This window comes from Perna viridis, chromosome 15 (genome assembly GCF_037379345.1).
Source record: "Perna viridis isolate PV_CMFRI_1.1 ecotype Kerala chromosome 15, ASM3737934v1, whole genome shotgun sequence".
In the NCBI taxonomy this organism is placed as follows: Eukaryota; Metazoa; Mollusca; class Bivalvia; order Mytilida; family Mytilidae; genus Perna; species Perna viridis.
Genome location: NC_142459.1, coordinates 7,884,654 through 8,028,832, shown reverse-complemented (window position 1 = coordinate 8,028,832; position 144,179 = coordinate 7,884,654). Strand labels below are relative to the sequence as shown.

The window sequence follows — 144,179 nt, the reverse complement described above, 5'->3', positions numbered from 1 at the left end:
GAAATTCCGGAAGGGAAACTAAAACTAGATCGGAACTTACAAACCCTATAAACAAACCCAATAAACAACTTTTACTCCGAAATTAGTATGCTGAGTAATATGGTTCAAATCAACAACGATCCAATTCAAAATAGTTGACCTGCACGTGTGACCTCTTATCGTACCTCTATTTCGTTCTTTTTCAAGTTGTCAACAAATGTTAGACGCATAATAAGAAATTTGATGTTTAGCTAGGAAGGAATGCTCTATTGGATTCTATATGGTCATAAATCGTAGAAAGGAAAATATAAAAAGGGATGCTGAGTACCATTCAAAAGAGCTGTCTTCAAATTTCATGCTAGCGGATCCAAATAATTACAAAAAAAGGGGGCACCTTCCGATTCAGGCTATTTTTTGCACATTTTAGGGGTCAAATTCTACACATACTGTGAAAGTACTTTAATTCGTGGATACTGATTTTAGTGGATCAGGGAGAAACACAAGTTCGTGGATTTTGAATTCATGGTTTGAATGTTTTCAATGTACACATCAATGGGAATCTTTTATCCGTTGGGAACCAAATTTCGTGGTTTGGTCTGCTCACGAAAACCACGAAAATTGGTACCCCACAAACAATAGTACTTTCACAATACTAGAACACAAAAAGTGACCCAACCCTAAAACCACCGTCAACTGATGTATTCGTCCCTGTTTTGCGCATTGCAGAACAGCAGCATTGATTAAAATGGATCAACTACATACGGTGACTAACAATCCTACACAATTTGAACAAAATCTATTGAGCGTTTTCAGAGGAGTTGCGTGTTCCTGTAGTGTAGTATGTACACTTAATGGTAACCAGTTGTTTTGGTTGAGAAAATTCGGGCCAACACGCGTACGGTTACGAAAAAGTAATCGTATCAAGGGAACCAAGATTCCGGCTAAAGTCACCCGATTTTAGAGCATATCGCATTCGTGCCATTTCGGATGTTGAAAGTAAGCCAAAGTCCCATAATTCCTTTCAAATTTGTTGAATCAAAAATAGTAGCGCAATTTGATCAACTGCATATGGTGATTAACAATTCTGCAAATTTGAACAAACTCCATAAAGTGGTTTCCGAGGAGTTGCGTCCACAAAGTGTCCCTATAGTGTAAAATGTACAATGTACGCAGTGGCGGATCCAGGGGGGTTGGGGGGTTGGCGGCACCCTTAGAAAATTGCAATTTTTAAACATACATGTAGTTGAAAAATTGGGCGTGCCCCCAAACCCCCCTAGCAAATCCGGATCCCTTCGAGATCCTCACCGGTGATCATGGCCCCCTGTACCTAAAACTCTGGATCCGCCACATGTACAAATTCAAGTAAGTCCCATGACCCATGACCCCTGTCAAACTTTCAAATCAAAATATGATCAATATGATCAACCACCTATGTTAACAAACAATCCAACAAAATTTGGAAAAAATCCGTTGAGCGGTTTCTTAAGAGAACATGAAATTACATTTAAAGATGAAATGATCGGTTAGCTTGGAACTTAAAGTAATATTACTCAGTCTCTGATTCAGATACAGGGGCTCGTTACAATTGACTATATATATATATCATTAACATTTTCAGGGCCCATATATACATCGGGCCCTGACAATATGTATGACGCATATAGTCATTGCCAGTAGTTTAACTGGTCTGTTTCCTTATCTGGTTCCTTGGTCAACATCATAAACGACCCAAAGATCCCTAAAAATTTGAGAGATTTGAAACTTGACCTAAGAAAACATGACCCGCACTTCCTGGAAACCAGTTGTTTTGGTTGAGAAACATTCGGGTCGTCATGATTACGAAAGAGTAATTTAGAGTATATCGCATTCGTGCAATTTCGGATGTTGAAAACAAGCCAAAGTTAGTGGCATAAAATATTTGACGATTAGCGATTTTGATTTAACATGTAAAGTAATGGAAAGGTTAGAAATGGTAAGTGAGACCTGAATCAAATATGGCGGGGCAACCAATCGGAACTACTCGGCCATTTCCGCTTCCCTAAAAGGTTACCTCGGATGCAGAAAGGAAAATTTCTTCAGAAAAAATTGCCGGAATTATTGTCATATGTACGCGACTCAAATTAGTTTTATCCACCAGGTGGCGCTTCAAAAATTAGTTAAATACTACTATAAATGAAGAACCATTATAGCTGTTAAAAATTTTGGCGCGAAGCAAGGAGCTAGGAAAAAAGTAATGTAAAAGTATCAACGAGTAGAACTATAATTTTAGCATAGGATCGGTCAAATTACGGACAGGTTCTTCCGCTTAGTGCCTCCGGGGTTTTTCTTTTGTATAACTAGAAAGGCTGAGGAGTTCCGATTGTAGAATGTAAACTTCAACCAAGGCCCATAACTCTACTAAATTTGTCGAATCAAAATGAGCTTTCTAAGAAACAACTTGCTACCTCCAAGGCATATGTTGCGCAACTAGAAAATAAGTGTAAAGAACTTGAAGATTCAAATAAAATACTTAAAGGTAAGATACTCATTCTAGAAAAAAAGGGTGATAGATCTGCTGACTCAAACACTCCTAAGACTCAGCATGCTTCATATGGATCTGACACTTCTAATGTTCATCTCCTATTACAAGATCAAAGGATTCTATGGCTAGAGCTAGAAAACATCAGGAATACCTGTAGAATGGACTCCTTAGAACAATTACTAAACTTCCAAAATCTAACAAAACATCGAGCCACTAATCATAAACCAAAGAAACAACAAAATGGTAGTCGATCAGCCAAAACTCCTCAACCCTCAATGCCGTTTATGTTTACTGAACCTCCACCACCTCTACCTCATGTACACGGATCACCTGTGAATATGAACGTGTTCTCACAACACCCAATACAAACAGTCCTGAGAACGTGGATTTGGAAACTACAACCAATGAAACTGACTCTCATGAACAGAGCAGTACTGAACTTAATTCTGATCATGGTGTTGAACAGAGTCACACTTCACGTGGGAACTCAGATATACAAATGGAGAGAAACGTAAAAATAAAAAATGTACCTTCACCAAGTTCTATCGACAGAGGAAAGGAGCAAAATATCTCTGATATTAATGGTACTAAAAACAGTAATAACCCCACAGAAAGTGATAAGAACTATATAGTATCCAAATATCTGACCAAGTGTATAGACACTAGATATGGAAATACTAATATCACACTGTTACCAAACCTACAGCATTTTTTATCCCGTCATCAGCCTTAAATGAAACCTCCGTGGACACCGTATGTTCACCGGCTAATGCTGCCACCACAACAACCATTACTGAACCAACATTGCATATTTCCGACCTATCCAATTATGCCGTTGAATATAACATCTCAATCTTATACTATAACATCGAAGGCTTTAGGGCCGGTAAACCATATTTAGAACTTCAATGTGACACTGATATTTTAATCCTTCAAGAACATTGGTTATATGACTTTGAAAAATCTGAGCTACAGTCTTTTTTACCAGGATTTCGGTGTCTTGTCAGGTGTGTGGATGAAATGGATCCGATCTCACCACTCCAACGTCCACGGGGCATCGGTGGGATTGCCATCTGTTACCGAGATAACTTAAGCAAAAGTATAGGGGAAAAACCGGATGGTTCTTCAAGGATAGCAACTGTCAAGATAAATGCAACACCTACACCAATAATTCTTATTGGAGTATATTTGCCATGTCGGGGTAAGGCGTCTGCTGACCTAGAATATGCAGACTCGCTTGATGTGTTAAGAGAAATTATACATAAATGCAGATCAACTTGTGAAATAATAAGAGATATGAATGCATCTCTGAATAGAGATTGTCCCACAACAAGGGATAAACTACTGATCCAATTTATGCAAGATGAGCAAATATGTAAACCTGCCAGCTTCAAGGAATGCTTTACCTATTTCCATCCAAATGGCAGTAGTAAGACTCAAATTGACTATTTCATTCAAAGTAAACTTGGAATCATTAGTAATTAAAAAACACTTGAGAGGTAGCCTATTTATGGTGACCTAAGGGTGAACCTGGAAATATTTAAACCGGACGATGAAGTAATTATACAGAGAACTAAAATAAACTGGGGAAAAGTTGACATTGAACTTTATCAAGAACTCGTCTCTACTTCCATTGAAAACCTACAACGTAGTCTTAATCCTGAAGAGTCTGTAAACTCTCTCATCTGACAGGTGTGTGATATTCTAACAATAGCTTCAAATAAATCAAAACCACACATAAAAGCCATAAAGCGGCGGAAACAAAACGCTCTTGGTCACCTGTCATCAATAAGGCATGTCAGAAGAGTAAGTTATACTTCTTGATATGGAAGGAGAATGGTAGACCAGTTGACCCATATTCCCGACTTGCGGACCAACATTTTGTCAACATTTTTCTCCCTTTGGAGCATATGCCTATTCGGAACACGTAAGGTTTTCCATCCGATATCGACGACACTTTAGAAAATCTCGAAAGTCAAAGGGGAATTTCTCGTTCTACTGACCCTGCCATAAATTTTCTTTACCCGGGATACAAATGAAAATCATACTTATGTAACCTACCAACAAGATGGAACACCCTGTAAATTTTAGAAAAACCGTTGTGTTTGTCTGTTGGAGATTCCATTTTCATTCGAGTAACCTCTTTTTTCTGCACCCGAATCCGAACATCGATTAGAGAGCCTTCGAAATTATACCTGCTCTGACGGAAGGTACCTCTGCAAAAACAGGATAAAATATGGCTCCATCCCGAGCTCCGCAAGTAGGGAATAATGAACACTTTAAACTCATGAAAAAGGCAAAAAAGAGCCTCCGAAAATTACAACGTCAGCGCGAGGTAAGTAAAAGGAGATCAACATATGGAGATATTATGGCAGCTCTTGAAGGAGATCAAACTATCTTTTACAATTTATAGGCGAGCAGAGAAAAGATGGAAATAGGGCAAATACCTACCTCACTGTGAATGACCAAAATCTTACAACTAATGATGAGATTCGTGAGGGATGGGCAGAATATTTCAAGGATCTAGCTACGCCAAATAGCTTCGATCGCTCAGATGATTCATACAACTCCCAAGTCGAACTTGATCGTCTACTACTGGAAGATATATGTAAAAATGAGAGATATCACACCAATATTTCTGGAATCTGAGGTGCAAGATATAATCTCCTCAATGAAAAATCGCAAGTTCCCAGATAGTCTAGGAGTAATGACAGAACATTTTAAGTATGGCGGATAAAAATTATTGACGTTCTTAACAAAACTAATAAATCTAATCTTTGACAAAGGGCTGATACCAGATCAGTTTCGAACTGGAACTGTGACACTTGTATTCAAGAATAAGGGGAAACCGTTACATGATCCTAATAGTTATCGCAAGATCACAGTAGCTAGTATTGCTGGTAAACTGGTGGAGAAACTACATCTCAATTTAGTAACAGATAAGATTGTCTTTGGACAATCTAAACTCCAACGTGGTTTCACAAATGGCGTATCACCATCTAGGGCGGCATTAATAGTAACAGAGCTCAGAGCATAGGCAAGAGATAATCGATCTCCCATATTTTTTTGGATTCCTAGATGTGGCCAAGGCCTTCGACAAAGTCTGGCATGGATCAATGCTAAGAAAGATTTTCCTCGCCGGAATTGGTGGAAACGAATGGATTATGTTAAATGAATGGTATAAGAATTTGAGATCTCGATTTAAATGGAAAAACAGTCTCTCGAAGGAATTCCATGAGAATATTGGTGTGAGACAAGGTGGAGTCTGGTCCCCTTCTGCATATAAGCTGTTCATTAATCCACTCCTTAACTTGTTGGAATCATGTGGTATTGGTAGTTACAATCTAGGACCAATCTATTGTGGAACCCCTACAGTGGCGGATGACATTACTTTAGTCTCAAATTGTCCATATGAGTTGCAGACTATGCTATCAATACAGGGGAACTGTGCAAATCTAGAACAATACTCAATCAGTGAAACTAAATAAACAGTGCTATGTGTTTCCAATAGTGATACCAGTAATTATTCATTCAGGTTAAACGACTGTGAACTCCAAAAAATCAGATACAGTAACACATCTTGGAATAACAAGGGACTCTAAAATCAAAATATGGTACATCAAGTGTTTCCACAGAGAGAATCAGTATTGCTAGAAAAGCTGTCTATGCATTGATGGGCGCAGGCTTTCATTGTATTAATGGACTCAATCCCTTTGTATTCGTGAACATGATAAGGACCTACATTGTGCCTAGATTAATCTATGGGCTGGATGTCACTCGTCTCATACAAAAGATTTAAATAATCTTGGCAGTTACTATAAGAGACGACTTAAGCATATCCAACATCTCTCAGATCGCTCTGCAGACTGTGCGTCACATCTACTACTTTGTGAATTACCATTAAATGCTGAACTGCATAAGAGAATCCTTACTACATATGGAAGTATCAGCAGGGATTATAATTCAGTTGAAAATCAACTTGCCTGGAGGCAACTTTCTATTAAAGACAGTAAATCTCATAGTTGGTTTATTTCAGTTAGAGACATATTGGTGCAATACAGCCTCCCGTAAACTTTTGAACTTCTGGAAACACCTATTGGAAAATTTACCTGGAAGCATTAGTTGATAGATACTGGGAAACAAAACTGAAGGAAGTTTTGGAAATAGATGTACAGATATCGAGCACTTTTACAGGATAGTAAAAATGCTACTATGCAACAATTTGTAGCACTTGGAATATGGCGTATCAACCGAGATGTAGAATCTATATTTTCAGAATATAAGACCAGAACTATAATAAATGGCTGAAAATTATTCTGACGGATGTGGCGGAATTTTTCGAAACGGGAGTAGACGATTGCGCAAGTGCGGAGGTGCTGTTTAAACTGTCTTTTAATACGTCGATGGATACGATTTTGTATTTATTTAATAATGATTTGGAAATTATTGACTAAGTAGGAATGTATTTGTTTTTTTTTTCAGAAGAAAGTCTCGCATATTCTATTCGCCGAATTATACTTCGCCCGTAGCATCATGAAGGCGCTCCGCCGAAATAGATAACGATATTTTCCAATCTTGCACGAAAAAGCTTTTTCGAGTTTGTTTTTCGATTAATTGCTTTGAATTTAAACCGCTTATCAGGCCAATGATACGTAACGATCAGGTGATTTTTCTCACTTCGAGTTTGTTTTTCGATTAATTGCTTTGAATTTAAACCGCTGATCAGGCCAATGATACGTAACGATATACGTCTATTAAAAACAGTCACTGCATGAAATAAAAAATCAACAGTTGTTTAATTTCGTTAAAATTATTATTTGAATGAATTATATGATCGTTTACAAACTCTTTATTTACGATTTTGCCATTTTGTACTGGAAAGCGCTCGTGTTGTGTTCTGTCTTAACCCATGGGTGAGAAGACGAAATCTTGCACAGCTAAAAATACGATTTTTCTTGTCTCTTTTTGTTTGAAATTTCAAAGTCATTCGTTCATGTAATCAAAATGTTGAATTCAAATCAATGAGTTCAGTGTTAACAATTTACATTGCCAAGAAATTTGCATTGAAAACACGTTTTTTTTCGATGCGTTGTGACACTAAAAAATATCGAAGCCTGAGACGATTGGGCATTGGCGTGTGTGTGTGGTGGTTGAGGGTACTAGTAAACTCTTTCCTAGTCTAAAATGATGTTAGACATACCGTAAAGTTTTTGGTTCCAAGTAACTTTTCTTAATCTACCCCCTCACCCATCATCACCCCAAAAAAGAAAACAAAAACAAGAAGCGAGCAAACCGTCACAAGTCAAATTACTGTTTGTTTGTTTGTTGGAGTTAAACGTCCGAGCAGCAATATTTCAGCTATATTCAGACGATGAACATGAAATGATGATGAAATGAAAAAGGATGGGACACAAGGACAATGGGGTCGACAAAGTTTGATTGCCACTGGAAATAGGGAGAAGCGGGCAGGGTCGGGCAATTTAGCCTCCTGTGGCGGAGCCCTATGGTTCCTACTCCGGGAGAATATCATTGTAGGGTTCTTTAACGTGCGAGGAACGTGGCATCTTTCCCAACACGGTGCACCACTATGGTTTGCGGTCAGGTTTTTCGGTATTATAGCCTGACAACTCCAGCATGTAACATGCCAGGGGTACCCCATTCCACCACCTGGGGCACACATCCCAGTTGCTCTGTGGGCAGAGCGCCCTAGCCCCCGGCTAGGGTTCTGAGCACTATTTAGTCGCCTTTTACGGCAAGCTTAGCGCTGCTGCAGGCCTATTCTTTTAACACCCGGACCTGCACCGGTGAAGTCAAATTACAAAATTTGGTCTACATAAAGAATGACAGTTAGATTTTCGGTCTATGAAGAAATAACCCCAATCACTTGGTGCACATTTAATGTATTTCAAAAAGACCGAAAAATGTAAGTCATATCTTATCAAAATTTAACGAGTAAATTATCAAAAAAGGTAGGTGACGCCACAGTCACATTACAAAATCTGGTTTATGAGATAATGGACAATTGTTTTTATCCAATAAGAAAGCGTGTTACATATGAAATTAAAACATTTACTGGTATTGGTATGAAAGTGAAATGTTGTACACAGTTGGAACCGAATGGAATTATGGTAAGATTAAAGCCATTTTTACTTGTTCTACTAGTGTTTTGAATCTATAGTATTGACTGCATAGCCTGATCAAATAAATAAAGTTGTGTTCTGATGAATAATTTGTGGAACCTGCTTTTCTTGGGTATGATTATCATAATGCGAACGTTAGTTTTTTTTTCTTTCTCTGTGAACTTTTTGTCTTAAAGAAACCATATTGTCTCCGGAATGATATTCCCAAAGGTATTGGATTTTCATGGATATCAGTATGTTTTGAATTTAAAAGCAAGCACAGCATTTTGACGAGTTTTACATGCACATGTAGGTAATACTATAAATGGGCAGTACTTATAGTCAGCAGTGATAATATTGAAATTACACACATATATATGTTTGAAATTAAATTACCATCAAAATGAATAAATTATTTTGAAAATAAGGAAAACATTTATTATTTTATGTGTGTTTCGAACAGTGAATACATTTAGTCTTTTGCCTAAAATTCTGGTATTTTCATATCATTTGTCTTCGGGACTGAGTTTGGGACGAACATGAAAGGGGCGACATTGATTGAAATGTAATGTAACATTGTATGAACTTCCAATCTTCTCTTGCTATTCCCGACTTGCGGACCAACATTTTGTCAACATTTATCTCCCTTTGGAGCAGGTGTCTATTCGGAACACGTAAGGTTTTCCATCCGATATCGACGATACCTTAGGAAATCTCGAAAGTCAAAAGGTAATTTCTCGTTCTACTGACCCTGCCATAAATTTTCTTTACTCGGGATACAAATAAAAATCATCCATATTGTAACCTACCAACAAAATAAAACACCCTGTAAATTTTAGAAACACCGCTGTGTTTGTCTGCTGGGGATTCCATTTTCATTCGAGTTACCTCTTCTTTCTGCACCCGAATCCGAACATCGATTAGAGAGACTTCGAAATTACACCTGCTGTCACGGGAGGTAACTGCAAAACAGGATAAAATATGGCTGCATCCCGAGTTCTGCAAGTAGGGAATTTAAGTTATATTTTTAAACGTCAAAAACAGTTTTTGAAATAATTATTGGGGAGACTTATTGTTACATTATATATTGCATTCTCTCCGCGAAATGTCACTTCCAGACGATGAAATTCTGCACCCCGCTAACTTGCACGTGCATGTTGCCATAGAGCTCTCCGCAGCCTGAGAAGCGCTCGCTCTCAAGCTTAAAACATTCCCACTAAGAAAGATATCTAGTCTTTGATTTTAAAGTTAAAAGTAGGACAAGACTGAAATTAGCTACACGAATATTTTCCAAGATGAGAATTTCTTTCAATTTCACGGGCATCTAAATAAAATATATATTCCGGTTGTCTGCGTTGGACATCTATCGTTTTCAATGCTCCGTTTTATTTCCTGCAAACCCCCCTCGTTTTTAGTGCATTTCCGCAATTCGGTCTTCTGTAACTACAGAAGACCGAATTGAGGAAACACTCTCAGACCCACGTTGGGTCCGGGAGAAGGCCAGAAATCCAACACAGTGGACCAGCCGCTTGTAGGTCATACTCTGACAGTTCTTTGGCCAGGTAGCCCGAAGAAGTTTTGCTCAGCTACCACCAACAACTAACAGACTTACTAACAGAACCCCCGTATGGGGCGGTCATGAGAGGTCCATAAGGATAGTCAAGACAAAAAAAACAAATTATCAACGATCAGTTTGTTGGTTGATCATGCATCAAATTAATTAAACAGAAGCAGCTTAAGTGGAAGACTTGGGAAGTCAAGGAGAAACCTATAGCACATCGTTCTCGTCAAAATATTTATTCCGCACTCAACGCTCGGTGAAATTTTAGCTGTGCGCCCCCTAATCTAAATTCATGGATCCGTCCCTCAGTTCAATTGTGCCTTCCTTAAGATTTATCTTAACCAACGGTTGTTACTTAATTTCAAATGCAACTCCGATTTTTATACGTTCCTAAAGGGAGCGTTTATGGTTGTATTATCAGCTTGTTTCTGTATACTTATGGCAGAAGAAAAAGCATAAATATCCGATTTGTACCTTCATTTTCAGGATCTGAAAAACAGCATAAGGGCAGCTTCATATGTGTATACTTCTACACATGCGCCTGAAAGCCAAACCAGTCTCGGAAAATATTCGCTAGTTTCGATAATTAAATACAAATCGAATCATAGCTTTTCCAAGAAATGTTGGTCATAAAAGTCTGCAGTATGTGGCCCAGATGTTTACGAAAATTACGTAATCAATATTACCCATAATCCTCGAGTCATTAAAAAATTGCGAAACAAAACAAAATCGATAAAAGAAAGAACTGAAACAAAACAATGCGATAAAATCAATCAAGGCGTAATAAGAACATAATTAAACGATACAAATCGAAACAGAATGAAGCGAAACTAAATTGAATAAAAGAAATCTTTTAAGTCATTTCGCAAATTGTAAGAACCATAATGTTTACTAGTGCCGGTCAATTCGACAAAAGACATTTTGGACCATGACTATCAATAATTCCTTATGAATGCCGGATATTTTGGCCAATAGACATATCAGACCATGAAAATTAGTATAATGCTTTAGGACATATATTACAATATTGACCATATTTGACAAAAATTATCAAAGTTGTTTTTTATTAATGTTTCTCCGGGAGCGTTAAGAGGTTTCACCTTCATCATATTAGTGATTATGATTAATTGATAATTTATTTTTCAGTTGCTACAATTCTTTTAACCATATCCTCGTTGTCTACCACAGGTGTGTATATTATATCAATCTCGTATTAAAAAAAAACATCGGAACTACTCGGACATTTCCCCTACACGTAAGCAGAAAGTCTGAGGAGTTCTGATTGACCGAAACCACTAGGAGCTTGACAACTACACATATCGATGATAAATGTTCTGATGTTACGGAAATATTAATCAAGTATTTCTAATTTTGCCATATGCTTTTATTTACATTCTCTTTCGATTGAATGACCTGTTATAAAATTACCTAATGAACGATTTAACTGACAAGAAAATTGAAACATTAATTTATTCCATAGGTATTTGAATCAATTGCATGGAGGTTATTCTATCAACAGACTAATTTTGTCTCTTAAAGCTAACTACTTTTTCCTTATAAAAACAATATTATAACTACGCAAACGAATTTTTAAAGTGTATATAGTCGTTCAAATAAACATATTTTTTTTCTACCCTCTGATCTAAACTGATAAAATGTCGTTTCCATTTTCTATCCTATTCTTTATCATACCGGATGCAGGTCAACTGCCATGACAGAAGTATGTTTTATATGTCATACTACAGTGAAACCTGTCCTAACCGAACCATTCGTTCGGTTAATCAGGTGATAGTAAACCTGTACTAGCCGAACCATTCGTTCGGTTAATCAGGTGATAATAATACACTCAAATTAAAGTAAATGAACTTTGTGCAATATTTGATTTTAATGCTGCTGATGAGAGGTTACTCCTTGAAACACGTGTACAGCATATCGAATTTTACAATATATAAAACTGGTATTTTTGTATTTAAGAACCACTGGTCGATACCGCTGCTGGTAGACCCGAGGTCCTCGAGGGTATTCACCAACCCAGTAGTCAGACTCGTCTGACCGCGAATTATATCTTATTTTATTTACCCTATTGATGAAATCTTGCAGTATTCCAAATTTAAAAATACGTATAACACTGAGGTTTCATTCCTTGCATTGCATGTGATAGAACCTCTCGGTGATGGATTTGGCTTCCTCTTTCGATAGTTTTGGTTTAGAGTACTTCTAGTATACAACTAATATTTTAATTATGATCTTCCTACATATTTGATTTTAATGCTGCTGATGACAGGTTACCCCTTGAAACACGTGTACAGCATATCGAAATTTACCATACATAAAACTGGTATTTTTTGTATTTGTAAAATATTTGGTTTAGTCAGGTTTTCGTTTTTTTTTGTTGGTTTGAGTTCAGGCTTCACCGTACTAAATATGCAGATCTAAAAGTAATTACCATTTTATGCATACAGATGCGGTTGTGTGTTACTCCTGCAACGATTTGCCTCACCCAGCAGATTGTGGTAACATTGTTCAGTGTGGCGAGCATGAGGTTTGTATAATATCATACCACAAACTACAGTGTCGGATCCATGCGGCGGGTTCCGGAGTCGGAAAGTTGTGTTACTTTCGTGCAAAATGTTGGCAAACATGAACAAATGAAAGCCTGGGCCCACCTTTTCTGCCCTTCAGTATTTTCAAAATTTCTAAAAGGTTTCGATATAAAAAGAAGGGTACAGAAGCAAAGGTAAAGGACATGACAAAAACTATAATCGCCTCAAAAAAATACTTTTATCTTCTGCAGTATGACGTTATACATGTAACTAACTTCCGATTTTTGTGAAAAGAATCACAGGAGAATTGAAAAACTTTCGCCCTACAAAAAACAAAACAAAAGACTTGGTTTTTTTCTTTTTTTTTTTTTTGTGTGTTTCTTTTTAAATTTGGATTACACCATTCCTTGAAACGACAAACGGCGTATGAAAGGGTAATAATGCAGAAGCATGACGAACCAACGGATGAACTCACATCCTGATCACGATAAAGCGCTCGTCTGAAAAGACTTAATATATTACATCCCCAAATTTAAGTCAACTGAGTGCAGCAATTGTTACATGATTACCAAAATTAAGCATCATTGAAAATGGAGATTGTATTCAAATGTTTTCTAATATATGTTCCAGGTGTGTAAAACAGAGCGTGTTGTATCAACAGAGGGAATATTAAGCTACAACAGTATGTGTTCTGATCAACAGGTTAGAATACTTAATAACAACTATCGAATAAATGGGCAAAAATTACGAAAGTGTGAATACGCCAAAATTCAAATACGTGGCAAGATTAAAATAAAAATATGATCTAATCAAAGTGGCTTGGGAAGCCGGGCGTGACCATTTCTATGGATCGATATTTTTCTGAAAATGTTTACCAATTTTCGATACTGAAGTTGCATTCGATACGGTTGGTACCTGTAAGCCAGATTTTCGACACTCTAGAAGTGGATGCTGGGGTCGCAATTCCCCTTTTGTGGAAATGTTATAATTCCTCTTATTTTTTGTAGGATTCAAAGCTGTTTCGATTGTAACAGTAAAACTTGTAAACCGAACTCTGAATAATTCAGAAACATGTCTGAATCAGACATTTTTCCGACGCAGTCGGTATAGTTTCGCTTTTTATCCTTTGACCCAAAGGACGCCGTTCTATGGCAACGCAAGTCACCCGATCTCTATTCTGTTTTCCGATTAGCCAAATACTGATTACTTAGTGGCGTTCGAAAAAAATGTATCGAAAATTTGTAAATGCGTGTCATGTGTTATTTTCGTGAAAGAAAAACAAAAAGAAGAAAATTTTACTGGGTCGGCTATATTTTTTTAAAGGTAGTACTTGTTTTAAAGTCTTGTCACATTATATTAACTTTTATGTATTTTGAATCCTAGTAAAAGGAATATTAGAGTTTTTATTACTTGTTTAAGGAGGTAGACCTAGGGTAAGGGACATAACTCTTGAAATCAGTGATATATTTGTTTCATATTCAATTTCACCAAATTTTGAAACAGAATGAAATCAGTCCAAGTTACTTAATGCTTACATGAGATTGATGTAAAATTACAAATGTTCCAATGCTTTGCAAGAGTTGTGTTTTAGGTCAATTTTAGAAAAAAAAAACGGCACGAAATTTGGTATACCAGAGCAGGTCGAACTAAAAATAGACTTTTACTTTCACTTTTATTTTGAGCTCATAAAATAGACCCATTTGCTGAAGCATTACTTTTCATGAAAATTCCGTTTTTCCTCAAAAACAAGTTTCTTTTCTCATAGCAGTTTGGCGGAAAAATAAAAAAAAAGAAAAGGCAAAAAGAAAGCACAATATGTTTGTTAAGCCTCCATGTTTTGGATTATGTAATACGAGACTGATACCTTCCGTTTCAAAGGAAAACTTGATAGCCTTTGGTGAAATTGGATATAATACAAACATAACACTGATTTCAAGAGTTATGTCCCTTACTCTATAGGTACCTCCTTAAGTCCCAGAGGAGTTCCGTTTTGCCAGGTTTTACTGTAAGTTAATTAAATCTATATCTTGTTTTCCTCGTTGTATCCAGCATACTTTATCTTTACAGCAATGTGTTTCTCCACTTTTACCATTCGGAAAGAGACAATCGTCGCAGGTGTTGTGTTCCAAATGTTGCAATACATCTTATTGCAACAAGAACGTTTGCGAAACAGACCCCAAAGGTGAGTTATTTTCATTTTAATGTAAAAAGACGTAGGTCACTGAACTTGATATAATCGAGATAATTGAGCCTTAAAAAGGGCAATTGTACATGTATTATGCGAGAAATTTCACTACTTCGCAAACTATCAAAAAACTGATTGATAAAATTTCTTCTAAATTGATATAATGACCACTGAACTTCCAGTCTTCCATATTTCAAAAAGCAAGTTTTAGGGGTCACCAAACTTTTTAACTTGTTATGTAAAAAAACTGAAATTCTTTTTACATTTTTATTGAGCATTTTTCTGCCAATTATCTTCTCTTAGAAAATTCATGACAAAAATTCTTTTAAAATTATTTAATTTAAACATATTGTTTTACATCATTTTAAACATTATAAGCTCGTTGATCAAATTTGATTCTGCCTCTCCCCTCATAAAAACGAAATGGTCGTTCCCTTTATCCAGCTGAAGGGTTTTACTCTGTAAATGACGCTCAAATACAATAGAATCTATTGGATTTTCAATGTTGATTATCTCCTAAGAGCAGGCAGATTTGAATGAATAATTACACATTTCATAATATAGACCCATAAAACAACTTAAATACAAGAATAACAATATGTAGCCTTTTTTGGGGTATATCACATTTTTCAGATTTTGCATGATTCTTACAAAGACAGCTACTTAAAACCTCCTACATAGTACACCTATCCCATTCAAGAGATTTAGATATATTTTGTATGACATTGTATCACTTATATTATTATCTTTATTTCTCTGTTTGCTTGAAATAAGCGAAATGTTCGTTTAGTTTGTGGAATAAATTATAAATTGTATCAATTATTGAAAACAACGAGAATGTGCATGAAAGAATTACTACCAAAATCCTGCCGTATGAAATGGAGTGGATAATAAAACTTCGGAGTTTCATGTAATATTGATGCAAGGATCGACTTAAATTGGATACTCCTTCCTAATAGTGTGAAAATGATTTGTTTGTATGATTTGTATGATTTTTTTTTAAATTCGACCGAGGAATGTACTTGTCTCACTTTTCTTGATCTTTTTACTTTTTTACCCCAGCTCCGAAACAGCGTCTGACGTTCGAAATTCACTCTAGGCGCTGCAGGTAGCTCTCTTGGAAAATACAAAAATGCGAGAATCTTGCAACGTCGGGAAAATGTGAATGATTTTTCGCGACGTTATCCAATTGTCAAACGATGTTTGACTTGTATAATGTCAGAAAACTTCGAAAGGCCTGTCTGCAGCGGTTAGTAAGAGAGGAAACGAACGACTGCCGCTACGTGGAGCTAGCTATTTACCTGGTACGCAACTCTAACACCGAAGTCCTGTGATGGGTGTAACTGTCTTGTTTTGAGACTGTATAACGTCCGCTTTTGAAACGTTAGTGATATAGAAGTGTTTAATCTCGCTTCTAATTATTCAATTCTACTGGTTCTCGTCTAATAAAAATTTGGGAATGGACCCAGGTTTAATGTGAACAAAATGTCACATGTTCAAACATCATCGAATACTTATTGTAGGTTGATAGTATTTTGAATAATAATTTCTTATACTTTATATTTTTTCTGAAGTTGAACTTGGACCACGATGTTTGGACTGTAAAGATGTATTGAATCCTTCAGATTGCAAACACGTAAAAATTTGCTCCCAGGATTCGGTAGGTTCTTTATTATACTCCGAGACAAAAGGACCAGGAGATATGTATGTCAACTGTTTCAATTTAAAGACTTATAAAAAGACTTTACTATATATGCACAATGGTGCGTATGTTTACAGCGACGCGATTATTGTAAGGTTTGTTTGTTTGTTGGGGTTTAACGTCCGGGCAGCAAACAAACGAACCTTATAATAATTGCGTCGCTGTAAACATACGCACCATTGTGCATTATTATAAGGGGATTATTCGCCTAGCAATCGAGTTTTCAGTAAGATTGTACGTTGATCTCCCTCTTCTACGATTGTAATGTAACAAATTATTCTATTACTTTTAATACTTTTATATCTAAACCTCTCTAAACCGAACCGCTTTCGAATTGTAGAACGGTTCGTTAGGACAGGTGTATCCAAGTTGAAAATACATCTGTACTTCGTACCGACACGATGGGACTTCAAAGGTTGTCTGGTGTATCCAGGTTTTATGTTAATTCACGGTTCGGTTTAGACAAGTTTCATTGTAATAAAACAACCATCAATAATCCGTTACATAAAGGCATTGATGATTGTTAAGAAAGGGACATCTGAATAATACAAGTAAGAAAGGTAATTTAGAAGAAAAAGTTTGATTCATATATGAAAGAATCCTCCCAAGTCAGGGTTTTGAGTACACACTCGCTTCCTCAAACGGAGCGAAGGTGGACTCAAAACCCTAACTTGAGAGGATGAGGGAGCAAAGGTTGACTCAAAACCCTGACTTGAGAGGATGAAATGAGTGTTAGATTAGAAAATTATTAGATTGCCGGCCATGTTTATTTTCTGTTTCAGCAATGTTTTACTCAAGCCTTTAGATTCAATGACGACGTTAGATACAGACTTGGATGTGTACCTAAATCGGTAAGTGGAGATCTATCGGTAAGTGGAGGCATATCGGTAAGGCAAAAAAGATGTCTGTTTAGGAGTTACATTCCTCCCAAAAATTGGGTAGATAGGTAGACATTTTCATTTTTTTTTTTTTCATTTATTTTTTCTCGACTTAAGTTGAGCCTATATTTGTAAAATAGCACCATGTTTAAGTCATGAAAGTGTATGGTTTTAAGTAGAAAGTTCAATTTTTAACATACACACCTATTAATCATGTCTTTTATTACAATACACTTATTTTTTTTGTAGGAATTCTGAACAAAATATAAGTACACTGTACATTGTATTTTGAAATGTTACCTAGCTGCAAATATATTTTAAAAAGTTACAAATTTCTCTGTTCATTGATGTATTTCTTGAAAGACAAAGTGAAAAAATATTTATATGAATAAAGTGTTATCAAAATGTTTCATTCATTTGTTTTATTAAACATTGAGAATGAAGAATGTCTGACCTGTATGTTATAGATGTACAAATGTATGTCTGGTACCGTAAAATAAGTGGCAACAAGCAGAAACCGCTACCCTGTCTTGAGTCGCTGAGTTCACTCTAGAACTAATGCAAGTTCATGTTGCTGATTGTAATATGTGTTTCTTCATAGTGTTTTTCTCTGTGTCTTCTATGTCTAATTATTTTGTCAAGTTTTGTGTTTTGGACTTCAAAATTCAAACCTCTTTAAGGCTTTTAATGTTTAGTTGTTAAAAACTATCAGTCTAAAACTATCGATCTGGCACAGAACAAAGACTGGGGATAAAAGGCCCTTGAATATGATCTGTTTAATTTGTAATTGAACCTGCACAAGAAAAATCTAATTATTCAATCAGTCTATTTGGAGGCGCTGACACGAGAGATTTGCTTTCTTGGTGACAGCATTTATTATATTTTAGTGCCAAGACACTCGTGGCTTCCGTTGTGCTCATCATCATTAATACGCTTGGATTTACGTGATATAAATCAGTCTCCTATTCAAACGCTATTGTGATTCTTTCGGTTTTACCGGAAATGATCCGTATTGTACTGGAAATTGGCGGAAATTGCCGATTTTGTTAATTTTGGAGAAAAAATGTATTAGGGTCGGTCGGGAAACCCGAAACAGTCATTTTTTTGGCCTAATCGGTAAACTAGCTTAGGTAGCGATCGGTTAATTTTTAGGGAGTATAGGCTGAACATTTTTTATCTTACTTTTTTTATTATGAGAAAATGTAGGTCCTGCGTTTTTTGTTTTTGTTTTTGTTTTTTGTTGTTGTTGTTGTTGTTGTTGTTGTTTTTTTTTTTTTTGCTTTGGCATAAGGTGCCGAATTTTATTTTGAATTTAAACAATAGTATATTAGGACAGTAATTGGTCGTGCCTTGTTATTTATTGAAAATATCGTTACCGTCTTTCCATTTCATATTTCATCCCAGCCTCCCCACTGGCGGATCCAGAGGGGGTACAAGTGGTGGTGGCACCCCCTTTATTTTCATGTGTAAAACTGGCAAAAATATGCCAAATAATATCTTAGCATCCCCCTTTTTTCAGAGGAACTACCGGTTGACACCCCTCCTTTTCAAAGTGTCTGGATCCGCCCCTGCTCCCCTATAAAAATATAACGGTATTCCCTTAGAATTTTTTTTCCTTCTGTTTATAGATGATTGTGAAAAAAATAATACACTGTACAAATGGAATAAATTTTCATTTTCTAAAGCGAGAAATATGCATTGGAAATAGTTGCATAAATGCTTTATTTAAGGAGGTAGACCTAGGGTAAGGGGCACAACCCTTACAAATCTTTGGAACATTTGTATTCAGCATTTTACATCAATGTCATGAAAGCATCAAAGTAACTTGGATTGATATCATTCTGTGTCAAATGAACGCTTGATACGCTTTGGTGAAATTGAAAACGATACAAACATATAACTGACTTCCTTACCCCTTACCCTAGGTCTACCTCCTTAGTTTTAAAGTTTTTTCAGTGTTTTTGTTTTATTTCCTAACAAGTACTGCGAATCGAATACAACGACCCTTCCCACACCGACGACGACGATCTCTCCGCCCATTGTTGGAAAACGACAGTCATTTACCGACTATTTTGGCACCCCATGTGCAATGGGGTGTACGACCGAGAACTGCAACCGGGAACTCTGCACTAATGGTATGAGAGCATTTATATATTAGAGTTGGAATTTTCTTAAAGACCTTAGGTCTGAAATTCACCGTGACGTTCATTACAAATTGATGTATACCGTTTCATGTACATGTATTCGGAAGAATAATAGATGTCTCAATTGAAGATCTGGGATTTCTTCCACGAGTGTGAGAAATACCGTCTTTTGACGAGTGGAGCGTAGTGAAACGAGTGAAAAGACGAAGAATTTCTCGCAAGAGTGGAAGAAATCCTAGATTTTCAACAAATGACGAGTATAAGAACGAATTTCTTCCGTTTTACAGCCAAGAACTGGAATTTTTAAAAAAAAGTAAAAAAATATTTACATAAAATATTATATCGTTTTACTGGGTGCCGATTAACCACGTGTGATTAACAGACTGCGTAATACCTTTACTGGACTACTATTACTTTGCGTTTTGCGATTGGCTATTTTACTCATGACAGACACGGTCGCGTACAGCTCTACAATGGCATGGGCTGTCTGTCATAGCAAAACAACGAAAAGGGAAAAAGTTTTTTTCCATACTTTTGATTGTAAAACTTTTGTGTAAATGTAAAATACGAGATGTGATATGATTGCCATTGAGAGAGTCATACACCAAATACCAAAACTTTTAATTGTCCCACTATTCGGAAGGGGACATAGAAATACTGGTGTGCATACGTCCGTCACACTTTGTGGACGCAACTCCTTTAAATTTAATACCGAAAAGCGGATTTTGTTTGAATTTTGTAGGTTGGTTAGTCACCATATAAAGTTTATTATGTTGCGCCACCATTTTGAGTAGACAAATTAAACAGGAGTAATGGGATTTATCCACTGAAACTGTAACTTGTTTGCGGCGGCAGGGACATATGGCTATGATTTGCCTGTTCATATTTAATAGACAAGTATTACGATTTTCAGTCACGTGAAAACTACCAAAATTTTTCCCAAGTTCTAATGTATTTTGTCATATTGTTTTCAGTCAATGCTACCGGATGTAAACTTTCACAGGTTCCTGTTCTAGATAATTGTGAAGACATTGATCAAATAGCTTGTATTTTTGTACTGAGGTTAGCTGGAGAAAAGGGGGAGAATGGATGCGATAACCTCGACATCAGGAATTATTTCTGCCGGAAAAGCTGTGGTATTTGTAGTAAGTATATAGCTGGATGATGTCGTCATCAAAACGATCGATACTTTTTATATACATGTAACTAGTGACCTTTAAATCATTTGGGCTGACCGGCAACCAGCAACTCGTCGACGGAAATATTATAGTAAGTTACCAATTAGCGCAAACGGTGAATGAAGTAGTTGTCTGACCAGGTGGTGCAACAATTTTTGTTATATTGTGTTAAAAATCCAGAACAGCATTTTTGCGGGAGCAACAAAAAATAATGATCATATCCTACCAATCAAACAATTATACATGTATTTGTATTCGTTATTGTCAAAGGACTTCGATTTTGGAACAAACGACATGTTATAAACAGACAAAAAAGTATCGGTCTGAAAATATATGGAATCTGAAGTGCATTCGGTAAAATAATGTGAGGGAAACCGTGGAAGTCGATGTAAACAACTGGAGAAGAAAATTAAATAAACTTCATGTTTCATCAATTTAAAATATGTATGCATGATTTTCAAAAAAGAAGGCGGATCCAAAATTGTTTAAAAGGGAGGAGAATACAGATTTCCCGACTCAGAAATGTACAAAAAGGGGGGCTTCAAGGCCATCAACTTCATTTTTGTCCAGTTTTGCAAGAAACAAATTTGAAAAATCCTCGAAAATTGGTGGGGTTTCAACCTCTGTACCTCTGAAACCCCTGTATCTCCCGCTGCAATGTAAACAAGCTGTTAAAACAATAATAAATACATCAGTAACGGATCTAAAGGCAGGAGGATGGTCGAAACCCCCTTCTAGACGAAAGATTCTGTTAATTTCATGCAATGAGCAAAAATGAGCAAATAATAGCATGGAACCCCCTTTTAAAAATCTCTAGATCCGCCAAAGTATATATGCTTTTTTCTTTTCAGCCAATCCAATTATAACACAAGGTAATATACTATTTTTTTTGCTTAAATGTATATTCACAGATCTAGTTGCACATAATCAAGCAACAAAATATTCACACGAAGTCCTCGTGAATTGAGCGTTCAAGTGAAACCCATTTCAGTTTAGCATTAAAAATTAAATGATTTTCATGTAGGATTCAAATTCATGTTCGATTCACATAAATACTACAAGCTGTTTCAAAATACATTTATCTTACAGTGTACCCATCTGCACCATGAGAACCGATTTGTTCACCGGGTCATAGTCTTCCTTTTTTCTTTGTTTACCCCGGACTCGGCTTTTTTTTTCAGCAACTCTGCGGGAGTTTCAGAAAACGGAGGACGCTTACCCTACCGGTGCACCTCGTCCATGCTCCCAGAATTTAGTGGAGTCCTAGTTGCTTATTTGCTTTTGTTTCTTTTTGCGTGCTGTTTTTGCTTATTTTGTGTTCTTTGTTGTGTGTTTTCTCTGACTAGTCTTTATGCCTGAATTGCACTCTTGATTCCCACTAGAATCTGGATTGCCTTGAATACTCTCGATGTGTGAAGGGGGTAGTCCTAGGGTAATGGACGTAACTATTGAAATCAATGATATGTTTGAATCATATTCAATGCCTTTCAAGCTCTCCTTTGAATCAGCATGAAATCAGTCTATGTTGCCTTGAAGCTTACACAAGATTGATGTAAAAAGGTGAATACAAACGTTCCAATGATTTGTAACAGTTGTGTCCCTTACCCTAGGTCTACCTCCTTAATATGAAAATGTTTATTCTGTGATAGTGTGCACATAAAGACATTGGTGAATACGTTAAAAAAAGTTTTTTTTTCTCTATTCGAAACATAGTACACTGAAATCTGTATTAACCGAACGACTTTTGGACACAACTCTTGAAATCAGTACTATGTTTGTATCATATACATTTTCACCAAAGCCTATCGAGCTTTCATTTGAAACAGAACGAAATCCAAGTTACTTTTGATGCTTACACGAGATTGATCTAAAATGCTGAATAAAAACGTTCCAAAGATTTGTAAGAGTTGTGTCCCTTACCCTAGGTCTACCTCCTTAAAATTGGGTCGGTTTAGACAGATGCTCGGCGTATGCAGAGTCAGATAAGATTTAAACTGATATAGACAGACTTAGATGCCGGCTTGGGTTCCTCAAAAAAGGGGATGCTAGAATATTATTTGCCATTTTTGTCAATTTTACACATGAAAATTATTATTTTCCCATAAAAAGGAGGGATACCAACTCCACCCCCTCCCGCATGGTGTTTGGTTTAAACCGATATTCGAATTATTCAGATTGGTTTAGACTTATTTCACTGAAGTTCATACAATTCTTCCTTTTTATTTGAGTAAGACTACTGCATGTTTTCTTGATTTTTTCATTTGTAAAATCTTCATCTTATGGAGGAAATAAAGCAATCAACCAATCAATTATACTTGTAACCTTGTCGAGTGTACCCAAAGTACAAAATTTTATTTATATCGGACTACACTTATACAATCTTAGAGAACTCAATATCAGGAACAAACAATTGATAGAAATACATTTGAACTTAAATTTAAATAGTTGTTTTATGTTACATACGGGGGGGGGGGAGAATGAAAAACAAAAAAAAACATATTTACCTTCCTGCAATTACTGTCAGTAAGGTATTATATTTTGAGAAAAATATATACGTGTTTTATTTGTAGAACCACCAGTGCCATCCGTTATAACCACACCTTTCGTTACTAATGCACCCTTCAATACAACTTCCGGTGAGTAATCGAAATTTAGGAAAAGCCGTGCTAAACTCCTCTTCGTGACATTTATATGTTTCTTGAGAAATAGGTACCACTTTATTGCATAACAGACATTGCATAACAAACATACAGTACCAGCGGTGTTGTGTGCTGTATCATAGGCTGATGCAGAAATTTAGTATAATGGGGAGGGGGCGTAAATAGCGAAGCGAGTCGAGACAAATTTTGGCGGTTTTAATTTGTATTAAAAGAACCAAATAATTGGGAGGAGGGCAGATGGTCCACCCTACGGATCCGCCTTTGCAGTGTAAGTGTTTTATGTAAACTCAAACCATTTATTTATTACAAAAGGTTCCATGAATTGTACTGCTTAATGTATACGTAGCATCGGATTTGATACGTTTCATAAAATTTCGACTTAAGCACCAACCATTTTCTACCGGGAAGGAGTGGACTGGGTTATAGATTCACATTTGTATTTCATGCCCAGATTATTCTAAATATAAATTCTAGATATTATTATGTTAAAAATATTTTTGCCTAATTATTACGTATTTTTTGCCTGACTAAATGCGTGAAAAATTGTATGAAAATTCTAGACCACAAAATATTAAGTATGCGATATTCGAACACCGAATTCAATCCCAACAAAATAATAAAATAACGTTTACAAGTTGTAATCCTGTCTTTCCTGAAATGTGCGATTCGTGCGCGGATTCAAAGGACGGACCCGATGCCTCGCTAATATGTACTTATTTCGGTATTTTTCAGGCATAAAATACATTTATTAACTTGCATTGCTCCGTCTTCAATTCCATCTCTCAGCCTATAATCCTGATCAACCCCTGGTAAAACTCAGAATCACGCATACATGTAAATTAACGATTTGTACATGTACAGCAAATTATATATATATATATCATTTACACATTCAATGTACATGTACCATCATTAAGTAGTCCCAACAAACTCTTATATACAATTCAAATTAATTTTGGAACTTTTCAAAACGCTAGATATCGTGGAATAGGGGTTCAATTTGTTCATTACTTTCTTTATATGGAATGGAAAAGGTCACCAATAAAATGCCTAAACATTGATATATATGATACAGCAGACATTTTCTGCAGTGCTTGCAATGTACATTTATATGCTACAGACTAACAATAGATTCATGTGCTACAATAGATATTTTTTTTACAGCGCCTGCAACAACTCCATCAACGAACACAGTAGATCCCTTCAGACCTCCAGGGGCCACCAAAAACCCTTGTGGTGACTACTTCCCAGATTTCTCATGTCATAAAGTGGACTGTGAACTTAAAATCTGTAGTGACCCAGAACTTAGAAAACTCTGTCCAAATTATTGTAATGGTAGATGTCGGCCAAAAGACTGTTCTGACATACCTGGATTTGTTAGTGATCAATAAAGTGCACCTGTCTATATATCAATTACAATACACCTGTAAAAAATCGTCGTTTTTTTGTAAATATAGGTAAAAAAATCAAGGCACCAAATTAGAGGGACAATTCAGAGACATTTAATTCCAACTAATTGCCCTAAAGGTGAAAGAGTAATCAAGGGAATTAAGTTCTAGAGGAAACCAATACAATGAAATCCAGGGAAAAAGACCAGACTTGGAAAAAAGACACACACAAAAGTAACCAAATTAATACATTCAAAGTAACGAAAATAAATGAGCAACTCTGACTCCAATGGAAGCATGGACCAGTAGCACCGGTAGGATAAGTGTCATCTGCTTTTCTATGAAACAGTCTAATATCGGTAACCAATGTAGACAACAGCAAAAAATTCAATTTACTAAACTAATGATAAAGAAAACAAAACAAAATACTGAAGCACTGTAAAAAATACCAGAAGTGGCATCAGGTGCTCCAGAAGGGTAAGTATGTCCTGTTCTACCAGTGTCATCCGTCACATTGAAGGTCAATAAAATCCTGCATGTGTCAAATAAGATAGGCAATGCACCTTACAAGATGTGAAATCAAGTTAGCAAGTTTTCTAGACTATTGCTATCCTACTAACCTTAGAAATGCCAGAATGACTTAACCCCCCTTTTTTTTTTGGGGGGGGGGGAATCATTTTCTTAGTTCAAAAATAATTCAAAATTCAAACAATACCTTCTTTTTGGTTAGTTAAAATGTGGAAACTGATTATGAGAATAATCCAAATTGGTATGCAGTTGACATTTTTTCAAACCCTTTTACAGAAAAGTGGCGAAAAAATTTATTTTTTTCAAATAAATTTTAATTTCTTTGTAATATTTAATTCTTTAGAAACATCCATAGTCCATCAACATTTTCTTCAGTTACTTTCATTTTCTTCTTCTTTTTTTTAGATTTCTTAGTTTCACTTTTACTTTCACTTTCAGTATAGTCACATGTTCTACTTTCACTTTCTACTACAGTTTCACATTTTTCTTCTACAGCATTGTAATATTCCTCAACAAGATATGTTTCATTTGACTTATCTTTTCTTTTTCTTTTTTTCTTTCTTTTACTTTCATTGCAGTCATCATTTTCATCTTCAACTTTAGATGACATATTGTCTCTTTTTGTCTTTTTCTCCAATTTTGAACAAGCATGCTCACTTTCATTTTGATTGTCAGAATCATTCTGGTCTTCTTTTCGTACTTTTCCTTTTTTCTTCTTACTTTTATCTCTTCCAATTTCGTCTTTAACATCTTCCTTCTCTTTGTTTTTCTTTTTCTTTTTCTTCTTTTTAATAGGTTCTAATTCGTTATTTTCCATGACGATACCATCATTTGATGTCTGACTTCTAGTTCTCCTCCTTTCACTGTTACTTTGACAATCTTTCTTTCTCTTAAGCCTTTCTAACTCTAATTTTTCCTGTTCTACAATTCTGGCCATTTTAGCACTCAGCTTTAGACCATGTCTTGCAGCTCTGAAAAAAAATAATGTACAGGGAAATAAGTCTCACTGGAAACTTGAAAAAAAAAACATACAACCATACATCTTTTAGTCAATCGAGACTCATTACAAATGAGTTTAAGTGAGTAATATAGTTAACATCAGGGAATAATGCTGGTCTTTTTTATGCCCCCGCAACAAACTGTTGGGGGGGCATATTAATTAACCCCTGTCCATCTGTTCGTCCGTCTGCCTGGATGATGGCTTGTCCAGCTCTCTCCTCATACGGTTTTTGAACTATATCAAAAATATTTTACAGGATATTTCTACACATGATGAAGGTGTGCAGGGCCAAAGGATTTTGATTTTCGTGAAATATTATGGAAATTGGTGATAGTTACACTTAATCATTTTACTCAGATATATATGGATCATGGCTTGTTTCAAATGAGTGATCAATAACAGGACAATTGACAAAAAAGATTTCAACTTTCTGACATTCCATTTCTAAAGGATGTTAAAACTGCTTGTAAATTGTCAAATTAATTACCAGTTAACGGTCGTTCAAACAAGGAAAGACCAACACTCATTTTCTCCGATTCTAAGGTGGTAATTAAAATTGCACATAATAATATTTATTACCAGGCAGTGATTTAATTTCCCTGCCATTTTACATTTTCTAAGTTTTCTGCAGATTTCATTGGAGAAACCAATTCCCCTTTAACCTATTCTTGGTTCAAATAATTCCTTCCCTTATTAAGAAATTAAGAAGCTGGCATGTTGAAAATATTATTTTACCATCTCAATATATTTTTTCACAGATTTCATGTGAAATTTGGATGAACTGAGTCATTATTTTAAATTCATGTGAACTTTCCATGTGAAGTTCATGTTCAGTGAATTTCGTGTGAAGCTCTTTTGTGAACAATATTTGCTTGTGTTCAACTTACTTATGTGCTGTCATTCCACCACATCTTTCCAACATTTCATCATCCATCAATCTAAAACCAAAATCCATGTTATTTAACTACAGAGTGATATTCACAAACATTTAAGTATTACTCCACATAAGAATCATGCAAAATGTGATTCATGGTTGGAAAGCCTACATATTTTTATTTTTGATATTTTGTTTGAAATGTCATAGAAAACTTAAAGTTACATGTTCATAGGAGATAAAAATTATATAGAATGTAGATTTCTAAATTAAGGGAGATAACTCTGTAAATGACACTCAAACACAATAGAATCTATTGTATTTTCAATGTTGATTATCTCCTAAGAGCAGGCAGACATGAATGAATAATTACACATTTCACAATATAGACCCATAAAAGAACTTAATTACAAAAAATAAAAATAAGTAGCCTTTTTTGGGGTGTATCACATTTTTTCAGATTTTGCATGATTCTTACAGACTGTTACTTAAGTGCCATTCTATGTAAGAACCAGGAAATGGGTGGCACATAATTTTTCTCAAATTGGTCTTTTTTGCCTCAAATATATTCAATACATATAGATTACAATGGAAAAGATGCTTAAATTGATCCTGAAGCACCTGTGGCCAAGATATATTTTAACTGCTTATATAAGGAAAAAGTGGGAATTTTTATATACCATTTTTTTAATAGTGCATTTCAACTGAAATTGACCTATCCATATCTAAAATGGCAAACTTTACAAACACTTTGATGGTTTCTTTATGGAAGTAGTGAGTTAAAAATACTTGAATATAAAATTTCTGGGTCTCTGTCATTCATTGACACAGAAAGTTGAACCAAATATGAAATCAAACCATTCACAGACCTTATGACAATCTGTATTGGAATATCTTAAGTGTCAGTCCCTGTAAGAATCAGGCAGTGTGTGAAACATGGAATGAAAAAAAACATGACATGCATGTTTCTGATTGTTGGGGGTTTTGACATGCATGTTTCTGATTTTCCCATCTTGCCTGATTCTTACAGACACTTTTACTTAATGATTTTAATGATCCGTACAAAGTTGCTTTTACATACCTAGTAGGTACTATTGAGTAAAACAATCTAGAGTGTTATTTGCAAACAAAGTTTGTAGAAACTCCAAAGAATCCTTCATGATAGAAACCCCTACATTCATTGGGAGTTGAGATAACAACAGAATTACAGTGATAAAGACCTCTACATTCATTGGCAGTTGAGATAACAGCAGAATTACACTGATAAAGACCTCTACATTCATTGGGAGTTGAGATAACAGGCAGAATTATAGTGATAAAGACCTATACATTCATTGGGACTTGGGATACCAACAGAATTACAGTGATAAAGATCTCTACATTCATTGGGAGTTGAGATAACAACAGAATTACACTGATAAAGACCTCTACATTCATTGGGAGTTGAGATAACAGGCAGAATATAATTAACCGTGATTAAGACCCCTACATTCATTGGGAGTTGAGATAACAGGCAGAATTATAGTGATAAAGACCTATACATTCATTTGGAGTTGGGATGACAACAGAATTACACTAATAAAGACCTCTACATTCATTTGGAGTTGAGATACCAACAGAATTACAGACCAATAAGGTGATTCCAAATACAATCCACTCATTGAGTAGGGGCATACTTATGATGAAAATTAACATGTACCTGTTCATTTTCAGCTTTTCCTCATCATCATCACTGCTGTCGACCCCTTCCTTAATATGGTCCTCAGCTCCATTAGACAGTGTGGCTCCCTATTATAAAGATTAAAAAAATCATCACAGTCTGGCAGAAAACCTGTAATTTTTCTACTTCTAAATTCAGAAGATGCCACCATGGACTTATCATTGGAAACTAAAGATTGATTACACTTACACTGCCATGTAGGCAGGTAACACAGCATAATTAACTGTTGGTTTCAAATGATTCTTGGACTGTGGCCATTTTCAGCCCTCTTAATCTTAATATTATTATTCCTACAAATGACAAAGAGACTTAATCCAGTAAATATAGTGTCAAACAACCCTACAAAATTTCAATGAAATCAGATCAATATCAGGTTTAATTAACCTGGATCCACTTAGTACTTGTGTTGGAAACAAACCCTCAATATGTCCCTCCACTGAATCCAAGCATGGTGGTGACAAGTCATTATACAAAACTGCAACAAATCACAAAAGCTGGTCTCAGAGGAGCTTTGCCCAACATACATATACATGAACTGAGTCCTACAAAGATGGGCGAACAATTGCCAAGCCTCTCTGTCACATTGTGCCAGGAGAAAATTCCAGATACATATCTATAAGCCTATGTTAAGAATGTTCATTGGTCATGTTCAGCCATTTTTTGTCAGATTTACAGACTCCTCAGGATTTATCCCATGTTCAGCCATTTTTTGTCAGATTTACAGACTCCTCAGGATTTATCCATTTCATAGCATTAATATTTTTAGCTCAGTGACCCCCACTTTTCTTTGATTTTATTAAATACACCTTAAATGTTCTTTTGAGAAGTTTTTACAAAATCCTTGTTATTTTTTCAGTGGTTTTAAAAGATCAAACCTTATCAGACAAAACCTTTGGAAAATCTACAGAAATCCTTTTCCCGCCAAAATTTGAAGTGCTCATATCTTAAAAAAAATGAGCACACCGACCTACCTATTTTTTCTTCTCATATTGTTCTTGCATGAAAAAAAAAAGATTTCTGAACCCTTAGAAATTCTTGGTATTTTTAAATAGACCAGCAAACATCCTTAATGAGAATATCACAATCATTTATAATTCTAACTGACTTCATATTACACTAACTTTTCCCCAATTTGTATATACCTTAACAAACTGTCCATATAACATTGACTTGTTTGCATAAGTCTTCTTTTTCTTGTTAGAAATTGGACCAGACTCTGTTGTCTTTTCTACTGCTACCCCTTCCTGCAAAATAGAGTTGAAGATAATTGTTTAGAAGATATTGTGAACTAATTTTCTGCAACAGCAGCATGCGATCACATAGTCAATTTTTTCAAGGACAAAAATAATTAAGAAATCAAAGAATTTGTGAGCAAATGGCCACTAGTGACACTTATGCACCCTGACAGCCTCTACCTCTATACAGTCATATAATGAACAAATAGTAGTCTGAGATCAAGGACTTTCAATATCTAACCTTGTATGTTTGCCATTACAGTACCTGAAATGATCCATGCAACAAAATTTGTTATTGGTCATCGATCACTGATCAATTTCCGATCAGTCATCAATCTGTCAAACAGATTCATTAAACCGGTGATGGCATCACTTGACCACAGACCGGTCACTGTATTTTACGGTTTTCGTTGTTTTCTCTGTCAATTTTACACATATTTATATAATGCAATAGATTTTAACATCAATTTATACTTTTATTTAACATTTGTTTTTATTTGAAAAATATCATTCGTCATTTTACGTAACGAAACTGTAATCAGATTGGTCACCGGTCATCAGTCATCGATCCATCAGCAATCAATCAGTCTGTCACCGGTTATCAAGATTCATACCGAATCTACAAATAACTTTCTACATGTAAATTTAGATCCTACTGCGTATATTAATTATTGTGATTTTACAAGTTTTGCCGAAAATGTGATTTCTTTTGCGGTTTTGACCTTGATAAACATTTTTTAATAATCTGAAATGTCAGTTTTTGTTACATTTAAGTCGGTTGTATTTTTCTCAATTATAAACGCTTTGCAATTATTTCTTAATCTACAGAATATTTTAGAATTTAGAATTTATTCTAATTGGCCAAAATAAAATGCCACTAGCCAACATGTCTTCAGTACATCTGTTATGGAAAATTAAGTGTATTGTCCAGGGTCATTTCAGCACTATTCAGGATATTATCGCTTTCCACCTTGGGGAGCTCTTAAAATTAGTCAAATGGAATTTTTCTGGCCTTCTGCAAGTTGGCTAGTGAAGGTTTCATATGTTGCATAGATCAAACTAACCTCTGAGTCTTTAACTGAAATACTACTGGCAGCCTTGTTGAAGACATGATCCCACCACTGGAATGTAAACTCATCTCCTTTGTTATGACCAACCTAGAAATTCAAAAGTTTTGGTTATACAAAATGTATTATGTCAGGGATCAATCCGGGGCAGTTCCAAAGATTTTGGAAGATTTTGGGGTTCCAAAAAAAGGGGGTCACAGACTAGTATTTGCTCATTTTTGCCAAAATTTGGCTTGAAATTAACATAATTATTTTACCTATTACCTCCTGGATCCACCATGATCAAATTATAGAGGCCATGTTTTAAAAAAAAATGTTCCATAAAAATTAATCAAATGATTCTAGATGGCCCATCAAATTCCAAGTTTTACAATACAGTTTAAAGGCTTTTTTTCTAGTTTTCTCTTTGACCAATAATAGCTCAATAATTACTGATGAAACTGGAGGGCCACCGACTCACATATAAACATCAGGATGCAAGATTGATCCCTGACAGGGTTTGACACTAACTTCATTTGTTTGGTAGTCAACAGGACTACTTCAGAGGTAAAGCAGATGGTAATGATGGTTCTGTTCTTAGATCTTATGAAAAATAAGGCAAAACTTAGATAGCCCATAGGACTACAATGAAAAATACACAGATTACCCTACCGGTGCACCTGGTCCATGCTACCAGTTTTTAGTGGAGTGCAAGTTGCTCATTTGCTTTTGTTACTTTGTATGTATGATTTTAGTTATGTTATGTTCTTTTTTGCGTATGTCTGTTTTCCATGTCTGGTCCTTGTCCATGGATTCAGTGCTTTCATTAAGAGCCAGTACCCGGTACTTTTACCCGGCTACGATAGTGTCTGGTACCGGCAGAAAAAAATAAAAGCAAAAAAAAAAATCATGAGGAAAAATAGAGTAAATAGATATCTAAGATATTTCTGTCAACGGGTATGTCTCCAAATCGCGATCTTCATTGTTTATAATTGTTTATATAATTAGTGTGTCGAGGTCCATGTCGGAATTTAATCGGTAAAGCGCTTTAACCTACGATGATTTAATGTAGTGTCAATTTATAGAAAACATGTGGTGGCTTAGCAATCACCGATTGTTTTGTGCAGAACAAAAAGAGAAGCATAGGTGAAGATTCTATGAAAACGTGTCAAAAAAAAATGCCATTCATATTTGGAATTGCCCCATACCTGTCATTTTCCCCATATTTGTCATGATTTGCGCAGACGAGTGCAGGAATTTTTAGTGATGACAACGAGTCAACATGTGAAACAAACTTTTACAGAATACGATTTAAGGGACGACCATTCGATTCGGTAGGGAGGGTGAGTTTTGGTAAAAATGTTCCCTAAGTTTGAAAAGAACATGTCTGAACTTTGCTCACAAGAATATAAACAAAAAGATTGGATCTGAGATTCAACACTGGAATAGATAATAATAGAAAATAAATACACTGTAATGTTTAAAAATTCTGTTGGTCTTAAAGTCAACCAGACTAAAACTGCCAGCCTTGTTCTTTTTCAGAAGCAAAGAATTTCTTATCAGACTATGATTTTTAGACCAACATTTCACAATGTGACACATGCAATTGCTCTACATGTCACAGTAATAATTAGGCAATAAACAACATTAAAGTTTTATTAAGAAAATAATCAGCACTAGGAACCACCACGTCATGGAATTTCATTTAATAAATATTTAGTTTTGTTTCTATGCTTTTATTTGCATGTGTTAGTATTCAAACTTTGTAACGAGTAAATAAAAGCCTAAGAACAAAATATGACATTTAGCATAGTATTAAACAGTAAACAAAGTTAATCAGCATTAGTCTAGAAATGGATCTGGTGGGAATCATGGGGAGCTCCTGATTTTCAGGGTTTCGAGACTAAATCAGTTAAACAAAACTGAAGCAAATATTGCAGACTTAATCCCATATTTTCAATTCTAAATTTAAATCTCAAAATGGCTAACATCCAGGAGCAGCCCCCAGACTAGCTGCGAAACGTAGCTCTAACTATTTTTTTTTGTTTGTATTTTCTTAATGTTAGATTGCAAAATCAAAAAAAAAAGATCAGGAGCTACGATTTCACAGCTACCCCCAGACCCCTTGCCTAATTCATTTGGTACCTCCTACTTTCTGTAAAGTCCCTCCAGCCTGAAAAATTAATGAAACCCCTGTGGGTTATATTCTTTTGATTACCGCTATAACCTTGGTTCCCTTGATTACTCTTTAATTACGCTTCTTAAGGACAATCCATATTGCCATATGTCAATGAGATAATAAACAAAAATATGGTTGACTCACCCCAGCACTATCATGTTTCAGCTTCACTTTGATTGCATCCTTGATACCAGTTTCATTTTTACCCAGACCAGAGCCTAAAAGAAAAAGACATGCAACTTACAGAACTTCATCACAATTTATGATAAAATTACAAACATTAAGTACCAGTCCATATAAAATTCAGACACTCTATATGGTACAGGTCCCGTCCGTGCGAGACCTGACAGGGTAGGCAAGGACGTTAAAAAACCCCAAATGCATAACACAGGTGATTCGTTGTGAAGAAAAACCCACCAAATAAAAACAAAATGTTTTTTTCAGTCTTAAGATGTCATTTTTAAGGTAGCAACAGTCTTTTCTATATTTAGATCTGTACTTTTGAGAATATATTACTATACTTTCATCTCACACTGAATTAACCAAAACAAAGCAAATCAAGAACTATAACTCTCGCTTAGTGATAATTTAATGCAGAATCTATATAATTTTAAAATCAAAATTGCAACCTGATAAAAAAAACAAAGACAGAATTTTATTAAGACTTCTACTTAATTGTAAAAAGGCCTCTTTCAAGGAGGGACAATTTGAAAGAAATTCTTTCGAAGGGGAGATAATTACCAACTGAAAATGTCTTTTTCAGATATCATCAAATTCTAGTCTATTTAATCAACTATAGAAGGCATCCTTTAAAAAAAACCTTTAATTAACCTGGATCCACTTAATAGAAGGAGTGTAAAGTTCAAAATAAGCTGCATGATTGCATGATTATGCAATAAATACATTCAATAACCCAATCATCTGTCAATTTGTGCATTCAAAAACCAGACAAACTTTTATCGAAACTAAACTATTTGTTTTTACACCTATATTGCCACCGAGAGTATGATTTCCCCAAACTAGTCTGAGGTTCTGTTTGATGGCAGCTTTATTCTCATTTACTTTGTAAATGTCATTGAGAACCATTGCTAGCTTTGATGATTAAATTGAACTCGAATGTTAGCCATTTCTGAGATAGACATTTCCGCCTATTATTGACATTGAGGCATGACAATCTGGAGAATGCATTAGGTATTAAGGACAATAAAACCGTATATCACAACAAATTGACCATTTTGGAAGAAATAAGAATAAGGTATAATATAAAAGTTTGCTAAATTTGTGTTTCTTCGGGAGCGTTTAAGGTTTCACCTTCCTCACATTATGTACAAAGACTGAAGTAGTGAAGAGCAATATATTACTGGCATACTGCCATGACTGACGCTGAGTAAAATCCCTTGTCAGGACCATACAAGAAAACTTTTAAAACTGAGACAGCCTTTTTTCGAATAAATAAAACCAATCATTTGAATACAAACGCCTTTATCAGCATGATCAATACCTTCAGTCCATCCGTGTTTTTCAAGTTGATTTCGAGCAAATTTATTTCGTGACATGCTGGCGGAAGTTAATAAAGGCCAGTAAATTTGACCAATGACGGGGAGTGTCAAATTTCCGAACGTCATGGAATCCATTTGTTAGTGTACAAAATGTTTCATTGAAACCCTTGTGATATGAAAGTCCCATCTTTGAAAAAAAATAGTCATGGTTGCCTGCTGACTTTTCACCCCCCCCAAAAAAAACAAATATTTTTTTTAATAAAAAAGACATATATCAAATGTATCCAAGAAAAACCTACAACCATACTCTGGGACTAACAAAACAACGTTAGTAATATTCAATTACAGCCATAACTCTTGTTGCATGGTCTGGACATCGGACCTCATCCATTTTGTTGGAAAATTTTGTTAATTTCGTGCTAAATGAGTAAATTATAGTCTGGAACCCCACCACCTGGTATTTTGTAATCCCTCTGGACCCCAATTTTACATTTCTAGATCCGCATTCAGATATAATAAAGCCATACATTGTTCAATTTGCATTTACAATTAAGTATAAAAAAGTCAGCTAGCGGTTGGTTATTGGGGTTTAACGCCCGAGCAGCAATATTCCAGCTATATATATTCAGGCGAGGAACATTAAATGGATGATAAAATGAACATGAAATGATGATGATGATGAAAAGAAAAAAGGAATGAGACACAAGGATAATATGTTCAACACATTTTGATTGCCACTAGAAAAGGGAGGGATGGGTAGCGTCGGGCAATTTAGCCTCCTGTGGCGGAGCGCAAAGGTTCCTACTCCTATCGAATGCCACAGCAGGGTTCTTTAACGTGCGAGGAACGTGGCATCTTTCACAACACGGTGCACCACGATGGTTTGCGGTCAGGTTTTCGTATTATAGCCTAACAACCCCATTCCACCATCTGGGGCACACAACCCAGCTGCTCTGCGGGCAGAGCACCCTAGCCCCCGGCTTGGGTTCTGAGAACAATTAAGTCGCCTTTTACGGCAAGCTTAGCGCTGTTGCGGGCCTATTCTTTTGACACCCGGAACTCCTCAGCCTTTCTATTTACACAAAAGAAAAACGTTATTCTTTTTAGTGTATGGGAATGGCCGAGTAGTTCCGATTGACCCATGAGCATGATTTCGGAGATATAGTACGACCATATATCTTAGGTTTGAAATAGTTGACACATACCTACGGAACGTCTGTATGCCGTAATATACATATTGGAGGTCACCCCTTTCACCACTGTAATTATCTAATTAAAATATCGAAAGCCACACTTGGTCGTATCATCCACAGGCACTTGGGTCCAAGATTTTTAAAAAAATTTAACCCCCCCCCCCAAAAAAAAAAAAAATTTAAAAAAATCGAAAATTCACGTTTTTAACCATAATTAGCAAGATCTGACGAAAATTTTGTCATTTTTCGTAATTTTGACCATCGCTCGAAATTCATTCATTACGGTATATTATGAATTTGGGGGTCAAACTAGCTAATAATTGTTAAAAACGATGATTTTTTTAATTTTTTTTTTAAATCCTGGACCATGCAAGTGCCTGTGGCAGCATCCTTTCATTACTGACGTCTGCAAAGTTTGATATGTAAAATGTATTACAAATTTGTTTTAAACAAAAATGAAAGTTTTTTTGTTTTTTTTTTGTTTTTTGTTTTTTTGTTTTTTTTTTATTATAGATGAATAAATATATGTGATACACTTCCTTCTTATTCAAATACGTGTGACACATTTAGACACTTTTTATACAAATTGAATGCACTTGATATGCAGTTATTGAAACTTGCATTATAGAGAATAGGGATCACTGTGGATATACACGTACGGTGGAGGGTATCGTTCTCTACATTTAAATATCACCCTTCCTTAGTAATGAAATAATCCATCAAACCAATCAGGGTTTCACAAGGAGCATACATCGGTTGAGAAACACAGCCTCTAGTAGATACTCGACATTTATTATCTTAAATGTAAGAATAAGGCAAAATTGTAAAAAAATCAGAAAAAAAAACACCGGTCTGACAGTATGATTTCACCCAAGAATATCGATGATAGACCATTATTTGATATCTGCGTTACGGGATTAGCTCATAAACTTGTCAATTATTAGAAAAATGAGATTAACATGCCCCTGAAATGTTCATTTTCAGAGCAATTCAATGAAATTATAACTAAGTTTACCAAAGTTGTATGGGAAATCTTGTCTCTTTTTTTATTTCTGCGTGTGCGAATAGTAAAAATTTCAAAATGGTGTTTTTTTTTTCATACCATGTTGCAAATCTTATGATTCAATAATTTCAACACTGCATGTACAGGTATTTATACATATAAAATGAATGCAAGACATTTAAATCATATAGCGTCTGATTACTGCATTGAAACATGATCAATGTAGACATGCACACTTATGGAAAAGGAAGAAAATGTTCATTTTGTTTTAAAAATAGGGTGTTATTTTACTCTGAAATTATGTCACCATGTACAATTAAATCGTAGACATGTACCTTTTTTCATCGACGATCTTTCATTTTCACGGGGAGATGTAAACGAAATTTTATTACCTGTTTTGCTCACGTAACATAAAATTTTACATGTGAAATTGTTAACCATATAATTATGGGAAATCTAATGTCGGATCTTCGTGAAAGATTTTTGAAGTGGCTGGTCATGAAAAGAGTGGATTAGGGCAATTCTTTTAGACAATGAACTAAAAAAATACATAATTACAGTTCGAAAAGGGAAATCGTCGGATCTTAATGAAACTTTTTGAAGTGTTTGAACAAATGATATACTTTTCTAATTACAGATAGCACTTCATTGATTAAATCATTCTTCCATGTTTCATCGGATCTTCAAAACAATTTCTTGGAGTGGCAAAAAGAGATTCATTTCTACTAAGAACTACAGTGACTTGATGAATTTTGTTTTTCGGATCTCCACAAAGCTTGATTTAATGTTTAGCAATGGGAACTGCTGGTAGCATAAAGATATTTTCAGGAAGACATTACTCACAGTTTGTACATCAGATTTGTATGACCGTTGCAAGGTAAATAAAAAATATTTGGCGTTTTGCTTCACAAACGCGTTTTACTAGATCAAAATTGGGTTGCTTATGGTTACTCAAATGTTTTGTTGCGCCCCATTCCTCAACACTGACGGCCGTCGTAATCGACCAAACGGCTTTCAACATTTTTACGCATAAACATAAATTTCTAACATTCGTTGTCGGAACCCCTATCTCCTTTAAAAGAGTGAACCTGTCTCTGATTTATGTTTTATTTTGAACAGAAACTTTCATCATATGCAGACTAATTGTTCTCATGTCTGGATGAAGTATGGCAATGATCAAACACTTCACAGACTTTGATTCTCGAAGACAACGATTATAGAAAAAGTAAACACCCATTTCTTTTATCTTGTGATTGATTTATTCGACCTCTGCAGGACTGGTAAGGCTATATGAATATAATCTTATAATATTCGTTAAAAACAAATAGTTACGCCTGCGTATATACTCGACATGCATACTTTGGAAAGGGGTGGTCCAGAAAAAAGGAGTTTTATTTCATTTTTTTGTCAATTTTGCCCCCCTCCTCCACTGTACAAAATGTAATAAAATTCTCAAACAGAAAAGGAAGATTCAACCGATTGAACCCCTTGCAGCCCCTATACAAATGTATCTGTAAAAGTATAATCGCTTCAAGTGCACAATTTTGGTGCTTAAGTGTTTTTTATCAGTATATAAATAATGCCCTAGTACCCCTTTTATCTTAGGAGCCTCGGCTGGCACCCCTCCTTTTCACAGTGTCTAGTTCCGGCCCTGTAATTATACACCTAAAGTATCGAATATTATAGAGAATATGTATCGAGGTCGTTTTCTCCTCAAGAAAAAACTATGAATTATTTTATTTGGCCTAAAACATCCGAAAATTAGCTTTCGATCCCCTGTATAGATTAATAGATATAAATATTTATCGATAGTCTATAAATGAATTCTAGTTATCCTTGTCTTGAGAGATCAAAGTAGATTAATTTACCAGGTGCTCGACCGACAGGTGAGGGTGAAGTATACAAATGAATCACATTTGTTGCCAAATTGTCGAAAGTTGTGGCCATTCATCAATTATCATAAGTAATAAGACCAAAAAAGTTTTTCAATGCTTTAAACGTGCTTACTTGGATCATAGTCGTGATACATTAATTTACACTTAAAGGTAAGTTATATGTATCATGAAGCTTCATAAGTATTCTACATAGTAAACTTTTCAAATGCACATTGTACCTGACCAGTGAAAAAAAAACAGTTGACATTGAACTAATTAGGAAACTTGTCGACTCTACTTTATCACAGCGATGAATGGTTTCGGTTTGGACCACATTTTTGTTGAAAAATGTCAATAATTTAATTTTGTGTAAAATATGGTAAACACAAGATGAGCAAATATCAGTTTAGAACCCCTTCATAAAATTCTGGATACGATCCCCCTTTTAATAATTACTGGATCATGAACACAACTTCGAAGTATTAACGTTTAAACGTTGGTATGTGTGCACCGCCTGAGGTTTGCTGTGTTTTTTTTTTCAATTAAGGTTGTTATTGTCAGATAAGGCACATCTGTATTGAATATTTCACTCTTCTGATAAATGTGCAATTAATGAGGGCGATTTTATTGCCTTCCCCCCATTTTCCTCTGTGCTTTTCGTCATTTATCGGAATAAAACCTGATTTTATTGAATTTACTGTTTTGTTATGCTTAATCAGTCTGACATTAAGTAAAGTTTTATAAATTATAAAACTATTTGAAAACTAGCTTTTTTGTTTTGATGAATCCTGTCATTTATCATATGAGTAGGTCCGTGGAGTGATATGCCCCCTTCATATCCGAAAAGTTTTGTTGATTATATAGAAGAAAAAAGGGGTAAATCACAGAAAAGCGTCCCCTTCCTTTCTTTTCGGCATTAAAAATCCTATTAAGGAGGTAGACCTAGGGTAAGGGACATAACTCTTGAAATCAGTTATATTTGTGTATCATATTCAATTTCACCAAAGCATCTCAAGTTTTCATTTGATACGGAATGAAATCAGTCCAAGTAACTTTGATGCTTACATGAGATTGATGAAAAATGCTGAATACAAACGTTCCAATAATTTGTAAGAGTTGTGTCCCTTACCCTAGATCTACCTACTTAAGTGCATCATCGACCTTCAATGATACAGAAACGGATCTAGAAAGTTCAACAAGTGGAGATGATGTGAATTGTTTAAAAAGATGGCGCTCCAGTGATTCCTTTTCCTTATACGCAAAATGTGTAATAAAAGCTACTTTTCAATCATAGGGGTCAAGATGTAAGGTTCTGTTACATATATATATATATATCGCTAAGATGATTTAAAGGAATGGACCACCCCCTATTGGGACTGAAGTGTCAATTTTTGTGCAAATATGGGCAAACAATGAACAAATAATAGCCGAAATCCCTTTCTTTTGTTAAAGTTTTGATTAAACCCTTCCTCTTTATAAATTTTCAAATCCGTCCTGCTATCAATTCGGTAATAACAGAGGCATCTCATTTCTCTAGATGATCTTAATCTTGGAATATAATGATCCAAGAACGTGCATGCATGAATGCTATATAATACTTATCCGTTATTGGGGATCGGCGGAAAAGGGTAAGTAATGGGCAATAAAGTTTGACAAATACACAACTTACTCCATTCAGGGACCCCACTTTAAAGAATCAGTTACACGACTGGGTACAGAACGGTATTGCAAAGGAAATGGAAATATCGGAAATATCACTAGTGGATTGCAGATTTCAGATTAGGGGGCGTAAATGGAATCAAAGCCTAGCAAAGGGATGCAAGATCATTTTTTGGTTAGAATTTGTGAAATGTTCTATTCAACTATTCAACTTTTATAACTCAAAGCATAATGGCGAAGAACAGTCTTTTACAATTTATGACTCGCAAATAAAAAAGCAGAAAATCAAGCAAATGTGGTACTTCCCATATTTCACTAAGTCATGGTAAAATATATGGGAGTAAATTGCGTATAACAAATGTCCTTGACAGTGACCCTTTAAAGACAGCAGAGTATAGACTCGTAAATATACTGATGTGGGTCAGAAGTTGCAAATTATGCATGCATATTTACGACTTCGGATCAAGGTTGTTTCAAAATACACCTGAATATCATAAATCATTCATCTATAATATCTTATTTTTATGAAAATAAACAAACTGTAGCCTTCTCAAGTTACAAGAATATATTTATATAAAATCAAAATAGGGATATTTAAAAACCCACGCGTATATTAGTAAAAGCTTTTACCGTTGAAACACTAGACAATATATACTATCCGGGAGGAATGTTGTAGGAGTGGGGTGCTAATTGACCGTTATCGTCCACTATGACCTCAGGATACTTAATTGGTTTTTGATTGTAATGATTCTGTTGCTTTTTGGAGTTTCCGATTATTTTCCCACAATATCGTGATGAGGGAATGAATTTTACCTGTGGAGTTGACTTTTTATTATGGAAATTTTGTGGTAACTTTTAATACCTGTTTTGAATGGGTGATGTGTATTGGATGTGTATTGCGATTCGAACAAAGGATTTTAATAAAATGTATCTACTGAAACAAGATAAGCTGAATCAGAATTCTTACGTACACCATTAATCCTCTTGTTGAGTTCTAGAACTTGTGAAGTTAGATGAGTACATTGCAGTTTTATGAAATTTGATATTAAGGTATGTACAATTTTTTGTACCTCCAGGTATAATTCTTGATTTGTGTCTAGATTGTGCAGTTTATTAGTTCTAGTAAAGTCGTAATTAATATTATAAATATTCATATCTTTGGTTTAAATTCGATATCAATGACTTCCTTAAAGATTAAACCGCATATCTCTCTTATCTCAACTTACATGTAAAAAACAACATACAAAAATAGCAAAGACGAACCCACTATGGAATTGGATAAAAAGGGGGATCCGATCCAGAAGTTTGTTAAAGGGAAGGGGTTTTAAAGCTTTTTTTCCGAATTATGCACAAAATGAATAAAATTTATCGACAAAAGAGGAGGAAACCATTTGATACTCCCAAAACAGGATCAAACATCTGCCACTGCAAAAGTTGCACTAAATTAAATCATATTTTCCCATCGTTCTGAGTTTTTTTTCAAACCATGCAAAGCCGTCATCTTCAAATTTGTCCCTAGTAATGAATTGTGCAGTTTGATTGATTGATTTAATATGGTATTGTCTTCATCAATTATCTTGAAAGGCATGTCATACATTATACATATTGCAGTTTTAATTAGTCATTTGATAAGGAAAATTTCAGATAAGATTGAAGTTTCACCTACATATCTTATACATATAAGTGCGTATATATAGAGTTGATGATGTTCATCAATCAAAGGGCTTTGTTCATTGTACACATGTATCTAAATTTTTCTAAATTATGAGGATTTTATAGAATAAAATTTGATTACCTATATTGATACATATTGAGTAAAATAAAGCCTCTTACAAATAATAAATGATACAATATATATACCAGCTCTACATATGTATTACATATCTTTAAGGAAAACATCGGAAACTTAATTTTTAGCGTAACACGATTCCTATGTAGATACTTGTACAAAACAGCATACTGTGCTTAAAGGAAGTCGGGGAAAGGAAGGACGGGGGAAAGGACCGTATCCCTTGACTAGCGATGTTAAGGGAGGGGCTTAAGTCTGATGTTTTTAAATCCATACACCTTAACATTTTATAATATTGGAGAGGATTCTTATATATCAAAAAGACGGATCCAGGTTCATAGCGCAGGGTGTGTATCCCCTATTTGCTAGGTGAGGGGATGTTGTATAGGGTTAGTGTTAAACATGGTATCATGATAGAATTCATGTTTCTCCCCTTTGTGTTTCATGCTTTTCCATACAACCCTCAGAATCCCAATTACAAAAAAGAAAGAATTAACCACTCTAAGATATATATATATATTACCCTGCCCCACCACTCTAAATGAAATTTTATATACATGGATGTTAACAATTTAGTCGATAGTTAACCAGATTCAGTTCATTATTTACATGTCACAAGGTATTGATACATTAATCGCATAAGATACATGCATAAATGGATCGGAATGTCAACAGATAATAGATAATAAATGTGTGAAAATATCAAGAAGGACTTGTTGACATGTTTACGTATAATGACGTTAAAACGAAAAAAACAAAAAACAATAAAAAAAAAAAAACGTTGACAATGACAGACATGTACAATGTAGTAAACACACCATGTAGGGTAATCAAAGTACTCAAGTACTGAATCAGTTTAATAACAAATATCGGTCTAAATTATTGTTATATACAAATGCATATATACATATATGATAGTCACAACCAATCTGAGAGTTGCATTTCACTTTCAAACTTTTTTCATATCTGCAATACTCTGTCTTTCCAGAAATTGTATTGGTATAGCGAGTCAGACGCTTTGCTAAAAGGGGGATCAGTACGCAGTTTCCCCACAAATCTTGTTTACGTTTATTTACTCCACGGTGGTAACCTGCCGCATCAGCCGTATTTTCAATCCCGCCTTTCTGTGAATTTCATTCGAAATAGCATTTCGTAATGAGTAGTGTTAATGCCTTGTGAAAAAAAAACTGATTATGGATATCAAATTATCTAGCAGAGGGATAAGTTTTCAAGTGTATAGGAGTATATAAGGGCAACTATTTCGCTGTACCTTTATATAATGTTTTTTTTTGGCTAGTTGCAGCCTGTCCTGTGGTGTGAGGGTTTCGTCTTTGAAGCCCCATATTCATTCTCGTTATAAATCAGGAAGCAGTTATGAGGTCTACGTGGGATGTTGAGTCATAACATGACCGCCTTTCAATCGGTTATTTGCCAGTTAAATAGGTATAAACATACATACAATGAATCTCTAGATCTGTAACATGTCAGTAATAGAGATATAACTGGAACAAATTGGACGGAGACTAAAGATGCATCGCAAACTAAATGACAAAATGCTGAGTAAAAACCTTCCCGTTTAAGTGGCTACTTGAAACTGGGAAGATGTGTGTGGGAAGTTAAAGAGTCGGGCGAATTAGGAATGGGGGAGGGGGTGAGACATATCAATTAAGCACAAACAAAAAACGGCCAAGCAATCACATAATCGAAAGACCCAGCAAGGAGGAAAAGGGTGGATCTTGAGATTTTGAAAATGGGGCTTCAAGCTATACCATTTGCTCATTTTGCCCAAAATTATATTTGTACGAAATGAACAAGATTTATTAAGAAAAGGAGGAATATTCAAACCCCCGGACCCCTCCCGCCTGGATCCGCACCTGGAGGCGGCTAAATAATTCTTGTTAATGGTTTAAATTAACTTCATAGTAAATTTATGAGCGTTTCAACCACTTTGTTCAACCGTTATGATTGTTCTAAATGATCTCTGATAGTAACAAAAAGGCTCTTGGTGGTAGCTAATGGACCCTACCAATTACTGTCAAATGTTTCTTGGAACATTTAATTTGGAAAAAAAAAAATATGTGCATATACCGTGAAATAGTATTTGTCTTCATATGTACCAGTATGTCGCCCCTTGATGTCTTGTACCACTCTCCCACACAGAGGGTGTACTCGCTATTTCAGTTTTACACTTCTGCCATGATACATGTACATCAGTGCTGAACCCCACACATTTATGCAAATAAATACAGCATTGCGAGTTTGTGATGTGTAATGCTCATGCCCTGTGAATACTTCCACACCATGTAAGGCAGAGCCTAGCTATGATGTAGCGGAAGGATGCGTAGTAAATCCAGAAGCGGTTATTGGTCTGTGGAGGAGATTGATCTTGTACTCGCCATAACAAATAAGAATATATTTTACAGTGATTATTTTGATTATATGACAAAGATGTTGCCAATAATGTAATACTACGTAAAGTTCTGTACTCATGAATTTATAGTTTACTGTGGAACACATGACAACTGTGTCTTCGTAGTTGCGCGACTACGAAGTCTTATGTTTCAATACTATTGACAACTGTCCAAGTACACAACTCGAAGCTACATGTAGATATATTCATTGAAACAAGTACATGTACATGTCTATGTTCTTGTAATTATATACCAATAAACACTTGTAGTCTAAACATTGATGCCGAACAAAGCCTCTTTCGGTTCCTAGTCGCACATATTAAAAGATTGAAATTTGCCTATTGATAGATTGCATGCTACCAATAAGAAATAAGAAAAAGATTAATGTCTAATCACAATTAACTCTGCTTTCAGACGAATCAGAACAGGATTAACCAAACTGAAGAAAACAATTGGACTTCTATAGTTAGGTATACATATCGTGATGTAGAATACACACAGATTTACATAGCTTTCTCAAATTGTTGAGGTACTTTTTGTGTAGAGCTATGCCTCTGACGGATATCGACTATGCTGCCACCTATAAGATTCTGATTTTAGGGGACACAACTGTGGGTAAATCATCGCTACTCAGGTGTTTGGTAGGAAAGGACTTCATGTGCAAGACATTGCCGACTGTTGGTATGTATCGTACATGAGTATTATCAGGGGTACGTACAGGGGAATGCTGAATCCCTTTTGAAAGTCACTTAGTATGACTCTTATTCTTATCCGAAGATTTCAAGCAATTTCTTTTGAAATGCCTGTAATTGTGTGTCATAAACCAACAAAAATATGTATACGTAAGTGTTTTATATTTAAGACATTCAAGTAAATACATACTATCCTATTAAACACATGCATGACCATACAATATGCACCAGACTTCTAATTTTATAACATGTTGTCACAAATTTTGACAATTAAATGGATAATAACAGTGCACTGACTTGACACAAAATCGATATACGGATGAGGCTTAGAACCGCAAAATATCGCGAGGCTAACATTTTTACCGGTTCGAGCCGAATTCCTATGTCAAAGTTTTTGACAAGTCAGCGCACTGTCATTGTTTTTATACTGCCACAAAATTTTACGAAAAATTAAAGTATAATCCGATATCGAACACAGCATATCACAGTGTTATAAGAACTTTCTTCTTCCTCAGGCTTGGACTTTGTTCAAAGAACATTTGAGGTTGATGGTGCTGTTGTTAAGCTACACGTCTGGTGAGTATTGAGTCAAGATAGTACATTGACACCTGCCTATACCGAACACCTTATGGACTGTAGAATTTGACTGGTTTAGACGGCCGGTGATTAGTGTGTCCCGTTTAAAAAAAAAGTTTAACTGATATGGAAGGATTTAAAATAAGGTGTCTGGTTTTTGCTCTATTCATTATTCGGTTATGCCAAATCCGTGGTTTGGTTTAGACATGTTTTCTTTTCAACAGTCGATTATGGCTGTTAAGGGTATGAAATGTGGGCATCATACACGTATGCGAATGGAGGAATTTATTTTTAAAGGGGCCTCCAATCACACTTTTTTGGTGATGGTTTTTTCGTGGGGTACTGAATTTCGCTATTTTTGCGGTGAACTAAAAATTATGAAAAATAGCGAATTTGATTTTGAACACTACATAACGCTAATCATTAAAACCGGAAGAAAATGACACTCGTGAATATGTTCACTTGACGCGAAAACCAGCAACCATGAACATTTTTGTGTACAGTTTATTGAATAACTAATTAAATGTTTTTTAGGGATACTGCAGGACAGCAAAGGTTCCATTCTGTTACCCGAAAACATTATAACGGCGTTCAAGTACGTATTTTTACATTCATTTACCCGTCCTTCGATCTTTTCTATACACATTGATTATTTATACAACGGAAGATAGCGTAAACCTTTCCGACATACGTCATGCAGCCAAAAAAAAAAATTGTTCACTTCCAAACCTTTATCATTTCTTGCGTAGTATTAATTACCATGTTTATCATGCTACTTTTATTTGTTAGTCATGTGTATGAAGTAAATGGAAGAAAAAATTCGGAAAACATTTTACTTATTTTGGAATTGCGACCCCGTAAACGCTTCTTTTTTTGCATGGTAACTTCGACAAAATGACACCCAAGATAGTTCAATCCCCGAAATGTACTTCCGGTTCTATTTCGTTGTTTATTTTGTAACATTTTTTTCAGGGAATAATTCTAGTGTATGACATTACAGACCGGAAGTCGTTTACACATTTGTCTTTCTGGGTAGACAGCATTAATAAGGTAAGGCATTCAATATATACAGAAGCGGATCCAGGATTTTAGAGGGGGCACAATAAAATTTTTGAAATATTCTTCTAGAGTGGGTGAAATGTGGATATCTTTTGTGGTAAAATTAGCGAGAAATTTAAGTTTTAACCTAAAAGCGCCAAAATCTACCCCAGACAACACATGCTTTGCAAATCCGCCCCTGATATAAACTTATCCGAGATTGCTCCGACGTCCAACGGCTGATTTGTGTCTGGGACTGTGTGACGTCAGAGCTCGTTCCATATCAAAAACACGGGATTTAGCGCACCAACTTTAATGCTACGGGACAAAAAGTTACTACTTTCTTGCCTCTGGAAAACAGAACATAAGTATGTAATGGAAGTTGATACTAATCAGAAAATTTTGTATATTTATGCATTTCTGTAGAAATTCTAGTTTTGAGAATAGAAATATGTATTAGTTAACAAAATATTGTGATCTTGAATTTAAAAAAAGCAGTGTACAAATTTCGTGCAGTGAAAAAAAAAAAAAAAAAAAAAAAAAAAAAACGTCGAGTGTAACTGTTGTACATGCAACAATCAAGATATGAATTGTATTAATTTTGCCCTTTTTCCATTCTTAAAAAAAAGGAATGCTGTGCACTGCCCACAGGGGCTTGCCCCCGCTTTTAAATGTGCAGCAGAGTTGATTAATTCGAAATTTACGTTATCTCATTTTTATATCCAGGGAATTGCCCACAGCAAGAACAAATACGATTCTGTGCCTGTGATTCTAGTCGGCAATAAAACCGACCTCGACGACGACAGAGATATTAGAGAGAACGAGGGGAAGGAGGTTCGTACAAATGTGAACAACAAAATACGCAACATGACACAAATAAATATAAATGGGCCAGTCGGAACTCCTTTTTCGTTATACCATAGGGAATTTTTTAGTATAGCGGAAATGACCAAGTAGGTAAGGGCCATAACTCTTACAAATCACGTTTGTGTAAATCATTTTGTACTTTTATGTCATTAAGCATCTGAGTAAATTAAATGGATCTCATTCTGTTTCAAATAAACCCTTGACACTTTGTAGAATTAATTATACACTTATGACTGATTTCAAGAGTTATGTCCCTTAGTCTAGGCCTACCTCCTTAATTAATCTTTTTTACACACAAAGACTGGTTAATTCCTAATACTTCTTCACTTATTTTGCTACCTTACTTATTTGAGAAAATGAAATTAAGAAAGTACACGTACATAAAAGGGACAACACTTTTACTTTAACAGCATTAGAGAATGTTTACACCACAACACATGCATGTCAATAGGGCTATTTTGGCTAAGAAAATTATTTTTCTTTAAAATCAAAATCCAATGTTTACATGTTGTAATCAAAGTAAAGTTTTCTTTCAATTCTGTTTAAACAACTAGAATAGTGTCAAAATGATAAATTTCAATAATGATTATATTTATTTTATATCCACCATCTTACATATATGTTTGATAACGATCCCGTAGTTTCCCTGGTCAAATGGTCTCACTGTCTCAAGAGTGTCTAACACTATTTGATAAATGAACTTAGGGGCGAATCCAGGATTTTAGTTTGTTGGATGTTAATTGAATTAAATGCCGTGCAAAGCAAGGCAAAAAATATTATGGGGGGAAATTTGTAAAAAAAATTTTCTTACCCATTTAAGGGGGGCGTACGCCAGTCCTTGGATCCGCGCCAGGAACCACTTGTAATTACTTGTTTAAATTATATAATTGTACATAGATGTAAAAGATTCTATTGAATATCATATTTACATGTATTGATTCATAAATATTTTGTTATTGGCTTTGTGGCACAGGTACAAGTGCCTGTGCTTGATCTGCCCATAATCATAGGTATGTGAAGAATATATACTATACACTCTCCCTTTTTTTCTACAACCCCCTAAGATTAACACCATAGCAGTAAAAAAAGGGAGGGTGTATAATATCTATTCTGCATGTACATTTGTACCTGTGCCCTCATATAATTGGCATTACAAAATACTTTGAACTCTAGTGAAAAGTTTCATTAAACAAATTTTAGCAAATTAAAGAGTGCAGGTGGCTCTAAATGGGAAGATCCAGAAATTTTGAAAAGGGAGGACCCAGTTGGTATCAATAAAAAGGGGGGTTTCAAGGCTCAATTTGCTCATTTACTCAAAGTTTTGCATCAAAAAGGGAGGGATGTTCCGACTAACCACTGTCTGAACACCATTTCTTTATATAGATTTTACTCATGCAGCTCTGATCAGATTCGATTCAATATATTTGCAGCTTGCCCTTAAAATAATGGCATTTGACTTCATAGAGACAAGCGCCAAAGAGAATGAGAATGTTGTCATGGTATTCAAACGGTTAGCACAGTTTGTCACAGAAACGTTTGATCCTAAAGTGGTATGAATATAAGTATAGTTATAAGTAATTGTTGAAAAACAAACTACGTATTTTACAGTAAAACCCATATAAATCGAAACCCTTTTTGTCCCATTTAGACAGGTGCTTGGTTAATAGAGGGTCAAAGCCATTGACATTGAAAAAAAGGACTTCGATCAAAAATGTCCTGTTTAGACTAGTGTACGATATATGCAAGCTTTGGTTTAGACAGGTTTCACAGTATATTCTATATTTAACACAAAAAAGGAACTATTAGAGAAGTACACTATCAATGTATTTTTTATATATTTATACTAATAAAAGATTTTCAGCACAAATTTAATCCTGTCTATTGAAGTATAAAATAGACACTTTTTTTCCGTATCTAATACATCACAACCGTCAAAAATATACAGCTACCATATGCAACGCAGCGTACAATTGTCTACAACAAAAAGGGGCTAGTCGACGATCTACTCCCGCGAGGATCTCAGGTGGCTGACAGAATGAACCTTATTTTTTTTACCAAGTTACCGACGTTTCAAGAATGTTTTCAGATTGATTTTTAATGATCCAATTATAATATTTGAAAAAATCTTTTTAATTGCTTTCTTCTTCATGTTTTACCGAATTTTGTCTACAGTTGGGATGCAAGGATAAGGATTGATTGATTATTGGGGTTTAACGCCCAAGCAGCAATATTTCAGCTATATTCAGGCGATGAACATGAAATGGATGATAAAATGAACATGAAATGGTGATGATGAAATGAAAAATGGAATGGGACACAAGAACAACAGGGTTGATAGATTTTAATTAGATTACCACAGGAAATAGGGAGAGGTGGGTAAGGTCGGGCAATTTAGTCTCATGTGGAGGAGCCCAATGTTTCCTGCAAGGATAAGGAGAATACAAATGTATGTTATAATTTCAGATGAAAAGTTATCATCCTTACATGTTGCGACCACCAGAAATAATGGAGGAAAAGAGAAAACAAAGCCAGAAATCTAAAGAAAAGAAAAGAAAAAGAAAGAAAAAACAACTGAATAACACTAAACTGGACCATAAATCTAGTCCTGTAACCTCTAACGATTTATATAATATTGATTGTGTTAATGACACTGAGGACGTAAGAAAAGACAAAAAGAAGGAAAGGAAAAGACGATTTCTACTGAATAAAACTAAACGGAAAGTTCAAAGGGTAAAAGACAGAAATAAGAAAAAGAAGAAAAAGAAGTCTCTAGGTTTTATATGTAGGAAATTATTTAGACGGAAAAGAACGACCAAAGATGAACACAAATTCAGTATTGAACATTCCGATCATCATCGATCATGTGTGATTTTATAAACATTTATTCTGAATCAGGACTGAAAGACTTTATTATGCATTTAACTCAAACTGTCGAAGAGTAAATAATTTTCACACACTTTTTAAGATTAGACATATTCGTTTATAGATGCAATAATCAGTAAAACAAATGCCAGTCATGTGAGAAAGTGTTCTTCCGGAGATTTTGAAAAAGGAGGTTAGAGCTGGGTTCCAGAAGAAATGGCGGTTCCCGGCTTATATTTACTATTTTATGCCAAAATTTTGCACGAAATTATCATTTTCTTTTTAAACGGGGGAGGGGAGCTTGGGACCCCCAGATTTGCCACAATTCTTCGTATTATATAATTTCAGAATACACATGGAAATTGTTATATATAATACAGACAAGAGTTCCACACATGATAATTTTACAACATAAAATTACCTGATACGATTAGCATGTGTTTCTAACACAAATGGCAGAATACGTATCAAGTACCTGGCCTACTGTTAAACCTTCTACGTTGGGTTATTCATATATGTTGGCATATGTACAAAATGTACAGCGTGTAAGTTTGCACTTGTACATGTACTAGAGTGTAAAGGCTGTACATTTTCGCTTATGAACTAGAATTAATGTTTAGGGTGTATTTCACACATGTACAAACATGTATCATGTGTATCGTGTATATAAGGCGTGTTCGTCCTCGCATGTACAGAACAAAAATGTATTATGTGTATACCGTGTTCTCACGTGTTCAAAATGTATAAGGTGTTTGCACATATGTACGTGATTATGTAGCATGTATGTCCACATATGTATTAAAATGTATAGTGTGTATGCTCTCATATGTACTAGGATGTATGTTTTAACAAAATGATGTGCGTGGTAGCTTTGTACAGAGAGAGTGCAATAATAATGTTTTAAATGTGCAATTAAAACGTATTAACTGCCTTGTCAATTTTTAAGTTGTTTATATGATAAATGAAAAACATATATATTATAATAAAACATTGGAATGAATTTGGTTAACGAAATGTATTGTCGAAACCTCAAATGAACTTCAAAAACAAGTGTTGTAACGTTTCTTTGTGGGTAGGGTCGGGCAATTTAGCCTCCTGTGGCGGAGCCCTATGGTTCCTACTCCGGGAGAATACCACAGTAAGGTTCTTTAACGTGCGAGGAACGTGGCATCTTTCCCAACACGGTGCACCACTCTGGTTTGCGGTCAGGTTTTTCGTATTATAGCCTGACAACCCCAGCATGTAATATTCCAGGGGTACCCCATTCCACCACCTGGGGCTTCGCCCCGTGCAGATCCGGGTGTCAAAAGAATAGGCCTCGATCATGATCAGGGGCGGGTTTAGCGAGTTAAAAAGGTGCATTAAAGGGGTTTTCCATCCTATTTTTGCTCATTTGTGTCAAAGCGTCTCCTAAAATTATCAGATTTTGTCAACAAAAGGGAGCTAAGCTCTTCGAAACACTCTCCGTTGATGTACTACATGTCCTGAATCAGTCCATGTTACATGTAAAACGCCCACATGTTTAGGGTGCACTATACAGTTACATTAAGGCGCACTGTTTCGCACACCAGGTTACCCCGGTCAAATTTTATAAAACTGAAAATTAAAAGTTCAAATTTGGTGGATATATTGTTTAAATATAGATAAGCATTTATACATAGACAGATGTAATATATGTTATGGTAAACAGGTGTAATTTAAATGAAAAATGGTATCCGGAACGTTTCAGTCCCCTGCGGTATCAGCATCAGATGGCTGATTTTCAAAATACCTTGTTTTACACGAACTTTTGGGACTAAAATTGTGAGAGAATGAATCGAAAAGGGTCTTATTATTTTTACCTTTTTTCCACCTACTCCATACATGCTTTCATCCTGTGGTAGTGTCTAAGTGCCTGATATTTTATAAAACACAGTATTTGGCTGTTAGTTTTGGAAAGGCACCCCTGATTTGTACTAAAACTCAGTAATATTTTTTTCAGTATGTTACCATGGCTACTGGATTTTATAAAAATAATTACTAAATTACTTATAAATGACTTGGACCTCCACACACCAAGGATTTACAAAATATGCACTTTTTTATGACAAAACACCAGATGAATTTCTGTGTGGACTGCCTCAAAACAGCTTTATTTCAACAAAATGAGACCAAATTTTCAGAAATGACCTAACTGTATTGTACTACCTTATACCATATGGTGACACCATTCCGCCATATCTTCCGTTAATTTTGTGCAAAATAGTGTAATATAAATAAAATTAGTTCAACGTCACAATTGACAGATTGGCAAACAATGAACAACTTTCAAGTGAGTTACTAGTATTACATGTAATGTTGTAACGTTGTATATAAGAAAATGGAAAACATAAAATAATACAAACGTACTTATACAAAGTAACAAAAGTTAATGAGCAACTCGGAAAACTGGGAGCATGGAACAGGTGCACCGGTAGGGTAAGCGTTATCTGCTTTTCTAACAAGGTTTTCAATCCATTATTCACTAAAATAATGTAAACTTGACTTTGGAAGACCCTTAATTGAGCTAGTCGCTTTTGTTTCCCGACCTTATTTATCCAGATCCTGTGGGTATATTTAGGGACTTAAAATTTCAACCCTGGTACAATGCACAGTTACAACGATTTTGCAGCAAATTCGTATTGAAATACGGTTGAAATGTAAAGTACATGTTCATTAAATTGTCCCATCTGTATTTGACCAGTCAAAAATTATCTTTCTCGATTTCGACACTCTAGAATTTAACATACCACGGTATAATAGACTACATATACTATGAACATCTTTTGATAAATTATAAATAAAAATCAGTAAATAATTGGATGAATCATTACCTGACATATTAATTCTTACGTGGAATAAATGATAAATAATAAAGGGCGTGGTACATAACAAAATTGTCGAGCTGATGGAGAAAATTTCCGCAATGTATATGTCACAGGGCATATTTGAATCCTGTAGGATCTTGAATCCTCCGAATTGGAATTCCAATTTGCCCTGGATTTTAACCAGTGTATATTGGAATTCTACTTTGTCAGACAAAATCCGGATTCCAGATATTACCGAACATCCTGAAAGTAAAATGTGCTTATGATTTATAGAAATGTTGAATGTTGTTGGACATATTATATTCATTGAACTTCATTTTGAACAGATTTTATTCAATGAACATAATTTATTACATCAAACTACAAAATTTTATTATGAAAAAACTAAAACAATAAAACATCAGAACATTGACATCTCCTTTATTACATTTTTTATTATTTGTTTGAAACATTTTGTGGACCTTTCGTATAAACGTTTCAAGGTTAGACATTTTCTTTTACAGATGCAAACAGATGCAGACTGGAAGTTATGGTTTTCGAACTGATTTTTCTGACATGCTTGAATGTGGGTTTTTTTTGGGTTTTTTTTTTCATTTGATTATATTGGGTCAACTGCATTTAATCCTGGGAAACATACTGTCCTTAAGTAATCAAGGTCATCTTCTGAGTACTAATTTTTCAAAATACCATCTTTTTAAAATATATTTTATAAACGGATTTGAAATTTTTTATGACCTTGATATCCAGAATTTTACAAGGAAAAATACTTGAGTCCGTATTTTACCAATCCACTTTGATCATGAAAAAGAAAATAAAATAATGAAAAAAAGGTATTTTAATTTACCAGTAAATTGTCTTTATCTTTGATATTTTCAAACTTTAAACCAGTATAGGATCCAGAATCACCTTAGTGCAAATTTGAATTCTTATTTCTCCTAGGACAAATAATTTTGCACTGGTTAAAATCAAAGGCGTATTGGAATTCCAATTCAAATTTGCCCTCGGTGGATTCCGGATCCTACTGGATTCCAATTTACCCTGTAACATATATGTCAAACGGAATAGTCAAAAGGGAGAAAGGTCTATGTATTTTGGATCTTGGTTAGGCGGAACACAATGTTTTTCTCCACTGAACCAGGAATAAGGAGGTAGACCTAGAACATAACTCATGAAATCAGTGATATGTTGTATCACATTCAATTTTACTATAGTCTATCAAGCTTTTATTTTCAAGAAACAGAATGAAATCAGTCCAAGTTACTTTGATGCTTACATCAAATTGATGTAAAATGCTGAATACAAACGTTCCAATGATGTATAAGAATTGTATCCCTTACCCTAGGTCGACCTCTTTAGGTACCACTCGGGACAATTATATCAAGAAGAGTAGTAAGTCCTGGAGTCACCATATCTATTCGGTTTATTACTTGTCAACCAATTCCGTTTATTTTATATTTCGAATTATGCAAATATTGCTTTGGCCAATTGATATCAACAAGGATCGAGACCATTTAAGGTTAAATTTAAAAAAAAATCATTGTGTATAATAATGTTCCAATAGAAAGGTAGATGTAGATCAGGAAAAATACTATAAATCACTGTTTAGCATATTTTTTATCGATACAAATAAGTCCTTAAATTCGACCTCGTGAAATTTATTATTTTGTCAAAATACTTATAAATTAGAATGGGTAAAATTACTGAAAAAAATATGGAAGTAATCCGGAAATTTTTGTATATTCCGTAATTTCGTCAGAATGTAACATTTCATGTCAACATCCGGTTTGCATTTGTCTGCAAGACAGTTGCATAATTTCTTAAATCGTTGACTCTCTCGAATTATTACGACACATCAAACCTTTAAGTTAATTTCCAGATTTAGGTTAGATCAATTGATATCAACATTTCATTTCATACTCACTCACTACACGGGCAGTGTTAGTGTAATCCTAAAGATCGGGCTAATCCCTTTTTTGTGATTCGACATTGGATATATTTTATGTTTTGATCACCAGTTAAAGAGGTTGATAGTAACTGACCATTGATACAAGTGCCTGTGATTCTGGCACATGGTGGGACACATCAAACCTTTTAAGTTAATTTCCAGCTTTAGATCATTCTCCTAAGTCAGGGTTTTGATGCCACCCTCGCTCCCTCAAACCCCTGACATCACTCATTCATATTTAGCGGGTATCTTCCAGCGCCATCTAGTGAATTACCTAAATTTCCAAAATCTATTCAAATCACTCGTAATAGAAACTCTTCGATATAACTTACAAAATGGCTACACACACATAACGTTATTTTTTTGGCTAAAGACTCTAAACAGAATCTACAGTTATAATATTGAATCATTTGTGACATCTTACAATATCAGTTACTCGTATCATTGCTTACCTTTCCAAGGACATTATATGTCAAATCAATTTTCATTGGTGCTTTGCACCCAGACAAGCAACCAATCGGAATTGGCTGGACGATACCCGCTAAATATGAATGAGTGATGTCGGGGGTTTGAGGGAGCGAGGGTGTTCTCAAAACCCCGATTTGGGAGGATGGATTTAGATTACATCAATTGATATCAATGTTTCATTTCATATTCACTCACTGCATAGACAGTGTCAGTGTAATCCCAAAGATCGGGCTAATCCCTTTTGAGATTTGGAATCTGAGATATTTTTTAGTTTTGATCACTAATTAAAGAGGTTAATAGTAACTGACCATTGATAGAGTCGACACAAGTGCCTGTGGTTCTGGCACAAGGGCTGATCCAGACACCTTGTAAAATGAAGTTGCTAGTTGGGGCTCTCAGAAAAAGGGGGAAGCCAGGACATTATTTGTCATTTTTTTGTCAACTTTACAGCCGAAAAAGGGAGTGGGTGCCAACCCCTTGCATCCCCTGGATCCACCACTGGCACAGGAATTCGAAAGTACATTTTGTATATAAATTAATAGAACATATGAGGAAGGTGTAACCAGTATTAGAGTATAGCCTGTACAATGTATTAGGTACATTTCCAAATCCTCTTGTTGCTTTTTCTAGACATGTTGATGGTTTTCGACACTTCTTGTTGCAAATTAATGAGATACATATCAAGTTTTTGTGTTTGTACTTCTGACTTTTTGGCTCGAGCAAAAAAGGCCCACTCTTATGACATGTCGGAAACCAAAAAAATGTATCTGAATTAAAGTAAATATTAAAGACCATAAAATAACACTCTACCTCTATAAGAATAAAGGGTAAGTCAATAAGTTTTGGAATTCTGCAGGATTTTGAAATAATTCTCATTGAGGAAGGAATACATGTAGCTATGATAACGTAACCCCTTGTCTGATACTCTCATAACATAGTTACAGTATAAATTACTCATGAGACTTTCCAAATTTAAATTCACAAAATATTTTGAACTTCAAAATTTCATTAATTTGAATTTTGTTATTGAATAAGGACAATTTTTTTAATTCTTTTGTTTGAAAGACGAAAATATAAAACCATTGTTGTTTAAAAGAACATGCATGTACATGTAATTTAAAGTGTAGTCCCAATATACACTGTATAGTGTACATTTCAGACTAATAAATAAGTTTTTCATGCTAAGAGTAAATCAGTCCTGGTCTTGCCTCATTATGAATAATGGGATGGAATTGTTACCCTGTTGTGAGAGTATCGGACAGAGGGTAATGTTATTGTATCCATAGGATCTGATGTATGCTTAACAAATCCAGGAACTACATGTACATGTGTATTTTTTACTTGTACAAAATTTATGACAATTATTTTTTCTTAAAAATAAAGTAATTTTTAGTACATGTCAGGTTGTTGGAACATATAAATATATGTATAGGTCACTAAACAGCAAATCAAGAATTTTATAAGATGGCCTTGTTTAATTTTTTTTTTTTCAATTTTTCAGGATGTACACTAGTGTACATTGTACATGTTTTTGTGCCTGTATCATTAATATAATCATTTACTCTTATAACAATTAATATTCTTAGAATCACTTTTTCTTCTCTTGTCAGGTGTATTTATTGATATTCTTGTATGGCGCTACAGTATTAAATATGAAGCCATTATGGCCATAGAATTGTTAGACCTACCTCCTGAGCTTGTGATTCGAGTTTTAGAGTATTTACCAGCTGATGACATTGGGAGGTGTGGACAGACATGTAATAACTTGAAAGAATTGTGTGCTACTGAGTTGGTATGGCAGAAACTATGCCAAAAAGGTATGACACATTTATATAGACCAAAATGTGTATTGCTCTATGATCAGATGAAATTTGATATATTTTACAGCTTAAGCATTGCAGATATTCAATAATATGTGTATAAAGCAGTAATTATAGACTTCAAATGCATACTGGGGGGGGGGGGGCAGATGTATTGTAAGATGCTGGCTGCTTTATGGAAAAAAAATCATCCAAATTGAATCAGTTTCAGTTTGCATGAAAATTATCCTAACTTATCATATTTCCCGTATTTCTTACTTTCTTAAAATATTGGCAGATTTCCTGCTGTAGGAATGCCTAGTGATTAGTAGCATGGTTAAGCCTGGGTTTCATGAAAACTCTCAAATGAAATTTTCCATAAGTCCTTGAGTTTGTACTCAAATCTTCATTTTTAAGTGATTTGAATTGTCCAAATTTGAGTTGACTAAGGATTTACATGTGTAAGTCTCAATAAGGCTCTAAGGAAAGTATCAATAAATATTTAAGGAAAGTATCAATAAAGCTTTAAGGAAAGTATCAATAAGGATTTAAGGTAAGTCTCAATATGAGATTCTTTATGAAACGGGGTCAAGTTGTGATCACCAATGGTTTAATCTTTATATTTTGGTGTTTCAGTTGTCGGTGACATTAACTGTGATAAATGGGATGCTTCATACTTCGAAATTTACACAAGAGGTATGTCAAAATGTTCCTACTCGATCATTCTACTGTTGTGTCTAGTAATAGCAGAGGTGGATTCTCACGACGGGTTCTGGGGGGTTAGAACCCCCCTTTTGTTTGCAACTTTTTAATTTTGTGAAAGTTTGGGATGAAATTAGAAATTCAAGCCCAGAATCCCCTCCCATTCATAAATATTTAGATCAGAACCCCGCCCCCCTTTTCCAAGAAATTTTTCAGACCCATGTACATGTAATAGATGGATTAAATTTCACACATAAGTGTTTGTCAGTCTGAGGGCCCTGATATGGGATTTTGAAAAAAAGGTAATCTCTACCTGATTTTTTCCAATAATGTGATATGCAATTTCTCATCTGTGTTTCTAAAACTCGAAAATACAGGGATTTTTGGTCAAAAATGAGGATAATTCTTTCCACATTCTTAGCTCTGATAATAGTGGACAAGTGTTGAATAATTCAGTACCAGTACTTTGCTAGTACTACTGTAAAAGTACTATTATTCATGGGTACCAATTTTCCTAGTTTTCATGGGTAGGCAAAGCCACTAAATTTGGTTCCCAAGGAAAAGGAGATTCCCTTTGATGGGTATATACTGAAGATCTCAAAACCACAAATTCAAAAATCCACAAATATGTGTTTTTTTTTCTCTGATCCATAAAAATTGGTATTCGGGAATAAAAGTACTTTTACAGTAAAATAGCAAGGATTTTCGTTAAGACACATCCGTTACTGTTACTTTGTATTTGCTGATAAATACGCTAATGAAATAATATTCTTTTTTTTTCTTGCTAGCTGCAACTCGTTGTTTTTGACAATTTTTTGCGATTTTACAGTTTTACACAAGTATGGACAATGTCTAGGATTATGGAGAAGACAAATGTCTCCATATGGTGGCTTGTTTCAAGTTAAGGTAATATATAAACACCCAAAAATATGAAATACTCAAGGAGTGCTAGGATTTAAAGTAAAGGGGGAGTTGAAACAAAATTACTTGCAGAGAAGGGGGTACTGCAGATATTAATTTTTGGATTGTGTTGGGTCCGTCCCCTTTGAATCTGCTTTTTTTTCTTTTTCTAGAAAAGCAGAGGACGCTTATCCTATTGGTGCACCTGGTCCATGCTCCCAGTTTTTAGTGCAGTCCGAGTTGCTCATTTACTTTTGTTACTTTGTATGTATGATTTTAGTTACTTTATGTTCTTTGTTGTGTATGTCTGTTGTCCATGTCTGGTCTTTGTCCCTGGATTACATTCTTTTGATTACCGCTATAACCTTGGTTCCCTTGATTACTCTTTTATGCTATTGAAATATTTTATATTCTTGAAGTTGTCAATTTGGTTTTAATAATATGTACAAAAATTGTATCCTATGAAAAAATGCACATTGTGTATAGTGTCAGTATCTAATGCAGGGAGAAGGGTTGTGGGTTTGTACTCCCTCCCTCTATTTGAATGTCTAGTAAACTCCATGTAAAATTGTACAAAAATGAGTAAAAATATGCATATGATAGTCTGGACCACACCTCCCTCTTTCAATGGTAATTAAATGGAACACATTGGAATAATGTAGGATAGATTTCTACCTAGAAACCTATTTGAATTGCTCAGTAGCCTTCATAGATTTTCATTGAAATTAGAACTGGTCTATTTCAACTTGCTGTAAAAGTACCAACCTTTCAGGTTGAAACACCTCAGTGTCTTGGATGTTGTGCTTTCCTGGAGTATGGGAAATCTTAGTGTCTTGGGATGTTGTGCTTTCCTGGAGTATGGGAAATCTCAGTGTCTTGCGATGTTTTGCTTTCCTGGAGTATGGGAAATCTTAGTGTCTTTGGATATTGTGCTTTCCTGGAGTATGGGAAATCGTGGGTTTGATTCTTGGCAAACCAAGTAATACCATATACTTTAAAATTGGCAGTCACTGATTCTCCTCCCAGCATGTCTAATGAAGGAGATAGTGATGAGTGGTTTGTTTTGAGTCAGAATTTGTTTGAATTTGGTGGCCAAAAGGTGAAGGTAAATTTTATTTAAAGTTGATGAATACATTTGTGTGTAAAAATCAACAATTAACATAAGGTATGTTGAGTTTTTTAACCTGCAGCGAAACATGCAACTACTGTCAAGTTTTTTAACCAGCAGTGAAACTTGCAACTACTGTCAAGGTTTTTAACCTGCAGTGAAACTTGCAACTACTGTTGAGTTTTTTAACCTGCAGCGAAACCTAGATATATGTGGGACTGGAACCCACAGCAATGTCGATTTTGTGATTACAAGTTCTAATTGTTACTTCTCTGAGCTAGCACAATAAAAGTCTGGATCAGCATGTGAGACTACGGGTACTACGAAACAGGGAATATCTCCCATAGACAGATAAACCACATTTGGTCAACTTATATACAAATACTTTATTAACTTAAACTCATCATTACAACATGGTTATGATCAATTATAATAATAACAGAGCAAAACATTTGTGGTATAAAGAAATTACAAGGTTAATACAATCCATAATATCACTTTTTACCTATACATGAAATATATATTATAAGTATCAATGTTATTTCAATAGGTTATTTCTACTTTTGAAACAGTTGAATATGTATGTGGAGGACACTCTCAGAATAAGTTTAGAATTACTATTAAATAAATTTTGATTTTAGATTTATCACTAATATTACTGAATCCAGAAGTTACGTTGTTAATCTTATTAAATAACAATTGTTGTTCTAAGTCATAGTGAGGACAATAAAGAAGAAAGTGATCTTCATTTTCGATTTGTTTATAGGTAGAAGATGACAGATTAGTAGGTACTGAGATTAAAGCTCCATACATCAGTGATATCCATGGCCCTGTCAGGAAGAAGAAGATTCTGTCCATTGGTATACACAAAGTAACAAGGAAGACGGAAATTCTTTGTCACAATGGTTATGGCTCAGCTCACCCTGGAAATATCAAGTTTGTACGTTAATATTTTGTCAAGATATCTTTGCTAGCTAGATAATATTTTCATCTTTCCTTCTATACCTTTGTTTGTGTTTTCTTGTTTCTCTATAATTTGTATTAATTTTCAATTCCAATTTTACAATTAAGATTTGGACTTTTTGTAAAGAGCTCCATAATTAAAGCCTAAAGAAACACTAAGTTCAAGATTATTATGTAATGCATATTTGTGAAATTTGTAGAATTTAAAAGATTTGATAAAAAAGATCTGAATGTAATCATTCATTTTCATGCATGCTGCAGTTTTCCTAAGTTATGTCAAAATATTTTAAAATATTTGCTATACAGCTGTTGAGTGTAATTTTCATCAGTGATTTCAGTGCTTTGATTTTTTTCCAGGACAAAGACTTAACAAATGTAATATTTACCTGTGGGAAGCTTTCATGTCATGCTCATCCTGATGGAGGAAATGTGGTAAGATTCTTCAGAATACATGTACACAACCAAATGTGCCACATATGATAACCATATGGTGCTTGATTCATATGATAATCATATGATAATCATATGACAATCATATGATATTGAACGTATGATAGTCATATGATTATCCTATGGTAATTTTGGCGTAAAACATATGACAATCATATGTTTGTGAAAAACATGCAATTATCATATGATAATCATATGTATACCGAAACATATGATTATCAAATGGTGCTCAATTTATATGATAATCATATGATGCAAATCATATGATTCTCATATGTGGCACATTTGCCTGGGACTTGAAAATTCAGTAACCAGAAACAAATTAATGATGTCAGAAACAATGACTTAACTTCACAATAATGAATCACTTTGAAATTTTATGAAAAGGTGACATACCACAAAAGAAAGGTTAGGATTAATTTTTGAAGATGTGACTTGAACTGTCCAGGAATAAGAAGAATGAGAATTGCGATAAGAAGTAATCCCTTTTCTGAATTCCACTGATTTTGGTCAAATTCTTAATGCATTTTCAAAATTTAATAATTATCGAAATTCAGAGCTGTATCAAGCTTGAAAGGTTTCAATACTTACTGCAACTATGACGTTTGTGGTCATATTAAGCTGCACCCTGCCAGTCATTGTATTAATTTTAAGTTTATAGTAATTTGGGTGTTTTGTATGGCCATGTTCATCTCATTTTGCACTAAAAATTTTAACTTTTATTGGGAATTATAACTTGTGGTTTTACTGGAGCAAGAAATCACACAAAATTTGCATAAAAAAAATAGTTCTTTGACATTTTTTTAAGAACTTTCAAAAGTCAGTTTACACAGCCAAATGTGCCACATATGATAGTCATATGTTGCTTGATTCATATGATAATCATATGAAAATCTTATGATATTTACACAGCCAAATGTGCCACATATGATAATCATATGGTGCTCAAGTCATATGATAATCGTATGCGAATCATATGACAATCATATAATATTGAACATATTATAGTCATATGATTATCATATGATTCTCATATGGTAATTTTGACTTAAAAACATATGATAATCATATGTTTGTTAAAACATATGATTATCATATGATAATCATGCAATAATCATATGTATACCGAAACATATGATTATCATATGGTGCTCGATATATATGATAATCATATGATGTAAACCGTATGATTCTCATGTGTGGCACATTTGCCTCTGTATCATGTGGTAGTCATATGATTGTCATATGATTCTCATAGGATAATATAGGCTTGAAAACATGATAATTATATGTTTGTGAAAAACATATTATTATCAAATGATAACCATGTGATTATCATATGTTATATGAAACATATTATAATCATATGGTGCTAACTATATGATTCCCATATGTGGCACATTTACCTGTGTAGGTGGATATGTTCCTAGTTTGAAATATGTCAAAATAAATAATTTGTTTTTCAGGATTATGAAAATGATATAAGGGAAGAAACTAGCAATGGTGCACTACCCTTTACTGTATATGATCAGAAACGATTAGCAAAATACCGTTCTCACATGTAAGTATTAATTCAAATACAAGTCTTTGTAAGATGCAGGCAAAGCTTAAGGGATTTAAATGGTGCAAGACTGGCACAATGATACAAACTTATCCATAATCAAGTTTGAAGAATATTCAATGGACCAACTGTCCATGTAGAAGCCAGGCAGTCCTTATTCAAGGGACTGTCCATGTAGAAACCAGGCAGTCCTTTTGAATGGGTGACACATGGTAAGTTTTATCCCACTGAATTCTTTGTTCCATTGTTATGTTTGTATCATGTGTATGTCAGATAGTATAAAGATTTTTTTTAAATCGACAATGGATGGGCCTGAATATGATTTTCAGGTTCCCCAACAAAGCAGCCATATTTTGCACAAAATAAAGACTGCTTTCTATGCAATTTAAAGGTCTTGAATTGTTGCAGTCAATGAAAAACTAACATCAAACTTTAAGAACAGATGCATTTATGATATGAAATGGATGAAAGTTATTTGAAAACAAAACTTGTCATTTGCCTCCCACTGCCTAGTTTCAATTATTATTTTAAACAACAATTTTGCTCAAAATAGTAAAATTTTCCAAAACTCTGGACCCCTCCTTTCCTGTCTACCACTGTAATATATTCAATGACACTAAAATATGAGAGGAATTTCAATTACATTATTGCTGTAATACATTTAATGACACTAAAATGTGAGAGAAATTTCAATTACATTATTGCTGTAATACATTGACTCTAAAGTATGAGAGGAATTTCAATTACATTATTGCTGTAATACATTTATTGACTCTAAAGTATGAGAGGAATTTCAATTACATTATTGCTGTAATACATTTAATGACACTAAAATGTGAGAGAAATTTCAATTACATTATTGCTGTAATACATTTATTGACTCTAAAGTATGAGAGAAATTTCGATTACATTATTGAGTCCCATTTTTTTTTGAAAAAATGAAAACTTTTATCAAAAGTTTCAAAACGAAATGTAGTTCATTACAGTATTAAAATGTGCATTATATCGATGGCTTTAATGGGTTGACAACTTTTTAAAGGGAGATAATTCTTCCATTTGAGTAAAATGTGGTAGCATTGTAAGGGAACTTTAAATGCATTTTTAGAGCGATCCATAGTCGATTTAAAACAAACTTCATCTTATTTGACATATATTTGGTACAGGACCCTTTCTGACATAATCAGTATAATGGTGTTTTTTTTTCAAAATTATCTCCCCTAAATTATGATTTGCGATGAATTTTGATTTAACTTTTTGTTTTAATATGTATTACATATATATTTCACATCTTATATAACTTCTTTATTGTAGCACAAATATTATAAGAGTATAGGCTTAACTTCAATATCTTGATCTGCTGGGGGTAGGCTTCTTTTGAAATTCATAAAGAATGAAATTAGATTCAAATTTTAATTGCAAATTCCTCAGTACTTCCGTTTTATAGCCAAAAACTGTTGCCATTATCATGATAGTATTTCTGATTTAATTGCCCTTCTCTGACATTTGAAACTCGATCTTTTAAACCAATTTTGGAAGATCTCCCTCCCATGTAGTAAGTTGGTGAAGTCTTTCATCATTTTTTATCAATCTTTATGCACTCCTTAAAAGCCTCATATGATAAATTCTGTAAATGCTTAAATAAATATTTATGCAAATGTAAAATAAATTTGTTCATAATATCAATGGTAATATACACTGTGTCTGAGTTATTTTTCACAGTAGATGCAAAATTACTGACAGCTTGTACAAAATAACTGTAATGAATTCATGAAATCAATGAGGTGACAACTTGTGGCATCCGAATCTGAATAATGTGTTCGAGTGGGATGACAGACCTACAGGCTGTTACTTCGGTGAGCTAGCACAATAAACAAAAAATAAATTTAACTACATAATCAGTCAGTCAATCAATAAAATGAACAAGAAAAGATGTGAGAACCACAATCTGTTATTGAATTCAAATAATTTGAAATTATACCTTGTTGGATCAAAAATTATTCTGATTCAGGGGAGTATTTGACCATCACAAGATAGAGGTGCAACCTCTGTAGTTTGATTAAACTTGTTTTGTTTTAGGGAAGTATATGACCTTCACAAGATAAAAGTGCAACCTCAGTAGTTTGATCAAACTTGTTTTGTTTTTGGGGAAGTATATGACCTTCACAAGATAAAGGTGTAACCTCTGTAGTTTGATCAAACTTGTTTTGTTTTAGGGGAAGTATATGACCTTCACAAGATAGAGGTGCAACCTCTGTAGTTTGATCAAACTTGTTTCGTTTTAGGGGAGTATATGACCATCACAAGATAAAGGTGCAACCTCTGTAGTTTGATGAAACTTGTTTTGTTTTAGGGGAGTATATGACCTCCACATGATAGAGGTACATCCTTTGTAGTTTTTATTAATATTTGTTTTGTTTTAGGGGAGTATATGACCTTCACATGATAGAGGTGCAACCTCTAGTTTGATCAAACTTGTTTTGTTTTAGGGGAAGTATATGACCTTCGCAAGATAGAGGTGCAACCTCTGTCGTTGGATCAAACTTGTTTTGTTTTAGGGGAGTATATGACCTTCACAAGATAAAGGTGCAACCTCTGTAGTTTGATCAAACTTGTTTTGTTTTAGGGGAGTATATGACCTTCACAGGATAAAGATGCAACCTCTGTAGTTTGATCAAATTTGTTTTGTTTTAGGGGAGTATATGACATTCACAAGATAAAGGTGCAACCTCTGTAGTTTGATCAAACTTGTTTTGTTTTAGGGGAGTATATGATCTTCACATGATAGAGGTACAGCCTTTGTAGTTTTTATTAATATTTGTTTTGCTTTAGGGAAGTATATGACTTTCGCAAGATAGAGGTGCAACCTCTGTAGTTTGATCAAATTTGTTTTGTTTAGGGGAAGTATATGACCTTCACAAGATAGAGGTGCAACCTCTGTAGTTTGATCAAACTTGTTTTGTTTTAGGATTATATGACCTTATCAAGATAGAAGTACAGCGTTTGTAGTTGTTACTATTATTTGTTTTGTTTTATGGGAGAATATGACCTTCACAAGATAAAGATGCAACCTCTGTAGTTTGTATTAATGTTTGTTTTGGTTTTAGGGGAGAATATGACCTTCACAGGATAGAGATACAGCCTCCTAATCCTATCTATCCTATACAACCTGGAATATTTCTAGCTCATTATAGTGTTCATGGCATTGAAATGTTCCTACTGAGTTATGACCTTCACAAGATGGAAGCACACATACTTAAAATTACGGTAAGGACCGATCATATTGAAGCACACATACTTAGAATTACAGTAAGGACGGATCAGATGGAAGCACACATACTTAAAATTACGGTAAGGACAGATCAGGTGGAAATATACATACTTAAAATTACGGTAAGGACCGATCAAATTGAAGCACACATACTGAAAATTGTGGTAAATATAGACAGATCAAAGGGAAGCACATATACTTAGAATTACAGTAAGGACAGATCAGATGGAAGCATACATACTTAAAATTACGGTAAGGACAGATCAGATGGGAGTATACATACTTAGAATGATGGTAAGGACAGATTGAATGTAAGCACACATATTTAAAATGATGGTAAAGACAGATCAAATTGCAAGGACAGAACAAGATTGAAACACTCATGCTTATAATTATGGTAAAGACAAATTAAATTGAAGCGCACATAGTTAATATTAAGGTAGTGGCAGATCAAAAAGAAGCAGGTATACTTGAAGTTACTGTAAGAACAGAACAACCGGAAACAGGCACATACTTATAATTACAGTAAGGACAGGACAAATAGAAGCTTATATTGTTAAACTTACGGTAAGGACAGGACAAATAGAAGCTTATATTGTTAAACTTACGGTAAGGACTGGAGAAATTTAAGCACACATACCTCGAACTACAATAAGGATAAGATAAATGGAATTACAGTAAGGAAAGAATAAGTGGAAATACTGGCAATATCAGTGCATTTACAGTACTTGCATGGGGAAAACTCCTCATTCTATGGTTTATCGGGAATTGTGAATGGGGAAAGGGGGGTAGGGGGATGGGTAAACTAGTTTTTAAAGCATTTATTGATATAAAAAGTGTATTAAATTTAATATAAAAAAAATAACAGTTTGAATGCTGAAGAATTTAAGAATATAAAGATTAATTTTACAATTTAAATATTTGGTAAGAAATATGCAATGGTGGATAGGAATTTGCAATAATAAATTGGGATTGGGACAATGGAGGATGGTTTATGGTATAAGAGGGAAGTTAATACCATTCAAGTGCTGTATTGTGTTCCACTAAATTAATGTATGGAAATTGAGCAACATATTTAAATGTAGGGAAATGCTTGCAAGGGGAAATAACACAACCTAACAGCTTACAGTCCTCAAGTAAAAGTGCAAGGGGAATTTCTTCTGTTACTGCACTCACAGTTTTTTGTCTCTCATGTTGTGGAATGTTGTGGAAGGCGAATCTAAGTTATTACTTATTAAAATGTTAATGTTAAGTTTGTTGATTAGGTCTGTGTACTTGTGCTAAGTAAATTATATTTAGTGTACAGTTGCATTAGCATCATTTTATCACAGTGCTCTAAATAGGCTTTTTTTTCAAATGGCCCTGCAATTTACTTTGAAATCAAGATTTTTTCGTTAAGTTTTCTGATTAATCCTGTTTGACATGAACTATTTGTGCTAGGTCAGTTATTTTTGGTATGGAATTAATAAGTTGGATTACCATCACCATCACTACTTCAAAGTCCTCTATCTTTTTTTATTCATATGCCCCAAAGTCAGTGTCTATTGACTTCAACAGTAACGACACTTCATCACAGTCCATATACCCAGATTTTAGCAGTGTCTGAGTTCATTATTTACTTTTGTTACTTTGTATGTATTATTTTGATTATTTTATGTTCTTTGTTGTGTGTGTGTCTGCTTTCCATGTTCGGTCTTTGTCCATGGTTTGGTCTTTTGATTTCCGCTATAACCTTGGTTGGTTCCCTTGATTACTCATGCAAACAATAAACTATATATGAGAAAACTGTCCACTTTGGTGCTGTCAAATGGTTGTATCGGTATAATGAATTGTCTAACAGTGTTCATATGCTGCAAACGAAACATATCTCCGTGGTAACAATTCATTAAGTTTTACTTCCTTGACTCTTGTTACCATTGTGAACCATTTATCCTGGACGACTTTTTATGAGCAACTCAGTGGGTGTTTGTAGGAAAGCAGAGGACGCTTACCCTACCGGTGCACCCGGTCCATGATCCCAGTTTTCAGTGGAGTCCGAGTTGCTCATTTCCTTTTGTTACTTTTTATGTATTATTTTTGTTATTTAATGTTCTTTGTTGTATGTGCCTGTTTCCCATGTTTTGTCTTTGTCCCAGCCGCTAGAATCTTGATTCCCTTGATAATTTTATCAATATTTTACAGGGTGATCCTAATGTTCCATCAGGGGAGATAAGCATTTTCATTAATTTACGTAAACCACTGCGACTTACTAGGGAAGAGCAATTACACCCAGAGAACTTTGACTCTGAATGGGAAGGTTCTGTACCAGAAAGTGATAAAATAGAACCATATGAACAGGACTTTTTTATACCACAACACTTTCAGTCATTCTTTGGTAGTGAATTCAATCCAACGAGATGTAAATACAGGTGAGAATGTAATTAATTATGTCTCCACCTTCACTACCACACAGACGTATTGTTTTTGCACTGTACGTTTGATTGTCTGTTGGTTACAAAAGAAAAGTTTTTGAAACTACTTCATCAGTTTCATGAAACTGTTTAGTAGTTAGGATGTGTAGATATGCATTTTTAAATGAATTTACGATCATCTGAATCTTGTGGGAGTTATACCCTTTTAATTTTGAAATTGAGAGATATACATTTCTTTATGCAAAAGTCATTTATTCTACCACCGGGAATCAAGTTTGCGATAAATACAGGAACCATTCTGTCTGTCAGTGTGTCCTGTGCTTTGTTATGAATTTCCATACTTTGATAAGCTTCATATAAGACTTGTATACCATTCTTTGTATTTAGATATGTAATAAGTAAAATCATCATTTCTGGAAGTTTTAATGCAGACCAAGAGTTATATGATAAAGTTAATGTGAAAGTGAATTTTATCATTTTGTGGCCCTGCTGAGTCCTGAGTACAAATATATGTACTTATGAATCAAGTTATTCTTAACACTCCAAATGTAAAGCTTCTAATTCAGAATCACATTCTGTATCACCGAATTGGCAGTAAAAATCCATATAAATTTTGGAGAGTATGTAAATGTTAACACTTCTGCTAGTTACTAGAGTGAGCACTTTAAATAAAAAACACCAAATATATAGGCTTAGGCATCACATAACTTCCATAAGTCCGAGTTGCTCATTTACTTTTGTTACTTTGTATGTATGATTTTAGTTACTTTATGTTCTTTGTTGTGTATGTCTGTTTTCCATGTCTGGTCTTTGTCCCTGGAATACATTCTTTTCATTACCGCTATAACGTTGGTTTCCTTGATTACTCTTCCACAAAGGCCAATTCATGAGGGGGTCCTGTATGGCCCATCATCCTTTTACTTTTATTTTTAATGTTAAAATATTCAAAAATGTTATGTAGTTCAACAAACTGTCAAGATTTCATTATTTGATAATACGTTGTATATTTTTTTTCAAATTTAACTTAAAGAAAGACTTTCCCACCTCTTTTGTAAATATAGCTAGGTCTGCAACTAATCCAGTATGTTTCAATACTATTGCAACCAAAAATAAAAGGAACGCTATTTTGATAAACTGTTATAATCATTTGGTTATCACAACTTAAATGTTCTTCCATTTAATGATAACTTGTAATACATTCGAAGGGAAATAACTAGAATGTAAATCAGACATAACTCTTGCTGATTCACATGTGATAAAAATATAAAACTATATATCTTTTTTTTTTTTTTGGAAAATGTGTGTTTGTGAGGGTGGGGTGTTAATTGATTTAGTTTCGTATTCTTATTGCTAGTTAAACTTGATGAGTAATACAATATAAATACAAATAAAATTTATACAAATTTATATTATAAATAAATACATAATAATACAATTGATGTGTAATTTGTATAATTATAAAAATTTATAAATATTGTATGCATACAAGTACAAATGTTTTAAGAAAAAATGGGTTCTGATCTATTTTTTTTCTTTGTTGGTAGGTTTGGGGGAAGTGTTGCAGACTATCATTTGCCATCGCTTGCCAAATTGGACACACAATTAACCGACAGAAGTCTCCGTATTCTCATTTTTCTCGTACTAATATATTTCGAATTCCCCCAGGTTCCTATGTAATTCAAAAGGTATTAAGCCTCTTAAAATCCAATGGGAAAATCCATGCAAAAATGGAAATTATAAACCATTGCCTTTTGGAAAATCGACCAACCTCATGAGGGTAATCATAAATTATTGTTGGATTTTAAGGCTTTAATCACTTAATCATTTTGTGTTTCATAGTTATGGGATTATAATGCTAAAATTGAGTCTTTTGAATTATAGAAATTACTAAAACATTGAAAATAATTTCTTGCTGTGATCTGAGGCAACTCACAAAGACCTTTTTTGTTCTATTTACAGATGTTTGTCTAAAGGTCGTGTTGCCGGAACAGGTTATACTAATCCAGCATTAACTAATGGAATACTTTCTGTATTGTCTGGAGACATTTTTTGTAATCTTTGGTCTGATATGTACTGTGTATTTGGATATTTTAGACTGAAAGACTTAGTGTATTGATTTTTTATCTGAGACCACTCCAAGTTATTTACTTTTTTTGAATTCATCCTTTATAGTTAATGCCCCTCAGAATCATTTCCTCGTTTTGAGACCTTCCTACATTTTTAAGCATAAATTATTTATTTGTTTTTTTAGACTTGACTGTATTGTTAAGTCACTCCAAATTATTTACTTGCTGGTGACAACTTTCTACATCGTTTAGGATACTCCAAATTATTTTGCTTGTTTTTGACCTTTTATACCCTTAGCATTGTTTATGAATTTAAATGTAAACAGATCTCTGGATTGCTCCTTGTATACAAATGAGTCAGTTTTGAAAATATTCTGTCATGATATTCACATGTGAATCACCAGGGGTAGTGCAAATTAATGATAAGGCTATGAAAACAGACTTCAAGAACACGTTTTTATGCTAATAAATATAAAAATATCAGCTTTTGTGGTATTTTTACGGGCATATGGTAAATTCAGAAATTTTTGCGAAATATTTCATAGGTCTGCACAACAAAATTGTTTTCGTGTAATGGTATATAAATCCCATGGTCCGTCATATGGAGACACTTTTATTTTAAGCAAAAATTGTAACCCTTATATATACACTCGTTCGTCGAGACATTTTGAAATACTGAGCTATTTTAAGGAGGTAGACCTAGGGTAAGGGACGTAACTCATGAAGTCAGTGATACGTTTGTATTATATTCAATTTCACCAAAACCTCTCAAGCTTTTGTTTGAAGCTGAATAAAATGAATTCATGTGAATTAGATGCTTACATAGGATTGATGTAAAATGTTGAATACAAACGTTTGAATGATTTTTAAGAGTCATCCGCCAACCAAAGGTTCTCTTTCAAGAAGATTTTTTAAATCTCTATCACTTGAAAGGTACTGATCACTGTAGAAGATTCGATTAAGGGTGATTATACCTATTTAAATCTCTATCACTTGAAAGGTACTGATCACTGTAGAAGATTTAGTTAAGGATGATTATGCCCTTGAAAATAAAAGGAAACAATTCAGAAAAATAAAAGGAAAAAGAGACGGCTGCTTACTATTTGAATGTGTCTATTTCAGATACTTAAGCCAAGGGCAGATTGCCAACATCGGGTATCAAAATCCTAGTAGCATCAGTGGGCAAATTGCTGTTTTAGACGACAATTATTTTATTGGTATTTGGATTGCTTTTGAAAGAGCATACCTTTACATTCGCATAAATACATAGTACTGAACCATGGATGATTTTGTAGGTTCATTTCGAAAGGGCGCATTGCCGGAAGTGGATTCAAGGACCCCAGTTTTAGCAACCTCCATGTTGTTATGCTTGAGGAAGAAGATACCATTTTGGCAATGTGGGTTGATCCTGAATTCCAGGATGTTGATCCTTTTTATAGAGTTAAGACATTTTCAGACTGAATGAATTATATAATTGATAAACAGCTCACTCGTTTCAATTAGGACAATTGAAAGAAAATGTTCTTCTCTTAATTTATGTATACTTTATGAGTAAGATAAGATGTTATTGGAAAAAATACAATTTTTTCCATACTATTAAATTTCCATACTACTATAATCGTCTCCACGTATTCACATTATTTAAGAGTACATACAGTAATTGCCGTATAACATTTCTGTTCTTACTTTTTTCCCTTTTTATAACCCCTAAATTTACAACGGTTTCATGACTCTTTTTTTTTAATTGTAAGTAGTTTATGTAATGTAATTGTAGATGACAAATTTTATTTTACTAAAACATCTGCCTGTTATATAACTTTACAAACTACAAATATCTCGGGAAGTATGGATAGCCACGAAGTCAAACCTGGTCAATCCTGCATATTTTCTTTGGACAAGTAAACAATGCTGCTTCCACTAAGCGTTAAAACAACTCCCTCGCTGTATTTAATGTATCAAATTTCTCATTATAAAACCTCATGCAAAGCGCGGGTATATAGAGATCACGCAGTCTGTCCGTAACCAGTTATAATCTCTGAAACCTTTGAATGACATTGGATCAAACTTTAACAAGTTCTTAATCACATGATGCCACTGTGCATCTCCTATTTTGTTTTCAGTCTGAATGATTCCCTTATGCAAAACATTGAATTGGCTATTGGTCGACCAAAGGGCGAATCATCTTCTAATCCGCAACTATTCTGAAAACACGGATTGGAATGGAATCCTTAATGACACGGTGCCATTATACACTTCATGTTTCGTTTCTCCATGTGCATTAATTTTGTATTTCCTGATGCAAAACATGACTTACTCATTGGTCGATGTAAATGGGGAGATAGGATGCATTATATTACTTACTGGTTTTTCCTGTGTTTACTTATCTGAACTATTTACTGTGCAAAAGGTTTATATATGCAATTGTTGTAGGTATTGTTATATATTTTATTGTATGATTATAAATATTTTCTAGAGACCATTCATATGAAAGTTTTTTTTTTTTTTTAAATATATGAACACCTCAGAATTGTTTGCTCGTTATATTGCTAAAAATAGATTTTCTGTCAAGGGAATTTCCCAAATTTGTTCCTTTTAATGCACGTCCTAACATATAATTGTCCAATAGTGAAGATAGTTACTGCATTCGATTAGGAAAACATTTTGTTTTAATCTGACTTACAGGGTAAGAAAATAGACAAGTGAAAAAGATAAACAAACAAACAAACCAAAGACTAGCCTCCCAGGATGGCATACTGAATTAAACTACTACTATAATACATATGCCTTAAATTTTGAATGACTACAATACACTTGCCGATGCAACTTTTTCAAGCTCTTTGTTTTTTAGGCGAATCCCTGTTTGGTCTTCCGGTTTACGGTCGTCCCAATGTATTATTAACTGATAATGCGCGCCCATTTCCAATAAGCAACGACCACCATCTGTAATAGGTGTCACTTCTCTTCTTAAACGAGCAGCACTATGGGTGTTTCGAAAGAAAGAGGATTTGCTCTTCCTTTTGGAGCATATAGATTACATCTGGATTTTAGCCGGGATCCTGCTGCCCGTTTCTCTCAAATTATTCCCTATCTCAGAGGTATACGCCTTCACGGATTCTTCGTATATTCTGCGAGTGTTGACTGCAAATTTAATTTGACTCCACGGATTTCGCATCTCTACATAATACCTACGTTAATATTCATAATGTTCAGAGATTTACAGATAATTTTCCTAAAATACCGCAAAATGGTATAAGCGACCACTTTGACACCTTTCTGTCATTAATGCCTCGTGTGAATGGATTAATCTCATGTACGCCGTTCCTTAATATAGAATTCCCCATTCTCTATAAAATCTCCATAACATTTTTCTATATTATATTATTTGATAATAAAATTATTTACTTCTTCACACAAAAATTATAGTGTCTTAAACTGTATAAATATGATTTGTTTACAACTTAAATAATTATATTTAAGGAGGTAGACCTAGGGTAAGAGATATAACTCTTGAAATCAGTGATATGTTTGTATCATATTCAATTTCACCAAAGCCTATCAAGCTTTCATTTGAAACAGAATGGAATCAGTCCAAGTTACTTTGATGCTTATATGAGATTGATGTAAAATGCTGAATACAAACGTTCCAATGATTTGTAGAAGTTGTGTGCCTAACCCTTGCTCTCCCTCCCTATCCCGTCGTACAAGTCCCCATTCACCATCCCCCTAATCATCATCCCACTCTTCACCATTCACCATCCCCCTATTCCCCATTCCCAATTCCTATACAAGTATTGTAAAGTACACGTGCATCGTGCTGTCCCACTTGTTAATCTTAATGAAGGGAAATCGTATATGTCACAGTTGATTTACACCAATCGATGCATGATGATATGAAATTATCTGGATGTTTAGTATTCATGTTTTTCATTGACTGATTAAATTAAATGAAGTAAAATGGTTCTTGATAAATATAATGATGTGTATTAAATCTGGACTTTTAACTTTATTGTGAAAGCAAGTTGAAACAGTTTGAGACAGAAATATATAAATAATTCATACATTTTCTATAAAAAAAAACTGGTTTTGTAGTATTTTAAGTACAGTTTACTCGGGATTTGCCTACAGAATAACATACATATATATGTCAGGCACGGATCCAGGACTGGCGTACCGGGCGTACGCCCCCCTCCCCCTAAATCGGTACGGTTCACCACAAGTTTCACCCCATAGTAGTTTTTGTCTTGCTTTGCACGGCATTTAATTCAATTTACGCCCCCTCCCTAAACTCAAATCCTGGATCCGCACCTGTATGTAGCCCCTTAATTTCTCAGCTTGTTTTTTTTCTACAACATAAATGATAAGCAGAAGAACTTCATAAAAGAACATTTAAACAGCAAAGGACCAAACAAAAGATAACTAGCAAACTTAGAAAACAAAATACAAAAACAAAAAAATTAACAACGCTAACAACAACAGTCAAACCTCTCGGTGATAGATTCGGCTTCCTATTTCCTGTTTTAGTACTTCTTGTATACAATTAATGTTTGGCTGTAGTGTCTATAGGTACCAGTATTGCATTGCTTATCCCTGAGCGGGGGTACATCAAAACATGGAGCCCCCTGCAGGTCCGGGTGTTAAAGAAAAGGCCTGCAGCAGCGCTAAGCTTGTCGTAAAGGGCAACTAAATAGTGCTCAGAACCCAAGCCGGGGGCTAGGGCGCTCTGCTCACAGAGCAACTGGGATGTGTGCCCCAAGTGTTTGAATGGGGTACCCCTGGCGTGTTACATGCTGGGGTTGTCAGGCTATAATACGGAAAACCTGACCGCAAACCATAGTGGTGCATCGTGTTGGGAAAGATGCCACGTTCCTCGCACGTTAAAGAAACCTACTGTGGTATTCTCCCGGAGTAGGAACCATAGGGCTCCACCACAGGAGGCTAAATTGCCCGACCCAACTCTCCCTATTTCCAGTGTCAATCAAAATTTCTCGACCCCATTGTCCTTGTGTCCCATCCCTTTTTCATTTCATCATCATTTCATGTTCATTTTATCATCAATTTCATGTTCATCGTCTGAATATAGCTGAAATATTGCTGCTCCGACATTAAACCCCAACAAACAAACAAACAAACAAACATCAAAACATGGATGCATAGGGCATTTTCTTTTAGCCTCTCTACAAACTAATGTTTTGTCAAATGATCTGAACAATGACTTATAAAATAGAACAAACATCACACTGTAAGATGAAAAACTTTTTAAAAAGAAAATTTAACATAATAACATAAAAATAATCCACTGAAAAGGTTGGTTTGGTGAGTGCAAAACGAAAATGGAAGTAGAGAAAATGACTAATTATAGTTCGACTACTTTTCTGTCCGATCTTCGTGGACTCACCCTATTATCTGTGCGGGAAATTGTTTTTTCACATGTCCTTAGAAATGCTACAAAAGTGAAAGTTTTTTTGAATCAATTGACGTATTTTCCAAAAAAATCCTAAAAATATGCACTTCACTATTGACGTTTATGGGAAAATTAATACGATACTGAGACCTATATTTTTGGTTCTTATGTTGTTGATGAGAGGTTACTTCTTGGTTGGTATTTAACAAACAAAAGAACATGTAACACAACATAATATCAAGTTTAGTTAGATGGTATGCATTGGCTTATAACGCTGTTCTAGTAACATGAGTAAAATGGATATACAGATGGTGAAGAAATGTTAACGACAAACCAAACCCTTATCTAAGCGTTAACGAAACATATCACATGAAAGATTGCAACATATGGTTTTCATATGTTTGAAAACACTTGGACATCATATGTTTCTCATGTGTTTTGCATATGTTTTGCATCTGTTTTCTAAATTAAGTACATAGAATTCATATGGTAATCATACGTCTTCCGTCCGACGTAATGTATGAGTACAGCATGGCTTTCACATAATATTAGACATTATTTGCTTCCATGTAATTTTATAGGCACAAAAAAAAATCCATATCAATCCGGAATATATGTAAACATGCTGCAATTTTTCTGTGTATTTATTTCAGATACCACCATCTCTTTTTCTCGCAAAATATCTGAATTGTCGACCGAAATTTCAAAATGACAACAAAATTAGTGCAATATTTACTTTATCAGAAAAAATGTAAAATGAAACAAATTCAAGTTTAGTACCATAATGGAGAATATCAAGCTCCGAAACAGCGTCTGATGTTCAAAATCCACTCGAGACACTGCCGCCAGTCCTCTAAAAAAATGCAAGAATCTTGCGAAGTCGGGGGAAAAAGTGAATGATTTTACACGGTTTATCCGATTATCAAACGACGTATGATATGCAAAACGCCCGAGAATTTCGAAAGGCTTGTCTGCAGCGGTCAGTTAGAACGGATACGAACGTTTGCCGCTGCGTTGAGCTTGATATAATTTAACTTCACTCCTTTTTTTTATTATCCGTACAAAAATACTCAGTATTGGTATCTCACATATAAACTGAAGAATGTAAATATAAAAGGAATACAATAAAAATTCATCATTGGCGTGAAACCACCCAAAATGTATGTGACATTTTTCATCTCGGTGGGATTGTTGTCTCTTAACATATCTACTATATCCATGCTCGTTATATGGTATGCAACTTCAAATAAAACTTTAAACGACCAAAGCGCTTTTATATATCAAGTAATTTCATTTACAAGACAAAGGAATTGTGAACATATTCAGGATATACAGAAATAACTTAAGGTTACAATATATCAAATGTAGGAGTGAGGCATTACAATACAATATACATTCTGTTAAAATAATTTACAGTTTTTGATGAGACAATGATGGTAACAAGAACAAAAACAAAAAACAAAAAAAACAAACAAACAAACTAACAAACAACAGGTTATATGTTTTGTATAGGTGATATAATTTCATTACTTTATACTCCTAATAATCAACCTATTCACATCCATTCAGATGTTTGAACAACTTACCTGTAGCTCAGAAATAAGTTTTCGTGGTTACGTTTGAATATTTTAATATTGCTTAATATGTTTTGATTAATATTCAATTTTGAAAATAAACATTAGTGACGAAAAGGTCCATATTTCATCACTGTAATTTGGATTTGATCTCTGTAAAACAGACCTAAACAAGGAATAGTACAGAAACACGCAAGCAACAAAGGCTGATTAAAATAGAAGATGCACATTGGCATCAAGTAATGAAGAATCTGTGAAAGTTTCATCGAATTCCATTTGACAGTTTCAGAACAGTGCAGACTAGAACAGGGGATGGACGAACAGAGGGACACCATGATCACTATATACCTCCGCTTTTCAAGCGGGGGATATACACTATAACAAAACACACGCGCAACAAAAGCTGACCAAAATGCACTCAAGGTTTTAATTTAACACGGTAAACCTTTAAAATGAAGGTTAAATATCTAAACTAGATGTGAAATACTTTCATTGCATTTGGTCCATACCGTGGTGATATATGGATTCTACCGTGATATAGGTTTGGTATTTAAAAGCTTCAACACTAGTAAACTGTCAAAGTATTAACGCTCTAGACAGGTAAGTTGTCTACTGTTTTTATTATTAAATTTCATGTAATAAAATATTACATCTTTACCTGGCTACATTAGAATAATATTTTTATTAGATATTGAGTAGCAGTTAAGTAAGTTTACATTAGTATCTTGTATTTCTTATATTTTGAAATCATTTGTATTTATATTGGGATGATTCACATAAGAGTGCTAAAACTGTGGTAAAGATGGCCATTTCTGTGAACATTATTCAACTTACTCTTTACATTTCATGTTATTATGTTATCAAATGGAGTTTCAATTGCATTTTAGCTAATTCTTACGACTTTTATACTGACTATAAGAACTTACTGCATTGTGTGCAATATGTGTTAGGTTTTTATTTCTTTATTTTATTTGATGTTGTGCTTGAAACGAACACTACTCTTTTAATACTCCCGTCTACTACTTTGCGGAACAATTTACTATTAATTTAACGGTTTACTAAACATTATGAAAGTTAGATTAGAGCTTACTATACAACTGAAACGTCACTAATTGATATGCTTATGTATTTTGTTTCATAAAATGGGCGTTCATGTAAATAATATTGTACTTAAAAATTATCAGTTCGATAATTTTTATATTACCCTTCGTATTTCTTTAAATTAAATATAATTATAGTCAACACCAGTCAACTAATGAAAATTTTTTAACATAATGATAGAAAAGGCCGCGAAATGTATAATGACTGAAAACCTTTTGAAAAGCTGAAGAGTAGAATGATTGCAGTGTTAAGGATGGATGCCTTATATTGATTTGTAATTTAACTAGGTATGACTTAGTTGCTATATGGCAAAATTCAAGTTTCAGCTACAAAAATCGTTAAAATTGACGGGGGTTAACTTCGACTCAATTGAGTAATCCGGAATGTAGTCTGAGTAATGGGGAATGGGTCATATGATGGAGGAAAGGGGAATTATAGTTATCAAGTGCTGTTCTCAGTGAGTGTATCATGATGAGAAAAAAAAAACACACACACACGTCTTTCCATGAAATCTTATTCAAAATGTTATCTGAAATGCAGAAATGAGATTCAAAAATGCATTGCAATTTTATCATCAAAGGGAGATAATTCACTTTCCCCCTTTTATTCATTCGTTACTTTGAGCTCGCTTTTCTGTATCTTCTGACCCTCCAAAAGACAAATGAACTATCAATTTGTCTTCAATAGACCATAAATTATTTGCCCACATTGTCGAAGTCCTTTTTTTCTGAGCATGATTTTGTTTTAATTTGCCTAATTCCTACATATTTCATTACTTACTCACACATAGTAAATAAACAAACTCTGGTTTGGTTAAAATATATAAAATATTAATGAAATGAAAATGTATGAAGCGATATTGAATATGAACGGGAATGGGAAATACGGCAATTTGGGAGCGGGGGACGGGCAGAGGGTTGAATTACCCATTTAAAAGGGTTGAAAGACCATGTATCACCATCAGATGTTATCGCATAATTTGGAAAAATTGTACCTCAGCAAATATATAAGAATTCAATTTTCTGTTCAATTTATATAAATAAAAACCTAGTTCTTTTCAATAAGAACTAAGCAAATATCAAGCAGCTATCACACAAGCAAGCATTCAAGTAAAACCTCACTGGCAAGAGCACTGTTAACACAATAGCACAGTTAATGAAGTCTAAACAGTGAGGGTAGGAAGGTCATTTCAATAATTACATGTACTTTTAAAGTATTGCTCTAAACAACAAACAATTTGGATTTTTTCCAATCTGATCAAAAATTTATAACAAACATTATATACTTCTAATGTATATTTTTATGTTTGATAATAGTGTTTAACGGAAGATACGTATACAATATAAATTGTAAATACTACATAACGGCCCGATTCTCAACTGAATTATGAATGTACATTATTCGGCACCTAAACAAGGGGTCACAAAAGTTTATACTTAATCAATAGACATATGTTATGTAGACCAGGAACATTATTATGTCATAAAGCAGTGTTGTCATCCATTTTCAATAGTTTTGTGAATGAATAAATACTTAAAAGATAAAATATGTACATTAAATCAGAAAATTATGAGCTAGTCTGAATGATTCTGGCCTTGACCAATGCCACACTCATTTGGATCTTTTTTAGAATTATTTTCTTAATTACATATTTGACTACGTCGTGAGAATGAAACTGGCTAAATTTATTGTTTTATTTATTATTTTCTTATACTTAATGTACCTGTCTGAACCGTTTTAACGTCTAAAACATGAACAAAGTTCGACAATTTGTAGAATGATAGAATAACATGAATTGTTGTTAAAAATCAAATGCCAGTACGTGTATACAGGAAAAATATCAACATGCTCTCTGCGCTTTGAAATACGCCCAAAAGTATTCATTCCTCGTATTTTTTTCATATTTTTATGAGCACGATGAAAAACATATGACTTTGTTTTTGACAAACCAAGGAAAACAAGTCAATATAAATAATATTGGAGTATATAATTATTTTTCATAATGTTAGAAACAATTGTTTCCATGTGTTTTTATAGGCACAAACCATACATCAACATATATTGCAATTTTTCCAGCGTAAGGCCATTTGGCATTAAATAAAAGTGATATTTTTTTTCAATTTTCAGTACATACCAGTTTCAATTTTGACCATTCAACCGACGAAGCCAAATGTTCACATATGATAATCATATACTGCTCGATTCATGTGATTATCATCTGTTGCAAACTATCATGATTCATGTTTGGCACTTATGGCAAATATGATTCGACTGACCTACATTGTTTTAATACAATTGAATTTATTTTACTAATTTTTTGGAACATCCATGTTTGCATTTCGTCAGCCTTTAAAGAGCACCGTTTTGTAATAAAGCATCTGTGTATGTGCTTCTCGAAGTACTTTTTATTATGTGTCCTCCTGAAAGATGCTTCAGTGGTGATCTTTGAGAAAAACTTGAACATTTACAATCAGTGACGCTGATCCCATCCCTTAGACAAATCAACGTACCCCTTCGTTTTAAATTTCAGGATCGGCAACAGTAGACTATTACAAAATATAATGTATTCATCTAAAAATATATCCTATGTATTTAAATACTTAAAATGTCCTACGTTTTTATTTGTCAATTTGAATATAGATTTTTACATACTAAGTAACTGTGATTGATTTTTTACTCTATTGATGCACATCGTAGCTATAAATCTTGACACATTTTGTTTTTCAATTCACCTTTTCCATGGCACTGGTAGTAAATACGCCGTCAAACAGATTCTCAGTAGTATGATTTATAATTCAAAGCATGAAAATTGTACGTAAAATGTTTTATGTCCTACTGATATTCAATAAATCCCATTAAACAACTGAATAAACAGCGATTACTCTGAACATCTATTTCTCGATATACTGAGAATCACATTATCAAGTTCATTGGAAGATTTCTTGCCCATATATAACTTTTACAGTGAAACCAATCGTAAGACTGGAGATATTTAAGGAAGTAGAGCTAGGGTATGGGACATAACCCTTGAAATCAGTGATATGTTTGTATCATATTAAATTTCACCAAAGCCTATCAAGCTTTCATTTGAAACAGAATGGAATCAGTCCAAGTTACTTTGATCTTTACATGAGATTTATGTAAAATGCTGAATATAAAAGTTTTATTGATTTGTAAGAGTTGTGTCCCTTACCCTCGGTGTGCCTCCTTAAAGTGAAAGATTTTGCATTAATCATACACCACGTAGATATGTGAATAAATTGTCACAAATGCAACTCCTTTTGCAAAATGACCGATCTCTACAAATCTGTCGGATTAACAATTACATCTCCTTAAATCTCCTCTCTGTAGATTTTGGAATTTCATTTTACACAGAGTTATTTGGCCCTGAAGTTTCTGTTAGTTGCATGACATTGATCGGTGAGGCATATATGAACTGATTCTTTATATATAGTATCAAATTTTGATGATACAAAACTTAAATTACACCTTCAACTGAGATCAAAGTGTGGTTTCTTAACAGTAATGTTTTCCACTGCTTAAGGGGCTTACATTTTAGATGAGGAACAACGAAAATCTGGCATAAACAAACTATCATTATACAATATATATATATATAATTATTACAATGTATATAATGATAGGTTCTATCAGATCTTCTTGTCTCAAGAGGTTGGTAAATGCTGCATGGTTATAAAAAGGTTTAGTTTAGCCAGACCACACTGTACATAAGGCTTCAATGATTAATTGTAGAGCATAAATAATACAAGAAATATTTATTTCGACCTACAATCCAAGATATATATATATTTACAGTCTTTATAAAAACATTTAAAGTTTACGTTAGTCCTCATAAACTCATAAATTTGCAAAATAGGTACTGACCGTAAATTTTAAATGTCATCAGAAAATGACAATTATTTTTACTTTCACCTTTATTGTACAAGTGTCCTTTTTGTTTACCTGTATCACCTATACAACGTTTCTTTTCATCTTTTAATCTAACACCCATTTCTCTCCCACAAACGTCAAATTCAAATATCAAATTTCACAAGCGATTTGTTTGTTTACCTGACTTGTTTTAACAGGTAGAAGTTGAACTGCGTTCTTATTATTAATCAGTTTGTTACAGTTTGTCTATTGTAACTGATTTCTTCACACTCCACTGTACAGAAAATGCACACCCCTTTTTCAGGTTAAACGCAACAAATGCACTAGCGTATAACCTAAATCCAAAATAGTGAATTCTTTTTCAGAAGAGGCGGTTTCGGAGGTTGGAACCAAATTTTTGTGCATGGACAATTTTGCTAATTTGTACATTTTATGAGCAACTCGGCGAGTTTCTGTAGGAAAACAGAGGACGCTTGCCCTACCGGTGCGCCTGGTACATATTCCCAGTTGATAGTGGAGCCTTGGTTTCTCATTTTTGTCGTTTCTTTGTACGGGTTATTTTTGTTATTTCATGTTCTTTATTTGTTTGTTTTTTATGTTTATTCGTTATCCTTGGAATGTGTTATTATTTTTACCGTTCGAATACTGTCTGATGAAATGTATATTTATGCATGTCAGTCTGTCTGATCTTATGAGATAATTCATATCGAAAATCTAATTTTATTTCAGTCATTTACAGACATCACACTTTGTTCAGAGTTGAGTTTTGACGTCTTTTTTAGTATTATGGTTTGGTTTGTTCAGTTTTAATTACAGCTGTTCCATAAAAAACCAATGTATGTATCGGACGAACAAATATTAGACCTCTTTAACAATGATTTGAGCAAACATACGTTTTAAGTGAACCTGAATTTACAAAACATGATTATTCCATTATCCGAAGTATGGAATACAGTATAAAGTTTAAACGTGTTTGATGCCTCGTTATACGTAAAAAAATACATTCGTTTCTATGGGAAACGGAAATGGGAGAGCAGAACAAAATGTTCGTCTTCTAATGTTTTTGTAATTAATTTTTATCCATGACGCAATATCTATCTACTAGGTTGGCACCAAGAGAGCTGTAGTGCAGGTAGACTTATACATTTATTTTTCTGTCATATTTCCCTCTGAAATAAAACCGGTAACTGAACTGGTTATATCCTGTATTTAAGTCGGCTGGAGATGGATACCCGTGGTTTAATTAACTTTTTTTGTACATGTTAATATGATGAACAAAATCAAGCACTCTTTTTCCAAATGAAAAACTGTTTTAGTCTAATAGTTTTTTTAAGTACCAGTCTTTCTAAGGATCATGCAGTGGGGGATTCGTGGCATATTGTTAAAGTCATTTTTTTTGTTGGTTATTATTAACAAATGAACTTTACAATGAAGTTTCATAGTTTGAATTTTGGTCTTAAAAATATATGACAAGAAAAATACCATAAATTAACCACCTAAAAACTAACTGTTGAGTCTGTTTTACAGAATTGTTTAAGTAATGCGGTCAAACGTGTAATTTCTTATAAAACTTGTCTCTCAAATTTTTTTTAATTAATTTAATTTTTTTTTTTTTAATGTTTAGTTTGATATTTCTATTATTTGCAAAAAGTCTTGATTCTTAATGTGGACCTGTAACCATAGCAACACAACCAAAAATTATGAAATAATGCACAAACTGCCTTTTTTATCATTCTCTATAAAATATCCAACTTTGAATTTAATTCTAGGGCTGTCATGAATCAGTGTTCTGCTATCACTTGCATGATTCTTAAAACGACTGGTACTTAAATGTCTAACCTCTATGTGTAATTATCCAGATGCACATAGATATATTCACGAAGGGCTTTAAAACATTTTACTTAATTCATATCTTATCAGTACCTGCATCAGTCTTTTAAGTGCGTTTTTGTGAAATAACTAGGAAATTATATACAGATGCAGATATTACTTTGTGAAAATTACACCTACATTTAAACTGTATATAACTCATTACATAAAAACGTCGTATTTTTACATTACAAACGCTGTTCATCTCGCTGCATCACAATAATCCCCTGAATTGGACCTCGACCGTTGTCAATAACACATAACGATGCCGGGAATAAACTTTCATTTATATTGATAAAATAAATATGAAAATGTACATAGGAACCTATATAATTATGATAATCTGGTAAATATACATATAAACAAGGTAGGAACGGCTTAGTGTGATATCTTGTTAATAGGAAATCGTTTAAAATGACGGAAATATAGCATGAAATGAAGGGTAGGTTGTGATCTTAGTTCGGATGTATAATTATGTACTATATCTGTTTTATTGGTTTTCGTTACGGTTTTTGTCATATATGGCTTGTTCAGTTTCTTTGTAATAGTGATATGGAAATCACTTTGAAACTGATATTTGTCAGGTATTAATTCGCTTTTTGATTTGATTGCAATAAAAATTCATATTTTATGGCACTGCGAGATTTAAAAACGAGAGTTGATTTTTTTTTTCTGCCATCTAAGTTGGTTGTACATTCTGTCTGTGTGAGTTCGTTAGTTACATGTAGTAATATTGTTAACTCCTTATAACCCTGTAATTGCAGGTCCTTCGGAGGAGTACGGTGAGGGGTACGGGGATTAGAAGCCACCTTAAAGTTACGTTTATTTTGTGTGAAAGTTTGGCAAAAAATAACGTATTTGTATCCGGTTTTGGTAAAATACTCGCCACAACCACGCATATTTGCCGCGGATGTACGACTCCTTCATACATGTATAAATTAAGTCCGTGTCCTGTTACATGTACTGACTTTATCCTCTTTCGTTTCGCCAGTGCTACATAACGGGCCTACACCGTTTCAAATGCATGTTGCTGACACTAACGGTATGTTAGGATGGTACAATGTGACGCGCGTGGCTTTTTTTTTGCCGGGTTGTTTCAAATTTAGATTTGTTTTTGTAAAACAGTTACTTAGTAGGTGACTATTTTAAAGCATGTAACCATCGGCACATTCTGGTTAAAACAACTTATATTCTTGATAACTTGAGAACGAACAAATGAATTTTTGTTGTTGAAATTTTCCATAGTTATGTAGTTCTATAAAATATTGATAAAGTTTTAATTTTCATCAAAATCTAAAATGTAGTTTTCGAGTCGAGCCATTTTTGGACATTTTGCCATCCCCCATTTTTCACCTTTAAGTGGCCAGATATTGTTTAATGCTTCATTATATGCCCTATTTGCGTAGGTTCAAAAGAAAACTGCTCAGCTGTCTTAGTTGAAAGAATATTCCCCAGCACATAACGTACATAGGGAACCTAATGGACATAAAACTGTTAAATTTCGAAACGGAGAAAACACCAATACATCTTTGATTAAAATTCATTTATCATTTTAAGATTTAAATCTCATTTACAAGGGAATTATCTTTCCGTTATCTATCAAAGTATCTGTGTTTATGCGCATTTTTATTAACAAACTGGTGTGGAATGATATTTTCACGAAAGACTTTGCCGTGTAGATACGGGTTTAAAGGGAAGTAATCGATTCTGTCAGGGACAACCATACAGGTTGTTAACGAGGAATTGATTGTATTGAACAACTTCAATCGGATTTTGCATATCAGTAGGTATTATCTGTGTATATCTATTTTAGATTTCTGAAAGTGACAAATGATAAAATTTTGTTGATTTTTCCCGTTTTAATTTGAATTGATTAATAATTAAACGTGACAAATATCATGCAAAATTTGTTGATCAGGGTATTTACGCATCAAAAATTAAAATACTAGTACGTAGTTTATGAATGTGAGTGGTCAATACAAAATCGAAAGAAAAAAGTATCTCGTTCATCATAAATGATATATACATGTAAGTGTAAAACTTTCCGTTTTACAAGAACGTACAAATTGAACCATAACCCCTCTTCGTACGTGTATCCAGTTTTCTTCTACTTCGATAGCTTGGATGTGCATATTGAACATATTTAAAATAAAATAATTCCATTTACGATCAAATGAAATTTTAATTTTCTGAGAATAAATTCTGTATTTCTATAAAAACATGCTGTGAAACCGTTTTAGAGATCTAATTAAGCAGAAACAGCTTAATTATTTTGTATCGGTGCATGTGCACGTGTAATAGTTTCTCCTCTCCACTCAAACCACAAGACTTATGCGAGAAAGTATAATGTATACTGTACTGTATGTACAAAGTCAGGATTATTGCAGTTGTTTCAAACTTCGGTATATTTTCGTTTTTTTTTCCCTTTGACCTTAAAGACGCTCTTCCATGGAAACGCAAGTCACCTGATTGCAATTATATCCCCCGATTGGCCAAATACTGATAACATAGTGGCGTTCGAAAAAAAACTGTTTCGAAATTGCGTGCCATGAGTTATTTCCTGAAAGAAATGCAGAAAATTCAAAGTAGAAAAAAACTTAATTGCGTCGGCTGTCTTTTTATTTTTTAAAGATAGTACTTGTTACCCTGATATTGCTATTTGCTATGCGGACTTTCCTTTCGAATTTTCCTAGAGTTTATTAGATCGGTAATTCATTTGCATGTTATGACGTTGTGTCAACAGAGTAGTTCCTTCAAACAAAAACAGACCCATCATTGTATCCTGTTATACAATAAAATAGCCATGCTTCGTAAATCATGCCATTTACTTGTTCTTTCCAGTAATATGAATTTGGCATAATTATATGCGCCGTCCAGCGAATCCTGCCTAGACCTTTAAAGATTATAAATTTATAAATCGATAACATGAAATATATTCGGAATATTTTTGTTTCAGACGAAACAGTATTAAATGGATAAACACATATAGTGTCGGGACTAACAAAACTTTATAACATATGTAAGTAATACTTTTCCTTTAAAATTATTTTATAGTAGAAAGAATGATAGGTAACCAATATGGTTAGTAGTAAATATTTTATCACCTCTTATCTTGTTTTATATTTTTTATATTTTTGCTCGTCTAAATTGTTCTCATTTGTAGACCTAAGGTAAGGTACACAACTCTTACAAATCATTTGAATGTTTGTATTCAGGCTTTTATATTAATCTCATGTACGCATCAAAGTAACTTAGATTGATTTCATTCTGTTTTTAAAGAAAGCGTGACAGGCTATGGTGAAATTGTATTATTATGATACAAACATTTCACTGATTTCAAGAGTTATGTCCCTTACCTTAGGTCTACCTCCTTCCCACTTTCATTCTCACTTATTCTCTTAACTTCTCGCAACTTCTCGCCTTTGTTTTCAATGTTTAATTTCAATCTAACATTTAATTGCTTTAAATGATGCTTTTTATTTGCTCTTGAATTAGGTTGGTACACGTACATGTACAGATGAGGTCAGTTCAAACCTTTCAGGAGAACCGCCAGGCGTGCCGGCTCTAGGATAGTTCTAAAAGTGTCATAGAAAAGTTCAAGAGCAAACTTTTCTGACAGTTCTGCTAGCAGAACCGGCTCTACGAGACCAGTTCTGTTACTAGATCCATCTCTTCTGGCAGTTCTAGCAAAGCCATCTCTACGAGAACAATTCTAGCAGACCCGCCTCTACGAGAACAGTTCCAGTTGTAGAACCAGCTTTACGAGAACTGTTCTACTAGTAGAGCCAGCTCTGCTAGAAATGTCAGATGAACTGGCTCAAAATCAGTCATATAACTATTCTATTGACACTTCTATGACAGTTTTGTGAGAGGTTAGAACTGATCTCGTCTGTGTATGTGTTTACTATATTAGTATTTATTGATGATATCTATGTAAAACACCTGTTTTACTTTGTTTTGACTAACTACGACAACGTCATACATTGTTTACGTCAGGTACATTTTATGCATGTCAAAACTCAACAGACAGATTTTAATAATAGCATATTGCGGCGGGGATACCGGGAAATGGAAACCCCAATTATATGGACAATTTTATTTATTTCGTGCAATATTTGGACACAATACTAAAAAATAGCTTGGAAATCCCATCTTTTCAGAAATTTTGGATTCGATCGTGCCTTTACTGCAGCGTGTTTTCGGTACTATAGAAGAGTACTTGGTAGATTATTATTTTTAACCATTATACAACTTACATATAAGAATAACTACGAATGGTTTATTTACAAAGAATTACCTCTAATAACTGTATTAGGAAGCCAGTATAATTATCCCTTTAAAGCTGTTGTGTTAGAGTTGAATTAAATTTAATTAAAAATAGGCTGAACGTATTTATTTAAATTCGGGCAAGGTCGCAGATGTCATTTTTACAGACGTAGTCTTTGAGTTCGTCCGTCACACATCCGGCTTTAGCTGGTAATTAAAGTGTATGTTGGCTGTATTATCATGATAAATTCAATGCACTTATTTAACTATATGAATCCTTTTATACTTATTTTACGGAAGTCTCATTTTATTTTGATACAAAGACAATGGAATGCCAAAATTGAGAAGTAAATCTGGCATAGATACCAACGTGTGTATGCGTGTGCGCGCGCGTATGTGTGTGTGGTTTATACATTTCGACTCTTGAACACGTGCCACTTACATAGATATGCAAACGATTGCTTTGACCAAAACTAAAGACGCGAAACAGCTGGACGAAAAAGAGTCAACAGACAACCTACATCTTCATGGCCTTGAGATATGGCCTCCTGTGGTACACTTCCGCAAAAAAAGAAGTTAATAAAGAAAACGAAGTCAATTTGTCAAACGAAGAATATACTGAACATTAAAAACTCAATTTAAGCAATTCGGAAGAAAAATAACGGACAATTTGTCATGAACGGACGGAAGAACAAATAGACTCGATCTTTATTAGCCTGAAATTTTGTTTGGGATCTTTTTATCTGTATTTTTAAACTTCAAAATTTGAATGTACTTTTATCTGAATCACAGAACATGACAAATTTTTAAATAGCCAATTGACCGCATAAATAAATGTGGATTAACGTTTAAAATTAGTTTATAATATGAAATTGACGTACATAATGTTTAAGAATGGCCATTCCCAATGTTATTCGGATTTTTCCAGAAAAACCCTTCACGAATTTACTAAGAATCAAGTTACGACAGAAATCATATAATAGAATATTAAAACAATGCTGCTATATATAAAAAGCACCAAGATTTGTGAAGTAGATAGTAACGGAATGCTGAATTTTTATCTGGTAAGACACAATTATATCATGATCATGCTGATTTCCCAGAGCAAATAATTTAGTAAGGCACTAACTATGCATTACTATTATGGGATAGGTCGAGCTTTTCATGCTTCAACGTTGATAGAATATTATTTTCAAGTCTTCAGGAAACTCTTCATTTTTAACATACATTTAAGCAGTAAATTTCTACAAAAACATTTTTAGTAAGATTTTGACTTAAAAATATATATGTATAAACTTACTATGATATTAGTATGCAGTTTTAGACGAAATTGATATACTTTCTACCAAATTATAGAAAGTTATATGGCAGTGAGGAAGAATGTCAGAAAAAGTTAATTGCATATGTTTTGTTGAACCCTAATTTCCATACAAAAACTCATAAGCGGCTCCAAGGGAAGTGGCACCCCTTGATCAAGTTGTGAATTATAAAAGTGTTATGTTTTGACGTAAAAACATAAAAATACTCATTAAGAAGTAAAGTTCATAACATTATCATGAAAATTGCATTAGTAACACGCGTGAATATGATTTCTGTCTTTTTTTTAAAGGAAAAATAGGTCCTGGGTTTGGGTCCATCCTTTTTTTGCAATTCTCTGAATCCGCCGCTGTAACTGTCTGCAGTGATTCCTCATTTTGAGGGAACCGAACGCTACGAGGGACAATGAATATACAATCCTTTTACCGAAACGATTGTCCCCAAATTTGAACTTTGTAGAATGACTTGTTTGTTTGTTTTATATTCATTCGGCTAATTGACTGTAAAACTCAAAATGAATTAGCGGTCTGATTTTATTAGCTTATTTTTTATATATTTGAATAATTTCCGAGACAAACACCGCTATCTTCAATCGTAATTACAGTAAACTTTATGTGATGTATTAAGTGGTACTTTTTCACAAACATCAATCGAAATATTCCATTATTTCATCCGCGATATTATCAATCAAATTTCTGATTAATTTCCGAATTTTTAATTCCACATTATTAATGGGAATCAATAAGTGTTAGCTAAAAGCATTTGGATTAATAAATAATTCATAATACAATTTTAGAATCGAATTGAAGTTGTGTTTGTATATAAAAAATAAAATACTCCTATAAACAAAGGATTATAAAACACTAAAAGTCTGCTCACCGAATACTGCATATAAAGCTATACACTGTGTAAGGTCCCAGTGCTGATAAAAAACAAACTCAAAACCAATGTGGCTCAGAATAAAGATCAAGGCCATGCATCGAGAACGTTCAAGCAATGCTGAAGTTTGACTGTCAAGCTAATGAGAATAGGTGCCATGGCAATATGCATAGGCGGATCCAAGGGGAGGGGGCTTATTAATTTTTAAATATACGAAAATAACGTATTTTTGTGTGTATTTACACGTATAAAAAGTCTTTAACAAAGGTTTTTTTGTGGGCTCAGTCCCCCCTTTTTAAGGTTATTCGCTGGATCTGCCACTAGTATGGAAGAACGGAAATCATGCTAACCTTTGACATTGTAGAAATAATTGAAAACACACTTGTTGATCACGTGAGACCAGTTTCCGGTCGATAATCTTGACTTAATTGGACTTAATCGAGTGATTTGCATTGTGGGAAAAGGGTATGTTTCTTTTTCTGCTTTTCTCTTTGTTTGTTTAGTTGCTAATCGTAGGCGGCTCGGGAAGGGGAGGGGGTGGGTTGAAAGAGATATAATTTCGTGCTAAGACATGAAAATACTCAGAAAGTAATATAGCTCAAAATATAATTCAGCTAAATCGTTAATACTAACAGTTATAGTTTAGTGGGTATTTTAAAAGATCCAAACTGTACATTTCAAGGAGTAACTTCGTTACCCGGGATAAGGCCTGCCTTACAATGTTGTTCAGTCTCTGGGCCTGTCACTGCTAATGACATTGTTTGTTCCTAGTGTGAACAGAATAACGAATCAGATATTACGCATAATATGATATAAACGGGTCATAGTTTTCCTTTCCTCGTTTGTCTACCCCGGACTTGACTTTTTATGAACAACTCGGCGGGTGTTTCTAGAAAAGCAGAGGACGCTTACCCTACCGGTGCACCTGGTTTTTAGTGGAGTCCGAGTTGCTCATTTGCTTTTGTTACTTTGTATATATGATTTTAGTTACTTTATGTTCTTGTTGTGTTTGTCTGTTTTCCATGTCTGGTCTTTGTCCCTGGATTACATTCTTTTTTATTACAGCTATAACCTTGGTTCCCTTGAACACTCTTAAAAATAATTTCGAATGGTGTCTGTTTTGAGCGGGGCATCATTTAATAAAGTATTTTTGGCATTGGAAAGTGTGTGTTCAAGCGGTTGGAAGCCGATGTCCTTTTTGTTTGAAACTTTGTTAATTTCGCACATTTTTAGCAATAATTGCCAAAAATAGTCTGGATTACCCTTTTTTGAGCATCTTTTTCCAATATGTCTGGATCTGCACTTTCTTGATTTTGTAGGGCATGCGGGTGCCTGAAAGGCTACTTTTACTCATTCCTTGTCTTGTTTCTATTTAAGTAATAAAAGACAATTCTCCATCAAACCAAAAGTAATCAAGGGAACCAAGGTTATAGCTGTAATCAAACGAATGAATTGAATTAATACCACTACGGGAGTAACAAGTGTTGTGGTAGGACTGTAGACCCTCTTTGACAGTTGTGAGTATAGAAGTTAAAAGTTTTGAAAGAGGTTTGGTGGTACATTTTGCAGATCCAGCTATGAAACGTTGTTTGTATGGATTCTTCGCAAACATTCGCTTCTATCACTGAAGCTATATTTCATTAAACTCGTCAGATCCAAGATATAAATTAACACAATTCTATAATCTCATCAGATAAGGACTTAAAGACGATATTGAATTTCAGAATTTCTATAACTTCAAATAATTTACCAAGTACTTCAGAATTGTTCATCCCGGACAAGAGTCTGTCGAACTGGATTATTGCGCCTATTAAATATTTGTTTTATGGCGTTAGAAACTTCATTAAACACGTGGTGGTCCATGGTTCATAGCTACTGGAAAGTACTTGAATATAACTCGATCCATTTTAAACGCCATATGAATTAAGATTCGTAATTTGATCGATGAGTTCTGGCAGTAAACAAATATCTTCAACAATAATTGAGTTGCAACGTCTTTTATTGTACTTCGACGTTGTCAATTCTTTTGTTTGAAATTTGCATTGATTATGAACAAGTTACGTTCATGTGGTACAATAAACAGTGGTTTTCGGTCAGAATCAATTGAATTATGATAGAAAAATGAATCTTCTTTTTATCATGTCAGTTACATGTTATTCTATTATGACTTACTTCAAAGCTCTTTAGACCAAATTCATGAGAAAAAAAGTGATAAACACATGACCAACATTTCGTGCAACACATAGGCTGCGTCTATTAAAAAATATGAAGAAGCTATTAGAATCGAAATAAATCACGGAAACTCTATTTTATCATTGTTTTACCATGGACTGGCTGTTTATGTCGTTTTTTAGCCCATCGTTATTTCTCGGGGTAAAACAATGCGAAAGAAATGGTCAGCCCGTGGTAAAACAATGATAAAATGGAGTTTCGGTGATTTATTTCTTTATTAGCTTTCTCTTGTTACTGAGCATGCGTTATTTAATCGGTTCTTCAAATCAAATGTGACCTTTTTTTCTAACTGTGGGCGCCCGTATTTGTCCTGACAATGTGCTTGATTTGCCTAATACACAAATGTAGTGAGCGCATGGTTTGCAGCGGAACAACAAGGGCAATCATGGTGAATCGTGCATATGTCAAATCCTCTTCATGTTACGAACAATCATTTTTAAAAAACTAGCTGTGTAATTTGTTCACGTTTCCGCACTCGGGAACGTAGGGAACAAACTAATATTACAATTAAGAGCTGATTTTAATTAGACTGTGTTACGGCGTACATACATTTTATTACATTTTACCTTGATCTTGTGACTTATGTCGAAACTGTGTGTAAATTTCAGAATTTCCAAAGAACTTAATATGTACATATACCAAGTTTGGTCGAAAGCTCTAGAATGGTTTGAATTTCCTCACAAAGATGTAATTTTAAAAAGATTGCGCAGAACGGAGGCGTCCTTTTTTCTGTGCTTCGTAACCATCATGAAACCACTTTGTCATACTCGGTGCTGGATTTGGCTTCACATTTCGACGGTTTTAGTACTTCTTGTATACACTTTAATTTTTAATCTTGATCTTCCTTATGCATTGCTGTCATATTGCGGATGATAGGTAACAGTTTGTACTCCTTGAAACTCGTGTACAGCATAACGAAATTTGCAGTATGCATATAACTGGTACAAGTGTATTTCGAATTCGAAAGTTTGATCCAAATGCACTGGACAAAATGATCTTCACTTCGTTTTATACTTGTACGGAATTGCACGAATTATGACGATCGTTACCCACAGTTAAGTAACAACGTACATGCACATGTTTCTCCCTTCACGATACGTCATTCTTTTTAAGTAGCACTCCAGCTAAGAATCATGCAAAATGCGATTCAGGGTTGGGAAGCCTACATATTTTTATTTTTGATATTTCGTTTGAAATGTCATAGTAAACAGAAATTAACATTTGGTTTTTCATATAACCCGTGCTCATAGGAGATAAAAATTGTATAGAATGCACTGGAGAATTCGAAAGTAAGGGAGATAACTCTGTAAATAACACTCAAATAAAATAGAATCTATTGGATTTTCAATGTTGATTATCTCCTAAGAGCAGGCAGATTTGTATGAATAATTACACATTTCATAATATAGACCCATAAAACAACTTAATTACAGAAATAAAAATATGTAACCTTTTTTGGGGTGTATCACATTTTTCAGATTTTGCCTGTTTCTTACAAAGACTGCTACTTAAATGTAATATTAATTTCGTTATCCAGATAGGAGACATACTGTAAATCGTATTAAAACCCTTACATGGTACATGTAATTCAGTATAACGTCAAAGTTATCCACGGCACACAACATAACTTCCGTTACCCAAAACTTGATTTTTCATTTTGATAAAATGAAAAAAAATATCATTGCATAATATGAACCCGATTTTGGCATAATCACAAAGAAACTTTCATGTAGGGTGTGCGTTTTTGAATGCGATTATTCGATTTGATAGGAAGTGTATTTACATTTCAATAATCATTGCGCTGTTATTGCAAAACATTGCTCTTGATATTTTCTTATGGAGCAATTTAATTGAAGTTCTCAAATGTTTTATTAGGACGAAAATTAAACATTTTAAGACGGATATACTAACATTTACACATGTGCCTATATAATAATGAAAAGCAGCACTTTACTTTAGATATTACAGTATTATTACAATACTTACGAAATACTAATTAAATATGCAAAAATCATGTTTCTGGATGATCAGGAAGTACATATATACTGAAGATTTATTTAAATATGCGATGAGTTCTATCTTATCACGTATTTTTTGTGTACAACGCCAATATCCAAGCCAAAAAAAGTTTAGCGACATTTCATAAAAATAAAAACATTAAAATATGCTAGGAGGTAGGTTAACCTTAATCAATTTTTTTATCTTATCTTGTTCGCCTGGATATAGCTGAAATCTTGTTGCTCGGGCGTTAAACCCCAACGATCAATCATTGTATTATCTTGAGAGTTTATAATTACCTAATACTTACAAAGACCTGTATCCTAACGTCATAGTCACACCATTATAGATATTGGTAAAATTCTCACTTTACGCAAGATTTAGCCCGTTATACAATATCAGCCATAGCATATAATTGATCAGGTCAGTTCAGAGGAATTTTAAAGTACATTTAATGTCATTCAAAAGGAATATTTATTATTTTATGGAAGTTCAAAGTTATTATTTTCTCATCATCTACATATTTAGATACATATTTCTGCGTAAATGCTTACATCATCTTTATATATTTGCTATCATTATTACTATTTTGAGTCTATTTCATCTTTTCAATTATAATCTTATTTCAATCCAATTCATTTATTTTCTACATCAATTAACGTTTCGAATAAAAGAATCCTTAAAGCTAAAAGCGTCTGGGACTTTTGGATTTTTTCTTCTTTGTGGTATTTATCGAGTTCCTAAGAAAAGGCATTTAATTCACCACGTCACACTGTCAAGCAAGAGAAATGGTCGTGAATAGTGCTCTTTGCACTAGAAAAAGGGGATTAACAGAATAAAAGATATGTTTCTACATTCTTTCCAAATGATAATCAGTTTGACAAACATCTTTGATTTGTCCGTAAAAGTTGAAGTTTCGATGATTTTGTCGAAAAGTAACATTTGTTTGCACGGCCCTGAACATTCCCCGTTCACGATCAAGCCTCAATACTTTACATCAATTACCATTATGTTCAACGTCATTTCTCTCACATTTTGACAGTGTGATGGGATGTAATTGTATTAAAAAGAAACGACCAGGGAAATGAGATATTCGGCTATAGCTACTAGTACTATAATTGTTTTTACTTTTTACTTTTCACGTGGTTTTGTCTAAAATTTTGCACACTAATTTAAATCCGATCATTAGTGGCCTACATGTAAAATGTACCATTTAAAAAAATCAATGCAAAAAAAAATGAAAAGAAATCCTAGTACTGTCATTCCCATAAAAAAATCATGTACCGTAGTCGCTTCCAATCCAAATTCAGAGATACATGTGACAGATGCATTTTTCAGTGGCGAATCCAGTGGGAGGGTTTCGGAACCCCCTTCACTTTTAGAAAACTGTATTATTTTTGAACAGAATTGGAAAAAAATATATACATGTACTTAAATTTTTTATTTTTTACATTTTCGGATATGGCCATTTTTAGAAAATGTAAACACAATCGTTAAAAACAACACTTAAGTGCATTTTTTTCCCATTTTACGGATTTGATTTGAACTTTAGCCCCTATGGTTTGACCCCCCCCCCCTTGTATCGCTCAGTTACGTGTTATTAATTTGAGTATGCCAAAAAAATAAGCATACCTGTAAGCATGTAACTACATGTAACTTCGTATTACAAGTGCATATATTCATGTACATGGCGAAAATTTATACAAATTTAAAAAAAAGACCACCACGAAAACTTTGAAGAATGATTTAATATACCGTAATAAGGATCTAACAAATTATCAAGCGTAATCTTTACCACGAAATAAGACTTAATTATCTAGTCTCGTTATACCTACCTATTCTTCGTAAATCTTTGATCGTATAATTAAAAAAAGTCCTTCTTTACACGTGCAGCGTTTTGAAAAGTATAACTTTGATTTTAAAACATGTGATCAAGTGAAATTGAAATTCTGTCAACATATCAAAGAATATTATGATCTCTAAAACCAATACAATGTGTACGCATGTTATTTTAGCTTTTTATTAAGAAGATTAAATTGAAAATGATTATGTAATATAACGTCATTGAATGCTGTTGTTACTTTCTTTAACCATCACACCAAGAACCAGGCAGGGGTGTATCTTAGCGCAAGTATGATTTTTTTGTGGAAATTAAAAAAAAAAACAATGAATGCCCGTTTTTTGGTGAAAAAAAAATTCAGGGACGGATACATGAATTGAAGAACGGGTGGACACGCTGACTGACCAAAGGGGCGCGCGCACCCTCACGCTCCAGCGATTATATTTCATTTCAACCGTTTTGTTTTGTTTCGTTTTTTTTTTTTAACGAGAGGGCGCGCACCCAACGCGCCGGGCCTGGATCCGCCTTTGCTTTTTCACCATACAACATGTACCTACAAGAAATGGTACCGAAACTTACGGCGTCGTTACAGTGCAGAATCCATTATTTTGCGCAAAGGATTAAACCTCTTTAACTGTATGTATACCTCTTCAAAAATCCCCCGCAGACATTTAACCGCTTCCCGATTTACTGCGTATCACTCCAATCAGAACTACATTGAATCAGCCTTTCTGGTTACACTGATGAAGTGTAGCAAAAATGACCGAGTAGTTCCGAATGCGCGTTGCTACACTTGTGTATCTTTAAAATAACGAATATTATACCCTCTGTACAGGAGGTCGACAATACCACCAATTTGAATGAGTTAAATTCATGAGTCATTAATTCATGTAACTACAAAATGTGTTATTGTGTTGGTCTTGGGAAAATGAGCTGTCCCAGTACACCTTCAGCTGCATAACATTGAAACCAAGTAATACTTAAAAGGTTTTGCTTTCAATATTTGTATAATGCATCTGTTATTAAATTCCATAGAAGCTCCTATATAAGCATACCCTGTGTATTAAAGTAGTATGTTTCTCTATTGTCCCAAACGACTTTTTTCATAAAACCGGTGTGTTTCAGTTGATAGTAAAAGATATCTAAAGACCACATGTTAGCAAAAAGACAATACACAGCTGTTGATCGAATAATTTTTGTTGTACAGGAAGATATTTGGCATTTTGATCCAATGCTTCAGCCTCTCTTGGGGTGTTGATAGAGTATGTTAATTGTTATTAAACGGCTTTAAAAGTTTTTTTGTGAATAAAATATGAAAAGTGTTCATTGTCATTATGTCTTCAAACAGATGGAATTTTATTAACTTTGTCCATGCATATTTTATGAGAAAACGTGCGTTTATGTTCTACAGGGAATAACGGATAATATTCAGAGGGAACAATTGAACACTTTAATTTTGCTTAGTGAGTAGTGAAATGGCAAATTGATAACGATACACAAATGCGTCAGTGTGAAATCTTACCTAATAATGAATAATTTGTATTTTAGATTTTTGATTTAGATTAAAATCGACAATGCCTGGTGAAAGACGTCAAATAGCTCCCAACCAGCGACATGCCCACCAAGCCGGGAAGGGTGCCACTTCTGGTGGTGCACAAAACAGACGTCAGACTTCTAATACCACTCAGAAAACACAGAGGAATTACAGCATAACCTCACATAAATCAAAGACAGTTACTATGGAAAAGCCTAAAACAATGCAGGGAAGCAAATCGCGAAACAAGTCTGCAGACGATTTCCGAAAGGAAGAGAAAACCCAGGAAGTTGTTGAACAGAATGGCGCTAAAACTCCGGAACAGGAAGTAGAGGTAGCCGAGGATCTAAATAAGGACCAGCAAAAGAATGACATCGATGATGTGGCAGAGCAGAATGGTGGGATCCGCGGCCATACGGCAAGCCCCGTTGAGGAGGATCCAGATAATAGCAAAGAGGAGAAAGGAGACAAATGGGCCGAAAAAGCGTCTGAGGAATATCAAATAAAATCGTTCAACGATAAAATTTTGGAATATAGTGAAGTTTTTGAAACTGATAAATTCAATACTGTCGATCAAGATTTCCCTGTAGAAGATTTGGTTTCCTTTGTCAATGTTATATCTGGTACAATTGACGAGTTTAAGCAGCAGTCTCAAAACAGCCAGAAACAACTTGAAGACCTTTGTAATAAGATGAGACATGTCAAAGAGAATATTCATTTCAGCATCACCAAACGTCAGATGGAACTTTCACCTGGTAGGTAAATTACATTTTCTACTTATAGTCTCCGCCTTGTTGAAACTGTAATGATTGCTTGTATCGTTATGTACAATTTCATCTTTAATGTACATAAAACTTAGCTGTTTGTTTTCTGTAATGGAAACACTTTCTTTTATCTGTATATATGTAAGTCGTACCATTAACTGTAGGAAAGTATTACAAAGTGCTTTACTATTAATTAGAAAATACTTAATTTACAGTTCAATGTCAAATACATGTACATGATTGCATGGCCTGTAAAGATATTGCATAAACCAATTTCACAGCTTAAATAACGTAATAAGAACGTCTGCTAGCAAGTGTGATATTAATTTTACAAGTACGAAAAAGTTATAATATCGGGTTGAACAGATAGTCTTTGTGATAATACATGCACAAGTATATCTTGTTTCTTTTAACTATTTCAAAACATGGCCACGTTATGAGCAACTTTATCCGCTGAAACAAACTTATTTCTACTTTCTTTGTCTTCTTATAATTCAAACTAGTGTTATTCTAGGATATACACATATAGTATAACGATTATTCTTACAAGTTATAAATAATTATACCAAATATTTTTACTTTTTCCACGTAAATATATACATTGTATGTGACTGGTGTCACTGTGTTATCTTGAACAAATTTACATTGGACCTGATAATTACATAGTCAAACAAAAAACCTTATACCATAGTTTAAAGCTCAATCAAATGGTAAACTGTTCAGTTCAAGATAATTATATGTCAAACAAAAAATTTACAGTACATTCCAAATATAAATAAAGCCTGTGTATTTTACTTACTCCAATTGGTATTCTAAACCATTCTGGTGTAAATATGAATTCTGAATTCTCACAATCACACTACTCAATTTTGGCATATTAACCTTGCTCGGAGGAGAATGCAAATGTTTAAATAGTATAACAAGATTGCGCCCTTTCAATTTTTTCTTTTATAATTTTTTTGGCTCCCTCCTCAATCACCTCAAATGTAGAGCAAAGAGATAAGTACATTGTACTTTATTTTAGTTTTTAGATCAGAAATTCGGGTTTCCGACTTTAGCCACATGCTTGTGTCGAAATATTACATACGTAAGCAAATTTTAACTTTAGAATGGGACTTTTGTTCACAGAATGACTGATGAACCAAATTTGTCATAGATGTTTTTTTTTCTCTGCCGGACACAAGAAGACAGGTGTCTTGAAGATACAATAACTGTTTACCCTTCCAGAGCACCTGGTTTAACTGGTTTAATTTTTTGTGGTGTTCGAGCTGTTCATCTCTGTGTGTATTTTTTGTTTCTCTCTTGTTGTTTGTCATAGTCTGCCTGTCTGATCTTCAACGTGTTTATGGTTATAGGATACGCTCCCCTTGATGACCATCCTTTACATCCGCGTTTCAGTATTTTCAATTTGATTTTTTCGGCTCTTTTTGTGCAAGTAGCACACCTACTACAATGTAAAATGGAACTAGATATAATATAACGATAATCACCCATATCGCATACATTTTCAACAATTTAAGTGTAAGTTTTTGCAAATAGTCAAATTGAACTTTCAAAACGGTGGGGTTTTTCACATCATGTTTCACTCACTGCCTGATTCTTACAGAGACTGACACTTTTAAATATCTTTCAGACAATTGTACGGTTTATTCGATGTTTAGTATAGACAGGTGTCTGGTGATTGTTAAAGATATTAACTTCCGGTATGACAAAGACAAGTTGTTGCTTATTTCTATAACGTCAATAATGACCAAGACAGTTTATCACTTCATTCAAAGGTTAATGTAAACTGGTGTCTGCTGCATAGTCTTTTGTTCAGTAAACTCAGTGTTTTTTAACAACAGGTGGCTGGCTAGTTCCGCGGTCAGGGTTTACGGTTAAATTGACACAAATGTTCCGAAAAAAAGTCGGTTATATATCAAGGTTTATCGAATTCAAACGGAAAACTTCACGACACTTGCAATTCAGTCGATCGGTTGTTAACTCGTAAAAACTTCAATTCAACATTCAATTATAACCATATAGACCTTTAAAGATCTATGTAAATATTTTGTAAAACCTTAGGTAAATATACAATTTCATCGAGTATTTCTAAATCGCAGGTCCCGTTTAAATATTGACAGAAATCGAAGCTTTTAATACTTCACACACAGCCAGTGTTTTCACGTTACGATATGGTGTTTGGGCTAGTTAATACATAGCAAGTTCAGTGTTTGTTAGGTCGTCCACTCTCTGTGGCCTCAGTTTATTTTGTTTGTTCGACCAATCACTTGATGGTGCCATTGATTGAATTGAAGCATGTTGTTCAAACAACCTTTTGTGCCTGTTAGTAGCACTACACTTGACTATGTATGTATGTTATAGACATAGGTCATGTTATAAGTATGGAACAGTACCCGTCTGTCATTTATATTCGTCAATATTTGCCCACGAGCCACAGATTAGTCGTACTTCATTTTTGAGTACGTTTTTGAATTTCTTGCCTATCAAATCGGTGTTGACTTAATTGTCAAAAATTATTTTGGTTTATGCAGTATCTTGATGAAACGTTTTGTGTAAGAGGTGGATGCATGTTTAAAAACCACAAAACGAACATTTTTGTCATTGAAACTGTCTAAACCGAACCCAGAACAAATCGCTACCCTATCTAAACTAACAATCTTCTACAGTCCTTTTATATGTCATATAAAATTTACTTTTTTTATCCTGTGAAAACCGAACACCCCTCTTAACAAAATGTATCCCCAGTTTGTGAATGTCTGGTTTATATCAGGGGCGGATACAAATGGGGGCGTGGCGGGCGTGTACCCCCCTAAAATTTACAAAGCATGGTTTGTCAGGGGTAGATTAAGGCCGTTTTAGGTTGAAACTTTAATTTCTCGCTAATATTACCACAAAAAAATAATTACATTGCACCCACTCTAGAAGACTATTAAAAAATGAACCTCAAACAATTTTTTGCTTCGCTCCGCTCCGCGAAATTTTATCTGTGCCCCCCTCCCAATCTAAAATACAAGTTTCACTGTATGTTTATGACACCATTTTATTTTTTCAAACAAATTGTACACACGTTTCCTTTCATATCATGATTTATCCTTTAGTTTCTCGTATAAAGTTCCATAACTCTAAAACATATTAGGAAAACTTGTACATCTAAAATAAAATACAAGATAGATTTCTTCAATACATCACTAAATTCTTCCAAGTTATTTAAACGAAAAAGGCTCAAAGGTTATTACATAATCTCTGGATGAATGGGCAGGCAAACAGAGGAACAATTGACCTTGATATGCTACATATATTATCGTCTCTAAATAAACGGTCCTGTTAACGAAAAAAGAAATGTAGAAATCGTAACAATGATTATGCATGCATTTGGTGTCTTCAAATTAAAATTTGATTAATAAATTCAAATGATGTTACATGTGTACATGTTAAAACAGGAAAGATTTTGGTTAAATACGAATTAATAACTAATATCTTTACATGACCGTCAATAAAATCCACAATACTGAAATGGCATATTAAAATCAAATTTTGGCAGAATACCGCTTTGGTGACCTCGGGGTAGCGTCCTCGCCTCGAGTGATGGGGAGGGGGTGTGGGTTCGATCCCCGAAATAGTCATACCAAAGATTTTAAAACTGGTAGTATTTGCTTCACTACCAAGCTTGTGACATATTGGAGATAGAGTAACGGCTAGTTGGCTCATAATCTCATAATCAGAATGATGTGTTCGGAGGTGGGGTGACATGCCTACCTTAGGGTTGTTACATGTACTTCTGTGATATCGGGATAGTACCAAATATAATCCGGCTCAGCGTGTCAGACTAGTACAGTGCTAGTTTTTTTCCATATTGGTCAAACGTTTTCATCCTGAAATTTTGAAAGTATCGGCCATAGGAAGTTAAAAACTTCAATCAATCAATCAATTTGCCAAACAAGGTTGTATAACAAAATCTTACATCTAAAAGGAAATAAATTTAAAGAACCCCAATAACAACAAGGGACTAAGGTCAGTGAACTGAGAGGTCACTGAACTCGTCGTTCATATCTTTGAATCAATTTCAATAGAGAGACTATTGACCATTGAATTTGTTTATTGGGAAAAAATCTTTGCCAAATCAACGTTAGAAGTACAAATGTATTATTAGGTCAAATCTACATGTAAAGTCGGGTATATAAAAGATTTTTCTTTTTTTTTTCTTAATCATTACTTTGGGACTACTGATTATATACACAGGGAAAATGGGGAAAGGTATGATTTATAGTAGAATTTAAATTGATCCATAATTGAATTATAATGTAAATTTATCAACTGCTACTTTTTATTTTAATATTTTGTCAATTAAGACCGAAGATCGGAATTTGACACATCTATGCAGTCGTAAGAGCCGAGAGATTAGTAGACCTGTAAGCAACCTCCGCGGAAAATATTTGCATCGACATTCACAAGTTCGAGTTATCAAAGTCCATAGGATTGTTATTTTACACAAAAAATGTACATCTGTATATATGTAGGTAGTTTCGTTATGAGACTTAGATTCGTGTGTATATGTGTTGACTTGATTTTATTTCATATCTAATCGCAGTCTTGGTTTCTAACTTCGGTTTTGACGTCTAAAACAATGTTAATAAGTGAACTAAATTGTTCATTAATTCCAGTGTTACGTGGGTAGTTTCTATATAAGAACATCATAAACTGCATGAAAAGAAACCAATCCTCCTGCCAATGGGTACAAACTGGGACTTACTGGTATTTCTACTATTTCGTGTTCAGCTACATTTGTATTCATTATTTGAATTTTGTGTAAGTTTTTTCATTCGATATTAATCGAAATAGTACATGTACATGAGTTCTTTGATTTCTTGTATAATACTTTTGACGTTCATTATATATGATTGTCTTGTATTTACCTGTTTGCATGTAAAGTAGCAATATGACCTTTTACGATCGCTACTATGGAAGTTTTCTTATTTACATAAAATGAGAAAAAAAAACGCTAATAGCCCTAAAAGATAAATGATAATGAATGGAACGGATCGACTTTGAACAACAGAGGTTAACACTTGATTTAACGAGCTCTATAAAAGATACTAACGTGCTTAAAATAACAGTCCATTTTTTTTTATAAAGGACCTAAAATAAAACAAGAGAGACAACTCAATCGCATGAATTATCAATAGATGCTAACGACGCATAAGAAAAGGGAACGCGAACGAATAATTTAAACCGCGTTATATACGTGAAGATAATTTTAATTAAAATCTTATCGACCTGTTGTAAAAGTCAATTTGCCCTGAATAAATAATAGAAAATCTAATATCACCTACAAACCTGTTTAAACATCAGGCGTGGATAAAAGATTACTAGGAAAAATATTTATGGTTGCGCTTTTTAGAAAAAAAAAAACGAAAAATTTACCATCAATGACTTCATATTCGGAAAAGTTATGTGAAATTTGTATTGGATGCGCAGCAAGCAGGAAAAGGGTAAAATACAACATTTTGTAAATGAAAACAATATTTCTATTTTGCATAAATGTTGATGAAAAAATAATAACACTACTTGAAGTGAAGGTATTTCTGCTTTACATGTTCGGTTTTGGTTTTGCCTATTTGTAAAAAAAAGTATTTTGTTCCTGTTGGTGGAGAAACACACACACATACACACACACAGAATAAAAAGACAACTTAAAAAAAACCGATAGAATCTAAAAGGGAAAATAAATTGATTAGAAATAATGCATTGAAATTTTTTTATATAATTAGACAAGTTTCCACATTTCCTTTAAACAAGGGGCAAAATAAAATTAGAACAGATTCTTTACGATTCTTTTTTATAACTATTCCTAACAAAGCAAGGCGAAAATTAAAAAAAAAAAACCTTGAATATAGAAGAATCAATCATGAAAAAGCTTACCTGTTTCTTGGCTCGGCCAGTACTTAGTTTAAACATATTTTAATATGAAATAGTTTGATTACAATAAATTACAAAACATAATAATAAAAAGACAAGGATTCGGAAACAAGCATAGCTTAAACAAAGTCTGTCTCCTTAAAAAAATAATTTGGTTAGCGCATGTTCTATTGCACACTCGCATGTTGAAGAATATAATATGTGGCGAGGAGAAAATAAAGTATTTAGGAAAAAAAGGGTTGAAATGCATTGATAGGTAATTGATTATAGTTGGGTGTTCACAAACCGTTTACTGTCGACCATATACTCTTGCGCATTTATAAATATATAAATATTTTGTTCTAAAGTTAGAGCATCTGATACATGAAGCAAAATTTTTGAGTTAACGGGATTGGTAAATCTAACGACAATATGTATGTCTGGCGAATGGCTGCATACTTGCTACAGTGAAGAAGAAAATGGGCTGACGTTTCAGATTGACCGCATGTACAATATGGATTATCGACAAGATTTCGCGCAAATAAATGAGCATTCAAAGAACTACTATCCATTCGTAATCGTGCATGGAGCACCTGACCGATTCTACTGCCTATATAGAAGTATGTTGGGCATATTACGTTTTGAACTTTCAAATAGTTCTTGAACGTTTCTAACGACGACGTTAGAAACGTTCAAGACGTCTTACGAATGTCGACAGGCATTCCATAATTTGACACTTGAAGTTAAAAAGTAACCAGAATAGATATTGGTTCTCTTACGTATTTCGGCCACGTTGTTGGAATGTCGAAGGCGCAAAATAAAATTAGAACAGATTCTATACGAATCTATTCCTAACATAGCGAGGCGAAAATTAAAAAAAAAAAGAAAAACCCCTTGAATATAGAAGAATCAATCATGATAAGCTTACCTGTTTCTTGGCTGGGCTAGTACTTAAATCATTACTTCAGGAAATTTATCATTGGACAAAAGTAAAAGGTGTAATGACCAGGTACCTCTAATTGAAGAGGGCTTTATAATAAATATTGAAAATCAGCAAACATGGTACTTAACATAAATCGGTCAAAGTGTTTCACTAAATGGATATAGACCAAGCAGTTTCTAACGAGAGAGAAGTTTATTACCAAATTGAAGTGATTTATTATTCAAAGTCATAACAACCAAAGGAGATAGATGGGTTATTTACGTATTTACGCCTAACTTTACATGGTTAGTAAAATTAATTTATTTTCGGATGAGCGAATGTGGATAGTTTTTGCTAATTACTGTAAATGTAACTGAAACAGGATTTACAATGTAATTTCAAAATTGTCATTGACGAGCATGTACTGTATTCTAATTTGCACAGATAAACGTTTAACAGATAAATGTTAATAAATGCAATTTGTTTCTTTTTTTATTTTGGATGCTCGAAATTTACGTTAGTTTACAGAAACAGTACTTTTTATTCATTATTTGAATTAATGCAGCTGTATTTGGAGATAATACTTACTCTAATTTAGGATGTTCATTTTTCAACATAAATAAGGTAAGATCGAGCGCATAGCACTTTTAAGACCTATAATCCTCGTTATTTTTTTAAATGCGCACAAACACCCTCTTTTTCAATGACACGTTAAATAGCGCAATAAACATTAAGATGATGCCCAAATTAATGTATTGTATCAGGTATTTTAACGGGTATGTGGTGGGGGTATATATATATATATATATATATATATATATATATATATATATATATATATATATATATATATATATATATATATATATATATGTATATATATATATATATATGTAAATGTAAATGCGCGAATGTCTAGTTCATCAATGAAACCACTATAACCATGAAGAGGATACCATCTTGCAAACGCATGAAGAACCTTTTTAATGAAGTCTAAATTACTTCATGTGCATGTATATGCAGTTTCCGGAATAAGTGTTTATATGTAGTCATTTGTGATGCTTGTATTAATATCTGAGACGGGAAAGATTTTTGTTAAATTAGAGATAAGGCCAGGAATTTAAAAAAAAAATACCATAAGGCTGAAGGGGAGTTTAGTGCGAAATGAACTTCCGGAAACCTCTAGTTTCTTTGTATTTGATTCATATCGTAAGACGGTTGTCGTATGACAATCTCCCTACATCATGTCATGCACATATATGTCTATTTTGGATGGTTGTCCGTTTACATAACGGTATATCACGTTTCCGGAAATTCGGGGGTCTGTTCCGATTTCCGATTAGAATTTAGGTTAAGCTTTTTACCTGCCGGCAGCAGACGTATATTTTTTGTTGCTTACTTATTTGTGTCAAAAAAAATTAGTCGTATAGCTTTCCATCTGTTTGTTTGTATACTATATAAATGATCCTCATCGATAGAAGGGTACAAAACATGTATCTCGTTTCAGCATGTGTAAGTTCCTAAATATCTCTTAAGATGTAGCTACAATGTAGAAAAGTAGAAACAACTTCATTATGAGGCTAAATTTCAACTCGCATACCGCGCGAAACGGTGTGGAATAGGTACACAAATACTCCATTTCTAACTAAAGTTAAACGACAAAAAATGTTTCCCGTCGCTCACAGAAGTAGATACACTCGTAGTGTATATCAAGACCCGATTGTTTGTCAAACTTTCAAGTGTTAAAACTTACATACCGATGCCGTAAGGGTTCACATTAGTGGTAAACCGAGGTCCAGGACCCTCACCTCCTGATTTATAAGGCGTTCAAAATCTTATTTGCGTACATGTAAGTCCTGGGTCTTCAATCTTTTTAGTGACACTTTCATGATGACTTCCTGTTTTTCACAAGTTTACCATTGATTTCAATTTTGGAAAACTCTAGGACTTCCATTTTACTCTTAAAAGTAAATTTGAAGCCTTACAATGGACAGTGAGAAATAGGTACATATACATCGCTGAATTTAACCATAACGTGCGAAATAAAACACACGTGCCGGTCAAAACAACGAGGAGTGCATCAAAGTGCACCAAGACTCTAGCGCCTTTCATACTGTGAAAGTTCTTTAATTCGTGGTTACCATTTTTTTGCGGATCGGGGAAGACACACAAATTCGTGGATTCTTAAATTCGTGGTTTTGCGGTTTTCAGTACACACATCGATGGAAATCTCCTTTTCGTTGGGAACACAAGTTCGTTGTCTGGCTCACCAACGAAAACCTCGAAAATTTGTCCCGCACGAACAATAGTACTTTCACAGTTAACTTAAACGTGCGACAACTCACATCTGGACCGAATTTTTGATACCTGTGGTGTATACGTGATATCCGTACACGCTGGGCCTATTTTCAAGTAAACTTGTACCAATTACCTTGTCAATAATCATAACATTCTGTTTATCTTTTTTTTTTGTGAAGTGTGTTTTTCATTGCCTAATATTCTTACAGAATATTTACTTAAATGTGGTTTTCCGTAACATATGTTTGTTTTTATGAGAGTTTTTACTTTCACATATTAGCGAAGTTTTGAATTATATCAATAAATGGTAATATTTTAATAATGTAAGTTATGTTTTATGACATAACAGTTAAATTTTGTATCTTTTGACGACTATCGTTTGTGAATGAATGATCATAAAACTCATTGAATCTTTACATGTTACCAAAGTTTTGGATCACTGATACTGAACGAATATTGTAATATACGTTATCTGAAGCATGCATATTCTGTTTCGGGTTTAAATTGCAATTACAGGCCTCATAAATTATGAATGGGGTAGGGAAATTCATATATTTTATTTATCAGTTTCCATGTAAACGATGCAAATAGATAATTAGGAAAACCCACTATAAAACAACCTCTATTAGAATTTTAAAATATAGAACTTTAGAACGGTTGATCGGATGAATGGAGCATGTACCACCGCCGCTAATCCCATCTAACATCCAATAGCAAATCTTATAAATTATGATGTAACTGTGTGAAAATGAAATTAAAGGTTTCCACACGAACATGGTTGGTAATTTTAAAAATGACATGTAATTTTGTTTCATCAGTGATTTATACACGCCCGACATTCTATTAACAGTTTATTTCCAATATACTGTAGTTAAAACCTTTCGGTTTAATTTCAAAGAAACGGTATGTTACTATGTTCTAATATATAGCACAAATGTTTTTTTTCGATTTTCTTCCTTTGGATTCAAATATGAAAAGTAAAACTTGATTATGGTCGAAAAGAGCTCATATTCAACAATTGTAATATATGTTACATGTATCATGTTTGCTTTTTGTAATATTTTTAAAATACCGTAATTAACTTCTAGCAATTTACTTCATACCCTCCTTGCAATTTGGAAACTTGAAAGCTATATGTTTTGGAAGAATGTGGTTTAGACAATCAATTAAGATGGATCATTTGTTTTGTAGAAGAGGAACCACAGAGTATTGAACAGAAGGAGTTGACTGAAAAGCTCGCGCAATTGAATGCCGAGGTAGCCCGCGCTAACGCCGAGCTCTCGGAAGCAATAAGGCTTTCAGTTGAAACAGAGCGTACAGCTACACACGCGCAGGTAACAGCACAGAAAGCTAAAGACGAGGCTGTAAGAATAGAAGAAGAAATAGAACTTAAGAGGAAACACGAAGAAAAGAAGAAAATTGAAGAAACTCGAAGGATGGAGGAAGCCATTCGGAAACAGGAAGAACAGGAACGAATGGAAGAACAAGCCAGAAAAGACAAAGAATCCGAATGGAAAAGAAAAGAACATGGACATGTTGAAAAAAGTCATACTTGGGAAAAATGGCCTACATTTGAGTAAGTTAGATTCTTGTATTATTAGCATGAACAAAAATAAATATCCATTGTACCAGAATGTAAATTGCTATTATCATCACGAACACAAGTAATAAAGAAAATTTTATTAGAAAATTATCAAGCTACACAATCGAGGTCTATGTAAAGAAAACAAAATAAGTCATTGTTACAGAAATGTCATTAAATTCTTAATAACGTGATAAAAATCTTCAGTATCTGGTTCAGTGGAGAGTTTGAAATAATAATTAGAGAAATACACGTACTTATAAGCTTCGGGAAGAAATTTTGTGCTAATTACATTGTATATATCATTGCTAATAATGGCCTTTCGACATTAATGCCTCTCGTACTCCTTTTAATTTTAACTTCTAAACTGCGAACACCGTTAACAATGGCGCGGATAAAAGTGGGGGGGGGGGTGTCGAGTGTGCATTTTCCGTTTTAACAGGAGGAAAGGGGAAATTGGTTTAAGTAACATATGGAGTTATCAAAGCATAATATTAACACACATTCTTTCTGAAGTGAGAAAAATAGTAATGTGTCCCGCAGGCCTCAATATCCTGAAAGCTTACCAGTATTGTTGAGAAACAGCGTTCGATCTTCCGGTTCTGTAGAAGTAGTACATGTACATGCAGAGGGGAGTATCAATCTTCCCCGTAGACCTATAACCGCTTTCTGATTCACTTCGTATTCGTATCACTCTGCTCGCTTATAGGAGCTGCTATACAGGATGTGAAAAAATTCACAGGGCATGAACACTATTGAAAACAAAAAATATAACAATATTTAGAAAAAAATCTTACTTATTTTTATTCCTATTTAACGTTTTCATTATATGAATAACTTAATTCAAATTTTGAACGCACCGCTCATGAATATTATTTACTGGCGGCTAGCTTCCAAGCGGCTGGTGTTGACGGCTTGATTCACTTTAATGAATCTGCGGAGCTATTTCCGCTGTTATGTACCAATTTGCATAAAGAGATGAGGTTAAGTACTGAGTGTGGCAGAGTTGTAAAGCTTTGAAATAGCGAATACGCCCTCTGCACAGGAGATTGGGGTAGTATGGGAACTTGCATGGTTTGCATTGGAGAAGTGTTTATGTATGTGGGTCTGGGAATCAATGAAACAAAGCACAAAACTCAAATACAATGCAACCTGTCTAAACCGCACACCAGTTGTTTGGTTTACAGAGGGCACTCAATGAGTTCAATCTGAAATTAAGTGATCCAAAAAGATGGCATTCGGTTTTCTGGTTAAGACAGGTTGGTGTATTAACAAAAGTGCATAACTCTTTTTGATTTTTAGGATAGTGCTCGATAACGGAGATGTCGGATGTATAGTACGAGCCAGCCCTGGTCACTTCAAACCAGAAAATGTAGAATGTGAGCCAGTCAATCAGATGAACTGTGACTTGACTTATGGTTCTCAGGAAGAATTGGTCAGCAATATACTCAGTCTACACCCAACCAATGACGAACAGAACCTCGAGGTAAATTGGTTTTAAAAATCACGTTCTAGTCTCATCCTTGAAGAGAATTCGATTAGATATAAAAATCAGTTTAATTTAATTCTACTTATTTTAATGATATTTTCGGTTTTAGTGGAGTTTGTGCTGACTGTTTCTCTAGGTATTTCTTAATGTCTTTGCGTTGTGTGAGTTACTTGTCGTTTGTTGTCTGTTTATTGTGTTCACGGTCTTGTTTTGTCTGTATTGTGTTCTCGGTCTTGTTTTATCTGTATTGTGTTCTGGGTCTTGTTTTATCTGTATTGTGTTCTCGGTCTAGCTTTGTATGCGGATTTCCGTTCGTTTGAATATTTGGTATTTCTAACTCGCCTTCTACTGCATATCTTTTTTTTTATTTTTTCGTAAAAAAAATATATTCTTTTGTTATAAAGTTACTTTATGTGAATTATATTGTTCTTTTTTCACAAATCCGGATGAAACGGGGCTTGCGTTGTCAATGCATTCCAGTGGCGGATCCAGGAAAGCTGGGATTTCGGTGGTAGAAACCCTTTTATGAAAAAAATGTGTTATTTTAGTGTTCAATTACACGTATAGAGCAAATAAGCAAACAACAGACTGGAACTCCCTTTTTCCCGGACCCCTTTCAAAATGTCCGCCCGGGATCTTGAGATTACATTTAATAATACATTTATGTCTCAACAGTCTCTAAGGAATTTTCATTGAATTTAAAGCAATAATGAACAAATTATTGACCTGTATTTTTAGGCATGATATACATGTACATGTACGACGGGAAAAGGTTAACCCTTAAAAAAAAACAAAAACAAAAAAAGCTAATAAATGAAAAAAGTACAAATATACTATTGAATGTTGGCATCTAAATATTAAACTTCTGTTTGAGGATGATATCCTGATAATGTGTTTGTTTAATTGGTCTCCTCAGAGTTTTAATGTTGACTATAGGGGTATTTCGCTTAGTCGTTATCTAGGAAACCTAATGAGTGTCAAAAAATTACGTGTTTAAATAGACATTTTCCTTAAGGTAAGGGTTACGACAAAAACGGAGTCTCTTTTATAATATGGACATTAAATTGAGCGGTGATTTAGTATTAGCATTTACTTACATGTATATTGCATCAACGAAAAAATTCTGTTGACACCTGGGTTAACTTTACTGCCATACAAATCCATTAAATGTACGAGAAAACGAAACAGCTTAGAACACTACTTAACTTGAACAATTTAAGGGATTACCTGCATTAACGACAGATCGAGTGGTCCTTTACGACTACCTAGGTGCAGTAGGTATTTACATAGTTTTCAAAATTAGACAGGTTTAAGTAGAGATGTGTATTTTGTATTGTCAAGACAGCAGAGTTCGACGTCTTTATTTCGGAACGTCCTGATTTTTTAACAAACTTGCAATAGGTATTCACCTATAATTGTTGAAATGATATACTGAACTATTGTGAAGACAGCAGGGTTAGACGTTTTTATCTAAGAACGACTTTATTTTCTTATTTAGATGGCTTATCATATTTATGTTTGATTTTGACATACAATTGTAAGGATGAGATACCAGTATTACATTTAATCGGGAGTTCGAGACTGTATAATGTAATAAGCCTTGAATTACATGCACGTATGTAGAGCGTAAACATTAAAACATGGCATAAAAACTTTGGTCCAATAATTAGACACTCTTATACATGTAGTCATTCCAATGGAAAAATGATGGCTCCAACGTCTACATTATGTCAGTAAATATTTTAAAAGTTCTGTCAGTAATTCTGTTTATGGTTGTGTCAGTAGTCATAGCTATAGTTCTGTGAGTATTACGTCTATAGTGCTGTCAGTAATTATATCTATAGTTCTGTCAGTAATCATGTGTTTAGTTTTGTCAGTAATTGTGTCTATAGTTATGTCCGTATTTCTGTCAGTAATTGTGTCTATAGTTCTGTCAGTAAATCTGTCAGTAAATCTGTCTGCAGTTCTAACAGTAATTTGTAACATATACGTTTTGTCAGATTTCTTTCAAACTTTGATGAAGTGTTTATAACCACAAAAGTTTGGATTGGATAAATTATCACAGAAGTTAGTTTTGGAGTCGGGGAGGGGTTTTGGCAATCTTGATATTTATGAGATTTGTTGGTTAGCTAGCATGCAGCATCTCAAGGAGCTTCCAAATAAATGCTACTAACAGAAATGAATACGTATTGTCTCCCTTGTTCGAATTGATATTGGAAATAATTTCCATTTTGTTTCATTTTCACTATTTTTTTTTTCATTGCTGTAACTACATGTAGGCCGATGACAATGGTATTCTATACTTTATCTTTTCGTTTAGGTACCCGTGTATGTGTGTGTACCGTTCAACATATCTCGGTCTACAGCTCACTCAAGGGAGCCCTTCATCAAAGCCGAAACAAATGGACACTGGTCAGATCTTGAAACAAGGGAGGTCACCTTCGATAAACACAAGGTTTGTACCGAAGATTTTAAATGAGAAAAGTAGTCGAAATATGTCCTGACTCTTAATTTGATATGTAACCGATACCTTTTTACGATTGAAATGTTGCGTATGCAGAAATTCTGATAATAGAAGGCTGTCCAGTAATTTTAGTAATTTGAATTTCTATATAATGATTTTAAACTTTCAAGCTCAAGGGGTGTCTTTAGTGCCCTTTGGATCAGTCTACATGTACGCCGGTCAATTTGTTTTTAATTTCTATAATGGTAATACTTAACAGTGTTGAGGGGTTTCTAAAAAAATAGCTTACATTTATATGACCGATCTATAAAGGCGAAAAGAGAGTACATTTTTTGTACTGTTTTCCTGTCATTTGTCAATTGCAAAATAGCCCATTACTTTTCCAATATTGCTAATCGATTGTTTAAAGTATCACAAAAACTGTTTAAATCAAAATTAGAAAAAATTGTAGACAAGCGCATTCATGTAAAGTCATTTTGATTAATTGCATACGATGATGGTTCTAAAAATTACAGTGATCATTAACTATTTATGTTGTATAAATTGACTAATTTAAATTAGTATTCAATTTGGTCGGATCATACTTGACACCTTTTCTTGTGTCACGTTTTTACCCAGAGAGAAATGATGTTGCTACTTTAAATCAAGCTACCTTTGCATGATTTTAATAATGCTAAAATGTGTATTGCAACCCTGACCAATATTGCGTTCTATGAAACCTAAAATCTAATTAACAACGGTATGAATTGGAGAATGAAAATTGTTTCCTGCTTCGTAATGTCACATCTGATACTTTCTATTAAAATATATTTTCTTAATCCTCATTATGAAAATAACTATTGTAAATTAAAAGTCTAAAATTAAAAAAAAAAATATTCATGTCCATGTTTAAGTGTTCAGAGAACTTAAAGTGAAATAAAAACACTGAAAAGATTGTTACTGCCACCCCAACAGAAATACAATGATTTCTGTACTTCAAGCTCAAATGGAAACTGACTTGCTGTTCAAGTTTGGTTTTCATATTGTGTTCCCTTCTAGCAGTCATTAATATCCTATCATTTACAATTTGACTTTTAAGCATCATTCTCGGTTTAAGTTCTTGACAGGGAATCTTGGCTATTACTATAATGTCACGTTAGGGAGAAAACCCTTTGTAAAGCATCATTAAGAAGACATTGTGCAACGATTGATGCTATTTCATAAACAAACAGAGAATGAAGCGAACCCTTTGAATTTCAACATTTACAGTAGTTTCTCTTTCAGGAAACAAAGTTCGCCCAGGCCGAGTTAAAAACGTTTGGAAAATTTGCTGTGATGACCAGGTTGAAACGAGACTACATTACATTCTCAAAACGATCAGCCAAGATTGCTTCATCTTATGATCAAAGAGTGACGCTAACAGTAGCTAAAGATACCTTCAAATCAAAAGAGCACATTCTACTCCAGGTATATCTACAATGTAATCAGTTTTTGGCCCGTTATACTTTCTACTGACACGCTAATATAAAACACCAACCAATCACGAATGAAGTATCAATGTCAATAAATCAAAATTTACTATACGATATTTTTGTATGGACGGAGCGTCAACGATGTCCTGGACCTGCTGGGGGCCTTAAGCGGCCCCGAACCCCGTCGTAATTTTGCCTACACTTCAATATGGCCTCAGCTACGCGCCTGCCTGCAAAGGAAGTTTACACTGAAATATCTAAATTACTGTGAGAGTATTATTGTTCGTTGGGTACCAATTTTCGTGGATTTTGTGGGTTTGGTAATCCACGAAATTTTGTTCCAAACGAAAAGGAAAATTTCCATTCATTTGTATGATAGAGTGGTCAAATCAACGAATTCAAGAATCCACGAACTGAGCATTTTCCCCTAAACCAAGAAAATTGGCATCTGTTACCATACCCGAAACTTATTTTCCAATGAGCACTCCAGGTTACACCTGCTTCGTTTAATTTCTAGGTACAGCCAGTAGACTCTGCCACTGTCCATGAACTACAGCAAAAGAGATTAGAGTGTAAACACATACTGACATCCAGTCCGATCATCAAAATCAAATGGGACGGCGGTGGAATGAGTAAACCGGTTACGGTACGTACTGTAAAAGGGCTTGGGAATCTGAATCATTTGAATGTTTATTTAATAAGAATATTTATCATTTCTCGGTCGTTTACATATTACATATAATTCTGTTAATCATGGAATTTGACAAGACCTTTTGGACTGTGTTATAAGCATTTAATTGTTAAAGATACCAAACTAAAGAAGATCCTTGCTTTATATTACCATGACATTATAGGTTGACTTCCTGACAGGCTGAAACCGGGCTCTCAGTTATTCTCAGGTCAAAGGTTAAATTCAAATTGACTTTGTCCTCCTTTTATATTGTGGGAAAAGCGGTGGATCTTTTTGAGATCTTTCAATATGGGAGCGTTTATGGTTGTATTATCAACTTAGTTCTGTATACTTATGGCAAGAAATAATATCAATATCCGGTTTGTACCTTCATTTTCAGGAGCTGAAAAACAGCTTAATGGCAGCTTCATTTGCGTATTTTTATATATATTCGATTGAGAGCCAACCCAGTCTCGGAAAGTATTCGCTGGTTTCGATAATTAAATACAAATCGAATCATAGCTTTTCCAAGATAGGGTTGGCCAAAATAATCTGCACTATGGCGCCCAGATGTTTACGAAAATAGCGTAATCAATGTTACTCATAATCTCGGGTCATAAAAATTGCGAAACGAAAACGAAACGAAAATAACTGATAAAAGAAAGAATCGAGACGAAACAGTTCAATCAAATGAATCAAATCGTAATAAAAACATAATTAAACGATACAAATCGAAACAGAATGAAGCAAAACTAAATCGAATAAGACAAATATTTTAAGACGTTTCGCAAGTATAAGAAGTATTATGTTTACCCGTGCCGGATAATTCGACCCAAAGACATTTCGGACCATGACAACCAATAATTCCTTATGAATGCCGGACATTTCGTCCAATAGACATATCAGACCATGCCAATTAGTATAATGCTTTAGGACATATATCATTACAAAATTTATCATATTTGAAGGTTATAAGTATAAAGTATCAAATCAGACCTGACAAGAATTATCAAAGTTGTTTTTAATTAATGTTTCTTCGGGAGCGTTCAAAGGTTTCACCTTCATCATATTATATTTCAGAGTTGATTATATACTTGTCGACTGATATTTATCGTGTTTCAAATAGAAGTTAATGTTTTCCATTTTTAAATGTAGATGACAATTCCTTGCCCTCCTAACCCTGCAAAAGCAAGAAAAATCGCACAAATGAGAAAACTGAAAGAAGAAAAGATGAAACAGACTAAACCGGTCATTGTTACGTATAGTGAGGAAGAAGAAAAAAGAAGATTGATGGAAGAAAAAAGAAGAAAGTATCAACAACAGCAACAAGAGGCTTTAGAGGAAGAACAAGAGAAGAAAGTCCAGGCAAAGTGGTATATGGGAGATTATGCCCACAACGATGGTATGTAGTACTGGCAATAATATTAACCCTCTTCATCGCTTGAGTTGGCACAATGAAATCGAGAAAAAAACTATCATAATGAAGATTTCAAGTTATATTCTGGAAAGACGTTTTGTGAATAGAGACGACCCGTGTAAGACGAGGTCACGTGCGTTTTCTTAACCAATGAAACGTCTTAAAAGTGGCACGTCATAGACCTATTCAAAACAAAGGCAAGAGGAAATTTGACGTCACTATTACTGGTGGCGCTGTTTAGAACAAGCGAACAAAATTGTTTTCATTGAAGAAAAAGGTACTTTTACTCGTTGCAGATCAAAGATCTTTTTACGTTAGATAAATTCTTAGTCTTTTCACTTTTTCCGCTACGCTCCACTCGTGAAAAAGGCTTTAATTTCTCGAACGGGTGAAAAATAAACCTGATCTTTAATCTGCATTAATGTTAGAAACTATATTGTTTATAAAGACAAAAGGAATGCATTCTTGGTTTTTGCAAAAAAAAACTTCTTAACAACAGTTACCATTCTAATTAGTACCTTATATTTATTTACTCTTCCAGAGGGGTCCTATTAAGCTGATGTTAGTGTTGACCATTCTTTTACTATCTAAAATCACCAAGGAAACTATAGTAAACATGTAGTTGGAAGAAAATGTAGTCCTCTATCAATATCTAATATAAAGTCGTAGGTCAAGCCTCAGAATCAATGAATGTACTACAGTAAATAAAACTCGCCGTAAACACATTTTGTTTGGGTTTTTTTTCAGGAGGACAGACTTTCAACATCTAGGTATATATAATGAATGCATAGTTCTTTTTTTTGTTTACAATGGATAGGTGATAATTGAAGGTTTCACTACAATTTTTTCAATACTTTCAGATGATGAGAACGATCAGCTTTTCTTCCTTACTATGTCCAACAATGGTAAATGGACAGTTCACGACGACGTCGATATTCAACAGACAAAACTGGACTTACTACAGTTTGATATCGATAAACCTTTTGAAACGTGAGTAAAATCTTCGTAGATAATAAATATATTCCTAATACATACGGCTACCAGACAAAGTAGACATACATGTACCTTAGTTTAAATTCGATAAACCTTTTGAAACGGAAGTTAACTGACCGTGACTCTGCCTTTAATACAAATTTACTGCACTTTGATATTGAACCTTTTGAAACGTGAGTAATCTGGCGTCAGTTTCACAAAAAGTGTAAAATTATATTGATGAACCTTTTGAAACGTTTCACAAAAAGTCGTAAGTGTAAAATTGATCGCAAGTTATGACGTAACAATGCTATTTTCTGTTATGACGTCATTACTTACGATCACCTTTACGCTTACGATTTTTTGTGAAATGAATGCCTGGTCGAGACTATGCGTGTAACACAGTCTTCGTAGATATAAATATAATATTCCTAATACATAGCAGACAAATTAGACTTGTACTATAGTTTGGTACCAATAAACCTTTTTGATTTTGAATAAATTGACCATGGCTCTGCGTTTAATACAGTCTTAAAGTTAATAGAATACATATTATAGTCCTTATTTCTAGGGACAAACATAGACTATGGTGTTATTACATAATGTTTTCTATATTGACCGAGTTATTGGTCCGAGACTAGCCATATTGGGGTCAGGCGTAGCCGAAATCCAATATGGCTAGCCTCGGACCAATATCTCAGCCAATATGGAAAACCTTACGCAATTGTACTATAGTACTACAGTTTGATATCAATAAAGCCTTAGAGTTTGCACTTCTTTTATTACATTTATTAATGTCTATAAAATAATTTTATACTCCTACGCAGGCAAAATTATTTTTGCATGATTATCACATGATTTTCAACCGAGTTGACAGGTTTCATGTGAAATTCGTGCGAATCGAGTCTTCTCGTGTATTTTATATGAAATCTTTTCCAAAAGATTCCAGAACTACCTTCGAACAGCTACAGAAAAGGTTTTTTTGATATAAATATATTGTCCCCCTTTGCGTTTCATCGTGTACACATTTTTTAAGGTAGAAGAACTTATACATGTATATTGCTGCACAAGATTTTCGTTTTTATTCTGACCTTCACTGTATCCTCTGGTACATGTAAGTAATTGAACCTTATCTATAACTTCTTTAATGTGCTTATTTGTTTTACCAAAATTACATGTTTCCTCTTTAGTTTTATGGTGCTACGTACCCGAACAAACACAGCTGAAGACACAGTACCTCCAATGGCGCAAATCATATCAGAGTTCCTTGTTCAAAGATTTGCACAAGTTATTGTCAAACAAAGGTAAAATTAACAAGTATTACAATTTTCTGAGAAATTTTAGATTTTCTGAAAGGGGTGAGGATAATACGAAAATTAAAAGGCAAAACCCAAAATAACCATTAAACGATGACGGCTAAGGTAATAATTTAAGAAATGGAGACAAAAATAAAAGGGATCATTTTGAGAAGTTGACCATAACCAGTCCACTAAATGATACTTAAATATAAGAGAATGGATACGGTGAATATTTCAAGAGAAAACTCCAGGGGGATAAAAATATCGGCTCAAAGTCACCCTTGGGGGTTCATTGAACGACGGGGAGGTTGCAGTTGCTCCTGAAACAACATGATACACTGACACAGCGAAATGGTAGCCCTATATACTCCATCAACATAAAAGTAAACTGAAAGTGAAAACTTGACCAGACACATAGACAAAAAAATTCCTGACTTGGGACAAGAGAAAAAAAATGCTACTTGGTTAAAGTACTTTGGCTTGATCACAATCCTCCCCTTTTAAATAGCTGTTCTGAACTCATTGATCCATGCGTTTTCATCTGCCTTTATTTTCTGTGCATTGCAAGCACTATAAGCTCCTTACTAAATTGTTTTTATGCACTTCATTACATTGTATTTTGCTATTCTACTGTATGAATTTGAGACAAGACTAAATTAACCATGTTTGGACATTTTCAGAACATGCGCCTCATTTTAAACAAATATTTCTAGTCACAGTTTAAATGTAACTTGTATTAATGGCCTTTCATGTGCATGCCTCTATTTTTGGGAAGTTACCCACATGACCATAACTTCTTTTGACTTACACTCCTATTTTGAGGTCATCCGTTTTATACTTTTAACTTCCTTGTTCCAGTGGTAATCTCTCAATACATGTTTACAAGGATTTATCAAAATGGTTGAACGTTGTTAAGGACTTTGTAGATATGATGACCTACTAATCTCAATATTTGTATGTGAAAGTAGAGATTCGTGTTGAAAAGTCTTTGAAGTCTCAATCATTGCTTAATATACTCTACGTGTGGGTAAAGGTCATTAAGTTGATAGGGTGGGGTTTACATGAAGGTTTTTAAACTTCGGATGATCGTTCGTTGATTGATTGCTTGTTGGGGTTTAACGTCCGAGCAGCAATATTTCATCTATATTCTGACGAGTGATGCATATTCAATTATCAAAATAAGACATGCAACGTAAATCTTCCTAAAAAAATACCGATCGCTCTGAAACAATATACATGTAAGGGTTATTGCTGGAATTTTGGGAATTGTGTTTCTAGAAAAGTAGAGGACGCTTACCCAACCGGTTCACCTGGTCCATGCTCCGTCTTTTCTTGATTCCAAGTTGGGCATTTACTTTTGTATTTTGTTCGTCTTTCTTTTTGGGATATTTCGTGTTTTTGTTGTGTTTCCCTTGTCTAGTCTTTATCCCAGGGTTGCATTCTTTAGTTTTCCACTAGAATCTTGGTTTCCTTGATTACTCTTTCATTCGACATTGTAAAGCTGTGTATTGCACCCAAAAGCTGTTGTTGAAATACTTAACAAAAATCCCTTGATTACATTTTGTATATACGAAGATTTTTGTGTTCACCATTAAAAAAAAAACAAATAAACGTGATAAACACTCTTGACAAATATCACGTTTGGTCATAGAAAACAAATGTTTGACAAACAAGTGCTTCAGGCCAGTAAGAACTATAATATCTGTATTTACTTTCAGGAATGACGATCCCTATGACACAATTATCAATGTCGTTCCAGCAAGCAAATCGTCAAAGTTGACAAAAGACTTGGCTTCAAAAGGCTACGTAGAAGGACCGGATCCTAGCCCCATCATAAACCTTAACGAAGGAGACCACATAGAAATCGCTTTTAAAGGCAATGTTTGTGACACTTCAAATAAACCGCCATTGTTTGTTTACAATTCAAATATGAATTCTGAATTGGAACTATATCTGTCGGAAGTGGACAAATACTTACAAAAGAACTTCCGGGTGTATCGCGGAGTAATTCAGGTATTCAGGTGCTATTGTGACGCTAAGGACAAGAAGACTAAACGACAAGACGATAGTGCTAACACCGCGGTGGTGGAAAAAACAAAGCAGCATCTTTGTGATATTCCAATTAACATTCCCAAGGTAATAGCTACAATTTATCTTTCCATTTATATTACAAATGTTGTAGTATCTCTTTGCATAGTCGATTGTAAAAGTATACCTTAGTGGCATCTTGCCCTCTCTTATTCGAAATCTGAAAAGAAGTTTTTTGTGTAAAGTTCTGTCATTCTAAGCCTTTTTTTAAGTTGAGTCGAGTTGCTCATTTACCTTTTTTTACTTTGTGCTTATTATTTTTGTTTTTTTATGTACCTTGTTGTGTGTGTCAGTTTTCCATGTCTGGTCTTTGTACCAGGATTACATTCTTTTGATTTCCGCTAGAACCCTGGTTCCCTTGATTTTCTGCTAAATGACAGCATGTAGGCGAATTATTTACACGTGTAAACAACATTCAGACACTTGTAGAATTTAACAGTACACATTCTCAACCCTATTAGGGCCCCGCCTTAGGCGGGTCTCCCTATAGTGATCAGTATGTCCGTCCGTCCGTAACAAATTCGTGTCCGTTCTATATCTAGAGAACCGTTATCATTTCAAAGTTTATACTTGACATGTATATTAACCAACACCAGAGGGTGTGTCATAATGTATGTACAACTTCTTGGGTCAAAGGTCAAGGTCAAAAACTTTTGTTTCAGTTGAAAACCCCATGTCCTGTGTAAAGATCGTGTCCCCTCTATATTTTAAGAACCATTATGATTTCAAAGTTTATACTTGACATGTATATTAACCAACACCATAGAGTGTTTGTGATAATAACTTCAAATAATGCTTCTTATCAGCTTATTTACCGAATGTTATTGACAGCGGGGCCCACAGAGATGGCTCCCATCTCAATGATATCTAGTTTTGACTAATTTTGGTCAACATACACAAAAAGTATGCTCTTACAACAATGCATATATTCGGTTTTGATCGGTTGCTTTGATTACTCTTTTACTTTTTATCGAAACTATTATAATTCAAATTTGTTCAATTCGAGAAGTGCCAATCATCTTCAGTCTTGTGAAAATAATTCTTTATATACATCAAATATTCAGACATTACTACGGAAGGAAAATACTCTGAAAAGATCTTTTGTATAAAACAACTGAAACTAATTTAAGGAGGTAGACCTAGTGTAAGGGACACAACTCTTACAAATCGTTTGTATTCAGCATTTGATATCAGTCTCATGTAAGCATCAACGTTACTTGGATTGATTTCATTCTGTTTCAAATGAAAGCTTGATAGGCTTTGATGAAATTAAATATGATACAAACGTATCACTGATTTCAAGAGTTATGTCCCTTACCCTAGCTCCACCTCCATAACTTCTTACTATTTTCAATTTAAATATGAGTGAGTGTTATGTGACGAAGACACTGCCATTATGTCCCCAATTAAAAAGAATAGATAAAGTAACATATTATAAAGGTTGTATCAAACAAATACTTCTCTAAGATTAGAACTGATCTTACTCCAGTAAAAACACAACAGTTAAGATCAGATAAGAGGGAGTCCATGCAAAAACCAAGCAATGGGTGGTATATGAACAATTTTGTTTTCAAAATATCCCCCCATCAGTACGCTGAGTTTTTAAAAAAAATGGACAACCGTTTACTTATTTTGTTTCGCCCCTTTCAGCCATCGTACCTTTTTCAACGCCTTGAAGTAAATGTGCAATGCTTGGTTGTAATATACTTTTTTGTGATTCAAGTGATTGATACATTACATTTGAAGAAAAAAAAATCAATGGAATAAAATTTACCATGTACCACTCATATCATAGGACCTGCCTGATCTTTAAATGGACAGCGTTTCACATGTTACTAACAGAACACCGATAATACATTGACAAGTGAAACCTATTTTAACCTCCTTTGAATTTGAAAGTGGTTCGGTTTAGACAGGTATATATTCGGTTCTCCAAGGTTCAAAATGCATTTAAATTGGGAAAATGTACTTTTAAAAGTGTCCGACTTAGAGAGGTTTTGGATCTTCTAAAGGGTTCGGTTTAGACGAAAACACCGAAAAAATAAATCACACGATACAGATGAACTTAAATGTAGATACATAAAAATTTTTAACACGAAGCATACTAAAACCCGTGGTGAATTCGGGTGCATCGGAACTGTGTGCACTTCCTGTTTCTAGGTAAAAACTCTCCATGCTGTTATTAACGGTTAGGCACGGTGTAGTTATCAATTCTTAAATTTCCTCTTCAGTATAACCTAGAATCTTCACCAGTACCAGTGAAAGCGCCAGTGATCATTGTCAATGAAACAGATCCAATCAATGAAAACCTCATGCGATTTCTTGCGGAACAAATGGGCGATGAATGGAAGAAAGTTGCACAAAACCTCAACGTTAGCCGGGCAAGGATACAGGCAATATTACGTAATACACAAATCTGTGATGGAACGGAAGAGGACGCTCGCTACGAAATGCTTATGAGTTGGTTGAAAAAGATGCCGAAAGCAGTTGACAAGGTATATCTTGATATGCTGATGGAAATGAACATAAATGCTAAGTAAAAAAGGCCCAAATTACGGAGGTAGACTTTGGTTAAGGGACATAACTCTTACAAACCATTGGTACGCCTGTTTAAACAATTTTACTCGAATCTCATGAAATCATCCAAGTAACTTAGATTGATTTCATTCAAATAAATGTTTGGCAAGCTTAGGTGATATTGAATAAGATATAAACATATCACTGATTTCATGAGTTATATCCTTACCCTAGTTCTACCTCCTTAAGCTAAAAAATCATTTACCGAACAAAAATGTAGTGATAATCATAACATGAAGCTGTTGTAACCTGTTATAGTGCCAAAGTGGACATATTACTATATTTTGTTTAAAATTATTATGCCTTTTCTCAGTTTTACATCAATTAGGATATATTTTTTTATAATTTAACAAATCTTCAAGACGCGAGCTATTAACATTAAATGTTGTCAAAGATACGATCCTTGCTTTATATTACACTTGGTGTTAAAACTTTTGACATCAGACTGAAATCAAGCTCTCAGTGTTTCTAAGGTCCTAAGATCTGAGGACCTTCCGCAATACAACACTCTACAAATTCAGGTTCCTTATAAGCCCAGTTAAGATGATTTTTTGTAAAGTAACAAAAACTTAACATTGAGAAAAAAATGAAATTTATGTTGAAATATTTGTCGACATTACGATGATCCATGTACCTTTTGACAGGTTTCAACGTTGAGCGGGGCTCTACTAAAATGTGGAAGAGATGACCTTACAGATGAAATACAGAAAAAAAACAGAGAGTTTAGAATGCAACGTATTCAATAGTGTCCTTTTGTGTATAACAAATGTAACCACTATTACCGGGTATTTCATATTTTTTGAAAGTGATAAAAATACATTGTGTGCAATGGAATGCATTGTAAATGTTGTCTAAGGAGGTAGACATAGGGTAAGGGACATAACTCTTAAAATCAGTGGTATGTTTGTATCATATTCACTTTCATCAAAGCTTATCAAGCTTTCATTTGAAACAGAATGAAATCAGTCCAAGTTACTTTGATGTTTACATTAGATTGGTGTAAAATGCTGAATACACATTTTCTAATGATTTGTAAGTGTTGTGTCCCTTACCATAATGAATGTATATAGTAAACAGACTTTTCACAAGGATGTATTCTGCTAATGAAAAATATTAACTTTAATTCCCAAGCTCCGAAACAGCGTCTGACGTTTCAACCTCACAGTATAGACGCTGCTGTCAGCCCTCCCTGAAAAGGCAAGAATCTTCCTAAGTCGGGAAAAAGTAAATGATTTTCTCAACGCTATTCTATTGTCAAACGATGTTTGATTTGAATAATGTCCAAGAATTTCCAACGGCTTGTCTTCAGCGGTTAGTAAGAGGCAAAACGAACGACTTCCGCTGTGTGGAGCTTGTTTTATTCCTATTTGTCGGTGCAATTACCATGTTGTTATTTACTTTAAAAGTGATATAGATTTATCGGAAATATGACCATATCTGTTGTTGAAAACGCATGTTCTTGTGTTGTTTAGTTTATAATAGCACTCAAGATTAATGTAGTTTTTACTCAAATCAAACTTTTTCTTAGTACAGTTAGTTCAACGTGCTTATGATTACATAAGTGTCTACTGTGCAGCATTCTGAGTTGTGAAACGTTATTAGTTTCTATGTTCCGCGTAAACTTTCTATGACGAGAAAAAAAAGAATTTCTTGGTTGATAATGATACTTTCCATTTTATTGAGATATATTATTTGTGTCGGTTAAAAACTTTCAATTTAAGTACCAGTCCTTATAAAATTCAGACACTGCCAATGATAAAGTGATTCATGGTGTAGAAAAACTCACCGAACATGCAAACGATGGTTTTTCAGGCTGCATATGCTATATTTCTATAGTTTTACAATACAATAATCATTTCCGGATTCAGATCTACACTTTTGAGAAAAACATACATTCATCTTCTACTAAAATCAACTAAATCAAACCAAATAAAGGACGATAACTCTTGCAAAGTACAAATTTCATGTACACCCTATACATGTCAATGAAAAAGTAAGGCTGATAATGTAATCAGAAACAATGTTTCCTGAACAAGAAGTAAAAGTGAGTGCGGTGGGTTTTTGACATGAACGAATCATCCTCTGTCGGATTTTCCTGAAGACTGCTACTTGATAAAAAGGGAGTATTTTTTCTCCTTACATGGGAGCGTGGTCGTTTTGTTTACATTCCACATTTCCTTACGCTACTTTGTATTTCTTTTAGATATTATGAGTAGCGGTGAGTTTTCAAATATTACGTGCACAATGAATATCGATACTTTTCCATGTGAAATCAGTTCTGTAAACTAATTTCACTTCCGGGCTTTCTCCCGCCAAAACGTCACATATCGGGTGTCGTTACCTTTATTTGACGTCACTGATGATTCGAATATTAATCCGCTGATCATAAAATTTCAACATTTATTAAAATAAAAACCAGAAAATTATTCCACTCGTGAATAATCAATATATTGTTACTCTTGGCGAGAATGCTTGGAGACTGAACTCGTTGAATTTGCTCTTTCACTTTTCCAAATAGATCGTCCTTCAATATTTCAAATTTTAGATTATGTAGTTTTAACGCATATTGTATTTACACATTATTGTGATAGAAATAAGAAATGTGATATATGTAGTTATATATTTATTGTTATTCAGTATCCGTCCATACTTTTACTTATTCAGCTATTCGTATGTTGCAATTAAAATTTTAATGAAACATATATTTCGGTGCCTTTATTGTATGCTATACAATGGAATACAAGATCTAAGCAGTGTTTTGACTTACATGAGACCAAAACAAGACATTCCTATTTAAACTTGCTTTTATGTGTGTTTAAAGAGGTAGACCTAGGGTAGGGGACATAACTCTTGAAATCATTGATATGTTTGTATCGTATCCAAAGCCTATCAAGTTTTCATTTGAAACAGAATGAATTTAATCCAGGTTACTTTGATGTTTACATGAGATTGAAGTAAAATGCTAAACACAAACGTTCCAATGATTTGTAAGAGTTGTGTCCCTTACCCTAGGTCTACCTCCTTAAATGATAAAAAAACCTTAGATTTGATGCGATGCTACATATTGTTCGATCGTCCGGAATTTGACCAACTTCTCTGCTGGGATAACATATATGAAAAGTTGTGTGTCAAATTTACTACCTCTTTTCATTCGTAAACTAGATATCATTGAGATGGAATTCATCTCTTGGAGCCCTGCAGTGGTAACAATTATGTACAGCCATGCACAAAATATTCAAATCATCACGCAAAACTTATTACAGCCCACACAAAACAGTTATGCAAAAATAACAGCACTGACTCATCGACTTATAATTAGCTGATTTACCATCATGCCTAATATCATGAGCATACATCAAAAGACAAAACAGGGTACAGCCTGGACACGAATGACTGTACGCTAAAAATCAGTGATTTGACCTTGAGGTCTTAGTTCAAGGTCAAAGGTCACAAAATATGTTTAGCAACACATTATCCTGAGGTGATCTATCATCATGCAAAATATGAGAAGCCTACACTAGAAGACAAAAAAAAGTTCAAGGCTGGACACGATTTGTTCCGGGCGGACGGTTTTCATGACGGGGCCGGCCCCTCTTTATATAAATATTCTTTTTAAGTATTTGACTGAACAAATATAGAGGACGTATATCGAAGACACAGACAATGGGTGGTGGCGTATGCATCATTATGTTTTCAATAAATGTTCATCCTTTATAGATCATAAACTCGTGTTTTCTAAAATATGATTGTTGGTTTGCAATTACTGAAATGGTAGGAAAAATATGATTAACATTGGCTGCACTGGAAAACGTAAAATAAAGGGAGATAACTCTGTGCTTCCCACACTAAAGGATTTGCCTGGTCTCACCGGGTTCAAAAATGGCCACCCATGGGTCTTAAAGAAATGAAAAGGAAACCCTCACACCACAGGACAGGCTGCAGCGCTGGCCCCAAAACAACATTATATACAGGTTCAGCAAGAAAAAAAAATATACTTCAGCAACATAAAAATAAACTTAAAATGAAAACGAAGCAATGCGTATAGAGGCAAGAAATCCCCAGCTTGGGACTGGCACAAAAATATATTCAAAAAAGTATTCAAATATTTATTGATTCAGATATACAATTTTAAGATCATGTAAGTAAATTGTTAACTTTGTATTTAATCATGGACTTAACTTTTAGTTTACAAGTATAAGTGTATTTGAATAAACTTGACAGGACAAATCACAAAATTATTAAATTTGAAATTTGGGGATTTTGTCATGATTGGTTTATTTTGTTAGTTATTAGCAAGCCATTTTGACACGAGATGAGAGGAGATGCAAATGAGTAAATTGTAAAAGAGTAATCAAGGGAACCATGATTCTAGCGAAAATCAAAATACTGTAGTCGAGGGAAAACACAACATAGAACATGAAGTAAATAAAATAATACATACAAAGTAACAAAAGTAAATGAGCAACTCCACTAAAAAAACTGAGAACACAGAGCAGGTGCACCGGAAGTAAGCGTCCTCTGCTTTTCTACCCGCCGAGTTGCTAATAAAAATGTCAAGTCCGGGGTAGACGAAAGAGGAAAGGGAAACTGACACGTTGAACAAATCAGTTTTCATGGTGCTGATGGCTACACCGTAGCGATCCACGAGTTTATGATGGCGACCATAAAACGTCTGTAGTAATGACTTCAATTTTGTAGCAACATGATGCTGTTCCAGAAGCCTAACTGTAAGAAATCTGAATATGAGATCACTAAATAAGTTGGTGAAGTGTCATATAAAATTGATGCTCACACCACTTAAACTAACGTCCGGTGTTTTCTAATAAAAATGATTCATTTTCTTTGCCGACAGAGGATAAACAGTTTCGGATTTATTACCCAGCATTCCGCTTCTTCGTTAGTTGGAATGACTACAAGGAATAAACTTTAATGGTGTAATGAACACTGTGAAGCTATTTCCGTTTAAATTTATTGATTAATGTTAAAATATTGGTTAAGTACTCATGTACTTATGGCATGTAAAAGAAATGGAACAGTGAATATTAATCTCCGCAAATGAATAAGTCATTATGTTCGCATGTTTACGCTATGCATGCAACAACTGGTAAACGTAGAGATTTAAGTAGCCGTCTTAATAAAATTCAGACAGAAGGTGATTCATATATGTCGAAAACCCACCGAATTCATTTTTATTTCTTGTTGAGAAACAGTTACTGATCACATAACCGGCCTTAGTTTGTCATTTGTTTGTTGTGCTTTTGAGATAAATATTATACAGATTGTAAATGAAATTGGGACTTTGCAAGGGTTATCGTTCTTGATTTTATTAAGTAACGGATGATCGGACGGATACCATAATCACTATATATCATGCGCTATTTGAAGGATATTAATTTAAATAAGTAAAGATCGTATAGAATAATCTTCTGTGTAAAAAGCATCTTCTTTATTTCAATACTTTTTGTCTAAACGGATGTTTCTAGAAAAGCAGACTAGTCCCTACTAGTGCACCTGGCCAATTTTCCCACATTTTATTGCAGTCCGAGTTGCCCATTTACTTTTGTTTCTTTGTACGTGTTATTTTATTTATTTTATGTTGTGTTTGTTTGTTTTTTTCCTTTTTGGCTTATACTTGGATTTAATTATTTTGATTTCCGCTCGAATCTTGTCCCCATTCACCAATTTGTATCATCCTTTTTAACACTCAGCGGTGGATCCCGCCCCTCAAGCAGAATATTATAGCATACAATAAAATGTTTAATGAGTAATGCTCGTGCATTGTGATTGTTATTTTCAGAGACTAAAAGCTACAGTACCTGAATCAATCTGTGCAACAAAAATTACGATCGATCATCGATTACCGATCAGTTTCCGGTCAGTCATCGACCCGTCAACCGATCCATTTTTAACGGTGATCGCATCACATGACCATAGAGTTGTCAATGTATTTTACGGTTTTTGTTGTTTTCTTTGTCAAATTTACATAATGTAATAGATTTAAACATCAATTTATACTTTTATTTAACATTTCTTTTATTTCAAGCAGATCTTACATTGTTTTACATAACAAAACTTCGATCGGTTCGGTCACCGGTCATCGGCAATCGATCAGTCAAATCGTTTCGCGGATCGGTTCAAGTATTTCCTGTATAAAATCAAGCACTACATCATTTTGTTTTGGTTAAGTGATAAAACTACTTAGGTTAAGTCATAATTAATACCAATCATCAACTGAAATGAAAAACAGGAATGTACTTGTATGATATTTCTCAATCGATTGAAAAAAAAATGAAACCAAAAAGCAAATTGATTTTTATACAAGATCTTGTTAGTCCCCGTAAGAATCGACTTATAAGAATTGACTTATATTTTCATTAAAATACACTGAAAATTAATATATTTCAAGGGCAGATTTCTGCCGAAAACCTCATTTTTCCTATTTTCCCATTTTGTCTGATTCAACTTACACTTAAGTAATCCGTGTATGTATGGAGCAATATTCAATATGAAAGGAAAACATACTTTAAAATGGAGCATGGCGGATTGGGCAATGAGAGATGTGAAATGGACAATATGGTATGGGAAATATGCAGCATTTGGTGTTAACAAAATGGAGGAACTGTACCAAAACATAAACATAATATCAAGTATCAATCTCTGTAGGAATAAGGCAGTGGATGAAAAATGGTATTAAAACAACCGTGTTGAAAGTGTAAGTTGACTATTGATTAATTCATGATGCTCATATGTAATATTGACTTGCTCATATGCTTGCAAAAATGTAATGTAAAGTTAAACACAAGATTTTTAAATAATGATTATTCAATTATAATATGTAAACTGAAAAATTTGTTAATCATAACAAGCTTTATTCATATAGAAATCATATCAAATTTGTATAATCTTATCAATTTAATTTTCTTTGCCTCTTTCGTCTACCCCGGACTTGACTTTTTATGAGCAACTCGGCGGGTGTTTCTAAAAAAGCAGAGGACGCTTACCCTACCGGTGAACCTGGTCCATGCTCCGTTTTTAGTGGATTCCGAGTTGCCCATTTTCACTTGTTACTTTGTATGTATGGTTTTAATTACTTCATGTACTTTGTTGTGTATGTGGTTTTGTTCCTGGATTACATTCTTTTGAATACCGCTATAACCTAAGTTCCTTTGATTACTCTTCAATGTCTGGTCTTTGTCACTGGCATACATTATTTTGATTACACTATAACCTTGGTTCCTTTGGTTATTCTCTCATGTGTGGTTAATTTTCCTGTTTTTATTTACTCACTTTCACAGAAGTCTCCAGTGTAACCTTTATCACAATAACAAACACTATCTACACATATCCCTCCGTTTTGACATTCATCATCATTGTCGCAGTGGAAGGCTGGAGTAAAAGATTTATCATGTAAAAAAAGACAGTTTGACATGGGTGTGTAAACTGAAAAGGAACACTAGTTGCAAGCTTACCACGATGGGCGGTTCCAGAGACTTTTTGAACAATATATCCATTTTTGTCAATTTTAAACATAAAAATGTCAAATTTTCCAACAATCAAGAGATGCCAACCCCAGGCACCCCCTCTGGATCCGCCATTGTATTTACTCACTTTCACAGGTGTCTCCACTGTGACCTTTAGCACAATAACAAACACCTTCAAAACATGTCCCTCCGTGAAGACATACATCATCACTTGTGCAGTTGAAAGCTGGAAAAGAAACATTAATATGTTAAAGGCAAACACATATCAACACATTTTCACACGTGTTTGTAAACTGAAAAAGAAGATATGCACACTAACCATAACAGTAAATAGTGTATTTCTAATGACAAAGAACATGCAAAGATAGTTGAATTACAATATTTAAACTGAAACGTACGTGTGTCAATCACGTCAAGCTCGATTTATATGATTATGATATGTTGCCCATCATATGATCCCCATGTGTGGTTTATTTTTGTCCCTGGATTACATTCTTTTGAATTCCGCTGTAACCTTGGTTCCCTTCATTACTCTTACAGTGTCCCTAATATTAAATATGCCAGGCATTCTTATCTTTGAAATTAAAATTCACAGAAAATGAAAACGATAGTTGAATTACAATATTTAAACTAAAACGTACGTATGTCAATCAAGTCAAGCCCGACTTATATGATTATGATATGTTGCCCATCATATGATCCCCATGTGTGGTTTATTTTTCTGTTTGCATTTACTCACTTTCACAGAAGTCTCCAGTGTAACCTTCAGAACAATAGCATACACCTTCAAAACAACTCCCTCCATTTTGACATTCATCATATGCATGATCGTCGCAGTGAAAAGCTGGAGTAAAAGATTTATCACGTAAAAAAGACATTTTGACGTGTGTGCATAAACTGAAAGGGAACACAAGTTGCAAGCTAACCATGATAGAAAAGAGTGTACTTTTTTATGGCTTAAAACTTTCGACTTCAGTTGAAATTAAGGTTTGTCACACGGTGGAATCGACAAATCAAAACCGGCACCAGATACATGTATATACATATGTATGTACCGGAGGAGTTTTCCGATATAGAAGTTTAAAAAAAACGGGAGGGAATTTCAGGTCTTGGTTTGATTATTTTCCCTAAAATTTCTAATAAAAAATCACATTTTGTACTTCCATTTATGGTATAAGCATTTTTAATATTTTTTTTATATTTCAAACATTATTTGTAAGAAGGAATGTGTTTGTGGATATTTCTTGATTGATCTTGCACGTCAAGCACAATTACTCACTTAATTCTTTCCGCATTTTGTCGGTATTTTTGGTCAAAAGGTCTAGTTAGTTATACTATTTTTACTGAATTGTTCAATGTGTCATAGTTTTCCTTTTCTTTTTCGTCTACCCCGGACTTGACTTTTTTATGAGCAACTCGGCGGGTGTTTCTAGAAAAGCAGAGGACGCTTACCCTACCTGTGCACCTGGTCCATGCTCCCAGTCCGAGTTTCTCATTTGCTTTTGTTACTTTGTATGTATGATTTTAGTAACTGTATGTTTTTTGTTGTTTATGTCTGTTTTCCATGTCTGGTCTCTGTCCCTGGATTACATTCTTTTGTATTCCGCTGTAACCTTGGTTCCCTTCATTACTCTTACAGTGTCCTTAATATTAAATATGCCAGACATTCTTATCTTTGAAATTAAAATTCACAGAAAAGGAAGTGTTTTCAGCCTCGAAAAGATGTCATAATATGATCTTACTCTCACAGTTTCTTCCATTGTAATTCTTTGGACATACACAAGTATAGTTTAGGTTATCTTCTGACTGGCTGCATGTTCCATTATTTTGGCAATTGTTTGGGATACATGGATTAATCTTGGCTGAAAAGCAGAAAAATGTAGAATTTGTCCAAAAGAATTGGCGAATTAAAAGATTTACAAAGGGTGGTAGTTGTTCAATGTAGGGGTCCATTTTTTTTCTCAAGAACAATGTGCAAATACATGCATCATTTTCCGTTGTGTTCTATCATACTGAACTAACTTCTATGCTTGAGTGTTTAGGAAACTTAACAACTATTTTTTGAGTATTTCTCAGTATTAACAAAAATATTCAAAATCAATATTTAAAAAAAAAATTCAATTTATAAGGAGGTTCGGGCTACGTGGGGTGTTCTATTGATCTAGCTATGGCCTAAGGTAAGTAAATCTTTAAACAAGCGGAGACAGATGTTCGAGTCTCGTCACAACTTTAAAAATATACGTATTTTCAAAATTTGTTTCGAGCACTAGCTTCACACCATTCATGGAGACGGATTAATGTCTAACATTGGCGAATGGACCACCAGGTCGTATAAAAAATTGAGCGCTCATACCAACACAACGGCAAGTTTTTCTACAATTAAATTGTTGTGTTGTCTGTACATGCTAAAACTTTTCCCGGACAAATGTTACTTGGCATAAACAAAAATACCAAAAAAAAAAACAAAACAAAACAAAACAAAACAAAACAAAAAATAACATTTTGCATGCTATACAATTCGTATATAAAGGAAGTCATTTAAACGTAGATTTAACCAATTTCGTTTGAAAGTCAGGACCGTTGCGGTAGCAGCTGCTCCTGTGGTGAAAAATCTGTTTTGCCAGATTTATTTTGGACTTGACTTGATTATGGGATGGGATAAATATCTATTAGTTAAAGTGTCACAAAAATAGTTTTAAAATGTTTCATTAACAAACCTTGTGGTGTTTGAAATTGTCTCCAATGATTATCCTTTACAATAAGTGATCCGCATGACGTACTTATTAAACACTGACGCGTTAATTGATTATAACTTCCGGTGCAACATGCATACTTCCGGCATTTAGCAGAACACATCAGAAATGACCTGACGTCATTGATACTTGTGTCCACTCGTTCGCATGTTCTCCCTGGTTCAACTGAAAATGTTTGTAAGTCAGTTTCTTGACATGTTGTAATCAATAATTGAATAATTATAATTATTTCAACGAACTCAACGTTTAGAGTAATTTTATTCATCCTTTATTTTTTTTTTATGAGAAGTATCACGTAAGGCAACATATATCAAGTAATATTTATCTGAACCGAGATTTACATGATATTTATAAGAACTTAACACGGAATACAAAATGAACATCATAAAATATTGATCTCATAAGAATATTAAAAATGTAGCTCGAATTTTATAGGTGCATATTAGAATCACGTGACAAAATCTGGTTATCCCATCTTTTTTTTTCCTTTTAAATTGTTCCATAAAGAACGACTCTGAATGGTGGGTGACATGATTTAAATGGATTTACATCGTGTTGTTCCATGTACATGTATTATATATACTACGCTTTTTACGAGTTAAACATACTTAAACAACGAATTCACAGGTTGAGTTAATGATTAAGGCGTGGTATAATTGTTTTGAAACATAAAGTTAAGCCAATGAATTCGATCGAAGGCATCCCATTCTAGAGCTCTGAAAATAAAACCAATATCGACTCATTACTGCACATTTATTAATATATCATTAAGACGTGGATTCACAAAAGACACAAGCGAAAAATTTTAAAAGAATATAAAAAGTTCTTAAAATAAATTCCAAATCATCTTTTAGATATAATAAAGAATATGTGTCCAAAATGCTGGATTGATAACATAATTGTCCAGTGTAGTTTACGCGTTTTTCAACAAACGGTCGGCATTCCAATGGGCACAAATTGTGCTCCTCTAATTCCTGACATATTCATTCACTCTTATGAGGCTGACTTTATAGTTGATCTGATTAAAAAGAGAGAACATTGTTTAGCCAGATCCTTTAATCTCAGTTTCCGCTATATAGATGACGTATTGTTGTTGAACTCGATGACTTTTCATTCCCTATTGTCAATTTTCCTTTCATCTGTGACAACCTGTGTAGAGAGTTTTCATATAACAAGTCATACGTTATGCCAGAGCTTGCCGTAAATTTGCAGACTTTTTGTTTCGCAATAGACTTTTTATAAAGAGGAACAGGGTTATGTTGCTACAAGATTTAAACCATCAATCCATAAATTTTATGGTCAGCATCACGAATTCGTTGATCGTTACGGTGTATCCATCTACACTATGAAAACTGATTTGTTCAATGTGTCATAAGTTTCCTTTCCTCTTTCGTGTACCCCGGACTTGACTTTTTATGAACAATTCGGTGGGTGTTTCTAGAGAAGCAGAGGACGCTTATCCTATCGGTGCACCTGGTCCATGCTCCGTTTTTAGTTGAGTCCGAGTTGCTCATACCCGATCCCACGTGCACTGGAATGCTAGGCATCTAGTCTTAAAAGAAACATCCACCATGTTAATACTCGGAAATAGAAATCTGCGATGAATGCAATAAATATGTTCCCATTGTAGAGGTAGACATTACCTACAAGAAGAGGACTTGGTACATTTATAAACATTAAAATAAACACCCAGAGATGTTATACATGGAAATAGAAATTTATGACGAATGCAAAAAATCTGTCCAATTGTAAAGATGGACACTGCTTACGGGAAGAGGACTTGGTACATTCATCTACTTTAACAGAAGCACTTACCGATGTCATGCCCAAAAATAGAAATTTATGACAATTGCAGTCAATCTGCTCCCATAATAGGGATGAACTGCTACATAAATGACCGCCACTGGATTGAAAGATCAAAATACGTCCCGCAATCAAATATGACAAGACCAGAAAATAAAAATCTTACTCAAGGCCAAACTTGGACAGAGTGTAAATATGATACTACATTTTAATTTAATTGAGGTCGTTGCCCCTTTATATATGTACCATCGGTAAATCGTTAAACCAAATTCAGCTAAGCCGGTGTAAAATCTGGATGGACCGTTAACAGCTTCACCCTTTTTATGGCAACTTTAATTAAAAAAAAATCATGAATCGTAATGTTTAATAAATATTCTAAAACGTCTATATTTGAGTCCTTGTCGGGATTATATCCATATTTCCTGTCCTGGTAGTTTCGATCCGCCGTTTCATAAGATGTTTCTGAGATCTTTGCACGCTATTTATATCTCTCTAGTGGTCAGTGAGGGCAATACAGTGTATGTAAATGTGGATTCGTTGATAATTATAGGGACGAAATCATGACATGGAAATACTTGTATGATGATAAGTAGGACTGTTCTTATCTAAAAGGGAATCATGACGAGCACATTCTGTTTATCCAATACATTCGGTAAATATGGCATACTATTATATATTTTCCAAATTATTGAGTAGCAGGTTTAAAGTATCTTGTTTTCGGTGAATCCGGCGGTATTCATTCAATTGTGTGAGATATTTCGTATTACCTATATACATTTTAGCAGTTTTGTGTTTTGCAAAGTGCCCCTTTTATCTTGTAATTGGTAATCTATTCCATTTCATCCGAACATTTTTTTTTTATATGTGCATTTGAGGGGAAGGGGTGGTAGCAATTTTTTATCAGATGATGAAAGGTTACTCTTATCATATTGAAAGGTTTGGTACAAGTCAGAATTTGAATTTGTCAACTGAAATACTTCAAAATAAAGACCTGTCAATCGGAGTTGCCACACCAGAAATGTTTTCATCAATGTGTACATACACAAGAAGTTAATATTATTGATGCCATAGAAATTCACAACAATTTGTATAACACGTGAGAAGGTCGAAATCACGTGCAATTTTAGTACAATGATACCAGCAATATATGAGCGACCACGTGCATTTTTGTACTGGATTAACTGATAAACTAAAAATGAGACGCATTTCGTAAACAATCGCCATTGGAGGCTCTATGATAGACGGTTTCAGGTGTTGGACCCTATTGTTATAGGATAGCTTTGTTACTTTTGTACAAAATGTAGGGGTAAAATCAGCAAATAATAGCCGGGTAGCCCATACCATCCATTTTCTGCACTACTAGATCGACCCAACCCAATGTAACGGTAACATGAAATTTAGATATAAGCTAAGGTTTTGTATAGCATTCTTTCTCATTCTCATTGCAAGTGCACAGGAAGGGAAGGCATCTGTTTTTTAAATAAGTTTCAAGATCCTTCCCTGTGTATTTTTTTTTAAAAGACAAGAGTATATACATGTGCTTTCCTTTTGCGACAAACGAAAAACGATCCTTCTGTGACTGTAGTAAGACAATGTGTTACTATGTTTTGTAAAAGATTTTAGAATGTCATTTTCCTTATTATTTCATTTTCAATAGTCGCAGTAAAACTTCAAAATATATCTAAAACAGTTAAAAAATAAATATTTGCCAGGAGACGTTAAACTGCAACAATCAGTCAGTATATATATATTGGCATCTAAAATTGAGCGAATACCTATCATTAAAATATATAATTTTATTTCCAGTTGTGGCACTGCTGGTAGTTTCTCATTTAGTGGACCATGTCGATGCAGGTAAGATGCAACGTCTATTTTGATTGACTTCTCATAGATTTACAAGGGTGTGTTATGTAACGTGATCTAGTGAACGCCTTGTAAAAAGCAGATCTTGCTTCTATGATAAGTTTTATTTAAATCTTAATTTGATGAATTTGAGTAGCTTGTACACGCATGTAGACACTACTCAAATCAATGAGTTGCTTTTTTAACATTCTGTTTTAATTACCTTTAATCACAGTTTGCAAATGTGAAATACGGACAAAACAGCTACGCGGATGTTCCTAGAATTTCAAATTAGAACACTCACTATCACGTCGTTGCCCAATAGCAAACATGCCTGCCACGTCTTTCTCTGTAAGGAACACAAGCTACCACGGGTTTGTCCCATAAAAACCTAGGATGTCAGAGCTTTGACCGCACCCAACCTTGGCTATCAAAGCTTTCTTCCCAAGAAACCTCGACTGTCATTGCTTCGTTTCCAAAGAATCTAGGTTACATGGCTTTACCACTGAAAACCTAGGCTATCAATGGTTTGCCCTCTTGGAATCTATGATTCCATGGCTTGATGCATTCTTCCCCAGGGTAACTATGTGTTCATGGCTTTGTCCACTAATGCACTTGGCCAATGAATTAGGCTATCAAGGGTTTGCTCTCTAAGAACCTAGGAATTCAGGACTGACTTCGTCCCTTACCACAACAAACTCTGTAAATCATATTTGCTTATTCAACTAATGCACTGGAAAAACACTGCTTTGCTCAAAAGGAACCTAGCTAGGCTATTACATATATGCTTTGGTCTACAAGGGTCTAGACTTCCATGACGTTAGCCTGAACATCTTGACGACAAACTCTGTCCTTTTTGTGATACATCATTACACACTGGCTATGCCTCTGATCGAAGTCAAAGAAAAGCGAGTTTCGTTATCAGTGTGCTTCAAATATTCTTAATTATTCATTCTTCCTGTTTGAATTTAAGACTCTGATTTGCAGTTTATTTTACTTTTATTTGCAGGAGTCATGTGCTACCAATGTGACCAATTGCCACATCAAAGAGATTGCGATAGGGTCGTGGAATGTGGAAGTTTTGAGGTCAGTGTGTATTTTCGTTAAGTATCGAACAAAGCGGTACATGCACAACGGTTGAACCTGGGAGCATAGAGCAGGTGCACCGGTAGGGTTCATGTGTCTGATTTTACTCTTAGAGATAATTGTAGCTAAACAAAATAGAAAATGAGCTACATAAAACTTACATGAATACAACATTTTAGGTGAATAAATAGCGCACAAAACTCCGGCCGGGGCTAAGCACTATGCCCACAGAGAAACTGGATTGTGTGCCTCAGGTAGTGGAATGGGGTAGTCCTGGCGTGTTACATGCTGGGGTTGTCGGGCTATAATACGGAAAACCTGACTGCAAACCATAGTGGTACACCGTGTTGGGAAAGATGTCACGTTCCTCGCACGTTAAAGAACCCTGCTGTGGAATCCGATAAGAGAAGGAACTTTTGCACTTCGAGGCAGCAGGCTAAATTGCCTGATCCTACCCACCACTTCCAATTTCCAGTGACAATCAAAATTCGTCGACCCTATTACCCTAGTATCCCATCCCATTTCTTATTTCATCGTCATTTCCTGTTCACTTTATCATCCATTTCATGTTCATCGCCAGGATATATATAGCTGAAATATTGTTGCTTTGGCGTTAAAAATTAAAAAAAATCAGTCAATCAATGTTTTTCTGAAAGATCGTTTCACATAGTCTGGTGCTTTCCATCATACAATTCGTTCCTCTTAAATCACACATTCGTGTTCCATAGTTGGTTCATAACAAATGGTTCGTCTCAGACAACGAAACAGACGAACCGGAAGTTGACTGAGGGAAAGTTGTTCGTATCCCTTCATGGAAAACAAGCATGGTCTTATTCCCTGTTTGTACATTACTGAACACAGTGAAAGGATTTTTCTCGGAATTAGCAGAATTTATGAAAGCTATAAAAGAAATAAATACCAATATCACCACCATTAAAAATAAAATACATAATATATTTGAGTAAATCTCATACATAAACATGATAGATTAACAATAAAACAACACTATTTCAAATTCGTTGTTTTGGCTTAAAAAAAAACAAAAGACTTATTGACAGACATTATTTACTATCATATCATTTCTGAAGTTCATCATTCAGTAAAGTATGCATGACTTTTTAATTGGTCAGTTAATATGATAAAAACCCTTGAATTCCCCAAGTCTCGTTGTCCTACTCCCGAAAGGTAATGTTTGTAGGTAACAGGCAGGGAAGGGCTCGTGATAAGAATGTCAAAAAGAAAATCATGGTACCTAGATATGCATAAACATTATCGAAGACAAATATAAGACAATGGAAACAGACAAAACTCCACAATATATATAATGTATAAAACAAATACAAAAACAAAAACAAACCAAAAAACAAAAAAACACAAAACACAACAACGAACAAACAAAAAACCGAAAAGGTAAGCATCTTGTTGTGATTCGTGCAAATTCTGTGATATAAGATGCACTCCTAAAAAGACAACTCATATATTTGTGTTATTCCGTTGCTCTATGTGTCTATGTAACTAATCATTCAAATATGTCTGGTCTTAGTAGACAATTCAAATCAAAATTCGAAAATAGAGTAATCTTTCTTACTTTTAAATTCTACGGTTCTATATATATAATTTGTATCCCCTTAGACCTAAATTTTATGAAAAATCCCATGTTTTCATTTTAAACTAAATATCAAAACTAAAAATATGTAGGCTTTCCAACCATAAATTACAATCAGCATGATTCTCAGCTTAACTGAGCATACATATATAAACTAAAGAATACATAAGCACAACGGACTACACTAAAATTGAGTGTGGACCACATGCACCCGTAAGGTAAGTGTCATTTGCTCTTTCAGAAACACCCGTCAAATCCGGGTCAAAGCGAAAGAGAGGATCGGAGACTTTGTAGAGACTTCTATAAACTAGTGGTTGCGATCGCAACACCATAATTATAAATGAATTTAGGTTATTGAATGTGAAGGGAAAATCCGGTACAAGCGATCTTTGGGGGACTATAGTGTGTACAAGTGTGTTTCCTTGGTGGAGGTGGCCATGATGTCGACCAAAAAGAAAAAAATTATAAAATGAAAACCCACTCCTGAAATCTTATTTGTTTTAATTTACCGAAAAAAATAAAATTCGTTTACTTTGGTTCAATTGCATGAAATTTTATCGAAGATTAGTTTGTATCTATAGAGTGAACTAATCTTGTCCATGGAAGTCTTTTGATTTCAGTGGATAAATTTATTGGCATGCTGTATGTTCCTTCAACTAAATACATGTACACAGTGTAATTTATTTTTCAACAGGAATGTTATGGAGAGAGGATTGTGACAGATGACGCCTTGATAAAGTTTAGGTCAGGATGCAGGTCAAGATCGGTATGTTATACAGTCATACCTTTCTAACTGGAACAAGCTCCATACTAACCGCTGCAGACAGGCCTTTCGAACTTATCGGGTGTTATTTCTTATCATACGTCGTTTGACAATCCGATAACGTCGCGTAAAATCAATCACTTTTTCCCGACTTTGCAAGATTCTTACATTTTCTGAGACCGCTGGATGCAGGGTGTAGAGTGAATTTCGAACGTCAGACGTTGTTCTGGAGCTTGTAATCGAAACCTGAAAAACCGGTCACCTGTGTCAACCAGACACCTTTTGTATAAATCCCTTCATGTGAATTTAAGACTATATTGAAACTGATTTAACCGACCATATGACTAAACGGAACCAATTCAAAAGGTGTTCAATTTAGACAGGTTTTACTGTACATTATCACCTGTCTAAACCGAACGCTTTTAAATTTGAATTGGTTCAGGAGATCAGTTTACCAATATTTAAAAAAATACATTTGAATTGATGTAAACCTAAGTAGGTAGACCTAGGGTAAGGCACATGACTCTTGAAATCAGTGATATGTTTGTATCATATTCAATTTCAACAAAGCCTATCAAGCTTTCATTTGAAACAGAATTAAATCAGTCCAAGTTACTTTGATGCTTACATGAGATTGATGTAAAATGCTAAATACAAACATTCTTATGATTTGTAAGAGTTGTGTCCCTTACCCAAGGTCTACCTTCTTAAAAGGGACATAGAAAGAAGTTTCTAGCTTAAACAGATTTTTCTGATTAAATTATTAAGCTTTCACTCTCATACAAAGAGAAGTTAACAAACAAAAAACATCATCCCTATTTTTATGCCATGTTTTTGAACATATTTTATTAGTAAATAGCATCGGATCTAAAAAGAAGGGGTGGTAATGTGGTTACATGTCTACCCCACCCTATTTTTTTTTAGGAAAATGTAGATGATTTTGCGTGCAAGTGAGCAAAGGATTTCCTGGAGCCTCAAGTTTTTGAAATACATTTCTGAAACGGAATTCATTTGATAATTTCATGCATACTATTATTAGATTCACATCAAAGGGTATTCAACTTCACAACAAAGGGTGTTAATATCAGGTTATGCTGTAAACAATAGAACATTTTTATCTTATCTAAAAATTTCCCGAGCAGAAATTCGCCTCCTTAGTAGATCAGATGCGATTTGTATGCTTTTAAAAGTTGCTAAATAGTAGTGAAGTCAAATAAATGGCAATATGAAAATGAAGGATCTGAGGGCGCGATTTCATGGTAACAGCACATGTAAAAGTCGAACCATAATTCGATCGGACTGAGTAGCTCGGATACTAATATATTTCTTTGATCTATGTGTACTTTTGTTCATGCATTATTTTTTTTTTTAGACATGTGCAGCTAATGCTGGTGCTCCAATGGTTGGTAAACGTAACGATGTGATTCCATGTACAAAATGTTGCAATACTTCCTATTGCAACCTAGAGACATGTGATATACCGGTTACCAGTATGTATTAACACAATAGTTTCGGGAACATATTACGCCTCATAGATAGGAGATTGCTTACTCTGAAAGATCTTTAGGAATTATTTTCCTGTCATACTAAATTATCATAAATTTAATAGTTAACTTGTCGAAATTAAACTAATTTAAATCAAGTTTAGGTGTTTATAGAAATT

The 144,179-nt window shown here is 34.2% G+C and overlaps 7 protein-coding genes across 19 annotated transcripts in view; 5 read left to right on the top strand and 2 right to left on the bottom strand.

Moving 5' to 3' along the window:
• Positions 1–24,877, top strand: part of LOC148596792 (uncharacterized) — a 28,338-nt gene extending 3,461 nt beyond the window's left edge. Inside the window, exons 2-12 of one of the 2 annotated variants that reach the window (XM_088563091.1) lie at positions 11,327–11,368; positions 12,643–12,722; positions 13,354–13,425; positions 14,791–14,905; positions 16,483–16,568; positions 17,393–17,461; positions 19,470–19,623; positions 20,607–20,777; positions 21,662–21,682; positions 23,381–23,446; positions 24,635–24,877. In XM_088563091.1, the coding sequence (XP_088419217.1) occupies positions 11,327–11,368; positions 12,643–12,722; positions 13,354–13,425; positions 14,791–14,905; positions 16,483–16,568; positions 17,393–17,461; positions 19,470–19,623; positions 20,607–20,777; positions 21,662–21,682; positions 23,381–23,446; positions 24,635–24,861 (1,103 nt within the window). In that variant the 3' untranslated portion in view covers positions 24,862–24,877. The remainder of the gene's footprint in view (positions 1–11,326; positions 11,369–12,642; positions 12,723–13,353; positions 13,426–14,790; positions 14,906–16,482; positions 16,569–17,392; positions 17,462–19,469; positions 19,624–20,606; positions 20,778–21,661; positions 21,683–23,380; positions 23,447–24,634) is intronic. The other variant, XM_088563092.1, reaches the window with a different exon arrangement.
• Positions 24,878–25,678: 801 nt separating this feature from the next.
• LOC148596791 (G patch domain-containing protein 4-like) lies at positions 25,679–35,046 on the bottom strand. Its single transcript, XM_088563093.1, has 7 exons — positions 34,942–35,046; positions 33,585–33,658; positions 31,280–31,372; positions 30,123–30,224; positions 28,960–29,048; positions 27,274–27,324; positions 25,679–26,357 (listed from the first exon to the last, which is right to left on the bottom strand). The coding sequence occupies exons 1-7, from the start codon at positions 34,994–34,996 to the stop codon at positions 25,718–25,720; spliced, it is 1,104 nt and encodes a 367-aa protein (XP_088419219.1). The 5' UTR covers positions 34,997–35,046; the 3' UTR covers positions 25,679–25,717.
• Positions 35,047–37,439: 2,393 nt separating this feature from the next.
• On the top strand, positions 37,440–51,903 carry LOC148596790 (uncharacterized). Of its 4 annotated transcripts, none has more exons than XM_088563272.1 (9): positions 37,440–38,012; positions 38,255–38,360; positions 45,283–45,549; positions 46,076–46,136; positions 46,671–46,731; positions 47,109–47,186; positions 47,901–48,008; positions 49,472–49,591; positions 50,505–51,903. In XM_088563272.1, the coding sequence occupies exons 3-9, from the start codon at positions 45,417–45,419 to the stop codon at positions 50,916–50,918; spliced, it is 975 nt and encodes a 324-aa protein (XP_088419398.1). In that variant the 5' UTR covers positions 37,440–38,012; positions 38,255–38,360; positions 45,283–45,416; the 3' UTR covers positions 50,919–51,903. The 4 variants fall into 4 exon arrangements, with proteins under 4 accessions (XP_088419398.1, XP_088419397.1, XP_088419400.1 ...); XM_088563274.1 differs by lacking the exons at positions 37,440–38,012; positions 38,255–38,360 and adding exons at positions 41,255–41,718; positions 43,755–43,900; XM_088563271.1 differs by lacking the exon at positions 38,255–38,360.
• Positions 51,904–55,489: 3,586 nt separating this feature from the next.
• LOC148596789 (F-box only protein 31-like) lies at positions 55,490–73,963 on the top strand. Of its 5 annotated transcripts, XM_088563280.1 has the most exons (11): positions 55,490–55,631; positions 57,773–57,979; positions 58,598–58,657; positions 59,493–59,569; positions 61,438–61,611; positions 61,992–62,066; positions 63,551–63,645; positions 66,750–66,909; positions 69,095–69,321; positions 70,869–71,009; positions 71,284–71,398. In XM_088563280.1, exons 2-10 carry the CDS (start codon positions 57,826–57,828, stop codon positions 70,999–71,001), a joined length of 1,155 nt encoding a protein of 384 aa, XP_088419406.1. In that variant the 5' UTR covers positions 55,490–55,631; positions 57,773–57,825; the 3' UTR covers positions 71,002–71,009; positions 71,284–71,398. The 5 variants fall into 5 exon arrangements, with proteins under 5 accessions (XP_088419406.1, XP_088419402.1, XP_088419404.1 ...); XM_088563276.1 differs by lacking the exons at positions 70,869–71,009; positions 71,284–71,398 and adding an exon at positions 72,686–73,963; XM_088563278.1 differs by lacking the exon at positions 70,869–71,009 and having other exon boundaries at positions 71,284–73,963.
• Positions 73,964–78,852: 4,889 nt separating this feature from the next.
• On the top strand, positions 78,853–127,884 carry LOC148596788 (death domain-containing protein 1-like). Of its 4 annotated transcripts, none has more exons than XM_088564483.1 (14): positions 78,879–78,965; positions 88,183–88,245; positions 99,307–100,047; positions 110,366–110,750; positions 112,059–112,242; positions 114,566–114,700; positions 115,973–116,155; positions 116,678–116,806; positions 117,986–118,232; positions 119,108–119,237; positions 120,410–120,523; positions 122,236–122,653; positions 124,837–125,100; positions 125,827–127,884. In XM_088564483.1, the coding sequence occupies exons 3-14, from the start codon at positions 99,333–99,335 to the stop codon at positions 125,926–125,928; spliced, it is 3,006 nt and encodes a 1,001-aa protein (XP_088420609.1). In that variant the 5' UTR covers positions 78,879–78,965; positions 88,183–88,245; positions 99,307–99,332; the 3' UTR covers positions 125,929–127,884. The 4 variants fall into 4 exon arrangements, with proteins under 4 accessions (XP_088420613.1, XP_088420609.1, XP_088420611.1 ...); XM_088564485.1 differs by lacking the exon at positions 78,879–78,965 and adding an exon at positions 85,608–85,668; XM_088564486.1 differs by lacking the exon at positions 78,879–78,965 and adding an exon at positions 86,929–87,009.
• A 3,119-nt stretch (positions 127,885–131,003) lies between these two features.
• Positions 131,004–135,681, bottom strand: LOC148596787 (uncharacterized). Its single transcript, XM_088564323.1, has 6 exons — positions 135,381–135,681; positions 134,406–134,525; positions 133,403–133,507; positions 132,791–132,889; positions 132,470–132,568; positions 131,004–131,413 (listed from the first exon to the last, which is right to left on the bottom strand). Exons 1-6 carry the CDS (start codon positions 135,679–135,681, stop codon positions 131,397–131,399), a joined length of 741 nt encoding a protein of 246 aa, XP_088420449.1. The 3' UTR covers positions 131,004–131,396.
• A 2,079-nt stretch (positions 135,682–137,760) lies between these two features.
• The window catches only part of LOC148596786 (uncharacterized), a 21,955-nt gene continuing 15,536 nt past the window's right edge, over positions 137,761–144,179 (top strand). For both annotated transcript variants that reach the window (XM_088563881.1, XM_088563880.1), the window contains exons 1-5: positions 137,761–137,871; positions 139,026–139,073; positions 140,071–140,147; positions 142,448–142,519; positions 143,889–144,006. In XM_088563881.1, coding sequence (XP_088420007.1) covers positions 137,838–137,871; positions 139,026–139,073; positions 140,071–140,147; positions 142,448–142,519; positions 143,889–144,006 — 349 coding nt within the window. In that variant the 5' untranslated portion in view covers positions 137,761–137,837. The remainder of the gene's footprint in view (positions 137,872–139,025; positions 139,074–140,070; positions 140,148–142,447; positions 142,520–143,888; positions 144,007–144,179) is intronic.

Coding starts and splice junctions, on each gene's coding strand:
- LOC148596791 (XM_088563093.1), bottom strand. CDS start 34,996: ATGTCACGAAATAAATTTGCTCGAAATCAACTTGAAAAACACGGATGG. Junction 30,225..31,279: donor TTTCAGTTAAAGACTCAGAG/GTTAGTTTGATC, acceptor TCTATTTTGCAG/GAAGGGGTAGCAGTAGAAAA. Junction 26,358..27,273: donor GGTGGAATGACAGCACATAA/GTAAGTTGAACA, acceptor ATTTTTTTTCAG/AGCTGCAAGACATGGTCTAA.
- LOC148596790 (XM_088563271.1), top strand. CDS start 45,417: ATGCCTCTGACGGATATCGACTATGCTGCCACCTATAAGATTCTGATT. Junction 47,187..47,900: donor GGGTAGACAGCATTAATAAG/GTAAGGCATTCA, acceptor TTTTATATCCAG/GGAATTGCCCACAGCAAGAA. Junction 48,009..49,471: donor GAGAGAACGAGGGGAAGGAG/GTTCGTACAAAT, acceptor ATATATTTGCAG/CTTGCCCTTAAAATAATGGC.
- LOC148596789 (XM_088563276.1), top strand. CDS start 57,826: ATGGCCATAGAATTGTTAGACCTACCTCCTGAGCTTGTGATTCGAGTT. Junction 57,980..58,597: donor GCAGAAACTATGCCAAAAAG/GTATGACACATT, acceptor TTGGTGTTTCAG/TTGTCGGTGACATTAACTGT. Junction 61,612..61,991: donor ACCCTGGAAATATCAAGTTT/GTACGTTAATAT, acceptor ATTTTTTTCCAG/GACAAAGACTTAACAAATGT.
- LOC148596788 (XM_088564487.1), top strand. CDS start 99,333: ATGCCTGGTGAAAGACGTCAAATAGCTCCCAACCAGCGACATGCCCAC. Junction 122,654..124,836: donor TTCCAATTAACATTCCCAAG/GTAATAGCTACA, acceptor TTTCCTCTTCAG/TATAACCTAGAATCTTCACC. Junction 125,101..125,826: donor TGCCGAAAGCAGTTGACAAG/GTATATCTTGAT, acceptor ACCTTTTGACAG/GTTTCAACGTTGAGCGGGGC.
- LOC148596787 (XM_088564323.1), bottom strand. CDS start 135,681: ATGAATAAAATTACTCTAAACGTTGAGTTCGTTGAAATAATTATAATT. Junction 132,890..133,402: donor CACTGGAGACTTCTGTGAAA/GTGAGTAAATGC, acceptor TTTCTTTTCCAG/CTTTCAACTGCACAAGTGAT. Junction 132,569..132,790: donor CAGTGGAGACACCTGTGAAA/GTGAGTAAATAC, acceptor CTTTTACTCCAG/CCTTCCACTGCGACAATGAT.